Consider the following 144,179-nt stretch of genomic DNA (forward strand, 5'->3'; position numbering starts at 1 on the left):
GAAGAATAAAATATCTTAATTAAAAAATAGAAAAAATAATATCATGAATTTTAAAAAATAAAAACACGAAAATTATATTTTTGCGTCATAAAAATGAAACAAAATACTACTTTTTAAAACGTGCTGATTTTGTAACGTGTAACACGGCTTTGATTAATTGATTCCCATCACAATAATAAAAATTTAAATATTAACCATCATATGATTTAATGAATGTAATTAATAATGATGGAAATCAATTACGTACTTTTCCAATCAAGTATTGATGACGCCTAAAAGTTACCAACATATAAAATCTTGTCTTATAAGTTATAATCAAATTATTTTGATTAAAATCATTTAATTTTCGTTAAATAAATTATTTAAATCATTATAAGTTGAAAATAATAACTAATAATTTATATAATAATTATTTTATGCTTAATATATCCTAAATTTGTATAAATTATACGTTTAAATAATATATTAGTTGAATTTTTTTAATAATTACAACACTTACGTAAAACATAATCAATGATTTAAATAATGATTTATCGGCAGCTCTTCCATTTGTTTTAATAATATAAAAATTCAATAAAATTTTATTTTTAAAACCTGCTTAATTTACAACGTGTAACACGGCTTTGATTTCCATCACAATAATATAAACTTAAATTTTAAAATACTCATCATATGCTTTAATGAATGTAATTAATTGTGATGGAAATAAATTATGTATAATTCCAATAACTATTGATGGCGGCTAAAATTAGTAACATACTAAATTTTGTCTTATAGTTAAATTATTTTGATTATCATCATGGAATTTCTGTTAAATAAATTATTTAAATGACTAATAGTTAAAAATAAGAACTAATATTTTATATAATAATTATTTTATGTTTCAATATATTATAAATTTGTATAAATTATACGTTAAAATAATATTTTTGTTTAAAATTATTTTAATAATTATTAGTTGAAAACAATACATTTTCTTTACCTAATCAATATATACCAAAGTCTAATTAAATTCTTTGAATTTGTTATGTTGATTGAAAATAAAGATAAAGATAAAATGTAAATGCAGCTTTTTTTGTGTTTTTAGTATTATTTTTAATATATTAAAAAATTTACTTTGACAATCATTAAAAAAATCATATTAAGCATTTCACATAATTAAACTTTGTCCCACTAGTAAATTAGTATAAATGCATTTGTTGGCAGACAAATTGCCTTAATTGCTTCACATTAAGTTTATGTTTTTTAGCTGGCTATAATAAATTTTAAAATTCAAATTTTGAATAATTCTGAACAATTAATTAGGGCAAAATTTACACTCATTAATTGTTGTAATTAATATTATAGAACCAATTTTTAGTTTAGGAAGCATTAAATTGTAATTAATATTATTGGCATGTGTATTTCCTTTGAACCGTCAAAACTTTTGATTCAATGCAATGTGAAATCAACCAAAACAATTATTTATAAATTTTATATTATTTTATTTAATTAGATTAGATGCTCGAATAACGAACTTTTTCTTTGACTAAATAATTATTTTTGTTAGTAAATGTATAAAGTGTTAATAAATATTAATTAATATTATACTTATTATTATATTTATTTTAACTTATGATTCTTTACTTATTTTATAAATATTTATTATAATATTATGCTGACCAGAATTAAAAAATAAATAAATTATATTTTGAATAAATAATTATTTTTGTTTTTAAATATGCAGAACGTTAATAAATTTATTTTTGTATTTAAATTTATTGTTTCACAACTAAATTGAAAATTTTCTTTTTATTTTCAATTTTTTTTATCATAATTATAAATCACAAATTTTAAAATATATATGTGAAATACAGATTTTTTTTTTTATGATAAACATATGGATGAATATTTTATTTTTGAGAAAGAATTCTCATATGACTGATTAACAAAATAATTTCTACTTAGAAGCATGATCTTTAAAATAAAAAACATATTATTTTACTGCTTATTTAAATATTTGATGTAAAATATAATATTAATATAAATTTTATGTAAAAATAATTTAAATTTAAATTTATTATATTTGGATAATTTTATATATTATCCTTTAAAATATAATATATAAATTTAAATTCTATTTTAACAGAGTATGTATTTTTATATAAGTTTTATTTTTAATTTGAGATTTAACTGTTAAAATAAAATCTGAGACATAATATATCACCAATTTAATATAATAAATAAAATAAGCAGATGGATTTTGTAATTAAATCAAAATAATACTGCCTAGTAACTTTACTTAATCCATAATTAGTGTTTGTGAACGAAATTTGCAACCAGCAAGTAACTAGCAGGTTCGTTGAGATTAGAACACAACACACACTCTCTCTCTCTCTAGCTCTCTTTCTCTCTCTAGAATCACGATCATGAAGTACTGCAACAACAACACCACAAATTTCTGCGCCGCATTGCTTTTTGTTCTCATACTCCATTAGCGTCGCTGTCGCTGTCTCAATTCCGCTTCGCTTTCCCTCTTCTTCTTCCACTCTTTCCAACCGACACAAAAATGGAAGCGGTGGCCGCCGCTTTTCTCTTCGCCGCCGTGGTTCTGTCGGCGGTTGTCGGGTCTCCGGTGACCCTGACGCTGGAAAGAGCGTTCCCTTCGAATGATGGGGTGGAATTGAGTGAGCTCAGAGCGAGGGACAGCCTCAGACATCGTAGAATGTTGCAGTCTACGAACTACGTCGTAGATTTCCCTGTCAAAGGCACCTTCGATCCCTCACAAGTCGGGTAATTCTATCAACCCCTTTTTTAAATTTTGCTTTTTTGGGCTCAATTTCTCTCGTGTGTGTCACCAAATTTATTATTTTCGTCATGTGTGGCTCTTAATTCTGAGCTTCTTTTTTAATGTTTTTAATATAAAATTTGAATGGTAGAAGAATCTATGCTTTTTGAATTTCTCTCCTTTCCAATTCCAATCCTTGTTGTTTTGCTTAATGTTTTTTGCTCTCAATTCAATGTTTTATTATTCGGGAAAAAATTATATATTAAAATTTGTGAATTTTTCCACAGGCTTTACTATACAAAGGTGAAATTGGGTACTCCACCAAGGGAATTGTATGTGCAGATTGACACTGGCAGTGATGTTCTCTGGGTTAGTTGTGGGTCCTGCAACGGTTGTCCTCAGACAAGTGGGCTCCAAGTAAATTTAATTTCCCTGTTCCTTATTTATTAGTTAGTTATAGTTAATTCAGTACTCTGTTGTATGACAATATGATCAATGTACTTTTGGGATTTGCGAATACTAATTGAGTATCATCATTGTTGGATTTGGTTGCAGATTCAGCTCAATTACTTTGACCCTGGGAGTTCGTCAACATCTTCATTGATCTCTTGTTTGGACCGAAGGTGCAGGAGTGGAGTACAGACCTCGGATGCAAGCTGTTCCGGTCGGAACAACCAGTGCACTTACACATTTCAGTATGGAGATGGTAGTGGGACATCAGGCTATTATGTCTCAGACTTGATGCATTTTGCTAGTATTTTTGAGGGAACCTTGACAACAAATTCTTCAGCATCTGTAGTTTTTGGGTGAGCTATCATGAGTTAGAAATAACCGACCTCGTCAAGTAGGATAAGGCTTTTGTTGTTGTTGTATTGTGAGTCTGAAATGGTTCAAAATAGCATTCCCATGTATATGTTAGTTTAAAATTGGAAAGCATTGCCTTATAATTTTGTGCTGTGGAACAGTTGTAGCATCCTGCAGACTGGGGACTTAACAAAGTCTGAGAGAGCAGTTGATGGGATATTTGGATTTGGACAACAAGGCATGTCTGTCATTTCGCAACTCTCGTCGCAAGGAATAGCACCAAGAGTGTTCTCCCATTGCCTGAAAGGAGATAATAGTGGTGGTGGTGTATTGGTTCTTGGTGAAATTGTGGAGCCAAACATAGTTTATAGTCCACTTGTTCCATCACAGTATGTTCATTTGTTAGAGTATATGCTACGTTTCAATTTCTTTATATCAATTATTTATTTGTGGTTTTGTTGTGTGCTATATACATGCTGTTTCCTCGGCTGAAATCTTTGGTAAATGTAGTGCTGCTTAATGGAGTTCTGTTGATATTTATCCTTTAGATTATCTCTTTGACATGAAGATCAAAATTTTTGGTCAAGTGTTGAGTTCTGTTGATCTTTTGTATGAGATGGAAAAAGCATGTTGATAAGTTGATGGTGCTTCTTTTCTTAGTTCCTGGGAACCTAATAAGACAAATAAATAAAATCAATTTATAATATCTAGCACACCGGTTAGGAATATGATTGTGAAACTGTTCACCTGAAGATTATATGGGACTTTGATGGTTTTGTCACTGTACCAATTAACATCTATAGAACTATGGGATGAATGCAGTAGTGTTTTCAATATTTGCAATGTACTTGGGTGCCTGCTCTTGGAAAGGTGCCTTGTGTAAGGTCAAAGCATTTTCAATATCTGCAATGTACTTTTTGTTTAAGCTTTTGATACTCTTAAATTGATTTCTATTTGTATAAAGTGTGATTTTTACCTCAAGTCAGCAAAACTTAGTTTATTGATCTTAACCTTCCTTCCACTGCTTAATAGGTGTCCTTTGGTACATGTAGTGCTTTTATTTTTTTCACTAGGAATTTATAGATAAATTCAGGCACAAATTTGGATTTTAGAACTCTATCATGGTTACTGATTTTTATTTTTACCAAAAATTTGCATTCATTATTGCTTACTTACATATTATATAGAAGTTGAATAAGAATTTTAAAGTCCAAATATATTACTAAACATATTTGTATTGGGAATGGCTTTGGAAGAATATTCTTTGTGAAAAATTGTTAGACTAATTGCTTCCTTGGGAAATATTTCAGGCCTCATTACAATTTAAATCTGCAGAGCATCTCTGTTAATGGCCAAATTGTGCGGATTGCCCCTTCAGTTTTTGCTACATCAAACAACAGAGGTACCATTGTTGATTCCGGAACAACTTTGGCATACCTTGCCGAAGAGGCTTACAATCCTTTTGTCATTGCGGTGAGTTCTGTTAGGTAATTTCTTTTCATCTAATTGATCAATAATAGATAATGCTTTGATTCTTAATGTGTGATTAGCAATAGTGATCTTATTTTCCTTTTTAGGAAATTTATCAATAATTAACAGCAAAATTATTGTTGATGCAGATTGCAGCTGTTATTCCACAATCTGTACGCAGTGTTCTTTCCAGGGGAAATCAGTGTTACTTAATAACCACCTCCAGGTTAAGCTTAACTGTTCATACATATTTTGTTGATTTCTGACATTCTTCTATTCATGTTTGGATTCTAAAAATAGAAGATTTTGACACTCTTTATCTATCTCTTTCTGGCTATTCTGTTTTTAGCAATGTTGACATTTTTCCGCAAGTAAGTCTGAACTTCGCTGGTGGTGCATCTCTGGTTTTACGACCACAGGATTACCTTATGCAGCAGAATTTTATCGTAAGTATTCAAGCTTTAGTTTCCTTTTATTCATTTTTCAAAGGATTAATGTCTGGATTACATGATCTGCGAATATATCGATAGATTTAGATATCTAATAATTTGTTGTGGTATTGCAAAATTATCCTGCAGTAGCAATTGCTGTAAAAGTTCCTTTTGTAGTTGTTATAATTTTAAAATTTTATCATTTTCAATGCCTTTCCTTCTCCCTTACATCTCTTCTAATTCTCATTTTTAAAAATGAGCTTTTATCATTGGGAAAGTTTAGCACACATCTCAAAGCAACTCCGGTTATCTATTCTGAACATTTTTGGCTGCTGCATCGACTAAATATCTGCCTTTATTTTTTCTATGCATCTTACTATTACACATTCTCTAATTTGTCTATTTTGCATGTTATCTCACTCGTACAAGGACATTAACCTGTGTGTTGCAGGGTGAGGGGTCAGTGTGGTGTATTGGCTTTCAGAAAATTTCGGGTCAAAGTATAACTATTCTAGGAGGTATGATGCTAGTTTGAAAACTTTAGTCCTATATCCATGCTATTTTATGGTGATATATCATAAGGATACATAAAAATAAGTTTTTCATGTGTTGAAGTTCAAATAACAATTGTTGGATCTTAAAGCTTATATTTAGAAAGAAAATCCTTATGTTGATTAATTTTTTATATATGCCAACAAATAGTATAGAATCAAATAGTAATCCTTACATTCTTGCTGCTGTTGGGGCTTAAACACTAGAACTAATAACTGCATGTTCTTAATCTTCCAGAATATCAATTATAAAAAATATTGTTCTTGTCTGTAAATTATTGTTATCAGATAACTATCATGTTATGTTTTTCTTCAAGATTATGATACTGACAACATTGCACTCTTTTGCTGCAGACCTCGTATTAAAAGACAAAATTTTTGTCTATGATCTTGCTGGTCAACGCATTGGATGGGCTAACTATGATTGTAAGTTTCACCTACACTACACTGAAGACACATAGCGAACAGCATGTGTAAATCACGATTTCTTTTACTTATGAAGAGTCTTTTTTGCATAACCGTTCCAAGATAAGACTACTAAAGCTCAAGCTTTAGTCTCACCACCAAAAAATTATTTGTTATTAGTTTTTATAAAGCTACATATATTAGCAATAAGGTCTGACATATAGCTCTCTAATTTGAAGTAAAAAAATATCACTCGATTTGTTTTAGGTCTTACTCACCATTGGACCAGCGCTGCTTCTTTAGGGTTGTGTTGCATTGTATGTGTTTTAGGCTACAACATATTCTAATATGTTTTTTTTTTCAATTTAAATCCATTAATATAGGTTCATTGCCGGTTAATGTATCTGCATCAGCTGGTAGGGGCAGAAGTGAGTTTGTGGACGCAGGAGAGCTGAGTGGCAGCTCTTCTTTACGTGATGGGCCTCACATGTTGATAAAGACACTCTTCCTTGCTCTCTTCATGCACATAACACTAATTTTGTAGCATGCAGAATTGGAACTGATATTCTTTTTTTGCCATGTATATTCTCTTGCTGCTCTATATTTGTGGCAATCGTCAAGACCACACGTTACTACTTGGATATTGCCGCTTGTGTTTTCTTTCTACACAATAGGGTTGTCTATTTTAGCTTCATGTGCTTATGTAATGTAAGTCACTTTTTTTTTGTCAGACATGTCTGTCAGGGATTTTGTATTCTTGTAACATTGTAAATTAACTTGATTATTGATTGAAATTTGAAAGGAAGATACAAGTTATACCTCATTTTTAGAGTTTTGAAATTATCACACTTGTCTGAAATGAAGTATATTTGTACTTATTTACACATTTATTACTTTATCATCTTTCAATCTTCCTTAATTGGGAACCAAATAGTAAATAATAGTATTTCAAAAATATGCATTGACATTAAAAACTGAAACGTCTACAATGACATCATACTTGTGTACAACTTTTTCAAGGAAAAAAAAAGCACTGAAACGTCTACAATGACATCATTTCCAGGTCATGTTTAAATCAAAAATCTAATTAATAAAACGAAATGTCAACAAGACCAATTCTTGGTCAAACCGGTTGTTGGTTCGAGTTGAGTTTTAAAACGCTGGTTTAAATTAAACTTTTGAATCACATGTTACTTTTTGTTTGGTTCGGATGAATTCTCTTCTAAAATTCAAATCAAACTGCACGGCAAACCAAATCATCAGTCACCTTTACTGCCACATTGTTGTCTATGTACTAACTACTAAGTAAAAACTCAAGATCGATGGTAAGGCCACATAGTCATACCTTCAATATGAAGGTCTTTTTTCCAAGGTTGATTCTCCATATCATCTACCCTTGCCCTTACAAAGTTAGTTTTAAGATTAATTTTGGATTATCGATCATTTTTTTATAGGCAAAATTTAACTTTGTTGATAATTCCAACTTGCATAAAATATGCATGAGCCGAAAGATTGGAAAGAAGCTTAGAAAATATCAAGCTATTTATACAACCCCACCCCTTTCCCACTATCAAATTATCTCTCTTCGTGAAGTTTATTTTATTAGTCTTTTTTTGTAGCTTTAATGGTAGACTTTAGAAGTAGTGATAGAATAGAACTTGTTGCCTAACACTCATCATATGAAGAAAACACAGACCTCATTTTATTATTTCGTTATTGTAGCGTCCTAGTTTCCTCATTTTATTTTTTACATGCAACTTAGATCCCATATGATGAAGAAAATGAAGATTAGAGAGACAGAAAAGTGATAGTAATAGTCGTTAGCATCAGTAGAAATCCGACCAAAATTAACCAAATAATTTTTGGAACTGCAGGTTTCACGACAATCTTTTTAATCCAATGGAACTGATGCTAACTTAAAAAAAGAAAAGAAAAATTAAGAAATGTGGGTGTTATTTTCTAGTATTTTTTGAAGCCTCTTTTAATATTCATTCTAATTTTTATTTTCTAGTTTACAAAACTTCAAGAAGTGAAAAATTATAATTTATGTAGAACAAATCACAGACGAGGATATAAATTAAAATAGTTGGCTCTTTGTCTTGTTACTCTGTTATGCAATGTAAATTTACGTGAAACAATTGAAATATGCCACCAATTATCAATTACCACAGCCGTTAATAACAGCCATAGATTTTAAAAAGAATAAAAAATTGGTAATACGAATGGCTTCACAAGTCACAACATAAAACTCACTTCTCAATTTGTTTGGTGAAACAAAGCCAATATTTACATTTTTACACTGAACACATTAGAATGTTCACAACAGGATATTTGGTACCAGCCACCACCAAAGAAAACACAACAAACTATAAGCAAAGAAGCTGTTAAGTAACATTCCTCAATTTATGCGCTATAACTATGAAATTTATGCGTGTCAAAGGGTGTCAAAGCAGAATAACTATGAAACTTATGCTCTATTTGTCTTGCAATTTCACCATGATACCATTGCCAATTTAGATAACCAACAAAGTTGGTAGAATGACAAAATAGGCTTGCTCAGTTCATTTTGACCCGCAAAAATTGGGATGGGACGGACTAGCTTGCTTTGGCTTGATGAGTTGAACATTCTGATCCACCCGGTCAAGAAGTGAACTGACGAGCTAGTTCATCTTTAAAAAAAAAAAAAAAAAAAAGGACACATGTACATGTGAAGTTTTCAGTGTGAAGAATCAAGTTTGGTTCTCCTCTTTGCAAAAAGAAAAAAAGACAACATGAAATATACTAATAATCTTTAATAATAATTCTACCAAATAATCAAATTATAACACAAGTGTACCAATTAAATAGCCAAATGACGATCATAACAAAAGTACAAATCAATATCATCTTCTATTTAAAGAAGATTAAATGTAGTCTTAAAAGTTGAACGCGTTTGCATTTTTGTCACCTTGTCCTTCATCGTCTACATCATATATTATTTTTTTATTAGAACTACAACTTTAAAGTTCATTTTATAATTATAACATAACTAATAATTACTATTTAAATAAATTAATATAACAAGCTGACGGAACATTGCCTTTCCTACAAGTTGACCATAATTTCCTATTGCTCAACTTTTCTACCCACAACGCTCTGTTTACCGCTTATTCCTTACAATTCTTCGCTAAAATGTTGTTTAAGTTGTAAACTATCTGAAACTTCAAATGCATGATTATAGTAAAGATTAAATTCCCATCCGTCATCCAGCCTGCAAAAAATTGCAACTCTAATGATACTAGGAACGACGCCAAGATATTTGGACCGAAAAGCTAACTGAACTTTGTATATAACTGAACTTTGCATGTAGCAGCAACTAAAATTAAGAAAAAGATAGCAAAATGTTTATAAAAAACTATAAAGCCCAAAAACAAACTTAATCTCATATCAATACCCCCACCACCCCAATCTTCACAAAAAGCATCTCATAAAAGCAAACCCATCTTCACAAAAGCATACCACAGCCTTCAACAGAAGAACATCACATCTTTCACATTTTCCTTAACCGAAGGCAATTTAACCTCAAAGTTAGCAGTCCGGCCTCCACTTGCAGAACCAGAATCTGATGTTTCACCTTCCATGTAATAGCGAGCCCTGAAGGCAGCCAAATGTGCATAATATGCAGGCGGAACTGCAAAAATAGAATAAACTCCGAATGAAATTATGATAATATGTGCACGATCATATATGGAATAGAAAAAAATTTGAGTGTGAAACCTATTGAGACTGATCGAGTACACCTTGCATACCTGAAAATAAAATACTTATTTTTTAGATTGATAATAGTAGTAGAGAAATAATAATGGCAATTAGTGATAATAATAGCAAAAAACAGCAGTGCAGAAGGAGAATTACGTATAAGTCAAGTTATTTGTAAGCATTTGCAACTCGTCAGCAGTGAAGTTATTTTCATCGAACAGCACATGATAATGTGTTGGTCGACTAGTTCCCTGCAAAAACATAAATAGCAGAATCAAAATAGAGAACCTGTCAAATGCCTTAGGAAGAATAAAATAGCATACTAAAGTTGATCCATCTTAGAGTACTGTATTACTTGTATTCCAGCATGACTGTTGAGGTAAAAATCAAACTCCCGAGGGTGGCATATTTGAGTGTCCACGACAGTCCCTTTAACAATAAAGTACACAAAATTAATAATTTTAGATGGGGTGGGGGGCATGTGAAATGCAATACAGCCAAATACAAGAGAGATACAAAACCTGGCAATATATTTCCACTTTTATCTGTCTGATCACGACTTCCGTGTTCTGCAGGAAATAACCTTGTGTGGTGTCTTTTCTGGACCACCACAAAAGTAACACGGGGCATATAGTCTTCTTGTAGTGAGGCACAAGCCTAAAACAAGAAATATCAAAGCAATATTCATGAACATGGAAAATAAATAAATCCTGAACAAGAAGAGCAGTAAGGCAGTTCTTCATACGCGTCGTATTGCATCCATCTCGTACAGCAAAACCTGGCTGAATTGGCCCTCACTTACTCCATCTCTGTTGAGCAATTGAAAAATAAATTTTAAATTAAAATGTAAAATAAAAAGAACAATTCAGTTAAAACCAAATCCAACCTGTAGAATATAATCCTCTCTGGCTTAGTCTTAGTTGATAAACGGAAAGCACGAAGTAATTCCCTGAAAAAACAGAGGCAAGAAAAGCAATTGGATGATTTCTTCACGGTGAGTCTGAGCAGAAATACCACATCAATCCCGTGTCCCCAGTACCTGATAATTCCCGAATGTGTCTTTCCCCTCACAGGATCTTCATGTGTATTATAAAGATCTTGGATGATTTCTTCACGGTGAGTTTGAGCAGAAACAACTCCTCTGTACTTTGTTACATAAGGCCAATCCATTGATGCAACTACCTATACCAACATTCAACAATTAAACAAATTAAAAATGGTACCCAATCAAAAAAACTGCAAATAGTGCTGAAAAGGGAAATTACTGCAGCAATAGAAGGACTATAATCTTCCCCTGGCTGTGGATGTGTTACATCTGCACCCAAGATTATTGTTGGTAAGTCAGACACGTGAGGAATTCTTCTAGTAAATGCATCATTCAATACTGTGTTACTGCCACCAACCTATATAAACAATGACAGGTTTAATATTTAAAAGAAAACAAAAAAAAATTACCAAAACAAAGTTATTTATTGGATAACTTCAACCTTCACATTTATCTTGAGGGCCACATTTTCAAGATATTGTGGCTTCATCTGGTAAACATGCCTCGGAAGACAACACTGAGATACTATCCCTAACTCAGTTTCACAAATACGCTTTATTTTCCCTGCCAAAACGAGAGATTTAACATGATAAAATCAAATTAGGGTGTTCAGTTTGAATATAGAAGGCACTAACCATAGGATCCCTTCAAATCAGGCAAAATTATGATCAATAATTCGAGTCTTCCTTCGTTTGCTAGTTTTGCAATAGCCTGCTTATGCACATTCCCAAGAGCACTCTCTACTTGACTACTATGAACAGATGTTATGGGCAGCAAAGGATCCAAGTTAAAACGCTGGCATAAAATCCAAACAAAAAAGAAAATTATCAATAATGTAACCATAAAATAACACACTAACAAATGGCTCATACTAACAGCTTACCATGCCCTTGTTATTACACATTTTGGCCAACTCTTGACAAAATGAAGCTGCCAAACCTCGGTTTGTTTTTCCAGAAAAGTTGAGGCAAGTCCAATGCTGCACAGCGCCACCATTAACCATTTTCTACAAAATATAACAAGGGACTAAATCTTTGTTCTGCTGCAAACAAATAATTAATTATATAATAGAACTAAGTGGCCTACAATACTCTAATTAAAAATTAATTTAATTCTAATAATTCACTGTTTTTACTACATTATAGTACACCACCCATATCTATCATATATATGACAGGTCCATTCACCTGAACATTGACAATACAAATGATAAAATAACTTAACATAAATTTTAAGATTGAACATGAATGTCACATAAAAATCATTATTAGATTACTTAGCAACATAATAAGAACACACAAGTACCACATTTTCTAAGATAAATAATACTCTTCAATAGACTTGGTCATTCAAAGAGGCCACTGCAGTATTTTTAAAACGTTTGTATTAGTTTATTTAAAAACAAAAAAATGCATTCAAAGATTCACCTTATCAATCATATTCCATTGACCTGTTCTGGGTTGAACACATGATTCTCTACCTGTGCCATGATATTTTAGCTGCAGTAACAAAAGACATTTAGATATTATAAATAAAAATTGTCAAATTATTTCAAGCATAATAATATGTATACCATTGGGGGAGGCAAAACCCGAGCATCAAGCAATGCTGGTTCCTCCTTCACTTGAATTCCAAAGTGACACACAAATTTGTCTGTGCTGAAATTACTTTGCTTCACAACCTGTCAAATGGCAAAATGTTGGTCATGAGACAAATACATAACATACATTAGTACATTAATACTTTACGAAGGTACCTGTTTGATAGAGTTTTCTCTATCATGAGGACGCTGACAAGTTGCCCTTAAAAGATTAGTTACTTGCTCCTCATTCAATCTCTTTGTATATCTCTGTCCAGCAACAATTTGACAAAGCTGCAATAAAAAATAAAAATAAATAATCATATTCAAGTCTAAACAAAAACAACTAGTTGCTGTTTACAATTATTATAAATATAAAAAGATAAAGTGGAATAGAGACAAACCTCAACAGGCAAAAAAATTGGTTTACTGTCACTGCCAGCTTGAAGAGCAGGAAGATGTGTATGCTTCAACACAATATTGTATTTCTCATGAAAATATTGAACAACTGAGCTTTTTGTTCTTTTGTCATCAAGAGTAAACCTAAAAGATACCAAAGAACAAAATCCAATAGTTAGATTAATCAAATTATGATCCTGAGCATTTTACATGCAATCAAGTCAAGTATAACAACAGAAAAGAATTTTTAAATTTATTAATTCAAGAAACGAACCAAACAAAACTAATGTGCAAAAGCCTTTTTGCCATTTAAAAAAGAATTAATTTATGATAAAGGAAAGAAGGGAAACAATAGCATAACTTGCTCACATTAACTCTCTGAGTGGTTCTTTTGTGACTCCAGTGATCTTGTAACGTCTAAGATTCTTTCCGTGATTAACTTCTACCTTGATTCCTCTCAATGCTCTCTTAAGCTGCAAATTAGAAAGCAAAAAAGAAAGACATGATGATTCCCATTAATGGTTGCATACAGTTTCTGAATGGCAATAGAGAAAAAATTATAATGAAAACCTTTACAAAAGGATAAACCAGATAATCTACAGTACATAGATTGTTCATTTTCTTATACAACCCCCTTGTTCATTTTCACGGAACTCATTAGCAGGCATGCATAAGCAAAAGGTAGCCCAATACAAATACCTTGATTCGATCCTGATCAGGCAGAGGCTTGGAAGGATTGAGCCTAAAATGGATTTGAATGAAATCAATCACAGGAATAGCTTCATAAAACGCCCTTGCTGACACATCTGCAACACAAGTATGATTCAGTGGACAAAGACAGCATTATTCAAAGCACTCAAAGAAGTATTAACAATTAAACATATATAAACAGAAATCAAAATATATTTAGAGAAGTAAAAAAGCCAACCAATATTTAGAGACAGGCCCATCTGAGTTGGACGAAGGCTCTGGTAATAGCCCCTCCAATACTCCGTTCCGCTACCAAGCGTTCCAGGTTTCCCCAAAAAAGGCGAGAAAAACGATCTTCCCACCACATCGAACCTACATTTGACAACAGCAACAACAAAAGTCAGTAAAACACCGAAAACCACAAATCAAATCAGAATCGAACGAACCAAACAACGACCACGCATGAATAAAAAAAAAAGAAGCATAAACCCAACCTTTCAGATGGAGTAGCACGCAGAACAACATCAAGAGCCTGAATAGTTTCATAAGGACAATCCAACTGACGACGCCTGAGAAACTGCCCGAGATGGTGAAGGTCAGTCCTGGAAGCAAACCTGATGGTGACCCTAAACTCGCGTTCACGTTTTTTTCTAATTCCAAGAGAAACAAATAACCAGCAATCAATCAAATATTATTATTACCACTAATAATAGCTAACGACAAGAAAAACATAAACATTAATGACAGGTTTTAAAAAATAAAACACCTAGCAGGCGCGGAAGAAGACGAGCCTGGTTCATCTTCATCCTTCAGCACGATCACAAAATCCTTCGATTCGAAGGGCAAGGGTCCGGCGGTGAAAAGACTCTTTCGCCCATCGTAGGCCGGTATGCGATTTCCAAGAAACTTTTCACGGTGCGCTTGAACAAGCAGAGTCATAACATCTCTGCAAACCTTCTTCGAATTAATCTCCGGATTGATAGAGACCTGATCATACAATAAACTCTTTCAGAAACATTATCTCAGTGTTTCTTCTCAATCGCACCGGTAAAAAAGTCAAAACAAACAATACTACACTAACATTCAAACCAGAAAATCAAAGTCAAAATAAAATGATGAGATCGTTAGAATGAAATGCATGAGTTCGGTGGTTGAGATTACGAACGTCATAATGAAATAGATCTTGTTCAGCGACTTTGACTTGGAAATGATTCGCTCGAACTTTGATTTTCTTCCCTACAAGACCGAACCCTGGCCGTTCACTGAACCTCACCGCCTTCGTCGACGAAGGCGCCGACGGTTGCAATGTAAGTTGCTTTTCGACAGCGGAAGTGAGAGATTCTGCCGCCGGAGACGGAGACGCGGCACGAACAGGTGCGGCGCCGGAAGGAACGCCGATGGTGGAAGCCGGAGGAGGAGCGGATGGTGCATTCACCGGAGAAGGAGCGGGAACTGAGGAGAATTCTCCGCGGCCACGGCCGCGTCCTCTTCCGGCGGGAGAAGGCGCCGCAGACGGTGGTGCTGGATGGCGTGAATCTGGTTGTTGTTTAGAGCCACCGCGACGAGACATTTTAGAGTAAGAAAGAGGATTTGAGAGAAAGAATATTTGTTTGTTTGACTAGGAGGGAAGGAAGTGTGGTATGCGTGAGTGGGGAGAGAGTAGTGACCTTATAAGTAGGAAAACTGTTACCAATGTAACTTGCAATGAAAGGAGAAAAAGAAGACCAACAGCCAATGTAACTTGCAATGAAAGGAGAAAAAGAAGACCAACAGGTAAATGAATTTTAAAAGTTGTCCTTTTTTTTTCTTTTTTGTATTTTTTTATTTGCAATTAGTAGTTTTCAAATAAGTGGTGATTACTGATTATCCTGCACTCCATCTTGAGTAGTGTGGTGAAAATAGAAGGAATATATGATAAGATAATAATAAAATAATAGTAATATGATAAAATAAAAAAAATTATTGAATGATTATAATTATAATTATTCAAAATGGTAGTAATATTTATGTATATGCTGTATTTTGATAAAAGTGTATGGAAATAAATTATCTTTTCAAAAAAAAAGAAATAAAAGATAAAAAATTACTTGTAAAATTAAAAATTTAGAATTTTTTTCTTCTAACTACTAGTATTTTGTTTTTATCCTATATAAACACATGAGTAATAAATAAAGTAGTCTTTCAGAATGTTAGAAAGAAAACGAATTTATTGACGGTAATGAAAATAACAAGTAATTGCTGGGCATTTAATGTGATAAATAAAAAAATGATTTTTTTTTAATTATGAGTTTTGTAAATCTATTACCATTAATGATTATAAATATTCTAAAATATTAAATGTGCTAAATAATAATAATATTAATACTCTTTCCTTATTATTTAGTATAAAAATAATTAAAAATATACTAATTATCTTTGAAAATATGGAACATTATACATAAAAAGATTAACTTTGATGATGATTGTTTTTAAAAATTAATATTATTTAAAATTAATTTAATTAGTGATTGTTGTAAAAAAAAATTACTCCAAAATTACTAATGTATTTAGATTCCTTAATTATAAAGTAATTTTTGAATAAAAAATCTCTCTCCAAAATTAGCACACTAAAAATATAGGTATAATATTGGATAGGTTGAAATTACTAAAAAAATACTAGTAAAATGTTATGAATATGGGGTTAGCTATAAATGTACCTTTCAGAAATAAATTATTACTGGAAGAAAATTTATACAATTTTGGAATTCCAATGATTAACATTAACTATTTAATTAATGAAAATTTAAATAAGGTGTGTTTCTCTATTTAAGAGTAGTAGTATAAAATTTGGTTATTGCTACTTATGCCTTAAAATTAGCATTACATTTAATAATTGGCGAACATTTTATTTTGCTAGAAGATGAAGTGGAACCAACAGTAAAAAAAAAAAAAAAGCCAAACTAGTATTAAGACACTCAAGAATCAATGTAATCATGGATGGATCTATATTGTCATCAATTGTTTCACTAAGTAAATCTTTTTACTTAAATATACTAAATAATTAGTGTTTTGCTCCATAGAAAAATAAATGTTACTTCACAAAATAAATTTTTGTATAAAAAGAATATAAAAAATTATAAAAGATAAAATAAAATAAATTAATCCTATTTTTATCCAATTTATTCTTTTAAATTTATAAAAACTTAAATATTTTGTTTTTTAACATGAAATTGTATATTTTATAAAAGCTAATACTATTTTTCACCTGGGACTATTTTTTTGTCTTCACTAAAAAATCTTTGGGATCCATCATTGAATGTGATGCACTTGATTTTAATTTACTAGTGTAACAACTTGTAATTTGCACATGTTTCTTTATCTATGCATGTGTGCATCAGTGTGCATATATTTGTAAGTATATTTCATAAGTATTTATCAAACAAGTTTGAAACAAAAAAAAAAATTAACAGCAAATAATTTTGACAGTCTGGGAAACTGAAATGGAAAAATAAACTTTAAAAAATAATGCAAAAAAAAATACAATGAAATAAAGGAAGAAAAGTAAAAGTTAGACTGTCGAAGAAGGAGGAAAGGAATAAAACATATGAAAAGATGAATAAAAAATCTATTTGAAAATTTAAATAGAAATAAAATTCAATTCAAATAATTAATAAATAATCAAATTGAAAAGATGGATGATCTTAATTATATATAATTATTTTGAAATAATTATAATTAAATATTTAATTGTTGGGTTACTTGACTAATAACATGAAAATTCTGTAATATTACTCAGTTTTTATTAATTAATTATAATATGTTCTTCAGATAAACAGTTTTTCATATTAATAAGCATATTCAAAATTTTTTATCAGAAAAATAATTATTAAAAATTTATATATGATAATATATTTAAATTTTTCTGATTGTAAATTTAATATTAAAATTATTATCTAAAAAATATACTATTTTTTATTTTTAAATGTTTTATAATAAATTAAATTTATGAACATATTTTTAAATATAGTCTAAATCATAAAAAATATAAAATATAAGAAAATATAATTATAAAAGATCTTCGGTGTCTAATTTAAATATTCACACCACTTAATTGAATTATTCTTTCAATGACCAATATTTTAATATTTAAATTCAATTTGTAACCGAATCAAATTAATATAAACCACCAAGATGATGGTATGTGTCATTTCAACTTAAAAAGATGATCTGGTTTTGATATGTATCATCCAAACTTATTTTTTATTCTCAAATTTAATATTATAGATTTAAAATTTTATTTATAACATTAAGTAACTAAACATGGCATATGACTGAAATTAGTCACACATATTGAGAAAGATTGCCTTAATTTATTTTAATCACAAAATGAACAGAATTTAGGAGCAATAATAACTTAGTTAGTTTTAATATCATTTTAACTAAAATTAAAATTTTAACAACTCATACAATAAAAATTAATATTGAAGATTGACACTGAGTACCAAAGTGAATAATTACTTTTACTAATTAGAAATAATATTTAAAACATTTATTAAAAATAATATTTAAAACATTTTTTAACTTTTTGAGTAAAAATAGTCATTGATTGCTATAATCTTTTATGTTGTGTTTAACGACTAATTATATAAAAAAATATTTTATAAATATCACAAAAAAGTTGTTTTTATAAAAACAAAATAATCTAAATATGTAATTAATCGATAGCTAATTAAAAACGTGTATGAAAGAATTATATTACAGTAATATATGCAAAAAGCCCACATCAATAGCAAAATAATAAAAGTCTTTTTCAACTATTTCAGTCACAATGTTAATATATTTCAATTAAATTGTTAAAGAATAACACTCTTGGTATTTATGATGTTATATAAAAAAATTATTTTTGTGATATTTTTACCTTGTAAATTACCACTGAAAATATATTTTACTTTATAAAACAAACACAAACATGATGAATTTTCAATATAATATAATTATTTCTTACAATGTCATTGACACTTTATTTGGCTGTGAGAAAGGGAACAGTGCAAGTGAAAGGGGATACTGTAATTGAAAAAAGAAAAAAAAAATAAAGTAAAAATTAAAGGTTGTTTAATTGAAGTGAAATAAAATAGAAAAATAAGTGAAAATAAATTTGACAAGGTTTGATTTGAAAGAAAATAAATAAAAAGAAACCTAATTATTAATGAAAATTCATTTTACCATTGAATTGAATATAAACATGGTTTTTTTTTGGGGGAGGGGTGTTAAATTACATACCACCATTTATAGCCATATAGCCGATTATGGGTAGGCTATAATCAATTATATGGCCTCACATGGACGTAACCTCACCTCACCTCACCTCACCGTAGGTTTTGCACGTCTAGTAAGAGAAATATTCAGTTTGTTTTGATAAAGTGTGAGTGTATTCTTCATTTATACTCTTTTTTTTTTATATTAAAGAAAGGCTTTCGGCCTATGTAATTTCTATGTGGGAAAACATTCCCAACAAGATCAACTAACAATAAAGTAGTATATCCAAAGACGTGGAGTGATCCATAACGCTAAAGACTTTGCCGCATTATTAGCTTTCATATAGGTGTGAGATGTGTGGACTTGTCAAGCCTTCAACACCCAAATTAAAGCTTAATATGGTTAATCAATGTTAAGTAGTGATGATTGTAAAGTGAAGCTTCATTGATGAGTTAAGTTTGATAGTAAGTGTAATACTCAAAATTCGAATTCATTTTTCCCGTGCTAACTCTAATGTTGTTATATGACCCCCATAATTCCACCACGAGGACAATGCAGGTTCACAAGTTCCTGTAAAACCCAACAATCCAAACTCCCCGTTCATTCCTTAAAACCCCATCACATGCTACAAATATTCATCCAAGCAATAGAATATCAATGTAAGGTATTATGCATATGTGGCATATATAGAAGATGGTTTACTTTGCTGAATATCACGGACCATTATCTAGGTATGCGTAACAACAACTTGGGGTGGAAACATGATATGAACACTTTGATGTTTCCTTTATTACAAAGATTCCAAACAATGACATTGAAAGTAATGTGCCAATGTTTATCAGTTAATTAAGTAGTTGTGTTCCTTCGGATCAGGATTAGACATCAAACAGTTAACCAAACTAAAAATTAAAGAAAGAATCACAAAAACAAAATCCCAACACCTGATGCCAAATCTATTTAGCATAGGGGCAATCCATTAACAAATTTGGGTTAATTTATTATTGTTCTTTGGCGGCACTTGCTACAAGAATTATCCTCCGTAATCCCACACAAGAATTTAGAGAATACGAGATTAAGGATTTTTCAATGTTTGCCATCAGAGTGTAGCTTGACAAATCCATCAAAAAATTGGATTAAACGAGGTTGACATTCTTTAATATGCACAATTTAGTCTTTTCAATATTATCTCCCTCTCATGAAGCAACACAAAAAAAATATAATTTTACTAATTTTACTATACCAAAATGGTGTTTAGAAAAAAATATTTTGTATGAAATAAAATGAAATAAAAAAATCTTTAAAACTTACACCTGCATTTTACAAAACGTATGCATTGTATACTGAATTTTAGAAATATAAAACTATTTTCAAAAGATAAAGTGTTATTATTAAAAAAACAACGGCTTAATAGATATAACTTATGGTAAATAGAATTTTTATAACAATGCATGTAAAGTTTACCTATAATAAAAATTAAGACTTTCTATACATGAACATTTATTAAAATGTTCAATAAATATTTATAATACACTAGTTTAAATAATTTTAACTAAAATACTTTTTGTATAATATATGTATTTTTAAAATTATTATATATGAATTTTTTTAACTTGCATAGTAATTGCAAGAAAATTATAGGACTAACATTATTTTTATTTACCAGTTGATAATATTAAATTTTAGCATTCAAAGATACATAAAAATTACTATAATTTTTTCAAAGTTGTAATGAAACGTATGTAAATGAAGAAAAAAAAACAATAGTATTGCTACAATAATGGATAATTTTTTAAGGAAAAAAGAAATAGAAAGGAGAAATTTTGATTTGCTCACATGCTGGTGTTGCTGAATAACCGGGGAGGGAAATGGAAGCGTCCTTGAGAAGTTACATGGTCACCCGCGTTTCGCCATCACAACGCGAGTAACATCCAAATTCCAAGGAAGGCGCGTGAAGAAAAAAAACATTAATTTTGGAATAACCACCAGTCATTCACGGTGCGTAGGCGGCGTTGCAGAACTCCCACTTTTCGTTCATTGTGACATCATACATGTCATCTCTTTTTAAGATAATTTTATCATCATATTAGTATTTATTAAATTTATCAATTTATACTTTTATAATTTATTTATTTTTTATCTGTCTTCTTTCTCTTCAAATTCACCTAAAATAAACTGAATCGTCGGTTATAGTTATATTTTTAAAAAATATCATTTTTTTCCAATGAAAAAAACATCATCCGGTTTTGGTATATTCTTCGTTCCGTACTGTTCCAACTTTTTCAATAGGAAAGCCTCTTACCTTTTTTCTCTGTATATCTGACGTGTTTGAATGAAAGAAGAAAAAGATAGAGGAAAAAAATGAATAAAATATTTACACTTTATTAAAATAAAAAAATAAGAACAATTTTTTTTCTTCTGTTGTTCAATTCAAATTTCAAAGCCTCTAAACCAAATACTAGTGATGAATTTTGGTAGAGGAAAAATAGAAAAAGAAAGGAGAAGTAATTTTTAAATTTATTTATTTTATTTTAATTTAAATATTTTTTCTCTTTCATTAATTATTTTATCTTTTCTCCAGGCAAACAACCCTTAGGAGAAGTGTACTATACTACACTACTACTATTTCAATCCAAATAGAGTTATTATGCTTTACAGCGTTTTAAATGATTATTATATGAAATATTATTATGCTTTAACAAGTGTCATGAGAACTTTAATATTAGAATATTGAGTGGTTATATAAAATTTGTCATTCCAGGGTTGAATTTAGACTTTAAGATAAGAATAAAAATATTGTATTCGTAAAAGTGGCACGCAAATTTGTCAGTTATTATGTTACGCGTCCGTACAGTCGTATCCTTGCCAGGTAAGTTATGGTTGGTCTCTGGAAACTTCTGAGAGAGGGACCAGAAACTTGTACCAACCCACTTGGAAGGTGACCAGAAACTTGTACCAACCCACTTGGAAGGTGACCAGAAACTAGTGTGAAAGTGTGAACGATGCTGACTCTATTTCATCATCAAGTTTCCTTTCTCCTTTTTTCTTTTTTCAATCCTCTCTTGGAAACTTGGAATAGTTATTAATTCATACTTTTACTTTCTCGTCTTTATAAGATTTAATTATTTTAATTTATTATTTTTTTTAAAAATAATTAATTTAATCGTTAGTAATAAATTTGTATATATTTTAAATTGTTATTGTCATTAATTTTTTCTTTCAATTTTTTGTCAATATATATATATATATATTTCTTTTAATGAAAAATATTTATAGTATAAAAATAATGAATGTAAAAAATATTATAAATTAAATTTTATAGAAAAGAATAAATATTATTTCTAACTTAGATCTTAGAGAGGAACAAAGGACCGTTTCTATACCTTAAAAATTAAAATAGAGTAGTTTTTTTTACAATAAAATAGAGTAGATTGAGAAAGGAAAAACAACGAAATAAATGATAAAGGATGTGTTAGGAAAATAAAAATTACTTTATAAAACATTTTACTGGAATTAAAAACTATAGCGATTCAAGGATTTTTATATTTTCCTGCTCGTTTGTTGCATTCCACTTCAATTTCCTTATTTTCTCATGTGTGATATACTTATTTTTTTGAGATATTAATTAAAAAATGTTAATATATGTTTATTATAATTTTTAACTCACTCTTTTTTTTATAAATTTATTATTTTTCTATATATATATATATATATATATATATATATATATATATATATATATATATATATATATATATATATATATATATATATAACTTTGGTGGGTTTGCTTATTGGTTTTATCACCATTCTAATTTGTTTCTTATAATCAGACTTTACAGTTTACACATACCGCAAAAAGTAAACAAAAATATAAATAATCAAATTCATCTTTATGATGTGATAATAAATTAATTTTTTAAAATATAAAAAATATAAATTTGATTTTTGAATGTATAACAAATTAGTTATATAGTTAAATTTGTGAAATCATTTTATTATTAAGTTATAATGTTTAACGAACAATAAGTTATATTTTTTAGAATTAATTTGACTTATAAAATTTAAGAATTAATTTGTTATTAGAATCTTGGCATGACTAATTTGTTATACTTTTATATATTTAGAAATTAAATTAATTTTTTTTATTTTTTAAAAACTAATTTATTAACCCATGATACTTTTTATAATGAATTTAACTATTTATCTAAAAAATATCTTTGATATATTTATTTTGTATTGTCCTTTTAGTTTTCCTTTTTATATAAATTACACATATCTTTTGCTAAATTTAAATCAAATAAGAATATCATTTAAATTTAATATGATTACATATTTAAGATTTGATGGCCGAGTAACTAAAACAAGTTGTGTCAATTGATATGAGAAGTTATTTGCTATATACATATTTTTTTATTATATTTTTTTATATCGGGATGACCTATATACTATAATACATTGTTTGGTGTATTTTAGGTCCTTAAGGTTACTAATTTAATTCCCGCATGGGCATTATGAAATATGTAATGCCATGTTGCTTTTCGTTGCACACATGGCAGGCTTGACAGCAGGGAGAATGAAACCTTTGAGGGTAAAATGGAGAAGAAAATGGAACAGTTCAAGAGTAAAATAGAGAAGGAAATGTGTACATTAAAAAGGAGGATATTATTAATAGGTCACGTGTGAACGACATGAGAAAAAGATAGGTTTGATGAGGAATAACAATTTAAGGTTAAGAAAAGAAAACTGTTTCTTGGGCACCTTTGAGTTATTTATAATTTGAGAAAGAAAAAAAAGTAATTAATTTAATTGATGATATAAATAAAAAGAAAGAATAATTATTAATTGAGTTTTTGAAATTTTTAATTGTCAAAATGTAATAACTCGAAAAGAAAATGTGTAAAATATTATTGATGCATGATATTATAATTTTTAATTTTACGTTATTAAGGTTTTTTCTGTTTTGCTGTTCGTTTGTTGCACTTCACTTCCCATTCCCTTATTTTCCCCTCTATGATATACTTATTTTTGAAGATACTAATTAAAATTAAAAAATTGAAAACATTTTATTAGTATATGTTATCATAATTTTTAATTAACTTTCAATGTTGTTTTTAATAAATTTATTCATTTCTTTCATTACATAATGCTTTAAACATGAATCCAACTCAAGAAAAAATGTTGGGAGTTGCTAGGTGCACCCAACAATTATGTGAATGGGCAAAATTATCCTTGTTTAAAAAATGTGAATACCTTCATACGGAAGAAGTTCTTCCGTTGTTGTTATTTTTAACTGCGGAAGAATCTTTTTCCGTGCGATTTCACTGAAGAAGTTCTTCCGCAGGAAGCCACGGAAGAATGTTTTTTCACAGTTGGAAATAACAACAGCGAAATAACTTTCTTCCGTGGATTCCTGCGGAAGAACTTCTCCCGCAAGATCGCACGGAAGAAAGTTCTTCCGCTGTTGTTATTTTCAACTATGGAAGAACCTTCTTCCGTGAGTTAATTTGTTTTTTTGGTTTTTAAATTTTTGGATTATTTTGTATTTGTCTATGTTATTTTGTATTTTATATTTTACTATTACAAAATTTAATGCATATTTAATTCAGGTTATTATTACAAAATAAAAAATATTTATTTAATATATATTAAATTTTGTAATAGTAAAAAATTTGTGATAGTAAATATTTTTATTTTTAAAAAAATATACGGATTAAATGATTCGTATGATTTATATCAAAATTAATTATCACAAAATTTATTATTTAAATTTACATGCACATTAAATATGCATTAGAAATTGTAGTGATATAGTAACATTATTTATTTTATAACCTAATTGACTCATTATCCCAGTTGATTAGAGCGTTGTGCTAATAACCTATATATTATTTAATCTGTATATTTTTTAAAAATAAAAAATATTTACTATCACAATTTTTTTTACTATTACAAAATTTAATATATATTAAATAAATATTTTTTATTTTGTAATAATAACCCGAATTAAATATGCACTAAATTTTGTAATAGTAACCCGAATTAAATAAAAAATATTTAATGCATTAATTTGGATTATTATTATAAAAATATTTAATGCATTAAATTTTGTAATAGTAACCAAGATTAAATAAAAATATTTAATCCGTATATTTTTTTAAAAATAAAAAATTTTTACTATCACAAATTTTTTTACTATTACAAAATTTAATATATATTAAATAAAAAAATTTATTTTGTAATAATAACCCAAATTAAATATGCATTAAATTTTGTAATAGTAAAATACAAAATACAAAATACAAAATAACATAGGCAAATACAAAATAATCCAAAAATTTAAAAACAAAAAAAATAAATTAACTCATGGAAGAAGGTTCTTCCGCAGAAATATTAAGGGGTATTTTGGGAATTGTAAAAAATTGTTGGGTGCATCAGCAATCTTGTTGGGTGCCCCTAGCAATTCCCAAAAACGTTAAGTCTAAGGCATACGAGGCCCACATGCAAGAAGTGGGCCTTATATGATATGAACTTTACACGTGGATCAAGAATATCACTGGATAAATGCTTGGGTGTTGTTAGGTGCACCAACATTATTGCTTGTGCATCCAACAATTTATTCTAATTCCATAAATGCCCCTGTACCTTCTTCATTTTAATGTTGTTGTTTAAGCTTTTTTTCATTTATGGTTCGCTTTGTTGTTTGCTTTCTCCTTTTGGTGTTGGTTTTTCATTGTTGAGAGAGGTGTCGCTTCGGTGGAGGTGAAAGTGTTACGGGTCGGTGGTGATTGTTACGATGGTTGGTTCGTCGTTAGAGGTACACCAAGTACGCGTTGTTGTTGGGTGAGTGAGTTGATCTGTATGTGCAATTTCAACATACGGATCAAGTTGATCCGTATAAACCATACAGATCAAGCTGATCCGTAAGGTTTATACGAATCAACTTGATTCATATGTTGAAATTACACATATGTATGAACTTGATTCGTATAAATCATACGGATCAAGTTGATGTGTATGGTTTATACGAATCAAGTTGATCCGTATGGTTTGCAAATTTTGAATTTTGTAAAAATAATTTACAGTTTAATTTTTTAAAATTATTAATATGTTTGTTTGTAAATTTGTAAAAAGAAATTATTTTTTATATGTGCATTTGAAATAATTCGTATGTAGATTGATATAGGGTTTTTGGTTTTTAATATATATGATTATGAATTCTAGTGTTTATAAAATGGTATGCAGTAAAAGACTATGTAAAGTTGTGTATGATATTATATGTATAGTGCGATTAGGTGTTGTATGTTTGTCATGTGGAAATTTTTAATTTGTTGTTAAGATGGACGAAGATCAATGGATATATGACAGTATAATGTCTGAAAAAATTGGTATGGATGATGAAAATGAACAAGAATGTGGTGTGAATGAACAACATGTTGATTGTTCGAATGCGTTCAATACTTCTCAGGTAATAATCTTCATTATTGTTATTAAATTGATAAAATGAATGTCCCTTTGAAGACTAAAATTGTTTGGGTTGCGTTGTAGGTGTTTGCTACCCGAGATGATATTTTGCAGTGGGCTCGATCAGTTGCTCATGAAAACGGATTTGTGGAGGTGATTATGAGGTATGACACAAACACTGGTATTAAGGAAGGACTTCATTTGTGTTAATTGGTTATGAAAGGAGTGATTAGTATAGGTCTAGGAAGAAAAATTTTGTTAGAAGAGATACTGGGAGTAGGAAATGTGAGTGTCCCTTCAAGCTTCGTGGGAAACCAGTGGTTGGATGACAAGGTTGGATAGTGAAGTTAATGCATGAGAGTCATAATCATGAATTGACGAAGTCATTAGTTGAATATCCATACGCTGAGCGATTGACTAAGGATGAAAATACAATTATTGTTGATATGGAAAAGTCAATGGTCAGACCAAGAAACATTATGCTAATATTGAAGGAGCACAATGTCAATAGTTGTACAACAATCAGACAAATATACAATGCAAAAGTGCAAACCAAGAAACATTCATTGTGCATGTGAGCTATCTAACAATGTTCTTGGTAGCATCCCACTAGATTCAATCCATATGTTTTGGAGGAGACTATGTTTTTCAAACCAAGGGTTATTTGAGCCCTAAGTGACCATAAAGGAAGAGATGAAAACCATATCTAAGCGATTTGAGGAACTTGATGTTTGTGGTAAAGTAACTCTAAAGAGAACTTCGGGAAATTACATACCCTGATCAAAACTGTATGTGTCCTCCTCCAGAAAAGGTCAACACTAAAGGTGCACAGAAGAAATCGATGAACATAAACCAAAGATCAACAAAGCATGATCCGTCTTACTGGAAGTATGTTGATGCTTTACATTCTGTGCAAAATAGTAATTAAAACATAAAATTCATAAATAAAATAACAACTACATAATTAAATTATATATGACTATTTTTCATTGAAATAAAATAACACCATTTATAACTATTTCATAACAGCATATATGACTACATAATTAAAACACAAAATTCATAAATAAAATAACAACTACATAATTAAATTATATATGACTATTTTTCATTGAAATAAAATAACACCATTTATAACTATTTCATAACAGCATATATGACTACATAATTAAAACACAAAATTCATAAATAAAATAACAACTACATAATTAAATTATATATGACTATTTTTCATTGAAATAAAATAACATCATTTAAAACTATTTCATAACACCATATATGACTACATAATTAAAACACAAAATTCATAAATAAAATAACAACTACATAATTAAATAATATATGACTATTTTCATTGAAATAAAATAAACATAAACAACTACAAAATTCATATATTTACTATTGAAATTTAAAACTATTTTATAACACCATGCAATCATACATATTATTTTTTAAAACACAAACAATACCTATTTTTAAAACAAAACTAACAAATAAAATACCTATTTAAAAACATTTTTCAAAACATAAATACCTATTTTTTATTCTTTATTTTAATTAAAAAGACTCATACGGATCAAGTTGATCCGTATAACTCATACGGATCAAGTTGATCCGTATGAGTAATGCAGATCTTATTACTAACACAGATCATCTTGATCCGTACGACAACACAAAACCAGAAACGAAAAGGCAACCATTAACGGGGAGAAGAAGCTTACCTCGACGGTGGAACAACCCGTTAAATGTAGGTCCTCAATGTCGACAACCAACGGAGGAGAAGAAGCTCGGACTTCTAACGAAGAAGAAGCTCCAACGGCAGAGGGAAGAAGGGAGAAGGAGATGCTCATACGGAACGCGTGAATAGGGTTGATGGGTGCACAACTTTTAAATCTATAAGGACATTTTCGCCCATTCATGTTAAATGTTGGGTGCACCTAACATTACCCTAAATGCTTGTGAGCAAAATGCCAATTTTCTTTTTTATCTACAAATGCTAAACTTTGTATTGAATTGATATTCCATTATATTTATTTTTTGCCATGCAAGCCCCCCCCCCCCCCCCCTCCTAATGGGTTAATTGGCTTTATGCTTGTTTGGATTTCATATACATTTTGTCTTTTTTTTATTACTTTTAAAAAATGAAAGTACAATTATTTATGTATTACTTTCTAATTAAAATTAGAATTTCATTTTGCTAATCAACCCTAATATTTAATGCTGATTTTTATTGTCCATGTTCTCAAAATGAATTTTCAATTTTAATTAAAATATAATTCCAAAACTACTTAAGGAATTGTACTTAAATTTTCTTTTAAAATAATTGTATAATAAGTTTTGTAAGAATAAATATTTGGTTTAATTATATTTTTAGTTCTTAAAAATAATTTAGACCCTGTGGGAGTAACACTTTGTTAATAAGAATTTTATTGACATTTGGTTCTGGTTGTTTTGTATTTTGATAGAATTATTTTAAGAAAAATAAAAAACATGCTTTGATGAATAATTTATCAAAAAAATAATATTAATTTGATTGAATGTGGAAATTCAATTTGTCACAAGAAAGACACATAATTCAACTAGAATGAGTGAATGATTTAACTTCCCCAACATTTAATTAAAAATTAGGAGAATCAAGTGAGGTGATTTCATCACAAAGGAGATGATGCATTAATGTGTGGAGCGAAGAAGAGTCGATTAAATATAATAAAATATTTTAATTAAACTTTTGAAAAATGTACAATTTTAGAGTTCAATTTTTTACACAAGGTTAATATCAAATTTGTGTGTAAAACTTTCTTCAATCAATAATAACTACAAACTATGAGTGAGATTAGCTTATAATTCAATGAATTTGAAAACATCCGTATTCTCTAATCTAATCAGGACAAAAAAATATCAAATTCATTCAGCAATTTAGTATTTACAATCAATAACAAAATTCGTTTTCATCAAATTCTATGATATAAAATTTACTAACAATATTTTAATGCTTCGTAAGTAGAAGAGTATAGAGTTAAGTAGAAATGTAGCATGTTTTCATTTGTCATACAATATAATGATGATTGTGAACTATCTGAAACTTGTTGTGATGCATCCTTATATTAAGTAGAGGGGTTCTCAGGAATCATGACGGATCATCGTTCATGGCTGAGGTGTGGTATGTGGGGTGTTGTTGTCAGTGGCTAATGGTGGAGCAAATGTAATTCTCCAGGCCTACAGCTGTAAGGTGTTCACCTCAAAATTAATGCTTGTTCATTCTACGTCCCATCCTCTTGCCAAAGTTGTGGAGCGAGTGCAGCAAGGATCAACTGCACTGCAGCAACTGTGTGGCAGACATTATATATTGGCGAACTCAACTACCTGAAATTTTGATGTACTTGTTAAGAGTTCTACAACGGGTTATTAACGAACATGATAAATGCTTATATAACTAGATAAACTACCTTATTATTTCAGATGACTGTACTGCACTTTAACAGTACTTTTTCAGCTTTTCTATTTGCCACCTTAAAGAATTTTAATTAACATGATTGTCAGGTTATTTTTATGCTGAAAACAAGATTTTATCTCTTTTAACAAAATCTTCTTCTTGTGAAAATGGAAGTCTGCCCTCTCAACTATTTCTTTAGCATTCTCCACCCTCGATTCTCACAATTTTTCTTATATTTCTTTTTAAGTTTTTAAATTAAAAATATATATAACAAATGACATGATTTAATTAAAAAAAGGTACGTACTACAAGAGAAATGAAAAATTATCACTCAACCTCGTTTTTTCATCATTTATCATAAAGCCAAAGGAACCTGGCATTTCAAGTAGAAGGGGTAAGGCTGGATTACTCGATTTTAATGAGAATATACCGCAAGCCATCAAGACAACTAAAAAAAATAGGGGCGCATGATTATATTGATAAAAAAAAATGACAACAAAAGAAACCACACATGCTCGTTGTGCATGGAACTATGAACTAAAACATTAACCATGCAAACACAAACTGTGGACACATACAAAAACACACTCAACTAGCAGCAGTAGTACACAATATACAACGCATACGAGGACCACCCGATTTGGCTTCTTCATCGTCATCACTAGCATCGTCGTCATAACCATTGTAATCATCATACGTTTCTGCCTCTAGGGTCGTGGCTTGGACCTCTTTCTTGTTACTACTAGTGTAAGATGAATCCATGAGACAAGTTGTGTGATAACCATGACAGCAAAAGAAAACAATGACCGAGACAGTCTGTATAGAAAACGGATCAAAACATATACAACATCTTCCACCTCCCCTAGTCTTTGACTTCACCTCCACAGTTCTCAGACTTGGAGATTTGTCAAATACCTGAGAAGCACGAGTATCACTCATTTTAACCCGCGGCTCATCTTCTTCATTACCTAAAGAAATTCCATGCCTTGCCTCTTTGTAATACTTAATTAAAAGATTGACACAGTCCGCCTATTTCAATGACAGCAAGTCAGTGGGATATTTCGCTGTACCAAATTAATGAGATTTAAGAATTTGCCCTCCTAAGGAAGCGCCAGAGGGAAGGGAAAAGAGAAAAACACCTTAAGGATATCATTGCACCCATTTCTGAGTGATGTTTCAGTCCTGTAGTCAGTGATAATCTTAACCAGCCGATCCCGGAGTCTGTAGAAAAGCAGAGAAAAACACCTTAAGAATAATGCTTACTGAATATATCTCTGGAACTTGAGGCCAGCCCAAATACTAAAAAAAAATCAAATACAATCTATGATTTGATAACATAAATCACATTTATTACTTACCGAGGTATTTCCAACCCATTAGGAACCTTATTTACAATATAAAGGGGATCAAGATTTCCAACTGTGTGCTCCAATAATATGCCCACCTGTTAATTACAATAATCAAGTTAAAAACAGCTTGAGAAAGAGCAGGTATGCAACATAATAGAATACCGGGCCAGTTATTTCTCTCTTCTTTTTTCAGTTTCTAGAACAAAGTTGTAAAAATTAGATCAATAAAAATAAATTTTAGAGTAGAAGGTTTACAACTTTTGAATGAAAATAAACAAAAATAAGTCCAGAATTTGTTTTCTCGCATTAGATTATCTTTTTTATTCTAAAACTATATAAAGTATTAATGACAAAAGGAGCTAATCTTCACAGGGTTAATGAGTAATAACTAATCCTACACATCATATATGTGCAGTAAAGCATTTTATTCTAACACATTGATTTCACATCATCCGTCAAAAAAATTTAGTTATCATGATTATACCATTTCAGGTTTGTGAAGGCATTGCTTGATTAATTCTTCCCAAAGTTCATCATCATGCTGCATGGTGACAAACTCTACGGCCTGCAAAAAACTATGACCACTTCAAACTTAAAATCACCAGAGTTCTGATTCACAAGTTAGATGTTTGTTGAAACCAAAAACCAATTCAACTGAAAAAAATAATGTACCTCCTCTATATCCCCCAATTTGTTAATAATAACAGCTAGGGCTTGTTTCGAGTTTCCCATCCTTCCTAGGATGAAGACTTGCTCCCTCAATAGGTCTCTTTTAATGCAAATTTCGTAAGCCTGAAAAACAACTTTGAGGATTTGATTCACAGGCATGTTGTGCATATAACTGTCAAAGTTTGTCATTGATTCATCACCTTCTCAAGGGTGTAGTGTTGACTGCTACGGAGAAAAGGTAGCAGCATCTTAGGATCATAGTCTGCATAGAGTTCTACCTAAGCACATTAGACCAAAAACAAATTATATTAAGTGCCAGAAAAAAATCATTTAATCTCATTTATAAGCCATTCTTATTCATGTTTAGCAGCAGAGGACAGATATCATGGCAACCAGGAAAAAACATGGGAGAAGAGTAGAGTAGTCAAGACTCAGCAATCAGCATTAATATGCTATTAGCATTAAAAGACTGAAATGCTGCAGCCGGAATACCAGAAAGAAATGCATAACAAAAGTAGGGCAAATGGGTCATTGCCTTAGACTATTTAAAGAAGATTGAAAGCACATATTTGCAATTGAAATAATAGCTAACAATTACAAATTAGTAAACCTAGATTGAAACAGAATACACCACAATTACCTAAAGATTCTAGTTCCAGGGTACACACTCTTTGTGGCACAACAATTAGAGATGCTGATTCTGTTCAAATATATACTTTCTTATGTAAAGAAGATGGGACAGTTCCATGTTAGAGCAGTAAAACAATGTGTCCTTCAAAGCTAAAAACCCAAATCTAAGGATTCAACCACACATGACCATCAAGGCGAGAGAAAATCTACTACGTCTATGATTGCATGTGAATAAATGTATAGGTACTGGATTTCTGGTAGATCAGAGTCTTAGTTATGAAATTTCAGTAAGGCTTTTCAATGTCTATCAAAATTTGTCTTGATAAAAAAATTCTTGTTTTAACACTTGACATGATAATAAACATATAAAACCATTCACATGTTTTTCACCTAATAGTTTAACAACAACAACTAAAGTCTTTTTCCACTAAGTGAATTGGTTACATGGATCAAACACCTATGTGCTTTATGATAAACCTAGCATTAACACAATCATATTGTCTCTATCCGAGTCATACAGATTTGTCAAAATTTTGTGTTGGTTGTCAATTACATAACACAAACCTATTCTTTTTTATTTGGGCTTGGGACCAGTTATGTAATAATTTTGATCAGGCACGCCATAGGGAAAATTCTCCTAATATTATAATGTTAAATTTCAATTGACACAACCTAGTGCACAAGGCTCCACCAACTAGGGTCCGGTGGAGTCTTATGCCTGCAAGCAGAGAGACCGCGTTCAAGATTTGAAAACATGATCTCAAATCATATGACCACAAACTTACCGTTTCACCAAAGCTCACCCTCAAGGCCTCAACATAAAAAATCTCCAAATAATTTAATAAAATGTTAAACTTCGGAACAAAAAGTATTCCTTTCTTGTCAGCCCAAAGGGCCCTAGAATGAGGGGATGTTAGTGTGTTACAGATATAATACTATTCTTGTGTATTCACTTAATAACCTTCAGAGAATTATCTATTGAGAAGACAGTAGACAAACTTTGGAACAAATACACATTTAAAATGAGTGATGTATTAACATTTGTCTCATCCAACCTGAAATATAAAGTGCCAAATGAAGCTTATATAATTTATAAAATTTGTCGATGTAGGATGAGGTCACAGAGAAAAACAAAGGCTTTTATTCAAAATATTTCAAAGTGCAAGGCTGCAGAGTAATGTGCACATGATTAAACATCTAGGTATTTAGCTAAGCATTGGATCTTACATTTCCTTGTAAATTGTTTCATGTAGCTTTTTTGTCTTAGACCATAATCAATTAGACCAGAGTAGTCACTTAATGAGGTTTGTTACTTTAATTTTTAAAAGAAAAACAGTCACAGTAATGGCTCTGAGTATCTCAAAATGGCACACACATGGCTTTCATCAATTGTAAATACAGATTTACACCTTAGATTCCAAAGAGAAGGAAGCTTGTAAAGGTTAAATGAAAGAAATAAAACCTACCTGCATATCATGGAAGTCTTTCCCAGCATGAGGATTTACTTCAAATAATGAGTGGAGATATAAATGTAAAAAATATCTACAATCACTCTTATCATCCGCATTTAGAAGTTGCTTCACAACTTCAGGTGGACTTATTAAGTCCCTATTCTGGATTAACAAAGGAACTGCACGCTTGCAGTCTAGCCTCATTAGTTGGACAACCTGAACAGGCAGAGATTAAACAATTAAGAGTCCAACGATATCATATATAAAAAAATGAAAACAGGTACAAACAGAATTGAGCTCATATACTACTTCGAAAAGAAAATCCAACAACTTTTCTCCTCTATAAACAAGTCAGAGAAAGTTCAAATCTTAATCAACCAATTCTGCAAATCTGATATGGTACTTTGTTGATTCATCCATCTTGTATGCATTATCAAGGAGATATCAGATATGGCAAACACGGACAACCAGATGAATTTCCACATCATGTAACACTGCAGAGCTATATAAAAAACACACAATTCCAAGATTAATTTAACTCCTACAAAGTATAATTATACCTTTCCACGAATTGCATCGTGTAGGTTATGTTTATCAATAAAATCAAATACTTCTGGCTTCATAAGCTGAAAATTTAAAAAAAAAAAGGGGGAAAGTGAATTAGCAGTTAAAACAAATAGACAATAGATTCTAGTATACAGCATGTGTACGACATTTAATTGATGTTGTTGCAGCCTGAATTTGAGAAAAATTTCTTCGAACACTTACATCAGCATACAACAAGAAGGCTTTCTCATATTGCTCATCGATTACATACAACTCTGCTAATGCCTAGCACAGAATAAGAACACGTTAATGTAAAGAAATGGTTAAAAGATTCAAAATGCAAGTATAATTAATCAGACTAACCTCCTTAAGTGATTCAGTCATGGATGAAGTATTTAGCTGAGGTTCAATGGCTGAAATTACAGGTAATGCAGAATAAATTACAGATGGCCAGGATTTTACAGTGGACAAGAGATCCTTATGAAAAGAAGGATTTGTAGCCAATGCAACGAGAGCAACCTGTAGAACCAAAAGCAGCATAAAATATTTTTTATCCCAAGTCAGTTCATTACAGATACTAAGCAAACACATTAATTGTGACAGAGAACACTTTGTTTTAGCTAACCTCGTAAGCAGTATCACGTAGTCTGGGGTTTTCAGTAGGCATGTAAGGAACTAAAACAGGGAGTTGACGAAGATGTGCAAAGTGGAAAACCCATCTGTTGAAAGCAGTCCATTGAACACCCAATTACAAATCAGAACTCTATAACAGACTAATAAATAATGGCATGCCGTACCTCTCCCATGCTGAAGCTGATCCTCGAAGCAACTTGGGACACAAAGATGCTGCTTCACTGTATTTTCTTTCCACAATCAGATGATCAAGGTACCTAGATCCCACCTGCAAAGATAGTGGGAAAAATGAAAAACTTCTCATTACTCAAATGGACAAATTAACCTAGAAGGAAACAAAGCATATATATACACACAAAATACATCTTATACAGAGTAATTTTTTGTATAAAAAAATAATTAATATTAATGAGAAGAAAAGTACGATAAGGGAGACTGGAAGTGGTTAAGGTATCCTAGAGAGTCAAGACTTGCAAATAACTAAACCAAAACAAACCTAATAAGTAAGTACCAATTGCAATTCACTATATAGGAAACTACTATAAGTTTCATTTCATTTTTCTTTGAGCTTTTCATCTTTAGCGTCTATATACAGTCTTATTGATAGCAAAATAAATGACAACAAATTAAAAGATTTCTTGAGAAACAAAATGGTTGAGGAGCTTTCACATACATACAATCAACATAAGCATGTGCCTCCATGTGCATACATGCATAACCTCATTCCAATTATGTGCTACACAAGAACCCTTTATTCTGTAATTTTACACATCTAATTCCGATAAGCATAAAATCATTAGAAATTAGATTGAATTAGGATAAACTTAAATACCTCATCAAGTAGTTCACTCCGTCCCTGACCAGATTCAACCACAGCCAAAGCTTTTTCATGCCACCCATGCTGAAGAAGCCATGAAATATGATCTTCAGTATCCCTGATTATTAAAAACATCAATTTTTCTACATTATCTAATTTAATTTTTTCAAATCTGTAGAAAAACTTAGAACATAAACATGTCATTTTAAATGTATCAAAAAATTTCAGCAAAGTTTGAGTAAGCAATTTAAGCTAAAGAACAGACTCCATTTTTTATTTATTTAAATGATATAGTTCCTTGTGACCACAACAGCATGCATCAAAGGGGAAATTAGGGGGAGGGGAAGTTAGATTTCCAATAAAAAATTGTAGAAGGATGAAAGATCTCACACATAGATATGAGCATAGTGCATTTTTTGCAGGCACTACGAGACATCAATATATTTCTTTTTAGTAACGATACCATCTTTTAATGCATAAAAGGAAACATCACACGTTAAATATTCGTTAAAAACATGTTTTATCAACAACCCCTCAATACTTTAAGGGCCACAAATCATACATTAATGCATCCAAAAAATTAGACCAGTACAATAGATAAAGAAATTGAAATCAACCTTGGTTTGGCAATAACTACATCCTTCAGAGATACAATATAGTAAAGTGGTTCATCACCTGCAGCCCACTGACCCCCAGCATAACTGCTACCTACATTTGAATGAAAACAATATTACGCAGGACCATTCCATACATGAAAAATATACGTCAAGAAATAATATATTACTAAGGTGTATATTAGGAAGGAGCTCAGAGGATCAAGGTCTCTCACAGAGGAAATGGTTGATTTAAAAGATTCAGGAGACATAATCAAGGGAAATTAAGATCCCAAGGAGGGAATGGTAAATGTAATGGATTTCCATTGAGGCAATCAAGGGGAATTCAGGAGGGGGGGGGGGGGAATGATCTGTATGGGTATAAAAAGAAACGAGATGAGACAATGGAGGGGTGAGGAAAAAAGTGAAGAATGGGAGAGAGTGCAGAATCTCTTAAATACCATGTGTCACCTATTTTCTGTTTCAATCCTTTGTCTCCTACTGTAAATCTAAATCCCCACCATGCAGGTATTTATATCACACTGATCAAATACAGCATATTCAACATAGCCAAATATGCTTCAAAACAGCATAAACAACACAAACCAAATGTTAACCTGAGAAGGGAGCATGAGCAAGAGAATAGTCCTTTGCCCTGTAATGCTCGAACCCATGTACTGGCAGAGCATCTGTAGAAAGCTCATCATTATTCCATGTTACTATTCTTACTTCTGGTCTCTGTGCATTGCCCTGTTCAAGATTATTTTACTCACATTCAGAACAAAGTCAAATTTCTGAATTTTACGAGGACTAAATAAGTACAACCTCACCTCTCTTTCCCTTTATAATACACAAGATACATTTTAATTTTGTCAAATACAATATAAATTTCATTGGTTCCATACTTAAATTTTTTTGCTGCCATATCTAAATACAATTGACATTATGCAGCTAAAGACTACTAGAGTTAATTATTCTCTAGACTCCCAATAAGGAATAGTACCCTCAAAAAAATCACAATGGTATATAACCTAAATAAGACATAAAGATCATGCTTGGTATAGCATTTTTCAGGGAAATAATATTTTTCTTTTCTTCCTTTTTCCAAAAGCTCTCTCCGGGAGCTGGTAAAAAAATGATTGTTTCTCCAAAATAAATTGAACTAAACCAAACATGCAATAAATAATGTGCATGCGACATGCATGTGAGTAATATATATGAAAATGTCTAATTTGAGGGAAGTAGCATAATACTAATATGGTACTGATGCTTATATAACATTGTGAAGCATCTAAATTATAATTGAAATGATCTAATTCATTGTTTGATCCTTCACAAAAATGCAATACTCCCTTTGGTGTTTTATATAAGAAACGAATAACTAATTCATCAAGACCAATAAAAGTAGGTAAGTTAATTTATTTTAATTAATAATATCATAAATTTAAATTTTATTCCAAAATACCCATAGAATTAAATGATTTAAATAGTGGTCTTATTTAATGGCATTACACATATCAAGGGATAATTTTTCCACAAATCAGTGTTGCTTATATTGTTAATAGTCCAATAAATGCATCCACTTATAAGGAGAATGAGAGGGCATCTCATTAATAGATTTTATAATAAATCAAGGGTATAAAAAAGAATTAACAATTAATACACTTGAAAGCAGGTCCATGTTTGTTATAATTAAGACCAAAAGAATTGACTCATTTGTTTCTTATATAAAGGACCGAAGCGAGCAATAAATAAATAAAATTTCCAACATGTCTAAGTATTATGGACCAGGAACTCAAGAAGTGACTACTTCATTTAAGATGCTTGGAGGAATTTCCTTTTACTTAAAGTAAAAGACAGAAGAGTGAACCAAGAAAACAAGTTGTAGCATATAAAGGAAGGGGGGAGAGGGGGGAATTTACACTATTATTGGAGGTCAGCATGAAAAATTAAAGAATTTCATTTCATCATATGCAAGGAATATAAATACCTGCCGTGAAGGAGCAGTGCTACTAAAATCCTTATCTCCATCTTCTTCTCCAGGAATATATGCTAGAACAACCAAAGCATCACCAAAGGGAGCAAGTCCTGAGATGAAATAGCTGGTTTGAAAAGATGCCACGATATCCACCTGGGTCATACCAGACAAAGGAACTTGCCTGAATGACCCATTGGCTGCTTTTTGGTGATTTGTCCTAATTGAAGCAATTTTGACAGATGTTCCCCAGCCAATAACCAAGAGGGTGTCATCCTACAAGTGATGGAAGGAGATTAAGCTCCACAGTTTAATCAAGAGATATACAACAATAAATGAAATAATGCTCTTGCCACTGTTCAAATTCTAAAGCTATAGAACAAGCCTTCAATTATAGCAGTGGTCACTGCATGATGGAATGGCATAAGTCATCAGCATGCCTGCATTGATATTTGACTAACCTGCCAAACCAGGTGAGGAAGCAAAAGCTCAGGGCGTGGGCTCCCTCGTGGTTTTTCAATAAATGTAATACGCTGGTCATTGGCAGTATCATAAACCTTCACTCCTGCATCATTAGCCCAAGCAACAAGACTTGCTCTCCATTTCACAGCATGTATTGAACCTTCACCAGAGTGCAAAACCTTTTGGGGAGGGTGGGGAGGGTAGGGCGGGGTAATTTTATCGTTAACAAACAAAAGGTACTGTTGAGAAAATATGTGCTAAGTAATAAAACATTCTTACAAACCTGATCTCGGTAGCCCAACCATTTCTTTGAATTTAAATATAAATGACCAGCCAAACCACCACCAGCAAATCTCCTAGACATTTTCCTTGCATAATCTGGATCCAACGCCACTGCCTTCATCGGCCGATGGTACTCAAACTTCAATTTCTCATCAGTGAAAAGGCTGTTTATAACAACTGATCCATCATCGGAACAACTTCCAATATATTCACCTTCTGTGTCAAAGCTAAGGTCATTGACAACAGAAGCATGTGCAGAGAATTCCTTAACCTATAACACGGTAACTCAATTAGAAACTGACTCCTAAAAACAACACAAGCACACAAGCAATTGACCATCACACAACAGCAGCTACACAAAAAATTTCAAAGCAGTTTCAACATAAACCAAATACATCCATAACCCCTAGCATACATATTTGAAGAGAGTTTCAATGAACGGTCATGAATTATTTCGCTCCGCAAAATTGATCTAGCCAGCTCCAATTTGAGTAATAACAGTTCAAATTCACAGAAATTGTCAGATTCTAAATAACACAACTGCAGCTACGTGAAATATCAAAGAGCAGTGTCGACATAAACCAAATTATATCCATAACACCTAGCATATATTTGAAGAGAATATCAACCAAAATAAGTTCTCAATCACCCGGATTATTAAGTTCCGTAAATTTGATCTAACCAGCTCCAATTAGAGTAATAACAGCTCAAATTTAATCCCTACCATACATTTGAAGAGAATATCTACAAAAACAAGTTCTCAATCACACGGATTATTAAGTTCTGTAAATTCAGGGGGAAAAAAAGTTCTGTAAATTTATTGAAAAAATTGATCTAACCAGCTCCAATTAGATTAATAACAGTTCAAATTCACAGAAATTACGAGATTCTAAATCACACGACAGCAGCTACACGGAATCTCAAAGCTCAGTGTCAACACAAACCAAATGATATCCACAATCCCTAGCATACATTTGAAGAGAAAATCAACGAACACAAGTTCTCAATCACACGAATCATTCCGTTCCATAAATTCAATCTAGCCAGCTCCAATTCGAGTAACAACAGCTCAAATTCACAATAATCGCGACGAATTACGCCGAATTACGCAACAAACAGATGGCAGACGTAGACTGACCTGATTCCCGAGAAAATCGAGGATGTGAACGGTGCCGCCGTGAGTGCCGAGAGCGATCATCCGCTCCGCGACGGCGATGCACGACGCGGCGTCACTCGCAAGCAGCGAAGGGATGCTTCCTCCCATTCTCTGGTACTTGAGCCTCGGTTCCTCTTCATCTTCTTCATCTTCAACTTCTTCTTCGTCGTCTTCTTCTTCTTCTTCGTCTTCCTCTTCTCTCTCATCGTCTCCTTCGACGCCGTTCTCTGGCGGAAACGGTGCCATTCTGATGGTTATCGCGTGATGCCTCGTCGCGAGGAGAATGCAAAAGTGAGAAATGAGAAATTAGATCTGTTTGGTTGCTCTGAGAATGAAAATCTTTTTTTTTCAATTATTATTATTTTTAATTTTTTTTTCCTTTCTTTGCTTCTCATCTCCTTTTAAAAAATGAAATTTCGCGTTACAAATTTTCTGAAGAAAGAGGAAATGTTCAAACGGTCCCTCGATAAAGTAAAATAATGGGGTAGACGACAAAAACAGCGAGGTGTTATGTGCTGATTCAGTTAAGAGTGAGTGTGGCTGCACTTGAATCCTCTGCAGCCATTTTTTCCTCCAGCCATCAAGCTGCAACTTCACAGCCCTTGATTAATCATTACTCAGAAATCCAACGCTCATGATTTCTGATGCAGAGTGAACCCGTATTTGCGAACGGCAACTAATGGAGGAAATCCAATAATGATTTTAAGCTCCATGGTTTATTGCCGGTATGTTGCTAGGTGCACTTAGGGTCATTACTTATGCACTAAGCAATTTTAAGTAAAGTAATAAAAATGTCTATTACTTAAATTTTAAAAATCCTTCCTCCTTTCTTGTGTTTATATGACGTTACATCTCTACGCTTCTTTTTTTTCCTTTGTTCTGTGTTTTCTATCACGCTGTCGTCATCATCGGCTTTCATTGTCACCGTTGAGGTCATCTCACCATTATCGTGTTGTTCCCACCGATGAGGTTAGCATTTGATGTTATCATTATTTTATAGACTATATTTAAAATTCGTATAACACATACAGATTGAGTGAGTTATACAAATTAATCAATCTGTATAACTCATCTAATCCGTATGAATTATACGGATTGATCAATCTGTATAACTCATACAGATTATCAATCCGTATGTTTTTTTATTTAATTATAAATATATTAATTTGATTTTTGTATTTAAATAGTTATTGACTTTTTATTTAATTATAAATATGTTATTTTGATTTTTGTTTTTGAATAGTTAATGTTTTATTTTTTTAATTATAAATATATTAATTTGATATTTGTTTTTAAATAGTTAATGTTTTTTTATTTTTTAATTATAAATATATTAATTTGATTTTTGTTTTTAAATAGTTAATGTTTTTCTAATTATAAATATATTAATTTGATTTTTGTTTTTAAATAGTTAATGTTACTTTTAATTATAAATATATTATTTTGATTTTTATTTTTAAATAGTTAATGTTTTTTTCTTTATAAATATATTCTTTGATTTTTGTTTTAAAATATTTTTTAATTCTAAATATATTAATTTTATTTTTATTTTTAAATAGTTATTTTTTTAATTATAAATATATTATTTTGATTTTTTTTAAATAGTTATTGCTTTTTTAACTATAAATATATTATTTTTGAATTTTTTTTAATAGTTATTTTTTTAATTATAAATATACTATTTTGAGTTTTGTTTTAAATAGTTATTGTTTTTTATTTTTAATTATAAATATATTATTTCGAATTTTGTTTTTAAATAGTTATTGTTTTTTTAATTAAAAATATATTATTTTTTTAATATTTATTTTTTAAAATTATAAATATATATTTCTTATATATTAGTTTTTTTGTAAGAAAAAATAGGAAGGAGACATATTTTTTGTTATTTTATTTAATTAATTAATTATAGTCTTTTTAAGTTGCTTTTTAATAAAGAAGTTATTTTGATTAATAAAAGTAATTAAAATATATTTTAAAAATATATATAATTTTTTTATTTATTAATTTTTAAATAGTAATTGATTGAAGTATTGTTTGAATTTTGACATAAATTGTTATGATTGTTTAAATGTGTAGATTATGGTTAGAACCAAAGGTTTGGGTCGGATTTTAGACCAAGTTATAGGAAGAGCCCTATGGAGAGAAGTAAATTGTGATTTAGATGAAGCTTTTGGGCAGTGAAGGTCCACAACATTTGCACGTAAGCAACGAGAAGTTATCTCTATTGCTGAGGATGTTCAGCACGTGGATCACACAGCTAACGAGGTCCAAGAACAACCTAAAGAAGTAGTTGTTGATGATGAAGTTGCTGATGTTGAGGGTTTTCCAGGCGGGTTGCACGACACATCAGTTCTGACTGGTATTAGAAATGATTGACGAAATTGTTTCTGACAAGAATATCCAAATACCAAATCTGACCTCTATATAACCTCTGCAGAGTAAAAAAAGTAATTGGAAAAAAAAAGTCTCTTCTTCTTCTGTAAAGAATTCTTCCAATAATTTTTATGACCCAAATCTTTTCAAAATAGTGCACACCGTACTTTTGTGCTTGCGAGTCAAAGTTTTTATACAAGAAAGTCAAACTATGTTGATCATGTTGTAGACACCATTTGGAATCGAGAGGTATTTATATTTTTAAATAAATTATATTTTAATAAGCATTTGTTATTATTGTTAAAATGATTTAATTTTTTTTAAGAACGTCCTGAATTGAAGTTATCATCCCATGGAAGGAATGTTCAGAAATTCGGCAAGCCTGTTATAGAGATTGAAGGCTTAGTTGCTACCACAAGATTAAGTCCTCTGATTGCATGTTCCTTGGGTACTAGTGATCAGGGACTTATATCGACTTTTGTAGAGAAGTGGCATAAGGAAACTTGCAGTTTCCATTTTCTTGTAGGAGAGGTGACTATTACCCTTGATGATGTGGCATTTTTACTTCATCTGCCCATCATAGGCGCCTTCCATAACTTCAAGGCTCTTCATATTGACGAAGCGATGTTGCTGTTAGTCGAATTACTTGAGGTGAGTGCAGATGAAGTAAGAGCTGAGATAGTACAATGTCATGGAGAATATGTTCGACTATCATGGCTATGAGACATTTACCATATCAAATGTGATGCCGCACATTGGACTGTAGCAACTCGAGCTTATCTATTGCATTTGGTAGGTTGCACTCTTTTTGCTAACAAGAGTGCAACACACGTGTATGTGGTGTTCTTGGACGTCTTCTGAGACCTTGCCCATAATGGAAGCTACGCATGGGGAGTTGCCGCCCTAGTCCATATGTAAAAAAAAATTGAATGATGCATCTAAGAGCAGCACTAGACAACTTGCAAGATATATCACGCTATTACAAGTAATTATAATTGAATTTATTTTTTTTATTTTTGATCTTTGATGTTGACTATTGTGCTGATTTTATTTTTTTTTTGTTTTCAAAACATGTATAGTGTTGGATTTATGAGCATTTTTCTTTTGTTGCTAAGGCTATTGCTGCTGAAGATTATCATGAGAGGAAACCATGTGCCTACCACTGGAAGTCTGGGAAGGCATTACCAGTGTCGACGTATCGGAAGCGTCTAGATAGAGTGACGTTTGATGGTGTTTGTTGGATGCCTTACGGTGACCTTCGTGTAGTTAGAGACTTCGAGTTGATTTCTTTATTTTCCAGACATATCTGATGGGGCCCAGTTATTGTCATACATCGACCAGAGAGGGTTGTGCGGCAGTTTGGGTATGTTCAGACCATTCCTTTACACTCTCCAACATCAAGATTATGCTTAGAAGATATTGACGACAGATATATTCATTTTTCTGAGTACCATGCACTGGTGGGTCAGATTTGTGTTGTGCCTAAACAATGTGTAACAGACTACATAGACTAATTCTACATGATTTTTCGTCCCTTCATGAGACCGGCACAACCCGAGGATCTAGCTAGACATCCACCTGTCATGCACGATGACACATATGTTGAATCAGATATTCCTTAGTACCCGGTGGCAACAACAGCTATGGAGGAAGCACCTGTAGATGCACCTTCTCATGTAGAGCAGCCTCGACATGCAGTGGTAACATATATATTCAACTTACTCTGATATTCATTTTATTTGAACATGCAATGTGTATAACCCTTTTCCATTGTTGTCAATTTCATAGGATGCCTGCAAGCAATAGCTAAAAGGTTGGTACGATTGTTGAACCTGAGGATAGTGACAGAAGGTACAAAAGCATACAATGTGATGGAAGACTGCCTAAGGATTGCCAAAGGTGTCACTGCAGAATGCAATGTATATGTACGGTCACAACGAAGACAGCGTATAGAAGACACATGAAGACATTTGAAATTTTTTAGGAAATGTTTAAACAATGCTTATCATTTTATTTTATTTGACAAATTTTATTTGAGATCTTTTTTATATTAGTATCAAACCCGTATATCATAGGTCATGAATTAAACCATAAACCCTATATTAGACACGTAACAAAAAAACCTAAGTTTTGAATTAACACTAAACCTTAACTTATGACATAACACTAAACCCTAGGTAGTAAAACCCCTCATTTGTGATGCACCACTCAACCCTAATTGGTGGCATACCACTAAACCCCCATTTTCAAGTAACACTTAACCCTAATAACAGGCGTAAGACTAAACCCTAGGTATTATAGTAACCCTAAACCGTTTGAAAGTAAAGTATAATAGATAATTATATGAATTTCCAATGAAATAGTTGTATATTATTGTTGTACATGACAATTACATAAGTAACTAAATCTTCACTCTTCACTTAAATCAACATAGTATGTTTTCAACATCAACAAATTTTCATACTGTTGCATTCTACTAATATATGGTGTTGGTCACTACTTTGCCTGAGGATGACAATGTCTAGACCATAACAAAGCTAAAGGCGGTAAGGGACAACGGTCTCTTAGAAATACCTGTTACATATGCACAAACAATTTTAAATTATTATAACACAATTTATTTCATAAATTAAAAAACAGGATTATGATGCATTTACCTGAACAAAAAAATTGTCATACACATAATCGATACATATTGCGCGATGCACAGAACAATCTGTTGGTGGTTGATTTCTAAGAGAGAAAAATGACATGCTTTGTTGGAGAGACAGAGAAACAAGGATGACATTATACCTTGATGAAATGAAATATTTCATGTCGGTTATATTCATCTACTTATCCATGGTAACCTACATATTACAGTTATAATTACATTTATTTAAACCAAGTTTTAACTAAAAATGTAACAGAAATTACATACCATGGTAATCCATCAACAAGTAGGAACCACTTTAATTTCTCAAATATGTCTATGCCACCAAGCAGGTTGATATACTCATCAAATCATTTGGCAAGTTCTTTAAGAAAATGGTTGCACACCAAAGACCATGAATCTTCACCCATACCTAATAAGGCAGTAATTGCATAATATCCACAGTTACCGTCAGCTTTGACATCAACAATGTTTTCAATGTAATCATGAATGCAAAGATGAAATTGATCTAACTTCGGCATAGTTTTTCTTGGAATTCCTTGGTCAGATGATGATGCACTACGTTTATCTGAAGAATTACTATTTTGCACAAAATGTAAAACATCAACATACTTCCAGTAAGACAGATCACGCTTTGTTGATCTTTAATGTTTGGTCATTGGTTTCTTCAGAGCACTTTTGATGTTGACCTTTTCTGGAGGAGGACACATAGAGTTTAGATTAGGGTATGCAATTTCCCGAAGTTTACTCTTTAAAGTAACTTTGCCACAAACATCAAGTTATTGAAACGACTTGAATATGGTTTCCATCTCTTCTGTTATGCTAACTTCGGGCTCAGATAACCTTTGGTCTGAAAAACTTAGCCTCTGTCAAAACATATGGATTACACCTAAAGGTATGCTACCGACAACATATCTAGCTAGTTTGCATGCACAAGGAAGACCATGAGTAGTTCTCATTACACAACCACAATGAGAACTGTCAATACCGGCATAACTCACACGCTCATACTTAGCAGCAATTTGGTTTAAAGCATACCTCGATACTATGTCAAGTAGTTTATTTGTATAAGGTAACGTTAAAAACATGTCCAACCATATGTGTACTTGTCTCAAAAAATGCCTTAATTTTAGTGTGTTGCAACGTGATCGTATTGTTTATGGCTTCCCAAACACTACATAGGTCTCCAAGGCTATTTTGTAGTAGTCTTTTTAAAGCCCAATGAGCATATTCAACCTTGCATATAAAATACACAAAAAAACAATAAACAAATACAAGTATTTTTATCCATTAAGTCCTAAATCCTACTAAAAAAATGACAATTTTCATACCTGCTTGTTGTTGCGTTTCCTAAGTGCATCACCTTATTCGTACAAGCTTTAACAAATTTTTCTTTGTGGGAAATTATCCATGTTTGGTTGACATAGTCAATAAACATTAGCCATGGTAAACAAACAATTTCAAACTTCTTAAGGCAATCATCGAATTGATCCTCAAAAGGACAATCAACCAAACTCCCTTAGGCATCCATTACATAATCCCATGCATTTTTTTTACCAACCAGGAATTTACACTTTGTCTTGACATTCTTGTCAATGTGAAACCTACACAATAAGTTGGTACACTTAGGGAATACAGTTTTCACTGGATTCATCAATGCTATATCTATGTCTACAACAATAATTCTAGGAAAGACATCACGTTTGAGAAAAATACCTCAAAACCATTCTAGAGCCCAGACCACGTTATTTAGATGTTCTTCCTCCAAATAAGCAAAATCAACAGAGAATGTCATCCTTGTTGGTGTCACACCAACAAAGTCAAGTAATGAGAGCTTGTACCTGATTGTTTTGTAGGTACTATCTATCAAAAATATCAAATTATAGGCATTGCATAACTTCACTGCATCAGAATGACACCAGAAGATATCATGTACAATATATTCATCCTTTAATCCATGCCAATGAATATATTGATCCTGTTCAAGAAGCTTCATTAGTTGTTGCATTTCAGTATCACTGTCTCTTATGGAAGAACGGTATGCACTTCTTGCATTGTATATTTGTTTAATTGTTGTATAACTATTGATATTGTGCTTCTTCAACGTTAGCATAATATTTCTTAGTTTCACCATTGACTTTGTCATATCACCAATAATTATCTTTTCATCCTTACTCAATCAATCAGTGCATGAATGTCCAACTAATGTCTTTGTCATTTCATGATTGTGACTTTGACACATTAACTTCACCATCCATCCTTGGTCTCCAACCACTGGTTTTTCACGCAGCTTAAAGGGATACCCACGTTTCCTACTGCCAGTATTTCTTCTTATAAAATCTTTCTTCTTGGACCTATATTGACCACTCATTTCACAACCAATTAAGATAAATGAAGTCATTCCTCTCATACTTGTGTTTGTGCCTGACCTCATAATGACTGCCACAAAATCAATTTCATAAGCAACAACTCGAGCCTAATTCAAAACATCACCATAAATAGAAAACACCTACAATGCAATCCAAACATCTTTACTCTTCAACAAACATTCAATAACTTACTTTAACAACAAAAAATCATATTAATACCTGAAAAGTATTAAACGCATCAGAACAATCAACATGTTTTGATTTTATAGCAGCTTCATCTTCATTTTGTTCATTCATATCAACTTCTTTAGACATTATACTGTTATAGATCCACTGATCTTCGTCCATCTTAACAACACATTCAAAAATTTCAATCACAAACAAACGATCCCTAATCACACCATACACATATTATCACACAAAACCCTAGGTATTTTTCTACTGCATTTAATAATATAAAACATTAAAATTGATAACCCTATATATTAAAAACCAATAACATCAACTTTTTCTACTTAAAATTCATAACCATATAATACATAAAAAATTATAACCTAACCATAGGTACTAAAATAAATTGTATTATTCAACTTAATTCAAACCCATCAAATTATCAGCACAAAAAACAATCAATTTTAGACCACAACAAATCAAATAAATTAATAGCGTAAATTATTTTACAATTAATACCATTTTGAAAATAGAAAAACAAATACTTATAAATTAATTATCAAACTACACTTATTTTAAAAAAATAATACTAATTACATTTCAAATAAACAAATAAACAAATATTTTTTTTAAAAATTATTTTTTATAACAATCATATCAATATATTTATTATTTTAAAAAATAAAAAACAATAAATATTTCTTTTAATTTTAAATTAAAAAAATTATAAATCCATATAACTTATACAGGTTGGCCAATCTGTATGCATTATAGTGATTGGTTAATCCTTATAACACATACATATTGACAATCCATAAGTTATATAATACTTACTGTAACACCCTACAATATTACTAATTATAAATCGATGTTTAATTGTATTTATCATGTTATTTGACTATATGGTTGACTTGAATGAGTTGAGGTATGACTTGAATTAGTCATGTGTGAATTTCTTGATGTGGATGTTGAGTTATGTGGAGTTTTGTTGAACTAAGTTGAAATTATGAGATTTCAAATTTTATGTGAACCTATTTCAGTAAAATCGCGATCACAGATTTGTTAACCGTTGAATCGTCTTCAAATTTTGATTGGAGGTTCCTAAGACATTTATCCACATTCTAACCATTGGGATTTTGAATATAACAAATTTTGATGTCTCACTAAGCGCGAGGGCGCGCTAAGCGCAATTCCAACCCGAGAGGGAATTACGCTTAGCGAGACTTAGTGTAGAGGGAGTTGCGCTAAGCTCGAATTGTCACGCTAAGTGCGAAAAATAGACTCCTGCTTAGCAAGATGTGCTCGCTAAGCGAGATCAGCAGATTATAAATACGTTCTTTAGCGTGAAAAACACGATTTTCACTCTCTCCTCCTCTCCAAATGCCACCCAAACCCTAAGACCTCCTTCTCCACCACCCACGACCACCGGTGGCTATCATGAGCCGCCGTTGCTTGCTGCTGAACCCGCACACCAAGAGGAACATTTTAATCGGAGCGGAATCTTTAGAATTCTCCTCAAGGATTCGGTGGAGAAAATTCCCCCAATCCTCCATTTCTTAGTTTCTCTGAGGTAAACTTGACTTCTAAGCCTTTCTCTTAATTAGTTTGAGTTTCTCTTAGTGTCTCTTGTGTTTTGGATACTGTAATAGGGTGTTTTTACACTCTCTTTGAAAAACCCTTAAGAATGAGATATTGTAAAAGTTATCTTTTTATAACATTGATGTTATTTTCGTGACCTTCATTGAACCTTGATCACATTGGCGTGGTCGGAATTTTAAAATGATGTCTCCTTTTAGTAGAATCTGAAACACCCCTCAGCCCTTTATGTTTTGACAAGGGTATTTGACTTTGAATATGGTTATTAACCCTTTTTTTGAAACCTATACTAAATTTCCTTCGATTTGATATATAGAACCTTGCGTTTGGACTGACGAGCGTGAACGAGAGAGACCTTTGAGTGATGCAAAGAGGAACTGAAGGAGAGCTCACGATAGGTGAAGGGAGTTTATTATCATTTACAATTTTTAATACCATAGTTGGGGGTCAGGGAACCTAACTATGGGGATGTATGCATGTCCCTGTTGCATGTTGGTCTTCAAGAAAACAATGTTTTTGACTAATGGGATTCGATATATCTATTATTGATTAATAAAATTATTGTTTCTATTAGACTTGTGTTGTTTGAAGACCTGTGGAGTGTGAATCTTAGGCATGAACTATATATGTATATGCGGAGTGTGACAAACTGATGATATTTCTATTGATGACATTAATTGATATGAGGTGACGTTGATGTTTATGATAATATTGATATGAATTGATGTTGTTATTGATTATTATGTTAATATGAGATGATGTTGTTGTTGTTGTTGATAATGTCATTGAGATGAGATGATGTTGATGTTGAGAATGTTATTGAGATAAAATGTTGATGATGTTGAAAATGCACTGTGATGATGTTATGTTGTGTATGTACATGGGGGGTGCAGTGACCTTGTTGGATATCCCTGGTGGGGGAAATAGAATGGTTAAAGAGTTTTAAGCATCTCTCGAAGGGGATGACTTGAAATCTTTAATTATCCATGGTCAGTGCATTGATGGTGCTCATGTTTCATACGTTGTATGTTGTGTATGTCCATGGGAGGTGCAGTGACCTTGTTGGATATCCCTAGTGGGGGAAATAAAGTGGTTAAAGAGTTTTAAGCATCTCTAGAGGGGGATGACTTAGAATCTTTAATTATCCACGGTCAATGCATTGATGGTGCCCATGTTTTATACTTCATATGACATGGAAATAGTATAAATTTTGTCAGTAAGTACTTGTAGTTTCTCATGAGGAGGAATACTTGTACTTGGAGGCATGTCACTCGGTTTGGAACTCCCTTGAGACTCAGGCTGATCACCATGGGGGGGAGTTGTCTGTGCACGACAGGGTGACCTCGACACTTACTGCCTAATTTTCCTATGTGAGAGTGTCGTGTGGACATGCTTAGGCTATTTCCTTGGGGATAATATCACATTGCATTTGAGAGTTGAGGTCAGGTGCATGCATCATACTGAGCATGATTGATTGGAACTATGGATGGATGATAACTATTTGTTGAGTGTATGTTGGACTAATGAATGTTTGCGTAAACTTATGATATTTGTTAGTGTTTTCTTACTAATTGTGGTTATTTGATTTTTGTATTAATTTCTTTTATAATAATCTCACCCCTCACAATTTTTGTACCATGTGGTTGGTTCCTGTGATGATCACGAACCTTTGTTCGTCGGAGCAGAATGATAGCAGTAGAGTATTTTGGGAGCCGACGTGACGACGTTGAGATTATTTTGGGAGAGAGTTGTGTTTTGTTAATAAACTCCTTTGTAGTTGGTTCCATAATTCTTTTTATTGAATTGAGGATGTAAATCACAAAATTAATTATATGTATGAACAAATTTACTTTCCATTATGTGAATGATGTATACTGAGTTACTATACCTATATATATATATATATATATATATATATATATATATATATATATGTATGTATGTATGTATGTATTCACTTAAGTAATGGTGTGTTGCTTGGTGGATGTATATCGAGAAAAAATTACTTTCATTTTTCATAAGCAAATTAACAAAGTTTTCATTTAAAAATTGAAATTCTCACAGTTTAGAGTGGTTATATCATAGCGACGAGGCGGATTGTTACACTTACAGATTGATCAATCCGTAAGTATTATATAACCACACCAACCACTGTCACAACCATCACATATAGATGTACCTTCGTAACACTTTGACTTTGATCGAAGCGGCCCCAATGCACCTCTCCTCTCATGAAAATGAAAAAACACAATGAAACCAAGAGAATGAAAGAATGAATGAGTTAACAATGTCAAAGAAAAAAATGAAATGAAGAAGAAAGCAGCCAAGGATATTTCAGAATACCCATTTATTATTGGGTGTACAAACAATATGATTGGTACACAAAACAACAATCGTTATCGTCATATGGACTAAGGCCTTAGTTTGTCAATTATCACTAACACAAAATCAATAAATTTGGATTAAGATTTTAGTTATTAAAATATCACATTTTTTTATTTCTTATAAAAAATATATTTTTTAAATTCATTCATTTAATAAGATTAAAAATATCATTTTATTTATGTAAAGATTAAAAATTAATAAAAATTATAAGAATTAAAATGAAAAATTGGGATATTTTCAAAAACTAAAAACATGTTTAAAGAGAGGAAATTTATATACTATGTTGTGTATTCGTGCATCCCACGAGTATTTTTTTAATATTAAGGTTAAATATGATTTTATTTATGAGTTTTATTCGAAATTTACTTTTAGTTATTATCAAACAAAAAATTGATCAAGGTGTTTATATTTGTCCTTCATTAATATTTTTTGTCTTTGTCATGAGGTATTATCATTGAGTGATTCTAACGATTCTAATATGCTAAAAAAAATTGACGAGGAGACTAAAAAATATGAAAATTAGTTGCGAAACTTGGATTGGTCAAAAAATGATGGAAAGGAAGATGAGACTTAAACTTTATTTATATATGATTTTTTTTATCATTTAGGGGTAAAAAAATTCAAAATTATCAAAAGGATTTTTTTGAATTAATTTTCATTTAAAATAATTACGAATTTGTAATTAGAAGTCGCAAATTTTTATAAAGATTTTTTATGAGTTTTTTTTTTGCCATCAAATTTTTTATAAAGGCTCAATCTTGTCATACTACTTTTATTATATAAGTGTTGGATTAATTTTTGAATACGACAGAAGCTACTGCGAAAGAGATTATATAATGTCTCCTACCATAGCAAATTGTTTGTGTAACTAAGTTTTATTAGTTTTTTTTGTAGGAAAAAAATATTCATATATATTAACTAGGCAAAGGGTATAAGATGGTACATTACAGTGAGTATTGACCCAACAGAAATGGTTATACCCAAAGCAACCTCCTCCTACAACGGTTACAAACTATGTTTGTAAAGGGGTACCAAAATAAAAAATAACTACCCAAGTGCAGAGGCAAAGCCCGAACAAATAAGGAAAACAAGGAACAAAACTCCCCTCTATTGCATATACAAATGTTTACCCCACCATGATGAATTTTGCAAAACAATTAACATAGTTATGAAACAACTAAAGAATACCCCAATCTACCCCACGATGATTGCCAATATGAGACCACTCCCGCAGTTGTGCATCAGCCTTCATAATTGCCAAACAACTTTAAGGCACAAAGCTGGTTGTGATAACCATTCATAGTAGGAAGACCGAAAGGTTCCCATTTGATTAGAATACCACAACCATGATTTGAACTTAATTACGCCTATCACTGAGTCCATATCAATATTACCTTGCCTAAAGAGCACATTGTTCCTATGAGTCCATATGGACCATGAAATAGCGCACCATACAGCCCACCATGCAACAACATTTGTAACCCTCATCCACACACATTTATGTTGAAGGAAATGTTGGATAGGTTCTCCAAGTGTTGGGCTAAAATTTGATTTCCCACCCCAAGATGATTCCAAAAGGATATATATGTCTTTCCCATTTTGCACCCTCCATCCGACACTATTGTCAAATCAACCATTCCCCAAGCCAGTTCCACATACTCTCATAAGGTCCCCTCACCAAATTGAGTCATAACTCTCATACCCTTCTTAAAGTTGAGACGATTCTATCGTACGAAGGTAAAAAACTTTTATATAGTACGAAAGTGAACATTTATCATTCGATTCTTTTTTATTTTCATTAGATGGCTCAACTTTTTTTACATTTTTGTTTTTGTTTTTTCTCTTTTTATGCTTATCTTTTCATAATTGCTCTGTTTCTTCTACTTTCCTCTTCTTTGTTCTTGGCCTTGAGGTCAGCAGCCTCCGCCATGGCTCCCGAGCCTCCGCATCAAGGGCCAACCGCTCTGCTTCAAATGCCGTCACATCGAAGGCCTTGTTGTTGTTCTTCTGACTGCCAGAGGCGACTTCCACCTTGGACCAACTGTTGTGGGGATTCGCGGAGAGAGAACAAAGGGTGCAAAGAGAGGAGGGATTGAGAAAGTTGGTGCTGAGCATAAATGGATGTAATAAAAGAAATGCATCCATTTTATCAGAAAGAACTTGAGTTTGGTCTCAAAATATTTGATTTTTAATTACATGGTTGTACTTGTTTGGAGAGAGGAGAAGAAGAAAAGGGAAAGAGAGAAAGAGAGAAGAAAAGGGTAAAATTGGAAAAAATAACATAAAAATATAAAAAAAGAAAGACAAAAAACCAAAAAATGATAACCATTAATTTTAAAATAAGTTGATTTAACTGTTTAAATGTTCACTTTTGTACCGTATGAAAAATTTTCACTTTCATATCCATCTAAAGTTGATATCCCCATACTTAGTCTAACACATTTCTCGCACAACCTACTTAGATCATGTGCTAACTTTCACTTCCATTTACTAAGTAATGCGATATTAAAGTCACCAATGTTTTTTACGCTAAGACCGCCCATCCCGTTTGGGCTACATACATCATCCCACTATGTTTTATTGATTATGTAAAGTTAAAAATCTTTAAAACTTTGCTTATGGCTTATTCTTATTAAAATGAGCATGTATCTATTATCTACCGGTTTGTTTAAAGTTATCAACAATAATAAATTTATAGATTCAAAAACAGAGTCCACAAAACAAGGTTGTTTCCCAAGATTCGAAATACATATGTGATCATTTAGTGTTTTGTAATTATTTGATTCGATTACAAACTACATTTTTAATTACTATAAATATTAAGTTCTTAATGAATATTAAATAAAAAATTTGATTTTTGAATTTAATTTTCAATTTAATGATTCTTTCTTTAATTAAACCGTTAAACAAGATTGAATTTACATCTCAATTTAGTATATAAATATATGCTGAATAATATATTTTAATAACATAGGCTGAAAAATATATTTATTCACGTTAAAATTTTCTATGATATATGCTGAATAATTTATTTATTCACGGAAGTTTTAAAAAGTAGGTGAAATAATATTAGATATATTTGACCTATCTTTAATATATGTATGCACATGTTTTTTTTTATATGCAAATGATAATTTATTAGGATAAAAAATAGATAACTAAATATTAGATTAAGAAATACCATGACTCATCAAATTAGTCTCTTATTACCCGCAATTCTGATTACTTTATTTTTTCTCTTTAAATCCTGTCATTATTGATTTTATACTTTCTGAATGATAAAAATAACTATCGATTTTATACCGTTTCCTCCAAAATTTACAAATTTTCAAAAATGATAATTGGTTGTGCATTAGTCTCCGTTTCTTTAATTGGTCCATCCCCCACATAATTGTAATTTGCCTGAATATCAAAATTCTGAAGTTTCTTTCACTTATTATTATAATAAAATACAAACATTTTTTTTAAGGAAAAAAGTACAAACATTACCAAACGGAATAATTATAAAAATTATAAGCAAAATAACCAATTCATCCTTAATTTATGATCATTTAATTAATATTAATTAATTTTTAATAATAAGTCTGAAAATTTCTACAAATCCTTTAAGGAGATGTATTATATTAGGATAATATATTAGGATTTCAAAAGAATTTTAAAAGACTTTTTAGATAAAAAATGGTATTCAATCAAGATTTTTTTAAATAGTGTAAATAAATATTGTGTCATTCAATTAAGGTTTTTAAGATTTTGTAAGGAAGACAATAAAATTCGATGATATTCAATTAACATTTTTTATAACTTATAAAAAGTCTTTGATATTAAAAAAAATATAAATTTCAATAAATTATTTTTTAAGAAGAATTTCAATAGATTTCATTATATTTCTTAGTATAAAAATCTATCAAACAATCTCACCTGCTAGACTTTCTTCTTTTTTCTTTTGTTATCAAACTTTATTTTTTCTCATCATACATAGTCTCTTTTTTCTTTAATGTTCTTCAAGATATGTGTTCATATATATTTTTTCTCTTTTTTTTTGAACAAAAATGTCAAATATCTTGTACTTTTTCTTTTGTTTTCCAAATTAAATTAATATTTATCTTATTTGTTAAGACTAACTATATTTTCCTTATGTCTCCCATAATTTCATCATCCACACAACTCAATAATTCCCCTATTAATTTTTTACTCTCATTATTCCCTTCTAATATATACTTATTATTGTAACCCATTTTGTCATTAGATTTATTATTCAAATTAATGTATAATTTTAAATTTATTATTCAAATCCAAAAGTGAAAATGATAATATGTTATTATAAGAAAAGTTAGTATATGAGAATATAAAGTTAGAATCAATATAACTATTAAAAGATTAAAAAAATTATATTAATTTTACTTTTTATTTATTTAAATCTCATCATTTCTTATTATTTTTTTCACTAACTCTTGTAATTTTTGAATGTTTTAAAAATTCAAGGAATTATTTTAAATCTATAAAAAAAATTTAAATCTTTTAAATTTTTATGATATAAATTCATTAAAATTCAAAATATCATAAAAGTCTAGTAAAAAAAACTTATAAACCGTAATCCTTAAAATTCATAAGATATTTTTATTTTAAAATAGTTTTTTAAAATCCTAATCTAATGTACTCCCTAAATTTTGAAAACTATATAATCTTTAATTTTTAATGATACCTATGTTTGTGAAAAAAAAAACCAATTTAAAATATCACTTAATTTTTAAAATCTTACTTAAATTAAACAAAAGAATATACTATATTTAGTATTAAAATATATTAGATTTATTAATTTTTCTGCAAAACTGAAAATTATTTTAAATTAACAAAAAATATACTAAATAAAAAATTTAATTAATTACGTAAGAAAAATAGTCAATCAACATTAACCAAAATTTATTCCATATCAATCAATTATCAATAATTAATTTGACAATTACACAATCACCATTTATGTATTTTGATTTCCATTCATTATTTTGAATTAACCTATATATGTTTAACTTACACATCCAAAATGCATTTTTATTTACTTTAAGCGTACTGTGCATTTGAAACTCCTATGCTCTCAAATCTTCCATGCAAGATTAACAATATTACTTCTCCTGTTTTTCACGATTTTCTTTTTATGTATTTGTTTTTTTGACATTTTTATTTGTCTTTCTATATATCTCGTATTGTCTACTCAACTCTTTTAATTTTGTTTGTTTTATGGGTTTTCTCACTAATTGTTGTTTTAGGCTTTCATGAAACTTTTGTGATTTAAGAATGAACAATATTATCTAATGATCATTCTTTAATTTCTTTTCAAAAAATTCTAATTATCTTTTCTAATTTTGATGTGTGTTATGGGTTTGCACACTGTTTTTTTTTTTTTTATATAGACATCACATTTTCTGGCCCTCACTAGTCATTATTATATTTTTTTTGCACGTGTTTCCTTTGTGCATTTTTTTCTTTATTCTCATTTTAGTGTTTTTAATTTTGTGTGGATAGTACTCTGGATTTGATTAAAAGTATAATATTTTTGTTGTGAGTAAAAAGGAAATTTGATACACAAAATATTGTGAATATTTTTTTTAAAAGAAGAGCCAAGGTTAGAATACAAGTCTTAAATCAGCCTGGGCAAACAATAACTGCATGCTTAAAAAAGGATCAAGACCATCTTATGCAAATTATTACAATATAAATATCTGATTTTGAAATTACTTAAATAATTTTATTTATATATAAGTTAAGTTGTTATAATATAATTTTAGAATAAATATAAAAATTTTAAATTATTTATTTTTTGTATAAATATATGTTTAAAAGTATTTATTTTAGTATAATAATATGTTTGAAATTTATTTTTTATTTTAATTTTGTAACGGATAGCTATGAATATACTTTAAACATACATGTATATATATATATATATATATATATATATATATATATATAATAAAAATACATTACAAATATATTCAAAATTATAATAATATAAAAATTTATGAATTTTAAGCCTAAGACCTATGCAGGACACAAATTATTATAGTTTAGTGAAATAAGCATTTATATTTTATTAAAATAATTAGCTTTTTGTGTTTTTAGTGTGTTTGTCTAAATTGTTTATACTTAAAAAAATAGTTTTTTTTTTTCACTTTAAGAAGCAAATTTTATCTGATTCTTAAAAAAACACTTTATATAAAAAAATACTTTTTTAAAAGTTATTTTTTAAAAAAAATTAAACAAACTCACTCATTATCTAATTAATTGCATCACCAATGCAAACGTGGTTATTTTCATTCCATGTAATGCACAAATAGTAACAAAGAAAATTTTGAACCAAAACAAATAAATGGTCAAAAGAAAATTTCGTGTAACATTTTTTTAATAAAATAATATAGGCATCTGTCATAAAAAAATATTTTTATTAAGAATGATTAAATTCTTATTTTGAGTATTGTAACAAAAAGTTTTTATTATATAAATTATAGTAATTTATGTTCTTTAATCAAGATATTAAAGATTTAAATTCATACTATGTGTATAAAATATTTGTTTTGTGTGCTCTTATGATTTCAAAAAAAATTAATCATTATTTATGGCTTCGTATGAATATTATCATAAAAACATATTAAAGAATAATTGTATATTAAGTGTTAACATTATTCTAAAAAAAAGAATCCACATTTAAAACTACTAACTATCAGTTAATTTATTCAGTTATAAGTAAGTATCCTTTATACAGTATTAATTATCTTACATTATGTATTGTTTAAATCACCCCGTTAATTTATAGATAAAATCCTTAATTTGATTCTCTTAAATTTTATACGTGATCGTAATTAAATTATTCTAATATTCTTTAAATTCCTTTGTCATTTAAACCTTTTAGTCATCAAATTAATAATTAATTTTTTATCATTATATTAATTATTTATAAAGATAAATTTCAAAATTAATTTAATAATAAAATTTTGAGGCATAATTTTAATACTAAAACTTTTTTAAAGACAATAATATTTTTTTGACAGATTTAAATTTGAAAGACAATATTTGAAGGAAAAAAAGTAGAAAGTTTTCTCTTATTTCATACTACTTCTTCCATTCTTATATAAGACTTAAATGTTTAATCAATCAAAACTAACAAAAATAATTGATAACAAAAAATTTATAATTTTTAAAAAATTATTATTGTTATTAATATTTTCCTTTCTTTTAATTTGTTTGTTAATATATATATATATATTTCTTTTAATTATGAGTATTTTAATTAAAAATAATTAATAGAAAATATTATAAATTGAATTTTGTAAAAAAATAAACATAATTGCAAATTTGGAAGTTATAAATAAGAATTGACTCTTTTAATCAGGAATATTTATTATGTGCATTTAACTGTTTAATTACTTAATCACTCGCAGGCTTAGACAAGTAGGTTCGATGGAAATTAGTTGATTAGATTGGCGTAAATTTAAGAAGTCGTCCTTTCCAAGTTTTTGATCCTAAATCCCATCCCATACGTAAATTTTTTTGGTAAAACAGCAAATAAAGTAGATGCGTGCAAAGTCCAGTCATCCCAAATTTCTAATCCGCTTTTCGTCAACACAAGGATCGCCTTCATGCCCAGTGCTGTGTGTGTGGCCACTGAAGTAAAAGTAAACCCCGAAAGTCTCCAACGCAATTAAATCACCATTCACTCGCTCGTAAGATCTCGGCGAGAGCGCAAAACGCAGTCGTTTCACTATGAAACGCGAGTGCCACCGCTCGATCTCGGGGTCTTAAGTTTGCGATGCAGCCGAATTTGTTTCCCTTTGGAAGCGTGCTGGGGAATCCTTTCATTTTCAATGGCGACGGCGATTTGAGCGAGGGAGGAGGAGGGATCGAGAGCTCTAGGGTTTTCTTCTTGCTCCCGTTCTTCTTGCTCTCCCAGGGAGGAGCAATGGATTTGTCCAAGGTCGGCGAAAAAATCTTGAGTTCCGTTAGGTCCGCCAGATCTCTTGGATTGCTCCCTCCCGTTTCTGATCGCCCCGAGGTAAACGCGATTTTCACGCACAATTGCCTCGCTCGCCATTTGATTGTGTGCTTTTGGAATTTTAGATGTGTGGTTTTAGTTTTTACATAAAGATAATGCCGTGCGATTGGATTGTTGCAATGCGTTGTATGTTTGTAGTTAAGCTAGGGTGAAGCGTTAACTGTGCTGCTTTTAATGCGTTTGATGCGAGTTTTGGATTTGATGATGTATTTGTACCGTTTCTGTGCGCCTACCACCTGATTGCGAGTTAACACTGAGCTAGACTTTTTGATAATAGAATTGGCGGCGGCAAGCTTGATTTGGAAAAATAATTAAATCATGAGATGGATTTCGTCGAGAATATTGGCTGTGTAAGAGGACTTGCTAAAAGCCGTAGATGTTGAGATGTTTTTGGCGGTAGGGAATACCATGGTTTTAAATTAATCCCGGTTGCAGTTTTGTCACGATCCTTGATATTGGGGGAAATTGCAGTTGATGTGGCCGCAACTGCGGTCGCGGTGAGTAAAAGACCTTGACGTTGCAGCTGCAATTGCGGTTGCAGACCATTTTTTAAAACCATGGGGAGTACTGAATAATTTGTTTTTAAGTTGCTTATTATATAGGATTTCTCGAGTGGAAACTCGTGAGTTTTGTTTACGGGAATTATTACAAGTGAAGATAGAGTTATATTTGCTATTCTGGAATAGATTTATAGGTTAAATGTGAAAGTGATTTGCTAAAGGAATTAGATTGGGTGACTGAAAGAATGGGCTCTCATTAGAATTGCAAATATTAGTTGCTATGAGAAACTGCAGTCATAAGGATGTGGTTTTACATATATTATATATTGTTTTCGAGTTTGAATAGCATCTTGAGTATGGCTTATTTTCATGTGGTTCATCTTTAAGCTCAGTAGCTATAATAATCTTAGTGGGCAACAAATTACAATCATAATTATGAACTGACATTTGTGTCCTAGCTTTTCTATTGGATGACTATATCTCTCTTCGCAATCAAAGCATAATCCTCTCTTACACTGCCAATCAACTCTTGTGAGGATTCTTTTTCTCCTAATAACGCAGTAGTCTTAAATAGCGGGGATGAGGAATTTGTTAACCTAGATGGTTGCTATTATTCACAAAGTTGATCATCCAGCATTCTTGATAACGTAGTGGTCTACAAGCCTTTTGAATATATCTTGTAATTTCATGCTTAAGTCCACCAGCCAACCTAACAATGAATGTTCCCTGTGGTTGTCCTGCTGTTCATGTTCATACACATGTTAGTATTCGTGTAGTGACTCCTTATTTGTTTGAGTTAGAGTCATATTATCATGTTTTACAAATGTTGTTGAACAGGTTCCAGCTCGAGCTGCTGCTGCAGCTGCTGTAGCTCGTGCTCTTGCAGGGTTACCTCCTCATCAGAGATACAGTCTTTCATCAAGTTCAGAAGAACTAAGTTCAATATATGGAAGCAGACCTCAAGGCCAAGTAGTGGAGGAGCTGGAGGATGAATTCTATGAAGAGGTGCTATTTGCTGTATCACTCCAGTTTCAATTTCATACTGATTTTTCTTGGAACCTCCTTTGTGTTGAATGACAGAAACTATTTTCATATGGAGGTTCTGTTGCTCAATTTGGAGAGACACTTTTCTGTTTGTTTATGTTTATTGAGAGATGGCTGAAAATTTTATCTTTTGGAAGTTTCCAAATATGTCCTTGTACCAGGAGACCTTGAGATGGTTGCTAACAGTTGAGAGCATAGAACTTCTCAGTAAGAATTAGTTTTGTATCCTTAGATAGATCATTGATATAACACTTCATATTAGGAAGTTTTATATATTCGAATTTCTTCCTCGATTTTTTTAATTAATATTTGAAAATTTGAATATACCTTTATTTAGAACTTGAACTTGGGTAATGGGAATCCATATCCATTAGTAATCACAACTTCTGTTTGGGTATTTTTTTTTAATTGTTTTTTTCCTTTGGCTCATTTTCAGAAGTGACACAATTTATCCACTCTTTTCTCCTCTTGCCAAGTTTTGCTTATAACAGCTTCTTCTTATTAGTATACTACTATTTAACAAGTTTTATATTTTTAAAGTCTTCATGTTTCTACTGATTATAGGAAAACAAAAAGGAAAAACTATTTTTTTGGTTCCCTCTTATGAACTCAAGGCTTGAAAGAATGGAACTGTGAAAATCTGTAATTATTGATATCAATGTATACATGTTTCTGAGCTTAACTAGCTAACTCTAGCCGTTACTAACTTACTAACTCCCTCTCAGCCTCATAGTCTCGTACACATGTAATACACGTAATATTCCCCATGCTAACATCGTGAAAATTTCCTGTCACGTTTGCATTTCAATGAAATTTTATTCATATTTGATTGCCTTGAATTATGAGGTGAATGGATTCTTTTGAATGCCTTTATGCAGGACTTTGATCCAATTAGGCATGTTTTAGAGCACGTTCCAGTTGAAGAGAACGAGCTAACATATTTTGAAAAACAGGTGTGGTTCATGTTTCTCAATCTTGCTCAGTTGAAAATATTTTAACTTTTTGTTATCTTTAAAGGTAAAATTTTCTTTAGGTTCTCAGCTGAGTCATTCTTCTATGTAACAAAAAATATTTGTATCCAACTATCCATTGTATTACTTACTAGCTTAGAAGAAAGTAGAAACTGATTAATTTTTACACTTGTAACTGATGACATATATATCTTCATGATTCCTCTTTATTTATTAAAAGCAAAATATTATTAGCTTTGATGCTCATCTCTTGCATTCATTGCTAATTGTCATCTCTTGCACTTAAGAGCAACTCCAATGCTTTTGCTTTAAGTTACTTATCAATTGAGCAATGGTTCCAAAACAATATTCCTCCGTTGGAGTGGTGTGATTTGGCAGCCAGCTGTAGGAACTGCTAATTTAAGCAATGGTTGCAAACCATTAAATGAGCTCATGTCAGCTTGAAATCTTAACGTAATGATAAGTCGTTACAAATCTTATTATAATCTCAACAGTTTGAACTTGTTAATTGATTGAGTTAGGTTGTATTATCCTGCTACATGTTATTAATACTCTTATTTAAGATGTTTGGTCTTGGATTTTGTCATGTAGGCTGCCCTTAGATTGGCACAACTGGATAGAGTAGCCGAGCGTTTATCTCGCCATGTTATGGAGCATCATGAAGTGATGGGTAAGTTGAAGAGGTGAACTAAGAGAATCGACTATACCTACTCTGTGCATTAGTACATGAGTTCATGCATGTTGGATATTTTTTTTTTTGCTGTGCACAGTTTTTTACTTGCTTATATCAAGGTTGTCAATTTTTAATTGCGTGAGCAACATTTTATTAGGCTTAGATATGAATTTAGTCCTGGTAAGTAGGGGTGTTCGCGGGATTTTAGCTAAATTCAGGACTTAACCCAATCAAATTTGATCGGTTTGGTTCGGTTCGTTTCACAATTTGTTTTTGAAACTCAACCCAACTCAATCCATTCATGAACGGTTTGGTTTGGTTCGAGTCAACGGGTTATCCATTTAAATTTGATCTTTTTTTTAGAACTACTATTTTATATCATGATTCATCCAAATATCAAATACAATTAACATAGTATTATCAAATGTCTGAAAGTAGTAAAATTGATTAATTTAATACCATCAACATAATATTCTAAAATAGATTAATACAAATAATATTTTTTTTAACGAGATTTACTATAATAGTCTGAATCAATACTATTTCCTACAAACTAATTTCTTGCAATAAGCTTTGCTACAATCAAATTTGTTGCAACCAAATTTGTTGAAACAAATAAACAAAATATGATCAATTAATATTATAAACATGGCAGAAAAAAATAAATATAAAAAAATGGGAAACGAATAACAATGTACCTAAAAGTAATACCTTAAAAGTTCCAACACTAGTAGTCCCAATATTAGCAGGATTTAAGGACAAACCAAACAACTCTAAAACTTTTGATCGGTTCAGTTCGATTTTGATCGGATCTATAAATCTAAACCCGTGGCCCAACCCGTACATGAATGCTTTTGATTGATTCGGTTTTGACCCAAATACATAAATGACCCAACCCAAACTGTTCGGATCGGTTTGGGTCAATTCGGGTTCACGGATGACCTATAACCACGAACACACCTACCGGTAAGTTTGAGCTTTTTCAATTTTGGTCCTTGTTCGTTTTTTTTTTTGTGCATTTATAATCTCTGAAAGTTTGTGCTTCTTTAGTTTTGGTCCCTGTAAGTTTTCTTTGTTCACTTTTAGTCCTTGTAAGTTTATGTTTTTCTAATTTTGGTCCCTAAAAGCGGGAACTTATAGTTAAATAGATTAAAAATTGAAAAATTAGAATCTTAAAGAGACTAAAATTGAAAAAGCGCAAACTTACAAGGACTAAAATGAACAAAAAAAACTTATGGACCAAAATTGAAAAAGCCCAAACTTACATGGACTAAAATGAAAAAAAGAACCAAAATTGGAAAAACACAAACTTACAAGGACTAAATTCATATTTAAGCCTTATTTTATGAGCAAATTACACTGATACCCCTTGTGGTTTCTTCAAAATTTACATTATACGCCGCCTTTTCCCCCTTCCAGTAACCCCCTAAATTGTTTGAAATATATGACATTGACGCTCTCAATACCCAAGAAATACATTACACTATGTAACCATGTAAGGGGGGTTTATTGTAAAGGTAAAAAAGGGGGTGGATTTTGAAGAAACCACAAAGGTGTCAGTGTAATTTGCTTTATAATTATTAATTTCTCAATAAAAATTAAAAAAAATTAAGCTTTTGTTGACTTATAAATCATGTTAAGATCCTAATTCTAGTATCCTTATCAGTAAATGTATCTGGAAGAAAGCAGTGCCATTCTAATTTAAATTTAAATAATAAACAATTTTGGTCTAAATTCATTGAGATATTGAGAAATTGGGTTCATGCAACTCTACTGCAGTTGCCAACTTCCCTTTTTTTTAAGCTTTAGAATAAGTAGCTGATACTTACTTTTGCCCAGTGAAGGGGATGAATTTGGTCAGAGAATTGGAAAAAGACTTAAGAATTGCAAATGTCATCTGTATGGTAAGCATCATAACTAATAAGGAGCTGATACTTACTATTTTGTCTATCTTGCTCTTACTGCATTCTTTTTTATGCTTTGCAGAATGGAAGAAGACACTTGACATCATCTATGAATGAGGTTTCAAGAGATCTGATTGTGAATTCTTATTCTAAAAAGAAACAAGCTCTTCTGGTAATTCTGTCTCTTTTTGTACAAACTAGCCTTATGTTTTTGTTTTTTGTATGCCTGTCTATGCTGTTTCCCATTTTCTCATGATCTTATTTTATTTCATTGTGTATTTTAGAAATTGATTTCTTCTTATTCATAAGTTGTTATCGGGTATATAAAGTAGTTTAGTTTAGGATACATAATAGCATGTGGTGGTAATTTCGTGAATTCATCTATTTCCATTCATAGGACATGCTTCCAACCTTGACTGAACTTCGACGTGCATTGGACATGCCATCAACACTTGAATCCCTTGTAGAAGAAGGGAATTACTGGAAGGTGAGCTTCTATATATTAAAATGCAGATTGTGGTCAATTACTCACAACTTAATCAAGTTTCTAATTTTTGTTTTTTCTGTTTTTTGGATCTTAGGCATCTTCTAAGATGTTCATTTTTCGTGTTGATCATTATGCAGGCATTTCAAGTCCTATCTGAGTATTTGCAAATCTTAGATAGTTTGTCAGAGCTTTCAGCAATACAAGAAATGAGTCGTGGTGTGGAGGTGAATTTTGAATAACTATTAGGAAGGATTAAGATGATTTATTCTTAAGATTTTCCTTGCATGTTAGGAGTAATTAGATCTGTTCTTATGTTCCTGAACATATTCCTGAACACATAAGTTTTCTTCATTGTATTATTAATGCAGGTTTGGCTGGGAAGAACTTTACAGAAGCTGGATGCTCTTTTATTGGGAGTATGCCAAGAATTCAAGGAAGATGGCTATATAACAGTGAGTGTCTATGTTCTTAGTTTTTTTATTTGGTTAGTTTTTCCCCCATTCTTTCTTGGATTTGTTTGTGTATTTCTTATTCTCTTCCATTTGTATATCTCCTTTATTAATACATTTTTTCTTTATAACCCCCCCCCCACCCCCCCCCCCCCAAAAAAAAAAAAAACCAATATTTGATATGATATGTTGTCCTCACTGTAGTGTGCACGCGGAGATATTTGGTATTGTATTATTGGAAATATATTCTAAATGATGTTAACGTAAAGAGGTGGTGCAGGTAATTGATGCATATGCATTAATAGGGGATACTGCCGGTCTTGCTGAAAAGATACAGAGTTTCTTCATGCAAGAAGTTATATCAGAAACACACTCTGTATTAAAGGCTATTGTGCATGAGGTATGTAATACATTTTCTTGCCTAACTCATGTTTAGTACTATCTCAATTCTGAACTTATTTAGGAGGCGGGAGAGTTAATAGCATATTTTCCCCAATTGAGTGTGGAGTCTGTTCAATATTCCATGTAATTTTCATCTGTAATTATGGTGACATTGTATTAAATTAGGATTGACAGCACTTAATTCCTTGCAATGGGTAGTAGGACAATTGCCCATAATTATTGATATTGGATGCCCCAAAACAATATTACTGATTGTAGCAATGGATTCACATTAAATATTAGTTCAGTTGATTTAAAGGACTATAATTTCTCTCTGCCAACCCAAATAAAAGGACTCAATTAATTAGTATGTTGTTGACTTTTTTTTTGTAGGATGAGGAGGGACTTTCGCAAAATAGTAGGTACTTTTTCTTCCGCAAGCATATTTATCATCCTTTAATGTTTAGTATGAGTATTTTTATGTTAGATTGGCTTCATAGTTGTCATTTCAATTCCAGGCTTACTTACAGCGACTTATGCCTTCGAATACCTGATTCAAAGTTCAGGCAATGCTTATTACGAACATTGGCTGTTTTGTTTGACCTTATGTGTTCATACCATGAAATTATGGAATTCCAGCTAGAAAGAAAGGTAAACTTCCGGTTCCTCTTAAATATATTCTTTCCATTCATTATGCCTTTCCTCCCTTCTGCTTTGTGCATTCAAATCATGTGGACTTGTACACCCCAAACATAGTCACATGGACTACTATTGGGTCAATCTTGGCTTTTAATTTTTAATTATTTGTTTTTGCAATGGTTAGAGAAGTCATTTGTAGTTTTCCACCCAATTGCTTAGTCCCTAATTTTAAACCTCTTAAGATCCTGAAAAGATCTCACTTCTCACTCAACAAGTTAACTTGTAAGTTGGATAAATCCTTGAATTGGTTTTGATGGGTTGAGTAAATCACCAGTTCGTGATAGGGTACACTTCTCACAATCGTCTAGTATTTCAATATGTATCCAATCTAGAGACTGGGAAGTGGGAAGAAAGCTACATTCATGATTACAGTGTCTATAGTTGTTTCATATTTGTTTTTCAGGCTCATACATATGGTTGATTTTAATCACAGGACTCAGCAGCACAAACTTCAAATAAGTGCAATGAAGAGATTTCCTGTAGTCCAGGTGAGACTCAGGAAGTTGATTCAGATGTAAGAGCCTGCAATAATTCTATGTCCAGTTCCAGAGATGTAATACATGGCTCATCTTCTAGGGAGGAATCTGCAACAAAGAGCTCACTGACTGAAACCAGTGGTTCACCATATAGTGATTTTCATGATACAATTAAGGAGGCTGGAAAGGAGGACAGTGCAACATCAAGCATTGAGTCCCCTTGGTACCATCTTCGCAAAGAAGCTACAACATTTGTTTCACAGACCCTTCAAAGAGGACGCAGGAATCTGTGGCATCTCACTGCAAGTCGTGTGTCAGTATTGCTTTCTTCTGCTGCAGTCTGTACTGCTAGCATTCATCAATTCTTGAAAAATTATGAAGACCTCGGTGTCTTTATTTTGACTGGGGAAGCCTTTTGTGGAATTGAAGCAGTTGAATTTAGGCAGAAGTTAAAGGTTCTTTGTGAAAACTATTTCATAGCTTTTCATCGACAAAATGTGCATGTAAGTGACCTTAAGGCTTCTCATTCTTCATGGTTGTTAGAGTCATATAATGTTGATCGTGATTTCTTATGTAGTTCCTTTGAGTCTGGTACATGTAAAATGCAATGTGATTTCTTGCCTCCTATGTCTGCACGGTGTCTCTAAGATGGTGATGGTGTTCTGGTTATCAATAAGATTTTAATGTAATAATTTTGTTCCATAAATTTTAAACTTGTTTACTTCTGTTGTTCTTTCTAGGTGTTTGTTGGGATGTCTAACATGTTCTTATTTGTAGATCTGTTAATTGGGTGCTTGTCTAATTAATTTTACTAGTAGCAGAAGATAATCCAAATTACATTTTTTTTAATGTTTAGATCCAGAAACATCCACAATATTATTTTGTTTCACGATTTAACATGTTGGCTATGCCATTTGTGATTCTGTTGATTTTCTGTTGTCTACTGGAAAATGGAAATTGCTCTGTTATAATTGTGTGGAAAATTAAGAATGCTTTAATTTGCTGAAACTATTGCAAATGCAAAAACTAAATAATTCATGACTGGGAATAAATTAATCAATTAACTGCATTTTTTTCTCGGCTTTCAAAATTTGTGATGCAGAATAATTAGCTATGTAATCACTAAGTTGGTGTTTGGGCTTGTTGATATGCCAAGCTATGCATCTGACAATGTCTTGGATAAATGATTAAATTAGATTTGTTGTTTTTTCTTTTTAGGCACTAAAAATGGTTTTGGAGAAAGAGACTTGGCTAAAATTACCCCCAGAAACAGTACATATGATCAGTTTTGCAGGACTTATTGGTGATGGAGCACCGTTGATTTCTTTATCCAGTGGTAAATCAACTAATGTCAGTGCAGTCCATTCCATTAAATCGGTGAATATGGTTCACACTGGTGCAAGGAAGAATGGGTTTTCTCACTGGATTAAAAGTGGAAACCCTTTCCAGCAAAAATTACCAACCTCCAATGAAGGTCGTGGTTACTCGCAACCTAATGGATCAGTTTGTGGTGAATTTGACGGAAGTTCAACCAATAATTTTCATGACGATAAAACACCCAGAAAGAATGATATCAATCAAATGAATGGTGCCAATTCTGTTTCAGAAGATGAAAATGAGGATCTTCTTGCTGACTTTATTGATGAAGATAGTCAACTACCAAGTCGAAGTTCTAAACCCCATCATTCAAGAGCTCTCTCTTCACATGTTAATGACGAAGAGAATACAACACAAACTGGATCTTCTCTCTGTCTATTAAAGTGAGTTGCTTTACATTTTGTATTAGAAGAACCGATTACCTTCCACCATATAGTTTTATTATTATTATTATTATTACTGGATTTAATGAGATATTGCATGTCTTAAAATGTAAGGTCTATGGATAAATATGCAAGGCTTATGCAGAAATTGGAAGTGGTAAATGTTGAGTTCTTCAAGGTAGGCATTTCTTCCTTTAAATGACTTGCTGTACATTACCCACCCTCCCGCCTTTTCTTTACAGGTTACACATACAAGCATGGTGGTGCTTTTTTTTCCTCTCTAAATTCCTTTTTCCTGATTCAGTATATTGATGCAGGGAGTATGCCAATTGTTTGGATTTTTTTTCTATTTTATATATGAAACATTTGGTCAGCAAAACGCTAGTTCAACTGGAAAAGGCACTTCTAGCTCTCTTAACTGTAAGTGACATAACGTATTAGATTCTCAAATGTTGGTTGCAAAATCCAATTTTGAGTTGATTAATCATTAGTGATTGAGTCCAATTATGACATGCAGATCGCCTGAGAACAGCTTTATCCAGAGTAAACCAAGATTGTGAAGAGTGGATTAAGTCTCAATCGTCGTCACCAACATCTTTGAGTTCACCATTTGTACATGCTGAGTTGACACCTACACACCCTCCCAATACAAATTATGGTCACTCCTCAGGGACTTCTTTGGGTCTGAAGGTATTTGTGTGAAGTTCATTTTGGGAAAAAACAGTTCTCACATGCTTTGTAATTTTTTTCTTCCAAATGACTAGAATTATGATGCCATATGCTATAATTTTCTTTCACTGTTTATCAGCTGCTTGACATTGTTGATTATTTTTTAGAAAATTCCTTAAGGATATGAAGTGGGAGTTATTGTTTTCTGTAATTTGGCCCAGAAATAACACTATACTTTGGTTGAGCAGATATTTGGATTTGGCTTCTCTAAACTGAGGGAAGACTTGAAAGATAATAATCTGAATATTATTGTAATTCTATCTTTTAAAGAGTGAATACAAGACTTATTTATAAGCTGCCAGTGACCTAATTAAGGAAAGAAATAAAATGGAACAAAATCTGTACAAATAAAAAAAAATCAAATCTATACTAATTACAGAATAAAATCTGTGCTAATTATGGAATGTATCACAACACTCCCTCTCAAGCTAGTGAATGTATATCTATCATTCCCAGCTGGCAAGTAAGGTCTTGAAGCTGCTCCGTGGGAAGTCCCTTGGTGAACATATTTGTCAGCTGAAGCTTTGAAGGGATGTATTCGGTGGCTATATGACCACTGTCTAATTTCTCCTTAATGAAATGTTGATCGATCTCTATGTGCTTTGTTCAATCATGTTGAATTGGATTGTGTTCAATGCTGATGGGGGACTTATTATCACAAACTAGTCCCATAGTAGCTTCATATTTTATTTTGAGGTCATCAAGTATGATCTTCATCCATAACAACTCACAAACACCTTGAGCCATAGCTCTAAATTCTGCTTCTGCCCTTGATCTTGCAACCACATTTTGCTTCTTACTCCTCCACGTTACTAAATTTCCACCCAAGAACATACAATATCTTGTGGTAAATCTCTTATCAACAATTGATCCTGTATAGTCAACATCAGTATATACTTTCATGGATAAATTTTTCTCCTTTTTAAACAACAACCCCTTTCCTGGAGAAGACTTCAAGTATTGAATGATCCTATTTACTGCCTGCACATATCTCTCTCTTGGGTCATGCAAGAATTGACTAACCACACCAACTGCATAGGCTATATTAGGCCTGGTGTGGGATAAGTAGATAAGTTTTCCTACAAGTCTCTGGTATTGTAAACAGACGGATAAAATGTGGTCATGAGTTGAGTAGGACTAACACCATTTAAAACATGAGAAGGTAACCTATTTATCAAGTAAGTAGCGGTTAGAACAGTTTCCCCCCAGTAAGACTTAGTAATAGACATTTGGAAGAGTAAAGCTCTAGCAACCTCAAGGAGATGTCAAATTTTCCTTTCTGCAACCCCATTTTGTTGAGGGGTGTCCACACAAGTTAACTCATGAACAACACCATTATCTTTGAGGAAATTGGAAAGGTTTTGATTCACATACTCTCTCCCATTATCAGAACACAATCTTTTAATCAGGCTCCCAAATTGTGTTTGAATTATATGGTAAAAGTTTACAAACAATTGGAAAACTTCAGATTTGTCTTTCATGAGAAATGTCCAGGTAACTCGAGTGCAGTCATCAATAAAAGAAACAAACCACTTTGCACTAGAAATATTACTAATGGGTGCACGTCCCCACACATCCGAATGAACAAGATCAAAAGGTTTAGAACTTTTATTGGTACTGGGAAGAAAAGTTGTTCGATGGTGTTTAGCAAACTACAAACATCACAATGAAAAGACTCGACTGACCTTTTTGTAAACAAAAAAGGAAATAAAGACTTAAGGACACTAAACGGAGGATGACCCAGACGCCTGTGCTGAAGCCATAGTGGGGAGGATGACCAAGGTTCTGAACTTGTTTGATGATTGGAAGTGAGAGCCTTCTGTCTGGTACACTCTTTATTGTCCTCATGCTGTAAGTAGTATAACCCGCCCTGCTTTTTAGCAATTCCAATCGTCCTCCCCGTGGCAATATCCTGGAAAACACAATGGGAGTGGAAAAATGTCACATAACAGTTTAAGTCCAGGGTGATTTTATGAATAGACAAGAGGTTATTAGATAGTTTGGGAACATGGAGCACATTGTTCAAATGAAGGGAAGATTGAAGTTGAATGTTACCACAACTAGTAATGGGGGTATGAGAACCATTAGCAACAGTGATGTGTTGGTTACCAGTTAAAAAAGTGTAGGATGAAAAATAAGAAGAGTGAGGTGTCATATGATCAGTAGCACTAGAGTCTATAATCTAGATATTTTCAGTAGAAGCATTAAAGGATAGGAAGCTAGAACTCTTACCAGCCATGGTTAGGGAACAAGAGCTAGATGTCTTACTGAAAGGGTTCATAAAGGCTCATAGACGTTCCAATGACGACGGCAGAAGATGGCTGATGGCGGAGGACGGCGTCGAACGGTGACCAGTGGTATACGCATTGACTGAGCACTGAGCAGTATCAATTGTAGCAATGAAGGCTGCCTAGAAGAATGCAGAAGCAGAGCCCCTTGGATCGGAGGCTCTGATACCAACTTGAAAGATAATAATCTGAATATTATTGTAATTCTATCTTTCAAAGAGTGAATACAAGACTTATTTATAAGCTGCCAGCGACCTAATTAAGGAAAGGAATAAAATGGAACAAAATTTGTACAAATAAAAAAAAATCAAATCTGTGCTAATTATGAAATGTATCACAACAGGAAGTTTAGAGGATAAAATGCAACCTTTACACAAAAAACTCAATTTCTGCATATTTCTTGTCCTACTCCTAATTGCTGTGCCTAAGCCATAATCTATTCTTTTTGGGTTCGGGTTCCTCCTCTCTTCCTCGGTGCCCAACCCTTTTCTAACCTTTGCTGTCCTTCTCTTTCCTAACTGACAACACAATCTTTCCTCTCTGCTCAATATTGTTGCTTCACTCTCTTCCCTTTTGCTTCTTTGTTGCTGTTTGCCTGCATCTCGTTTCTTCTCTGGTTGTGGTTTTGCTGCATGTTGTGTTGTTAGGTTGCTGTATTGTTAGGTTTCTTATCTCTTATTTTTTGTGCATATATCATATATGTGTGTGTTTGTTTAAATATAATTTTGCATTTTAGTTGAAACTTATGATTCGTGTTACGATCCTACACTCCTCGTCCAAACTCAATTTTGACAACATATTAGAAAAGAGATGTTGCAATTTGCGTTGAATGTTAGGATCCGATTGGAAGGTATGGGACTTGTGTCTCACATTGGAAGGATGTGATTTTAGTGTGGGTATACAAGGTCCAAGCTCTCCAACTAGAATGAATAGCTTGTGGTGTGGTTCTCCTAATGTTCTTATCAATTGGTATAAGAGCTTTCTACCATGTCTCTCAGCTGCAAATGAGGGACATTGGTGGTGACATTGGCCTTGCAGTGTTCACTCGGGACTAGTCTTAGGAGTTAGGACTACTGCACAGCCAGTCCATGTGTGTGCTGGGGCTGCGGATGAGCGTGGTGGGATGTTATTGATAGTTTCACATTGGAAGTATGGGAATCTAGTGTGGGGTTTGAGGCTGTGGGCTCTCCAACTACATCGGTTAGCTTATCAATGACTTTTTTTTATGAAGGAATCTTTTCCCCCCTTTCTTATATTAATTTATGTTGTTGTACTCCGTGGTGGTTTTTAATCGTGCCAAATGATGTTTGTGATCCATGTAGCTGACCTCACCTAGTGGAATAAGACTTTGTTGTTGTTGTACTCCGTGGTGGCTTGTAAAGATATTTTCTTCATTTATGTCTCATTAAAAAGATTTTGAATCAAGGAGGAAGCTGTGAAAGATATGTTTATGTCTCTATAAAATCTTTTTAATGTTTCAGGAAAGATGTGTGGCTGTTGACACTATATCTCTTGTTGCTCGAATACTGAATAGATCTAGAGCTCATCTCCAATCAATGCTCTTGCAAAGTAATTCAACTATACTTGAGGATTTCTATGTTCATCTGGTATGTGGAATCTTAATATTTAATGTACAGTGGGTTAACCTATTGTGGAAAACTGGAAATAGATGTTGACAGATCTTTCAAGGCTTCTTTGTTGACATTATGGAATTTGACATTGATGAAGATTTGAAATGTTATGGATTAGATAAAGTTGAAATCCTGCCTTCTAATGTTAATATTTACTGTGCTTCATGTCTGAACTTTGTTTGGTAGTGAGGAATGGGAAGGAAGGTAATGGAAATGGACCAATGCTATGTAGCTAAACTGGGGGCTAGTCTGCTACCTTTCTCCTCTTTTCAATGCTCTCTTTACCTAACACGATACTAGAATAGAATTTCATTGTAAAAAATTACATTTTTGGAGGGCCTTATTATGCTCATAGGAGTAACAATGCATACATCTGAGAGTGCATGCAATGTTGGCTTAGGAGGAGTGAGAAAGCAGCGCTCATTAAACTCACCCCTCCCCTTCTCCTTTTTTGTTTTGTTTTGTTTTATGAGGTTTTCTCTTATCCTTTGGAAATGAGACCAATCCTCACTAAGGGTATTGAGGTTGCCCCTCTAAGCACTTTCCTGCAGTTCTGGCCCCGTGACATTGTAGAGAACCCCCTTTTATTAAAGTCTTCTTATTGGATGCTTATGTTTGCTTGCTAAAACATTTATTGTGTAAGCAAGTGAAATTTCTTTTGTTCAAGGGTAGGGTACCCCTTGTACCCAACCCAATGCAATAAAATTGTTTTTTCGCAGATAAAAAAAATGTTTGGGTTGGATTTTTAGGATATATATTTTTATTTATAGTTTATTTCTACTTGATTCAATTGTTTTTACATTTTTTTTATGTGAAAAAGTAAGTATGGATAACAACAATCTTTAATACGTAAGGATTCCTTTAGGTGGATGCTGTACCAGATCTTACAGAACATGTTCATCGGACTACAGTGAGACTACTGTTGCACATTAATGGGTAAGACAAAGTGTATACCTAGCTAGAAGTCTACAAGGTTGCTTTGGAAGTGTTGCTAATATATATGACTTCTGTACTATCAAATTTACATCCACGATCTGGGTCCTTTTCTTTTGATCAAACCATTTGAGAAGGGAAACTATATTATACCAAAATGAGTTTAATTTATAAATATTTTTCTATTGCATGGTTTGAACTACAAATTTTTGGTGCCGAAAATAAAAAAAAGAGCCAAATATATTTAGTGATAATCTATTTTTATTATGTGAGATATATCAATAATTCAACTTCATATTTAGGATTCCTTCAATTTTAAGGGATATTTTTTAAAAAATGTTTTGAAGTAAAAAATATTTTGTAATATAGTTTAAAGATCTCAAAACTGTGTTGCCAAGTACAATGAAAGGATTGTATCTGGTGACAGGTGTGCTTTGAAATTATCACAAAATTATGTTATTTTTTATGCTTGTGTTTATTTGTAAGCCTGGGTCTTATTTTGGGTCTCTTAACCAGCACAATCTGTTTGAGTTGTAGAAACAAAATTTCAACCTAATTTTGAATGTTTACATATTGGAAGGTCGTTGTAACTAGTTTAAATTTAATTGTTCTTTTAATTTTTATTCATTCTTTTGCAGATATGTTGAACGTGTTGCCAATTGTAAATGGGAAGTAAAAGAGCTTGGCATGGAGCATAATGGGTTTGTATTTTTGGATCGTCTTTATATTTGAATTCTAAGTCTTTTTTTTTTTCCTTTGTATTGCTTGTAGTTGGTTACATTAAGTATAGGTAGTTGCTAGGTAAACAACTTATAGCACACATTACATGTACTTGTAAAAATTATCTGCACTATTAGGATATTGTTTTAACGATGTTCTTGAGTATGAACACTCGCTTTTTTGTGTATGTGAATGAATTTTGCAAACTACCTTTCTAAAAACTTATGTTAGGTGAAAACAGAAAAGGTTTTATATCTAACACATCCCATCATGTAAGATCCCTTTCGGTGAATGCACAAGCCACCTACCTTGTGCCATAATTTTAACTTTTTGTTAGATAATGAGGGCAACAAGGATCAAACTTTAGTTAACTTTGTCCTAGAGGCTTTGATACCATGTCATGAACCGGTCATCCCAAAAACTTAAGTTGTCGAGTGAAAGCACATGGTTTTATTCCTGATGAGGACATACAATTATGAATACTAGTGAATGATTTTAATGACACCAAATGTTCTTTTATCTCATAAAAGACTTTGATATCCGAGTCCTTGGGCCAAATAGTATAATGCTTGGTTGTTGTTGTAAGTGTTATTGAACTGCAACCATAATTATAGACAGGGAGTTAAATGTTTCTTTTTTGTCAGAATTTTTATCTTGGAAATAAGCTGCATTCTTTCCGCACTTCTGACTTGTGTAGATTGTATTGATAGATATGTTGATTTGATGCTGGGGGAGTTTAAGCACTATAAAACACGACTTGCTCATGGAGGAATTCGTAAAGAGGTATTGTTGTTACTCATTATCTTGAGACACACTTGTCAAGCACATGCAAATCAACTTATTCCATGAATATATATTTGAAATGTTGACTTTTTATATTGTTGAAAAGGATATAAATTCTTAATGTTTAAACATGACTTTTGTTTTGCTATTTCTGCTTCTGTATGTGTAGGTTCAAGACCTATTATTGGATTATGGGCTTGAAATTGTGGCGGAAACTCTTGTTGAAGGACTTTCACGGGTGAAGAGATGTAGTGATGAAGGACGGGCCCTTATGTCATTAGATCTGCAGGTTATTTCTGAAGCCATGATCAATTTTTAGTGCTTTCAATAGTTTGGATTTGAAGTTCATATGGTAGATTAATATATTAATAGTTATGGCAAACCTGGTTTAATCGTAATCAACTATTAAATTATGTAATAACAAATTTTACCATTGTTTAAATTACTTGTCAACATTCTGCTTTCAAATGAATTTTAATTTCAGACCTTAATAGCAATCATATCTTAAAAGTGTCGAATATGTTATGGGATAAATATGAATTCTTATGTAACACAGTTGCAGACAATGATCAATAAACTGATCAACATTCTTGCCCCTTCAGTTATTCTCTTTTAGTTTTTATATGCTGAGGTTGGATTTGTGTCTTTCCACATTCCAGGTTTTGATCAATGGGTTACACCATTTTGTGTCGCTGAATGTGAAGCCCAAGCTACAAATGGTTGAGACTTTCATCAAGGTAAATTGTTTGCAAATACAGATGAATTTTGTCACAGGGCAGAATTAGTTGGGTCTGCCCAACCTGTTGTATAAATTGGGATCTCTCATGTTTGAAACTTCCATTGTATGCAATACATTTACATTTTATTACTAAAATACACATCTTGGACTTTTAAACCAGGCTTACTACCTTCCCGAGACAGAATATGTGCACTGGGCACGAGCACACCCGGTAAGAATATCCCCCTACCACTGTATCGTCACACATCTGATTGCACAGAGGTCTTAACCAAGCATCCTAACTCTTGCAGGAATACAGTAAAAGCCAGGTTGTTGGACTGGTCAACCTTGTTGCCACTATGAAAGGTTGGAAGAGGAAAACCAGGTTGGACATACTAGAAAAGATTGAATGAGCATGTCTTTTGTTGTGTATCAAGTCAGGCAAATAGAATCTTCTGCTCTTTTTCCCCTTTGTCTTTCTTTTTTGGCAGAGCTTCGTGTAAAGGTAGTGTATATTGCTTGGCATTTGATCCCCTATTAATTATGGAGTATTTTCCAAATCTGTGCGTTGGTGTCTTGTAGATAGTCCTTCGAAAATAAGCTGTAATTGTACTATAATTTTACCTTATAATTTTTTTTTATCATGTTATTCAGGTAACTGATCGGTTATTCCCTCTCCTTGATTAACATAACTCGTGAGGGAATGAATTATCATATCAAAATTTTGTATTTATCTTTTAATTTCTAAATATTCAAAAATTTTAAGAGTCCTACTTATTTAATGTCTATAAAGATTGAAGAGAGATATATTGAAGTAGAAACACAACATGAGAGAATCCATTGTGGTAATTTTAATTAGGAATGCTTGACGCTCTTTCCAATATTTTCTTTGATTGGCTGAAATTGGTTGAAAATCATTAATTTTGGTGGATCTCATATTTAAATTAGGAAATAGAATCATTAATGGTAAGTGTAATCCAACAAAATTGATGGTTTTTAACAAACTTCAACTTGAACTTGAAGAGTGGCGCTAACATTTTTCAATTTTAACATTGGATATCATGATATTTTTCTAGGTCAGTAGAATAAACCCAATGGTTGCTGGGATATGGTGGTGTTAGTTAATAAAGTTAATAGTTAAGATACTTAACAATTAACAACAAGAACTGAAATGAAATTAAAACCGCAAATATGGAGACCGAAACGTCTAGTTTTTAGATATAAGGACCAAAACTAAAAAAAAAGAAGATATAAAGATTAAATAAATAATTAAACCTAGAAGCTTGAATACTTATACCAGTTGATAGGATATCTTTCAAGAACATGATACTCAGATCAACAATCGAAACTTAAAATCAATATTTTTAGTTTACAAATCAACTTTTTGCATTGGATATATGTTTATTCCAGCATATTTAAAACCATATTTTTAAAATCTCAAAAGTGTTTTTTTCTTCTTCTAAAATATCATTTTTTGGTGAAATAAAATGTCAATTTAAATATATGCTAAATTATAAAACAAGGAAAATCAATAACGATAAAGTCTTTATTCATTTGGTTGGATGTACTAGTAAATTTAGTATCATATTCCATTGCAACTCATGTTTGTGAACAAATTGATTTCTAATTTTTTTTATAATAATTTGCTATCATTTTTGACAATTATTGTATTAATATTAATTTCATATTATCACAAGAATATTTTTTTTTGACGTGATCATAAGAGTATTTTTTTTTAAAGAAGAGTATTATTAAATTGGGCTTTGCGTAAAACACCATTTTCCACCTTTCCATCATAGAGAATATATGTTTGTGCAAGAGACATTAGCGTTATGTTTTGAAAGAGCATACTATATATTCCAAGACAAATCCGATCACAAGAAATTTTGTGTTTCTTATTTAGAAAGGAAACCGAAACAGAAATATGATTGTGCCATTTAAAAGAATGACACTGCATAATCAACAGCAAATAAAGGAGGAAAGTTAACAAAAACACCATTCTAAACACATTTTTGTTATTGATTTATTTTCTAAAACGTTGATACTCTCTTTAAACCGCAACATCATTTATGAATTTATCAGATTGGTTTTTCAAAAAATAAATTAATACACATGGAGTTATTGTTGTTCTCTGCTTCATTGTGTTATAGGTTGCTTGTTGACTCCAGTTTCTACGCCAAGTGAGTGACAGTGTGATTACGCCCACTCATGTTGTTAATGCGAAACGGTCTCTAATTCCATAAAAAATAAATAATGTAAATATAAACACACCCAACGCACTCCGACACTCTGAGTAGACACTCTCTAATTGATCTTGTCATTTTCACAATAGATGGGTTTGGGTGTTCTATCCTTCTTCAAGAAATTTTGCCACTTACCACTGAAAAGGAACAAAAGATAATAAGCAGATGAATTTGTGGCCCATAGGCCATAGAGTGAAAGTGACAGAAGAAAAGCTACGTGAGGAGCTTTCTTATGCTAACTTCAACTTCCTTGGTTCCGCAAAGGACATAAACTTACACAATAATACTGTTCTGAAAGGGTATTATCAACCAGTTAATAGATAAAGACCAGTAATATATAAAGGCAAAAGAAGATGCACAATAGCCTAAAATCGATTTAAGAGCAACCCCATTCGCCAAATTCATCTTGTCATTTTCCTCCGTTTTAACATTACTTGCAATTCAGACATTATTGGGGTATTGCACGACTTCCAATTTTTACACTCAGATTGTTTATATCTTCTTCACACACAGTTGAGTGACAAATGAACAGTTTCCATTGCATATTTAAATAAAGTATCTCTTGCCATCGGTTCTAATAAAACATGATAGGAGGAGGCTCCTCTATGATGCACACTCCCTATTCAATTAGAAAAATTATAAAAGTCTTGGATATCCCTAAAAAAATCTATAACTCTTTATTATCATGAATTAATATACAACCTACTAGTTTAAAACAAATACGTTGAATCCATTAATAGCACACTCTCTAACACATATTGGTTACAATTTATTAAAAACTATGAAAACATTATATAAAATGAGGGAATCAATTTTCAACCAACAAGAAAGTATATATTCAAAGAGTGTGTGGGAGATTATATTATTAGCATTTCTCTAATTTATAATGCCACATGATTGGTGGTATAACTACTACTCATGGACTCGAGATGACTCAGTACATAATGCATTTAAACCGCCTTCAGTATAGGTTTTTTGTTCAAATGGTGTAACCATCATTCTATCAACATGTTCACGTACAAGAACATGGAGCAGTACTCCAACTATTAGCATGCTTGAGGTGAGAGATGAACCAAAATCAATTATGAAATTATGGATGAATGTGAAATAATATATAGTTGTTTTGGAAAAATCACCGTGACATTGTGATTTTGAGGTAGCCACCGTACTTAATGGCTAATTGGCTACAGAACAAAACTTGCTAGAGAGTAAATCGTGAGATACTTCTTATGCTCATTATTACGTGGGGCAGTGATTATATCCACCGTCAACTATCCTTGCTCTGCGTACCAAGCACTTGTAACAGAATTCAGATATTTTCCAATGTTATTAGGATATTATCAATTCTGCTATTGTTTTGTCTTTTGAGGCCATTAGTGTCAATCCTTATCCAATGTAGTTGCGAATATAAATACCATGAAATATGAAATAACAGCAAGGAAAATTATCAGCACAAACCTATAGTTTCAATTTAGCAATTGGTTATTTCAAGTCCTAACAAAGAAAAACTCTGAAAAACAAAAGGGACCAAATCTTAGATAGGTTCTTAATTAGAGGACAAAATGCAAAATTTATTTGATTCTTATAATTAAAGCAGCCAATAATTGATATATCATGTATGTTTATAGCAATCCTCTATCATCTCAAAACTCCTTAATTTTACAGAAATTATTGCATGGTCTAAAATCACCACATATGATCTCAATCCATTTTTATATTGTTTTTTCTATTTATGAGAAAGAGATAATAATACCAAGTTATGAGAAAATTGGCTGCAAGCATAGTAGTGGTCCCAACTATATCCCTTAATAGAAAACTTGCTCTTAGCTTTTGGGATTCGTGAAATGTTAAATAGGAAAAGCTCTGTCTTGTTCCTTTCAGGTTTTGATCAATGTGAAGCCCAAGCTTTAAATGGTTGAAACCTTCATTAAGTATTTGCAATTGGTAAGTGGTAACACATTTGTCAGAGACCCCTCTCCCGACAATACGGTTTGTCTTCTAAGATCCTATTCAGCAAAGTAGTATATTGATATCTCACATCTTGAAAGTTCAATTTTAATGCAAACAAAGAACTTTATTACTTAAACAAACAAAAAACATTTCAAGGTTATTGCCTTCCACTTATATATTCAACGACCAAAAATATAGTATCTTTTATTTTTCATAAAGAATTCTAACTTTTTCACGTCTATTTTTTTATACCTTCTTTATACCGAATAAAAATCCTCTCCATTTTTTTTTATTTTTAAGCTTTTGAAAAAATAAATATCACTCTCTATAAAATGCATATTATCTCCACATTTATTTTTTTAATTCCTCATCATATTTCTTTATATTTACAGTCAGATTGTTTATTACATGTATAACTTTGTTTTACCTATTTTAATATCTCTTTCTTCTCAGGAGTATATATAATTGAGTGAGAATTATTTATTTTCCATTTAAAAATCAGAACAGTAAAGGGGGACTGACTTTCTGGAATAAAAAAAAGCATATAATTAATTATGACATTCGGAAAAGAATGAGACGGTAAAGCAAACAATCAATAGCATCACTGTAATATTGAGTCTTTTATTATTGCTGTTCACTGCTTGATGATGCTGTTCTATTTTGTTTGTCGACTCTTTTCTTGTATGTTGCTTCACCTTCCAAATAGTAACATTATTTCCTTTTCTATGCAAATGTCAAGTAGCTGGTGACTGTGTAATTGCACCCAACATGTCTAGTGCCACGCAGGGTTGATCAGTGGGTACCTGCAGCAATAAGCATACAAATTAAAATTGAGCCTTAATTGTAAAAATTGTTTTTGTTAACCGTTAGGTTTGAACATTGACGATTACATGTTCGATGTAATTAATCATTTAAGAGATATTTATGTGTTTAGAAAAATATTATTATTTATAATTAAAATGATTAATTATTTACGTTATTTCTAATTTACTATCATTGATAATTAGGTAACTAACAATTATTTTCAGAAATAATTACCCCAACCCCACCCAATATGTAAATTTCATCCACCCAAAATTTCTATCCTTCACATTACCAAAAATCTCTGATTCCCAAAATCAGCAACACGAACCCAAATTAAGCAACGAGTACGTGAGAGGCATAAAATAAGTTAACGGTCAATGTTTAATTTTTGGAAAAATTACAAATTTGGTTTCCCTATTTGTCTCATAATTCGATTTTTGATCCCCTATAATTTAATCCTTTAGTTTTTTGCAATTCCAAAATTAGCAATCAACATTCAATTTTGGAGTAGGAGGACTAAAAATCAAATTCTAAGACAAATAGTGGGACCAAATTTATAATTTTGTCTTAATTTTTTTTCTAAGGACTCATAATAAATTTTAAAAAATAAGCAGACTTAGTAAATTAAAAAATAAGAAAATTGGTTTAGAGTGTGTTTGGACGAGGGAATTTAAAATTATGAGAAATTTTAAATTCTAAGAATTTCAAATACTTAATTGAAATTCTTTTATTTTCAAAATTTTGTGTTTAGATAAAAAAAATTAAAATTATGATGGTGAAAGAAAATGAATGCAAAGAGAAGAAAATGTACGATTGATGTGCTTCCATAGAGAAGAATATTGAAGGGGCATGGAGAGTCGCACGGAAATCAAGACACGACGTACACCACCACACCCGACCACAACATTTAGTCAATGACGTAAGGCATGGCCCAACACCTCCGCCATGTGGTGGGTAGCGATGGCTGCTCCCTTGACCGGCGGGTGCAAATCTACTTGTCCCCTTATGTCCACACTCGATCGACACTCCACGAGCTTAAGAAGTGCTTCTTGAAGAAGAGGATCATTGACGTGAGAGAAGAGTCGCAAGTTTAATAACGAGATTTTAGAAACTTTTATGTAAAAGAGAGGATGATTGGATGAAGGTGATAAAGGAAATACATGAACATTTTCAAAGATTCTTCTATTAAGAAGAGAATTTTAATTTCTCACATTTTATAAGAAAATTAAAATTCTATATTTTTAATTATTTAAAATTTTGTTTTAAAATTTTAAAAATTTAAATTCTTCATAGAAAAATATCCAAACAATAAATTTTATTTAAAAAAATTAAATTCTCTATTCAAATACACTCGTGAGGAAATAGAAAAAATAGGATTTTTTTTTTTTTTTTCATTTAAACCTGAAACTTACTGTTATTTCAAGAGACAAAAGAACTGAAACATAGACACATCTGATTTTTTCTGCAAGAGACAGTATCATTGGATCTTATAACTTGGTCTAGAACTCTGACACTAATGTTTCCCACAAAAGTAATAACGTAGTCACCATCCCACTTAATCTGATATTGTGGTACTGGTACACTCTCATCATCATAAATGCCTCTCCATCAATTGTATCTTTATCATTTCTTGTGTTGTTTTCACTTTTCAGTACCTTACTCTCCCCACCCCCAAGATTTTAACGGATATTTTTCTTTCCCCACCTCAAAAAAAAAAAAAATGATTTCCAATTTATAGATTTGGTTTAGATAATTTTTTTGGGATTTTTTATCATTTGAGTATTTTTTTTTCAAAATTATCAAATGTGATCCCTTTTGAATTAATTTTTATTTAAAGAAATCGTAAAAATAGTTACAATTTTATAAAAAGAAGTCATAAATCTTTATATCATACCATTTCAGTTTTAAAAGATGTGGTCTTATAGCTAGAAGTCGTATAATGATTATGATCTCTGTTTACAAAATTATAATTATTTTTATGACTTATTTTTAAATAGAAATTAATTAAAAAATATCCCATTTGATAATTTTGATTTTTTTTATACCCAAAATGATAAAAAAAAAAGCCATTTTTATGTACAATCATGGTAACAAAGTTTGAATCTAGATTCTAATATAAATTACATTATTAAAATTCTTTTCTAGGTCGATTCTAATGACTAATATTTATTATTTAGGTACTTTAAAAGCACACGTTAAAATATGGAAGTAAAATTTATGATAATTTTATATTTTAAAAATTTAAAAAGTTTTAATGATTTTTAATAATTAACAAGGATTTTGTATTTCTAAAAAAGGTAAAGCAAAAATAAGGAGCATAATACTTCAATTTGCTGACACGAAACACGTGAAAACTCGTTGAATTTTTTTGCTAAAAGATAAAGAAAGAAGAATGATGGAATCTGTGAAAGCAAATTTATTCTTTGACAGCTACAGATGAATGGATTCATGTGATCCTAAGATGATACTCATTGAGCGCAAAGGAAGCTACTTTTTTTCATCCCTTCAAGTAAATTAGAGCTCTTTCACATTTCCAACTTTACGTACAAAAAACATGACATTGACTAGCATGGTTTACTCATTTTTCTATGATTAAAATAAATAATTAATCCCAGTATAATCCACTTTGTTTCTCTTAAAAAAAATACCCTATTACTTTTTTATAAAAAAAATTACAAAAGTAATAAAAGGTATGGCAAATTATAAAAATTTATAACTTTTATTAAGCAATATATAACTTTATTACTCAGTACATAATCTTAATATAAGGTCTGTTATTTAAAAAAAAATGCTATGATAATTTTTTTTAGTGAATTGATATTACTAGAATTGGATTCTAGTCTTTTATATCTTTATGAGTCTAAGTAGTAATTGCTTAATTATCTTATATCTTTATGTAGAAGATGAGGATGAGCATACGACAACTCGACAAGTAACTTTGTTTCATGCTAGTAACATTTTTGCATTAAAAACTTTGTTTCATAGCTGTAGAGAAGATGATTGATGTGTACTTACAAAATGGCCAGCTTTGAGGATCCAATAGAAGTATAGGTTTTTATAGGACTTAGCAAAGCCTTTTGTTGTAGATTTGTCACTTCCGCAGTAGAGTGGTGTTCTATCTTTCGCCAAGAAATTTTTAAGCCCTTCCCACCTATAGAATAATATAATAAAAATTACGAACAACACATTAAAAAAGTTTGAAGTTTGCTTTCAATTTCAACATTGTTGAAGGATAAATAATTAGGAGATAAAGAGATGCATACTTTAGTTTATGAACCCAAGCTTCAGCCCCCTTGGTTGAACAAATCAGATCAACCTGTAATAATCAGACAGAATGTGATGTTACCTATATTTTCTTTTGACAGTATGATGTTACCTATATCAAAACATAAAAAAATAAGAAAATCATTTGATTAAACTTGAAGGATAAAACAAGACAGACACATCGATCAAATCAAATAATCAGATTAATTCGGGAACAGGTCCACTTGTTAAATAAAATAATTGTGGCACCTATATTAAATTTATCCAATCATGAATATCATCAATTCTTATTATTATATAAACCAAGAATGAAAGTGTTGTGGAAAGGAACCTTACTTGTCCATTGTATACAGTCACATTGACCCCTTTTGTCAGCAGTTCATCAACCTGGAGATTTTAAATAAAAGAACATTTCAAAAAAAGAAAGGAAAATTTTGCCCACTTGAAGAAAACCAGAGAGAAAAGAAAGCACATATGGACTATTTATAATTAGGATATGATTGTGAACCTGATATTTACAAATATATATATATATATATATATATATATATATATATATATATATTTAAAGAGTCAAACTCTTGTAACAAAAAATTTATAACAACTTATGCTCTATGTCTATATAATCAAATTGATTTAGATGCTCGGTTTATTTACATTTACATTGAGGCTTAAAACCATAGTTCTGAGATTGTTTAACACTTATATTCTTCTTACCTCATTAATTCTTGGTCTCATAAAATCACCTGCAAGATAGTCGAAAACATCACCTGACTGCCCTCCCCATCTGTCATTACAGTAGTTAAAGTTAAGTGAACATTTGATTGGTTAGCATTGAAATTGAGAGTACTTTTTTCTTGTCAAAGAATTAAAGACTTACGTGACATTCTCAGGGATGATCTTCAATTTTTTCTTTATGACACCGTTTAATAACTTGTCAAGATCATCATCACCACCAGGAGATGACCTTGACCTCATGGAAGAAAGATATCTAGAATACCTCTTCATTGATAATTTTTCGTATAACCCTAACTCCATTGCTGCTATGTTATCACCTCCCGCATCCTCCAATAAGTTGTAGAAGTCCTGAAGTCAACAAAAAAAAAGTGTAGGACTTCTTAGGAGTTGTTTTTTATCCACAAATGGTAATTGTTAGTTTTTGTTAGCTGGAGAATTCGAATCCACAACTTCTTAGGAGTTGTAGTAGTACACAGTAATTAAAGCATAATGTAGGTTAAAAAGAGAATTCATTCAGGGATAAAAAAATGTTGAATGAAGATCATAGTACCACATTGTTGCTGCTGGAGGAAATCACATCCTCAAGTTTACTCCATGATTCGGTGGCTTCAACAAATTTACCATCCTCAATTTGCTGCTTGATCCTCTCAGCTATACTGATCTCTAAAATGGGTTTGTTAGATAACACAAAAAAAAAAGGCCATTTCTATGGAATGTTAACCTTTTGTTTTGCATTTTTATTTCTACTTGAGAAGATGGAAATTATGCAGATTTTACCTGTTTGATCTTTGCAGTCCATTATCGTCAAGTCGTGAGAGGTCTTTAAGGAGAGGACCCCATGAGAACTGCAATATTGAATTGAATATTGAAAAAATGTGAAAGTTCAACAAAAATAGGTGGACAGAACTATTCAATTTATTACGTACCACAAAATCTTCTGGGGAGATCCAACTGTCTCCTAATGCCACACCTACACAAGGGGAAAAAAAAAGTTACCCCAACTCATGCATTTGTTGAACTTCTTCTGCTCCAAAAATATTTTATATAAAGGATTCACCATTTGATTCATTTCCTAACTAACAAAAAAGAAATTAACCACTTAACCCCATTCACAAGTCAAAATTGTTTTCAATCATCATAAATTGAAAAAGACCAATCTACCAACACGGTATGACATGGTTGGCAGATAAACTTACTCCTTAAGCATGGGTTCAATTTCCAGATTTTTGTGTGTGAAAAACATATATCGAGAAACATCAACTTCTTAAATAGATTTCAGTAGCTCAAAAATTAGTCCTTAACCCTTTAGTTCACACACGCAAAAAAAAAATCTAGAATTTGACAGATTCATATAATTCAAGAGAGGATTACCTCCAAGTCTAAGCTTCAATTTCCCATCTCCTATAGCTTTCAGAGCAGATAACCCAACAGTGACAGCAAATTTACCACCATATGACTCTGCCACGATGAACAGAGGACTCTTTTGCAGCTTCTCATCCCTATTGAATAACTCAATCAACAACGTAGTCAAGTCGGTGGCTGCTTCATCATCTGTTTTGACAAAGAGTTTTTTATCCTCCACAAAACTGTACCCGGTTCCAACTGGATTGTCCTACATCGTTCACAACATTAAAAAGCATTGAATGATCATAATTGAGATCCACAAAGTAAAAACAAAGCTTAAACGAACTCTTTTTTTTATGATGATTATTATTATTACCACAAACAAGAGATCAGCTTTTTTCAACCATGTGGAGTTCCTTGGCTTCAAGCTTGTGTCTAAAGGCCCAACCTCCTCAAAATTTCCAATCCCAACTCCTGAAGCACCCTGCACAATGTTTTAAAATCTCAGATCTTAGGTTGTTTGCTCATGTTTTTGTTCATACAGAAAACCAATTCAACAACACTTACAGGTCCTCCTTGCAACCATAGAACAATTGGCCACGGCTTAGAAGGATCTTCCACTCTATATGGACTTTTATAATGCCACCAAAACATGTGCGCTTCTGTGATGATAATAAACAACACAACAAAGCAAAAAAAGAAAAAAGGATTGCAACTATTAGTTGAATTCCACTCTAGATTCCTTTTTTCCCACACTCAAAACAACAACAAAGTGGTATTCCATTACATGAAGTCCACTACATGAATCACACATATCATAATACCACTAAAGTTAAATTACAAAAAACATGATTAAAAAAAATTTTAGTATATTATGAGTTGGTTTGTCCCAATGAAAATTACGAAATTGTGAAGCAATGGCTTACTGGGTCTGACTTGAACGTATCCCCATTCCTCTGATCCGTCTTGGCTCTTGAAAGCTAAAACCTTTCCTCCATGAAATAGCAGAGCAATGAATAAGAGAATGGAGACAAAAAAAAGGACCTTTTTTTCCATTTGAAGAAAAGAAAGGAAGGAAGCAATGTGAGAAGAGAAAGAGTGAAATGAAGCAATGGATACGGCAATTTATAATTGATATTTATATTGGTGAGTCAAAGTAGCAAAGAGGATTGATTAGGAAGAAGCGTGTTTTGTCATGTCAGCGTCTGCAACAACAGAACCAGAAAATGAGAAAAACTGAAGAAGGGTAAGAGTCCTACGTATGCAGGCCGATTAAGAGTGGGTCAAATGCTATAACATGACGCTGGTCTCTTCACTCTTTTCCAGAAAGGAAAAAAAAATATATCCTATCCTTAAAAGCAAGGTTACTCTGTTCTTTCTGAAACAAGATCGTGAGAGTGTAACTGCAAGTCATTGTGGGGCCATTATGAGGATATTTTGAGAGATTCGATTGGAGAAAACAAATCAACATAGAACTCATTTCGAGGTTTATCAAGTTTATGAGAGGAAGGAAAAAAAGATAATGAAAGAAAATAAAAAAAAGAGAGAAAATAATAAATATGGTGAAAATTGAATAGAGAAATAAGAAGTTTATTTATGTTTGATTTTACATTTGTAAAATTGATTTTAGATAGTTTTTTTTATATATTTGATTTCATGTTGAAAAAAAATTTAAAATTTGTTAAGAATTATAAATATTTAATGCATAGATTTATTAGGATATGAATTATAAGAAGCATATATGATTTAGACAAAATTCAATATTCTCTTATTATTAGTGTTTATTGTAATAACAACTATATAATAGAGAATATGATGTGTACTTTGACACACAACTTTAGTTTATTATTCATTTATGTTTTCTATTTTACGTGATATCTAGAGTTAAGTTTTAGTTTATTATTCATTTACGTTTTTTCATTTTACATGGCATCTAGAGTTAGGTTGAGGAAATAAGAAAAAATCGTTTCTTACGGGAGATTATTGTTCCTCATGAGCCTTTTTGCTCATTACCTTTCTTCTATCATTTTTTTTTCCAATTTCCTATGGATCTTTATACTTGTCACACCATTTTGGTGATTCTTCTTTCATTTTTTTTTTTGCATTATAGTGGACCTCTATACTTGTTGCCCTTCTTTCCACATCCCGATGGACCTTTTTGCTTGTCACCTGTCTTTTGACAACCCTCCTCTTCTTTTCTGATGACTTTTCTAGTGACCCACTGTCCCCGGTGAGGCCTCTTGCCTTTATACTCTCTGCACCTTTTATAGTAATATTTTTAGCTTTTTTGGCACATTTTTTGGTGACCTTTTTGGATGGTGAATACACCATCGGACTCGTTGGTGGTCGGAGCGTCACCAAAACGACGAGCCACACTCCCGCATGTGCCATGTTTCTCTGCGCCAAACAAGTTTTGCACCCACATTTATGCGAGTGCATGATGTATGGCCATTGTGTTTAGACAATGACTTCACTAGCTTGTTCGCCCCTTCATTGCGCCCTTACCCTTGAGGTTAGGGACCATTCCATGTTGGTTTGACATTGCGCCCTTTGTGACCCTGTTTTTTGATGACATTGAGTTTCTGTTTCCTGCGCTTGATGACATGTTGGAGTTTTGTTTCAACGACGCTTACTGCAACAAGGTCAACCACCTTGGACGACCCTAATCCTATAGTTTTGCCTTCATTCAAGTTTTTTTGCATGCTTGCCTCTATATAGCCTAGGTTTTGCGTACGTGTTTCTTTTGCAGTTGTTGTTTGCTCACTATGTTTTCTTTCCCTTGATGGCTTCAAAGCCCTGACACCTTTGTTGCAACACATGCTTTGCTTGTCTTGTTTTAGTCCGTTATGACACTCGGGAAAATCTTAGTTATTGATGAAGATTTTTTCTTTTCAAGTTTTAAATGATTTTGGCTATTCACTAATATTTGTTTGAAGCTTCCAAATCTTGGTTTTAAGATTAAAACTTGCTATGAATTTTCTTAGGCTAATGAGTGTTCCAACTTTCTCTTTCAAGCAATATTCTCTAATTTCAACAAGATTCTTGAGTTGTCTTCAAAATATTGGCTTGAAGCTTCCAAATGATGGTATTAAGAAAGTAGAAATTTGTTTTTCTTAGATTTGTGGATATTCCAACTCTCTCTTTCTAACAATATTCTTCAACTTCACTAATATTCATGAGTTGTTATTCAAACTATTGTCCTTTTTAGTGGAACTCAAGTTTTATGTTTCAGTTGAGAATAAATTTTCTTGTAACATGCTAGAGCTTAGTAAACTTAAGCTTGAGGGAGAATGTTGAGAATAAAAAATATTTAATGTATAGATTTATTATAATTCGATTTAGAGGAAAATGAATATCCTTTCATTATCATTGGTATTTATTGTAATGACCTATATAATTAGAATGGTTCTGTTGTGTACTTTTACACTAATTTTAGTCTATTATTCCTTTATATTTCTTTTATTTTACAAAATTGATTGAGTCCAGAATTAATTTAGGCTGAAATAATTTTAAGTAGCTTTTGTGTTAAATAAGAAAATTAATATATTTGATATAGCATATGATAAATTTATGATTAGATTATAGTGTAAAAATGTACACAACTGCAAGAATTATTTATTCTTGATATTGTTACAATTTTAAGAAACTCTTGCAATATTTCCTTAAAGAAAAGTCTTGCTATTGTGTTGGTGTAAAAAGTGAGTTATTCCAAACCAAAAGCTGATTAAAACATTGAACTCTTTTAACAAGTCTTGCTATTGTGTCGGTGTAAAAAGTGAGTTATTTCAAACCAAAAGCTGATTAAAACATTGAACTCTTTTAACTGTTGCCAAAAATGTCATAGGGTTCATAAAATAGAAAATGAGTTACTTCATATCAAAATAAGATTAAAAACATTGAACTCTACTAAACGTTTGCTAAAATTGTGACAACATGAACCTGAGAAGGACATCAGATAATCATAATATTCTCTTGCCAGGCGAGTCTTTTACAAAAATATCTTTAATTAAATGTTCTAAATTTATGTGATAGAGAAAAAAAAAACATATCCCGTTAATGTTTGTTAATTTTATTTAAAGGGTAATTTTAGAAGAAAAAAAAATACTAATTAAGGGTAAATTTAATATTCTGAACTAAATTAACCAATTCTTTAATCTTAGTGAAATAGTTAATTGGACTTTATCATAAGAACATGGGGTAGTATCATTTTTTTTATTTCACAATAAATATGTGTGTAAATTGATTAAAGATTAAGTGAAAAGTAAGATTATTATTTACAAATAAGTAATTATTATCTTAAACTTTTGAGAGAGAAACATTTTTTTTTTCAAAAATCCAACAATTGAAAAGGAACATAGGTAATATTTTTTTATAAAAAAAAAAAGAAATACAGACTTTGTATTCAAACAATTATTGTACTTCATTAAATACAAATAATAAAAATTTAAAACAACATTAAATAAATTGTGTTGAAATTGTAAAGAAATGTATCTAATTTGTAATCAAATTCATAATATATTGTTTTTGACTTTTTTCAATAAGAAAATATAGAATTTGTATCCAAATAATTAATGTAGTAAGAATAAATAAATGTAGTTCATTAAATACAAAAAATAAAAAGATTAAAATAATGTGAAATAAAAATTTGTATTTAAATTATTAAAAATGTATGGAATCTGAAATAAAAAAAATTGATGTAATTTCCTACGTATAATCCTCAGTTTATATAGTAATTGTCTTCCAATTAATCCATAACAGATTGAGTTCGATCTCAATAAAAGAACATACAACAAAAAAAAATCCCCCTAAAATGGTCGCACAAAGATTCAAGTTTTGTATTAAAACTAAAAAGTTAGTACCTTTCATTTTAAAGGTTTAATTATAGTTTTTATCAATTTTCTTCAAATTTTCGTGAATTTTATCGACAAAACGTGAAATTTGCAGATTTTTCATCTTCAAGTTTATAAAATTTCGCGCATTTTACCTATATATTATAATTAAGCATTTTTGTTTTGAAAATTGAATGACAAAATGCACGAAAATTTAAAAATAATAATGTTATCTGTGTTTCTAAATGTGGGTGTCTTAAGAAATTATTTATTTTTAATTTTATTGAGATTTAATTTCCAGAAAACTTATATGTGACCTATATAAGTTAGAAGAAAGTTTATATTTAATTTAATTTTTTATTATTTCACTTTCTAGTTATGGCACCCTATGTATAGCACGACTGCACGAGCGTTTGATATTTAATCAAATTACATTTCTCAATTTTTTATTTTTTTGTCATATCTATGTTGTTTTATTATTACGATGCATCGATGGTGGCGGATCCAAGTATAACTGATGGGTGCAGATATATATATATATATATATATATATATATATATATATATATATATATAGTTATTGAACTATAATTGTTATATTTTTGTAATCTTTATTTTTATAATTTGAATTTGTTGTTCCTAATTCTCCAGTTGTTAATATTTGTGGGGATTTGTTGTTCCTTATTTTAGACTTAGTAGTTGGAATGCGTGTTTTTTTATTCTTGAAATCTAAAAATGTTTTTTTATTCTTATTTTCTAAATTTTGACATTATTTTGTTTAGTTTCTTGCATAATAAAATTATATTTTGTGACAGTTTTATCGATCATAAATTATTTTTTATTTTATAGCAGTTAAATTTTACATTTTTAAATATTATATGGAGACATTTAAATATTTAATCATTACCACCAAGGTGGGTGTGGCGAGCCTCGCCTAAGTCAGCATCTTAGTATCCATGATTGACTCCAATAATTTATTTTCCAATCATAACAACCACGAAATTGAAGTTTTAAAAGAAAGACAAAAAGAAATTGGTTGAACGTCACTTTGGTTTGTGCGTCCCTTATTTATTTAGTGCTTTAAAATTTGACTAATACCCTGGAATGGATAACTGGTAATGTGGTCAACAAAAACTATTGACGATAATCACAATGATACATGGGGGAAAAAAATCATTGCCATTTTCAGCTTCCAAATGTAAATACTGATACTTTTGCATGGGCGAATGGGGAAGAGATGGATTTTGATTAAATCTCCTTTTTATTTTATTTTGTGGAAATGTCTAAAATGGATGAGATGAGTTTTGCGGTATAAATTTTTTTAAGTACTCTTTTTGTTCGTACCACGATCAGTCTAACAATAAATAATATTTAAAAGAAATATTTTATTTTAGATGTGATACTGATATAGTAAACCTTTTTTGCCAATATACATAACTAATAGTAAATAATTATTCTTGTTGATAGGCCTAAAGCTTAAGTTTTAGTTGTTTTTTTTCTGATCAATCATAAATCTTATATACAAAACTCAATTAACTAATTTATCAAAATTTTAAAAAATAATTAATTTAATTAATATTAATAAATTTATCTTAGATATATATATATATATTTAAATTATCATTATCATTAATACTTATCTCTTTTTCTAATTATTTATCAATATATTATATCTTTTCTTTTAATTAAGGGTATTCTAATATAAAATTAATTAATGCATGAGACATGATCGATTGAGTCTTATTAAAAATAATAAACGTCATTTTAAATTTAGGTATTATAAATAATAACAGAGTAAATATTTTCTATCAGAAATAATTTCATTTATGATACAAAATATGAATAGAAATGTTAACAATATATTGTTTAACATATTTTTTTAACACATATTTTATTATTATTTAAAATTTATTAAAATTATAAAATTAAGAAAGAGACTCATGACGAGAAGAAGTGAGACTAAAAAAAGAAATATAATTTAAAAAAATATTTCAATTAATAATAAAGAGTATGTGGCTAATATTTCTAAAATATAAATATATCTATGAACAGAAAAAAGTATACCAGGTCTTTTGGGACACAAAAAAGGGAACCTTGCTGGCCAATAAGAGTATCTATAAATTATAAAGTCATCATACAAGCATTAGCATATGTTTGGCATCAATTTGCTGTCTTTGTCCTTTGAGTTGCCTGCCATAATTAAATAACCTTTTTTGCCAAAACTACTTATTTAAGTTGGAATCTTTAGGACCTACTTATATTTGACTAGCCTGCCATAAATAATCTTTTGCTAAACCTCGTGGTCATTCAACTGGGAACCCTCCTAGACCCAATTTCAGCACATTGAGCTTTTGCCATAAATATTCACCAACAATTCAAAGATGCACTCGACTCGGCTTTCCACATTGAGCTTCTGTAATGGGCTTCTTGGACCTTCTCTCCTTGTTGTGAGCAGTATTGGGCCTGTTCCATTTAACCATGTGACCTACTATTGGCCCTATCCTCTTTGCTATTGGCCCCTATAAATCTAAGAAAACATTCCTTTACCTCTCAGTGCAATCCCTTCCCTGTGCCCCCCAACACTCCTTCCCTGCAACCCATCACTACCCCGTCTACCACGGTCCAGCCACCTTTGCAACTCCCTCCGCGTGTCCTCTACGAGTCCCTTGCACATCCACCACACCGGCACACACTTCCACCCACCCACCTCGCCGCATTACACAACCAAGGTGCACACCACTACTGTTGAAATAAAAATGGAAATATGATTCCATTGAAACAATACAACAAAATCGTATTTTCGTTGTTATTTTTTTAACAACAAAATTATGATTTTATTGTATTGTTTCGACGGAGTAGTATTTTCATTTTTTTTTCACCCCTTTAATATAATAGAAATATGACAAATACACAAAAAAATTATTTTTATTATTTATTTTTATTCGCATCCCCATCACATAATGGATCATATTTCCGTGAAAAGGCCATTTAAAAAAAAAAGGTGTTAACCCCTTTGGAGGGGCCGAAAACGATTCCAATTGGGCTAATAGCAACTCCCCCTAACCATTGAGGGATTTCAAAACTCTAAAGAATTTGACATAGTGGACTGAAATAATGAAAAATCAATTCGTATAAGAGGAAGCAACAACAAACGAACTTAAAAAATAGTTTTAATTTATAGAGGGATAGCTTTGGCAATATAATGAAATTTTAACATAGGGATATTTAAAGTTCGAGCAAAATTTTGCCTGTAAATTTAATTTTTTTAAAGAAATATGACTTGAAATACTTTTGCAAATACAATTTGTAAATTTAAGTTTATCCCAAAACTTATGTTTACAAATTTTAATCCAAACACATGCATTATTTGATGGGTTTTGTTTTGATTAGGCTAACCTTGATTTCCTGAAAGTTACTTTTGTTAAATACTACGAATAGAGATTATCTTATATGATACTAATGAACTATTGCCACATAACATAATGACACTAATAGAGTTAGCATTTCGAGAAACTAGAGTTCTTTGATTTATCGGAAAAAATTTAGAGTAAAAATGTACTACCTTTTATGAAGCAATATTTGAAAAAATAATGAGAAATATTATTTAAATATAATTAAAACTAAACTAAAAGTATTTTAAATAATCATTAACATATCTTAATTACCGTAAAAAACATCTCCTATTTTTTTATTTTTTTTTTTAAAAATAAATATTCCGACCGAATATATATGAAATTAAGAAAGTACATCGATATTTAAATAAGAATTGAAATTTAAATATGTATCTCTTTATTATATTTCAAAAAGTTATAAATATGTTCAGATTAATGTATTCCACACTAAAGAAATTTTAGCCAAAATATTCTTTTGAATATTTTTTATTATGAAGTTTTTCTTCAATAGCCATGCAAACTTTCTAGTTTTTTTTTAAAAAATAAAGATACAATTCAATTCCCACGCTAGTACTAAAACGCGATCTAGATAGGTGGCATTTTCAAAGAAAACTTCTGATCTGCCTGTGTATAATTTATTTATAAGTAAAACATTTTCATGATTGAAAATTATAAGACTAATTTAATGAGATGTAAAGATTATTGAAATAAATTTTATTTTTTTAATAACTTTTTTCCATATGCACAGCCAATCAAATTCCTATTAATATGTTTAAGAACTTAAGCTATATGAATCACCTTTGCTAGATTTGTTCGGTAAAAGTATATAAATTAATGCCATAATAAATGAAATTGAAACATTAGGTTATTATTAAATGTAGTGCAGGTAATTATCTATCATTATACAAACAAGGTCCTGAGTGACCACATGGCAAGTTGTCGTTGTTCTAATTTTAGCCTAAAAATGTCACCTCATGCACAGTGCCAACAAAAACAATGCGTTTCTAATGCGTTTTTTTCAATAAATAGGGTCAACAAGCGAAACGGTGCGTTTCGAATTCCGAATAAATAATCAATTAAATGTTTCCCGTATAAAAATGTCATATCGTGCTACAATGCGAAGCCCCCCCCCCCTCCCCCCTTCATTTTCCGCCCAAAGTATTTATTATTTTTATTTTTATTTTTTTATTTTACTCAGTAGCCAACCATGTGACACACATTTTCCTTCTCCCGATGCGCTTGGGTAACCGAAATGCCAAGCATGTATTGTGGCACACGTTTTACCACCATTTTTATTTATTGTTGCACGCCTTTTCCTTCTTTCTTCCTTCACAAATCCCAAGTGCCGTTTTTTTTTTTACCATTTTCACTTTCTCTCATTTCTCTCTCCCCAATTGCTATCTCCTCCTTCTCTGTTCCTTCTTTCCATTTTTTCATTCTCCCCATTTTTTACATCTAAAGCTGTGATTTTTTACACCAAAACTATGATTTTTATCTCAGATTCCATGACAACGATATCGTATTTGCGTTCCTCTCTAGGTTTGCATTTCTATATCGTGTTCTTGGTGGAAGAACATACTAAAGCTGTCATTTTTATCTGAAAACTCTATGAGTGCAAATTCGTTTTCTTTGTGACTTTTGACAATACAAAAGTTTAAATTTTTTTTATTTTGTTTTCTGACTTCTCACAATACTTTCGCTATTGTATGCAGAGAAGGTGAAAGAACACTAAAGCTGCGATTTTTATCTCCAAAAAGCTTCGATTTTTATCTCAAACAGATTTGTTTTCTTTGTTTCTCTGTTTACGTTTTCTTTGTTTCTCACAATACAAAAGCTTACATTTTTTTTAGTCAACCTCTATTGCATGTAGAGAAGGTGGAAGAGCACACTACAACTGCAGTTTTTATCTGAAAACTCAACGAGTACGAGTTCATTTTCTTTGTTTTTTTGGTTTATGGTTAAATTTTTTCATCTTCATCGGTCTTCTCAAACGTGTTCATTCTTATACTCATTTTTTTGGGGTTTTATGATTTTTTGCAAGACAAAAGCTTTAATTTTTTTGGGTGTTCTCCCTTTATTTTGTTTTCTGAGTTCTTGCACTACCAAAAGCTTAAATTTTTTTGGGTGTTCTACCTTTATATTTTTTTCCTTTAATGTTGGCTGAGTTATTTCAATGGGTTATATTTTTATATTTGTTCAATCCCTTTGAGTTAGACACTTCCAGCTTTGATTTTCAAATATATGACATGCTTTATTATCACATATATGTCATCCTTTATTTATATGGTCAGATGATTGAATATAATAGTTTTGGACTTCTTTGTTTATGGTTCTTTTTGGGTTACAGGGATTTCAATTTACATTTTGATGCAGAGGCTCTCAACATTCGCAGCTTGAATTATATTTATTCATTAATATAGATAATTTTTATTTCTCATTGTTAGGTTTTAGTTAATTTAATAATATTTTATTAGTAATATAGATTATTTTAGTTAATTTTTGTTTGCGTTCCATTTTTGCGTTCAGCTGTAGCAATGGCAGGAATTCTTAACAGAAAATTAGCTGACTCCGGTGATAGGGTACCTGATAATTAGGAAGCAACAAAATTGGAGTGATGATGACCCCATTTTATTGATGATGAAATTTTTATGTTACTTTGTTTTAACAGTTTAAAGTTGTAATTTAATAATTATGATTTTCAGACAATGCATTTTATTAATATTGTATTTTATTAATGATAGATGATATGAGTATGTTGAGTGTTTGATCAATTCAATTTCATGTAGTTTTTTTAATGGTTGGATTTCATATATACACAATTTTATTATATATTTCAGAAAGAACAATGTTCACGTTACTTTAGCTGAAACATATATAACAAAAAAAATATTGAATTAATAAATAAATTTTAGAAAAATAAAAAAATGTTAGGATGATGAGTTAACGTTTTAATTTTCATTTTCAATCATAAAAAATAATGATCAATTGGGGAGTTTGGGTGATTAATATTAAACTAATGTTAGTGCAACAACCTCTATTTTTTTTAATAGATTCCTAAGACCATTTACATTACATAATTATTTGTTTATGAGTTACTTGTTATAATTTTGTGGGTCTTATAATTTCATATAAATGTAAACATTTTAAATTAAAATTTACTCCTATGCTAAGATTACTTTATACTTTTGTTTAACATTTCTGTCAATTTTTTTTATTATATTTATATCGTTCTATATATCAATTTGTCATTTTTTTTGTTTTTTCCATTTATTGTTAATGGAAATATGTCTGATTGTTCTATTACGGAGAAAATTAATTAGCTTCATACTTAGGAAATAGTTGCATTTCTATTTCACTCAGCTTTACACTGCGGTGTTGTTTATATCGGGGTCACATAATCTTGAATCAGTCATGGAAATTAATTTATGAATAATAAAATCAATTCGTTTGGTTGAACAATCAATTTAAAATATTCTGTTAGGATATGAAAATCACAATTTCAAATTTTTAACTTCAAATTTCAAATTTAAAATCAATTTGTTTGATTTAACAGTCAATTTAAAATTCGTTTGTGTTTATCTTCACTTCTCTATTTGAAAGTGACCATTTCGTTGACAATTCGTTACATATTTTATTGACGTTTAATTAATAAGCATATTTTATTCAAATTTTTTATTAATTTTCATTTCAAATTAATAGGTACTTAAGAATCAATTTTAAATATTATGTTAGGATATAGAAATAATCATAATTTTCAAATTAATAACCATATATGGAAATAATCATAATTTAGACGATGATTTATTCTTAATTAATAGGTACTTAACAATCAATTTTAATATATTATTAAAACAACTTCAATTTTGTATTTATTTTTGCCGTAATCATTGTCAATTTATTGACGTTTAATTAATAAACATATTTTATTCATATTTTTGTTAATTTTCATTTCAAATTAATAGGTATTTAACAATCAATTTTAAATATTCTGTTAAGATATAGAAATAATCATAATTTTCAAATTAATAAGCATTTCTTTTAGGATATGGAAATGATCATAACTTTGACGATGAGTTATTCCTAATTAGTAGGTACTTAACAATCAATTTTAAATATTACAGTATCAATTTTAACATATTATTAAAACCAGCTTCATTTTTGTATTTTTTTTATCGTAATCATTGTCAATTTATTAACGTTTAATTAATAAGTATATTTTATTCATATTTTTGTTAATTATCATTTCAAATGAATAAGTACTTAACAATCAATTTTAAATATTCTGTTAGGATATGAAAATAATAATAATTTTCAAATGCATGAGTATAGAGATTTAAAAAAAAAAAGATAGTAAAGACAATAGACATGATAAAGTAAGTTATAGTATATAAAAAAAATGACTCACACACTAATACTGTAAAATAATTTATACATTTTGAAATGGTACCAAACATGCTTTAGTTACGTGGTTAACGCATTCTTCCGCCCAAAAATGTCAACATCAATATTGGCTTACGTGGCAGTTTTTTACATTTATACACTTTTTTTTTTAAATTAAAAAACATAATTAATGTGGTACCTTAGTAATTAATGCAGTACCAATTCAGATGCATTTCAGGCTTCTCTATTTCACGCTAACGTGACTCATTTCACCCATTAATTGTGACATCATTATCAATGCACGCGCATTAATTGTAACATCATTATCGATGCACCAAATACGGTACCAATGACGTGACCCATTTCACGCATTAATTGTGACACCATTATCAATGTACATGCATTAATTGTAGCACCATTGTCGATGCACCAAATATGGTACCAATGACGTGACCCATTTCACACATTAATTGTCACACCATTTCCCCAACGTTTGCATTTTCCAAATAAGTTTGTATCTTGAATTTGTTTCTGAACCGAGTGAACTTGAAGGATTTTCGTGATACACTCACATTTGTATCCTCTCCATCTTCCATCTTCGTTCCTCTCCATTCATTATACTGATCAACAATAAATATGGATGACACACGGAAACCGTAAAAGGTTAGCACTTAATATACTAAGTAGATTATTAGAGTATATATATGGATTAATAGACTAAATATTTGCTAAGGTGCAAAAGATTATGATGGAAAATGAAAAAGATTATCATTATATGATCAACAATAAATATGGATGACCCACGGGACAAACATATTACTTTCCATGTTGACGTCATGAGACCTCTCATACGTTTTTTTTTATAATTGTTTATTCGTGAATATATGGAAAATATTATCATTATACTGATAAGCAATAAATATGGTTGAAGAATGGAAACCGTAAAAGGTTAGCACTTAATATACTAAGTAGATTATCAGAGTATATATATGAATTAATAGACTAAATGTTTGCTAAGGTGCAAAAAATTATCATGAGAAGTGAAAAAGATTATCAATATATGATCAACAATAAATATGGACAACCCATGGGACAAATATATTCCTGTCATACATTTTTTTTTATAATTGTTTGTTCATGAATATATGGAAAAGATTATCATTATACATTAGATATCATTTCCAACAAGTCAATATTTAATTTACAAAATTTCAATATATATTACATTTATTTCTTTATGTTGCAGCATCACATAACCAAGGCCACTATTGGATGTTTGTTATTATATCACCTCCACTAAAGTAAATTGATTTAAAATATCTACTTTTCAGGTAGGTGAAAATTATTGTATATAGTACTATCGTCATACTTCTGATTATTAAATGATCAATAATTATATCCAAAAATCTAATGAACTCATTTACCTGTCTTTATTGTGTAGTCTCTCTTTCATTGTTATATCAACACCATCCAACAATTTACAATAACATCAGATTTGTTTGTATTCTTACTTTAGGTTGTTATCTTTTTTCTAAACATAGCTCAATATTATTATCATACAAATAAACATTGTTATTGAACTTTACACATGTATTGATAATATTTAAATAGTCCGGGCGTCGACACGGGTAAAAGACTCGTGTCTACAAAAGTGATGAACTTTTTCACAAAAAGGTAGCTATGAAACCGCCGTCAGATCATATGATTGTGTCGTATACTGCAAGGGCTTTGATGGAGTCCAAATGCGCACAATCTTATGAACACTCTTAAATTATGAACTCTTATTTGTTGCCTCCCCAAACCACACGCAACTTATAATCTCAAGGAAACCGATTATCTACACTGTTTTCTTTTGCTATTTTTGTACTGTATGATGATCATAAACTTATTATATTGAACTGTAGCAAAAAAAAAAGTAAACTTATAATGAACAAACTATCATCATTAATTGTTATTCTATCAAGTTCAATTTCATTTCAAAATTATTATAACCATGTTTTATTTTCTTAAAAAATTAGAAGGACAAATATTTTTTCTTAAACGTCTCAAATATATTATAAATATCACGTTATAAATTATAAAAAAAATTGTGTAAAAGATTTTTAAAAACAAGTTTCATGTGATCGTAGTGCTGTAATTTGGCAATGACCAACAACATTTTTTTTTATAAAAAGAAACCTCCTTTAAAGTGCAAATGATAGTGAATTAAATTTGTAATATATATACCAATAAAATTAGTTCAACAGAAGGGACTATTTTTCACAATGTGATGAATCATTATTTAAATTTTTTCTGAGACATGTCTATATTTACTATCTGTTTGGTTGAACTAAAGCTAAGAGGGATTATTTTGATTGTAAAGAAAACACCATAATTTGAAATCTTTCCTTCATTTGGTAACGCCAAATTACGAAGGGAAAAGAAAAAAAAATTGAGACCCACATAAAAAGTGTTTCTTTTCAAATTGGAAAGAAAAGAGAAGAATGAAAAGTCTTTATCACGTCTCATTTTTTATTTAGGATATTTATATTATTTGACACATTTTTTTCTTTTACCTTTTTTATACAATTAAACAAGAGGAATTTTAGTCACTACATATTTCACAATTATAATATGATAACCCAAGAAAATAAGAGAAGCTTCCTTTCTTTTAATTTTTTTTTCCAATCAAACAACTCAAACAATTATTCTACTTTCTATTCTTTTTACTTTTTTTTCTTTCACTTTCTTTGACCAAACATATTATTAGTGTCTCAATGTGCTTGAATTTTTATTTCATCTAAATTGAATCACATTTATCCTCCACTAAATATAATCTTTTTTGAGACTTGTAAAATTATTATTGTTTATAAACTCTCCCATCAAGTAATTAAGCATTTGTATATTTAAGATTTAAATTCAAAATCAATAGTTAAACTGAAATAATTTTATAGTAGTGTGCCTCAAATAATTCATAAAGTTGTTGTAAATATAACTTATAATATTATTAAAATTTCTACAAAGTATACCCTTATTTTAGAAAAAAGCTAAGATCCAAAAAAAAAAAAAACTGAAACGAGGTAGCTGTAACGTAACCAATCCGTCCAAACAGAACAATGTACCACACTCAGCTAATCCCTTCAAATCCATCGCTCCAAAACCCACTTGACCTACCATCCTTTGATTTGAACCGCGTTGGCACCTTTTATTATACAATACACTTGCTTTGTCCTTTACTTTACTTCATCCATTGTTTTGTTGACAAATCTTATGTTACTCTTTCAACTTCCCCATTTTCCCTTCTCTGTGTTCCTGAATTCTTGCTATTATAATCTCCAACCGTACGTTACTTCTACCTTATAATAATCAACCTCCACGTACAATGCATATATATAAATGTGCATGCCTAGCTTCTTTTGTCCAATGCATTTTACTTTTTGTAGTCTATTATAGTGGTTGTTTGTTTCTCAACACCAGGAATTAATGTTGGTGCCACCACCATGGCTGGAACAACTATTGTCATCGACATTCTTCACCATGCGCGAAAACCACATCAACACACCCAGAAAGGAATGTAACATGTACTGCCTCGATTGCAAAGACCAAGCATTATGTTTTTATTGCAAACAATCTTGGCATAAGGATCATCAAGTGATTCAAGTGGGTACTTTAATTTATTTGATTTCATTTTATTCATTATATATGTGCGAGTATAGTTCATATATCAAATTATACATGCATTTTGAGAGCTACTCACTACGGGAAATAAAACGCAAAGGAAGCTAAAATACTCAAAAGGTTTTCGCTGCTTTATTTCATGCACATATAAGGTTTTACAATAGCTACTATCCATTCTGTTATAACAGAAGGATCATGGTTTGGTGTTTGTCTCCTACACAATGACAATCCTAGGAGAATGGCACTAAGCTGGGTCCCTCCACTTATACGTAATCTTCTAGATACTTAGGCTTAGTGATAACACGTGTGGGTCTGTTGCATGGTGCTTGGCTGATGGGTCTATTGTTGCTATCAATACCCTCCCCCGGAAAACAGACCTTGTCCTCAAGGTCGTAAAGAGCCTTCAACTCGAGCCAGAGTTCCCATGTGGTATCTTTTAGTGGCAAACCGTGCCACTGCACCAAAGCATGTTGGGTAGGAGGGTCAGTAATGTCATCAGTTTTCCAGTCCAGAATGCGAAGAGGGTGAATGATGGGATGATTGTCCGTGCTGAAAGATGGAAGCACTGGTGCCTCTGTCAGAATAGGTCCATGGTGTGATACATGGAAAACATTGTGTATCCTGGAAGCTATTGGCAACTGTAAGCGATATGCCACAACACCTACACGATCCTGGACTTGGAATGGGCCGTAAAACCTCTTGGACATCTTGGAGTAGGTTGGTTGGACGAAGGTTTGACGATAAGGGCGGAGTTTGACGTACACCCAGTCATCGACAACAAAGTTGAGGTCCCGGCGATGAGTATCGGCCATGCATTTCATGAGCGACTGGTACTTCTGTAAGCGACGCTGAAGGGTGGTGTGAATGGCCATCCGGGAGGTTAATAGTGTATCAAATGCCTCCATTGAGGATGCGCCGGTTGAGTACAGTGGGAGTGCTGTAGGTGGCTTGCCGAATGTAACCTCGAACGGTGAAAACCCGGTGCCACTGTGGATGGACGAGGTTGATCATGGACGAAGGAGCACAAATATTGTTCGAAGACCCTGTTAATGGCTTCCGTTTGGCCGTCGGACTGCGGATGATACGCTGTACTAAAGCGTAACTAGGTGCCACTCATACTAAATAGTTTGCGCCAGAAAGCATTGAGGAAGATAGGATCGCGATCCAATACTAAGCTGCATGGGAATCCATGAATTTTGCAGACCATGTCAAAGAACAAAACTGTAACTTTGTGGGTTGTGTAGTGTGTGGGTAAAGGTCCGAGGTGTGTCCCCTTGGAGTACCGATCAACGACTACCATGATAGCGGTGTAGTCGTGAGAAGCTGGGAGACTGGTGATGAAGTCCATGGATAAGTCTTCCTAGAGGGAAGAGGGAATTGGTAAGGGTTGCAGGAGTTCGACGGGTTTATGGGTCTCATACTTAACCTGTTGGCAAGAAATGCACTGAGCAACATATCTTCAAATATCCTCACGCATAAGTGGCCAAAAGAAGTGTTGTTGGATTCAATGGAGTGTTTTAGTAACATCCATATGGCCTCCGAAGGGTGTCTGGTGGAATTCATCCATGAGCACTTTCGAAAGCTCGTGGCCGGAAGGTAACCAAATTTTGTCCTTGAAGAAAAGCAAATTCTGCTTACAGGTGAAGCCTGGGTGATTGTGGGGACAAGTTCGGACTTGGTGAAGGAGTTCTTAGTACGCTTGATCCTGCGTAAGTGTCTTCTTGAGCTAGTCCAAGAAAAGATTATGCGGGATTGATAGGATCAGAAGGGATGGTGGGGTTGCCGAAATTCTGGACAATGCATCCGCTACTACATTAGTTGACCCGGGCTTATATTGGATGGTGTAATCGTACCCAAGGAGTTTGGAGAGGTAAATATGTTGCTCAAGAGTTTGTATGACCTAAGTCATGAGCTCCTTTAAACTCCGGTGGTCTGTCATAATGAAAAAAGGGTGCCCTAAAAGATAATGGTGCCACTTTCGCACGGCCGAGGTGATGGCATGAAGCTCTCAGACGTAGGTAGATGTTTTCTGTAACCATGGGCATAGCTGTTTACTGAAGAAAGCTATGGGGCGTGATTGCTGGAGTAAGACGGCGCCAATGGCTGTGTCGGAGGCGTCAATCTCCAAAGTGAATGGCACTGTAAAGTTCGAAGTAGCTAGGATCGGAGCTTGAGTCATCAGAAATTTCAACTGTTGGAAGGCTACCTATGCCTCAGGACTCCACGAGAACTTGTCCTTACACAAGAGCGCTGTTAATGGCGCGACAGTGGCGGCGCAATTCTTGATGAATTTACAATAAAAGCCGATAAGCCGCAGGAAGCTTCGAAGATCAGAGGTAGAGTTTGGGATGGGCCATCCGGTCATCGCCTGGATCTTCTCTGGGTCAGGCGCCACCCCCTGTGGTGATATGATATGGCCGAGATAGTTTAAACGCTGTTAAGCGATGATTCATTTTGAGCGGCGAAGGAAGAACGAACCACTCAAGAGGGTGGAGAAGACTGCTTCCAAATGTTCCAGGTGAGTAAGAAAGGAAGGGCTGTAGATGAGTATATCGTCGAAGAAAACAACCATAAACTTTCGCAGGAATGGCCGGAGGAGGTCATTCATGGTTTCCTGGAAAGTGGATAGGGCATTGGACAAGCAGAAGGACATTATCGTGAACTCATAATGACCGTGGTGGGTGTGGAATGCTGTTTTTGGGATATCCTCATCGTGCATGCGAATTTGGTGGAACCCTTGCCGGAGGTCCAGCTTGGAGAACCAAGAAGCGTTACTGATCTCGTCCAATAACTCATCGATTGTCGGCATGGGAAAGCGATCTTTAATGGTTACGACATTGAGATCTCAGTAGTCAACACAACAACGCCAGCTATTGTCCTTCTTCTTGACAAGTAGCACCGACGAAGAGAAGCTGTGGTTGTGTCTAATCATGTCGGCATCCAACATCGCAGCCACCTGGTGTTCGAGTTCGTTCTTCTGGGAGTATGGGTAGCGATAAGGCTTAACATTCACCAGGTTTGTGTTTGGCAATAGGTGAATACGATGAGTGATGTTGCGTGGAGGTGGGAGCTAGTGTGGTTCCTAGAAAATGGCTTCATAATGATGAAGAAGATGAGCCAAAGCTGGGTGTGAAAAGGTAGTTGGTGGGGTTGTATCTGGAGGGGAAGAGTGGGTCGGGTTGGGGATATGGGTTAATGGGTATAAAGCAGAGATACCATGGGTTTGGGTGAATCACTTCAGTTGTTGGGCCGAAGCCGGACTCGGGCAAAAAGGAACGTCGACATGCAGGGATATGGACTGGCCCAAATAATTGAAGCGCATTGTCAACGAAGCATAGTCAGTGGTGACTGGTCCAAGTAGCTTCAGCCACTGTACTTCGAGGATGATGTTCGCGCCCCCGATGGGTAACTGGTAGAGGTCAATTGAAAAAGAGTAGCCCTGAATGAGGATGGGAATAGAGGGGCATTTGGTATTGCATTCAATAGTGCCCCCGTTGCCTATCATGACACGCATCGTTGTGGCTGGGACTTGATCTAGATGAAGGAAAGCCGCAAGTCTGGCCTGAATGAAGTTATGAGTGTTGTTGTCGTCAACTAGGATCACGACTTGGTGGCGAGCAATAGTGCCATAGATGCGAAATGTCTCTGGTGTCGGCATTCCCGACCATGCGGTGAGACTGATCTGTGGAACGTTGAGTTGGTCCTGGTGATGGAGAGGGTCACTAACCGCAACTGGTGAGGGTGGTGCAGAAATATCAGAACAATCGGCATCCTCATCCGTGATGAGAAGGTGAAGGCGTGGTCGGCACCGGTGACCGATAACCAACTTTTCATCGCAATGGTAACACAAGCCTTTGTCGCGACGAATGGAGAGTTCCTCCGTGGAGAGGCGTTTAACCAGAGGGCGTGCCGTGGACGGTGGTGATGGTGAAATGGGAGGAGGAGGCATAGAAGGCGAAGCTGGTTGTCGGACATGGCGGCGCCGGTCGTGTAGCTTTTCCTCCTGAAGCTTGGCGAGCACCACAACTTGGACGAGATGAACCCATTACGGGTCATCCATTGGTACCATGATAATGCAGGGTTGTCCATGTAAAACGAAGCCACAGTGATTCGCTCATGATCGGGGAGACCTTGATAATCAAAGAATTGACAGATTTTGAAAATCCAACCGACGGGATCCTGGTCATCAAAGCGAGGTACATCGAGCTTCATATGAGGCTTGGCAGTTTGTGGTATGGGTGTTAAGGTAGGTGAAGGTGGCGGGTGAGGGGATGAAGGGTGGACAGTGAGCACTGCAAGGTGCTCGATCCATTTTGGTGTTCATGGAGGACTGTGACTGAGCAAGGGTGGCGTGGTTTTGGGTGAGGGTGGTTTGGCCTTGGGTCAAGGTGGCTTGGGCTTGGGTTAACCGGGCAACAACTTCCTTGAGACATTTGAGTGTGGTTTGCCTGGTAGTGTGTTCAGGCATGGTGGCTGGTAGGAAAGGGTAGGTCGGACCAATTGATAGTTATTGACTACGGGAAATAAAATGCAAAGGAAGCTAAAGTACTCAAAAGGTTTTCGCTGCTTTATTTCATGCACATAGTATAGTATTTATAAGGTTTTACAATAGCTACTATCCATTCTGTTATAACAGAAGGATCATGGTTTGGTGCTTGTCTCCTACACAGCGACAATCCTAACAGAATGGCACTAAGTTGGGTCCCTCCACTTATACGTAATCTTCTAGATACTTAGGCTTAGTGATAACACGTGCGGGTCTATTGCATGGTGCTGGGCTGATGGGTCTATTGTTGCTATCACATTTTGTTTAATTAGATTATGGAATTAATGGAATTGGGAGGATTGAATCTTTTTATATGTAAGTGTAATGCAGATAAGGAGGTCATCATATCATGATGTTGTGAGGGTAGCAGAGATTCAGTAGGTTTTGGATATCAATAAGGTTCAGACGTATGTGATTAATAGTGCTAGAGTTCTTTTCTTGAACGAGAGGCCTCAAAATCAACCCAAGACCAATATTGTCGTTGTTGGTAGCGGAAAAAACAACTCCATTTGTGTGAAATTTGCATAAGGAATCTCTTGAACCCTTTTCGTTTCTGTTCTTTGAGGTGTAAGGTTCATCTCTCATTAACCTTATTCTCTATTTCATCGACATCTAAAACACTATCTTAATTTTTAGTCCTAAGACATGGAATATCTCTTAATTTATTGGATAAAAATTAATCTTATATGTAGTGTAATTACCTTTGACCCAAGAAAATATTATACACGATACAAATAAAACATAAATTTTCTTGTTAAATACATTGTTCTCATTGATGTAAACATAATAGGGCACCAAATAATCTTTGAGTTACATATATTATCTTAATTTGTTTTCCTTTTCAATTGTTTAATTAACTCTCTTTCATCTAAAAGTGTAGTTTTTTAAAAATATATATAACCATAAATGTCATTGCACTCCATATTAAACGTTTAATTATATCTAGTTGTTCATTTAATTAAAGTCATAAGTCGCATTCATGTATCATTGCTAAGAAGTCAAACCATGTTTGCTTGGCTTTAGTTTCGTTTTTACTTGGTTTGTATACTTCTGTACCCAAAATTAAGAAGAAGAATATATATAAGTTATTTGGTATAACCTAAAAGAATAATAATATGTACACATCAATAAGTGGAAATGCGATATTAAAGATTAGAAATGGTTTTCATACTTTTTTTTAAAAGAAGCTTATCATAACAATGATTTATTTATTGTATGTATATAAATAATAATAGCTTGTAGGAATAAATAAGAACGGGAATGCAAGCTTTATCTTAAGCGCAAAGAAAGACGAAGAAATAGGGAGAATGCATGAAGGAATGTCAAGAAGGTTGCCATCAAAAGAAGAATTGCTTGAAGGAATCCACAAACAAGTAGACCAAAGCACGCCTTCTAATTCACATCTAAGGCCATCTCTAGCCCAAGCTTGTTCAAATTCAAGGAGAAGAAAAGGGGTACCTCATAGGGCACCTTCAGGTCCATAATTAAAGTTAATTAAGAATAATGAGTTTAATTTAATTTTGACATTATGGTTTGATGATTAATTTCAAGCTGGATTTGTGCTCTTTATCCAGCTCATTTACTCACAATCCCCATGTGGGTTTGAGTGTCCTTAAACCAATTTTTTCTTAATAAATGGGGAACATTAATTTATTAAGTACTACTAAAAAGAGATGATAGAACATTGTGTTACTTTTGAAAATAAGCTGGCTTTGGGTGCAATAATGCTTTGCTTTGAATTCAATAAATTAATGTATGGAACTTGCTAGGTGTAAATGTCCCCTGTACACATGAAAGGTTTCATGGAAGGAAACAATTGCTTTGTTTTTTCTTCCCTTAATATCTTGTAATAATTTGTCAGTTAATTAGTACTGTATAAAACATCCAAGAATGTGAAATTTCCCAATTTTGTGGAGTTATTTAGTAATGCATCAAACGTTGAAACCATTTAGGAACCTAAAACGATATACTAGTGTGTTTTTATTTATTTTTCCATTTTTCATCTGTTCTCCGCCAAATTATTGTTTCTCACTTAATACGACTTTGAAATTAATACAACGATAATTATACAATATACTGGAGTACACGCTAAAGATGATCAAAATTAAAATATATTTGAATGAGTCTAATTTTCGGTAAGTGTATTTTTTTTTCATCACTTTTTGTAGAAGCTTTTACATAATATTATATTATTAACTAATTACCAATAATCTTAAATTTGACTTTTAAAATAATAATGATAAAAATCAATAATCTTTACCAAACATGACAATTAATCCATTAATAATATTTTTTTAATAGTATTAATACTTTTTACTTAAAAAAATTCAATATTATATTAGAAATTTAATTTACCGGCCGGTGTCAAGGGAGATCGAATTTTTATAAGTAATATAGTTCGGTGATTAAGTTAGATCGATCCTACTGCCAACTGATCTAACTATTCAGTTATTACAGTTTCCATTATTTTAGTCATTATATATAAATTTGAACAATTTTATGATGAGTTTATCTTTTCTCCTTATATTAAATATGAGGTGAAAGCATATAATTAAAGGGAAAAAATAGATAACTTATCGGAGTATTAAACCTCAATACTACTATCACACTCGAAATTTTTAAAGTTTATATATGTTGATTAAATTTTGTTTTTGGAATTTTACACGACAAAATTATACAAATATGTTCCGCACTAAACTTGAAGTACAGATAATATATATATAATCTTGAACTAAAATCTGATTTAGTCTAAATTGTAAGTGTTCGTAAGAGGCAATGACCACACATAGATTATTAACGGATAATTTTGAACCAAAATCTGATTCAATCTAAATTGTAAGTGTTGAATATTGTATTATTTTTAAAGGTAGGAGTCTCATATTGTCTAGACAAGTTTTGTTTCTCTTTGTTTATATGACAACCTGTGACTAAGACTTTTGAAGTGGCTAGTGAAAGGTGGGAGACTCACGTGCTCAAGTTTGGGTCTTGTGGGCCTAGTTTGTACAATGGACATTGTAAGGGGAAAAATTGATAAATTTGCACCGCAACATACATGCCACGAAGTCCAAACTCATATATGCGAGCCTCTCATATTCTACTAGTCACTTCAAACACATTTTTAATTACCAACATTTTTTTATCATTAAATGTTTTAATAGTAATATGTTCACGACCGACTCTATATTGAGCTCCTTTTTTAGCCCCAATTTAATTACGATGTGTGTGTGACCTTTATACGTGTTAATAATATCAATTCCCCACTAACAACATGTGTTAAAAGCTATCAAAATATGATTCAATATTCACTTCCAGCAATATGGGAGCAACTTTCAATATTATACCATGCATTTCAATTTGTGGCATATTGTTGTATAGTGGTACATCGGTGATAGGTCATTTAGGACAGTGATCATGTACACCTTAAGAAGTGGTTTTGTTCATGCTTTCAACATTGAAGAGAGTCAACAATCAATCGAACATATGATTCTCATAATGTATAAGTTAACATTAGATTATACATATCGACTAAAATAAAGTTATCACGGTTTTACAACAAAACAAAATAATATTATCTTTGGGAGACCTTGAACCTCATGTTAAGAAAATTTGTCCATCTCAAGTTTTTATAAATACAACCCATGTTAACGTCACACTCAACGTTTATTACATACTAATACTCTTGTAAAGTCATTACTAACTTGAGTCTTAAAGTGTTTTTGATAATTAATATATGAACGATTTAAGTAAAATTGAGTTTGATTCTTATAAGGGAAATTTTGAATTTAAATTTATAAAAGAAAAAAATTTAATTAAGAGAAATGATTTAACTAAAAGTAATAAGTCTTATTTACTAATAAAAATAAGTAATCAACAAAACTAACACATACTTCAAACTAATATCATAATAATAATTTAAAAAGAATACTTTTTGTTGGTACTCATCTTTTAATCATGATGTCTCAACCTTACTTGAATATTATACCACCACTGAAAAGATATTAATTTCAAACTACAATTTACATAAATGTTCATCTCAATCAACATCAATCAAAATTCAGTCACAGTGGATAATATCATTTTAAACATATTAAAAGAGATGTATGTAAAGTTGCATGAGATTCAAGTTTATATTTATATAAACAAGTAAATAATAAGTTGGGGTAACACAATTTTAAGTTAATATCAATTATATATAGTAAGCAGTACAATTTATAATTTTTTTTCTGAAACTAAAAGCAATATAATTTTTACAGTTATTTTCTTGTGAGTATTTAAATTAATGTTTTAATGTATTTATATTTTATATAATATTTAAGGTTTTTCTACTAAAATTACTATACAGTATTTTCTTATATTTTCATTTTTAAAAATTTATTTAAACTGAAACTTCATTTATTTTCTTATCAATTTTTTTTTTATTTCACTCCTTTATGTTAACCTTTTCCGACTTTCCATATTTTTCAAACTTTCATTTTTTTTTCCTTTCGCATACATAAATATTGAATAATTCAACTATATGAATCAAATACGCTCACAAGTCCTATATTTTAAATCAGAATACAATTTATAAATGAGTGTTGCATTCTTTTCACTTTTTAGACTTTCTAAATATTTTTCTTTTATTTCTTTTGAATATGTATTTCACACATTATCTTCGCAACTAGCAAAAGAATTTCTTTCAATTATCTCAAATTACTCACCTTTTATATGTATTTGTATATTTTTAAGGAATTCTTTTGGGGAGAAACCCTCTTAATCCGCCACTAATCTTACTACAGAAGCTGATATATATATATATATCAACGGAAATAAACCTAATGCTTAATGTTTTTCTACCCCTTAGTAAATAATTTTTTTTTTAAGTTTAGTTGTTAATATTATTTTTGTTAATATGATGTCTAATTGATAAAAATTAAACACTTACTATCAATATTACTAGTGTATTTGTTAATAGTATGTTGAATTATCCTAACAAACGAATTTGTTGATATAAATAATTAATATATATCATCATTTTATAAAATTTAACTTAAGGTGAGAAATATATTTTAGAGCATAAAGTACAATAATCAACATTAAGTAAAAAAAATAAATATATATATATATATATATATATATATATATATACACTTTATTTTCTAACTAAAGTGCACTTATTCATATTTTAGAGAATTCAAATATCATTCACTTTATAATGCTTTGTATTGTTAACATATATAATTACAATATTTATACTAATAAATAAGTAGACAAAAATTAATTATATCAACAAAACTAATTAAAATGATAAACATTTTTTAGTATTAACCCTACAATATTGACAAGTTTTGTTTAGAGTTTCTATAAAAAAGATTTAATATTTTTATTTCTTTAAAATATAAATTGCTAATATTTATTTGTTATTCCTACTGTCATATATCAGTGTTAACTACTTATGTGTCTAATGAAAGGTAATGTGGTCATCCTAGGTGGCACACAATAACATGTACATGTCTATATGATGTCATGCCATTATGTGACTATGAAAAAAAAAGTTTAAAGTAAATGTTATTTATCTATTATAAAATGAATGCTAAAGATTACAAAACCATAATTTCAAAAGTTGGAGAGATTAATGCCAATTTTTTTTACAATATTCAAAATCAAAATTTGCTCGTTTTTAAGAAAGTAAAAATAATGGTTTCAAATTTTAGATGAATAAAAATGAAGGAAAAATATTTTAAAGATCAAAGTCAAAATCTACTCATTTACAAGAAAAAAAAATTCTTTATTAATACATGACACTTTTTATATTGATATTTTAACAAATCATTAGGATAAAATTAGTTTTTATATATAAAATATAATAACTATATTGAATTAGAATGTTTATAGGAATTATTATTTAATGAAAGTGTTTTAAGAGTCTTTCTTCAACTAAATCAAATCAGTTTTAGGGATTTTTCTGAACTTGCTATTATTTTTTTAATCTATCCTTTTTATATTTATTTTTAAATTGAATTTCAATCTTTTTTTTAGAAATCATCAATATCACAATTAGGGATGGAAATGAGCCGAGCCGCTTGTCAAGAGCCTATGGCTCGGTCTATTTAAGGTTCGGCTCAGCTTGACTTATTTACTATAAAGGTCAAACTCAAACTTTTTAAAAAGTTTTTTTTAGATAAAAAGGCCAAAAGTCAAACTATAAAAAGAGCTTGTTAAGCTTGACAAGCCGGCTTGTTTAAGTAATAATAATAGTAAGAAGAATAATAATAACTATTATCTATACCATTTTTATGACATTATGAATGACAGGATGAAGTGACATAAAGTAGTGCTGAGAGAGTTCACTTGCATGTGAAAAATTTTCAAAAAGAAAAAGACTTAAGTTAAAAAGATAATGCAATCAGATTAATACTTCCAAAGAAAAAAATGTTTTGTAAAGACATTTTCAGACAATTTAAATATTTTTATTTGGCTATATTAGTATAAATCATCTCTAATCCATATATTTTTTTGATATTATGTTCTTTTTTTTCATTTTCTTTTGATATACTTTGTGTTTTAATAACTTGAATTCAATATGATTTTGTTTATCATTATTTTTGGATTTGTACATTACTTATACGAAATTTTATAAGTTTATTTTTTTTGTTAGTATTTTACTAGGTTTTAAAACAATTAATTGGTTAAAGACGTCTTTAAGCAGATTTTTAAATAGGCTCGTAGGCCAAGTCAGACTTTTAGGTAAGCCGAGTCGAGCCTTTAAAAAAAGTCTATGATAGGTAATGAGTCAAGCTTAAGTCTTGCGTATTTAACTCAAGTCGAGTTCAAGCCTAGTAAAGCTTGACTTGACTTGGCTCATTTCCACCTCTAATCACAATGTAAATTATTTGTCATAAATATAAAATATAATTTATATATATATATATATATATATATATATATTATGAAATATAATTGTAATATAATTTATATATTCAAAATAAATGTTAATCGTATAAAATGAACATTTATTTTTATATTATCACGTGGATTTCACACGCTATAGAATACTTATTTTATAAGATTTAAAAATACAAAAGTTTTTTTATAAGATAAAATTTAGGTGAATTAAGTTTTCAGGCTATAATATGTCTTAAAATTCAAAAAACACATACAAAAGTACTTATAGATTGTTTATCAATAAAATATTTACATTCACAACGAGAATCAACCTCATGAGAAATGAGTTTATTTCTTACCAATTTGATCAAACTTTGTTTGCAACCAATACAAAGTTACTATCCAATATGGTCACAGATGAGGCATATAAGGTAAGGCTAGCTAGCTACCCGAATGAGTCCAACACGTACTAACAGAAATAGGATCCGAAGAGTGCCTTTCTTGCCAACTTAGACTTGTTCTCACATGGACTTGTCGTTCGCAACTATAACCGCACGGCAGCACTGACATCCCTGTTTCAAGTTTCAATCTTCAAGCAAAAAGTTCTAAAACAAATCTTTGAACAACCAAAGGGCAAAAGGTACAAAATTCAATAGCCAAAAAGCTTCCAATTTTCCATGTACTCACTCTACTTTTTTCATGAATATCTAACGTATTGCATATTGCTTACACATAAACTCTTTTGCTTGTGTGTGTATTAGTGAAACTCCATGTCTACTACTACTAAAGGGTCAACAACAGAGCAACCAATTCCTCCACAAGTGGAAGAAGAATCAAGTGTTTGTAAACAAGAAGAGGAAGGAGAAGATGCAAAGATAAGGGTGGTTATAGCACAAGAGGGAATTGAAGAGTTTGAAGAGTGCAAAACTCCAACTGGGTCAGGTTACAAGATTCCCATAGTTAAAAAATGCCCACTTGCTCCAAGAAAGAAAAGAATTAAAAGGGCAATGCCACCGTTTTCTTCACGCGTGAAAAGATCATCATCAAGTGGGTTGAGCTATTTACTAAGGCATGAAGAGGTAGAGTCTTTCTTCCAATCCATGTTCGAGCTTACTAGAGTTAACAAGAGATGTAGGAGTGTATGAAAGTTCTTAGTGAATAATTGTGGGTGAATATATCCTCACTTGAATTATAATCATCTCCAACTTTATTGGAGTTTCAGCACTTCTCTCTATGCTTATTTATCTTCACTTTTTTTTATGATAACTTCCATATGGGAAGAACGAAAAAAAAAAATAGATGTCAATAAGTTTGCAATTCAATCGATCACATATATTGTGTTTTTGGCTGTTGCATTCTAAGAATTCTCTATCATCATAATCTAATTTATTATATAAAATTTCATTCTCTTTAGATATCGAATCAACTTAACTCAAACCACATCCATATCCATATCACCTTCTACTCTTCACTGATCTACTGTTTATTCCATGGCCATGGATTGTCTCATGTTCAAATTTCACGTGGCGTACCATATGCAAGTTTTGTTTATATTCGTTTTTTAATAGATAACATAAAAAGCGAGGCTTTAAAAAATTAATGAGAAATATAGATATAGCACTTCTACTTGTACATGACCTATCATGTCAAATAAAAGAATCCTCATCCATGTCCCCATAAACAATATGCTGCGGGGAAGCAGTAAGTGCACCTTTATGATCTGATGCTTTCAGAGTTACTGTAATTCTGCTTCGTACAGATAATATAAGAGACGACCCCACAAATTGTAGAAATTATTATATCATCACAGTGTCAATCAATTTTCACATAACAAATAATTGAGTTTTATTTTTTTTTTCTTGTAAATTAAAAAACCCGATTATATATTATACAAAAATTAATCAGGACAATAAACAATTGTGATTCGAAACTATGTAATAATTTCTACACAAAAGGATACTCAGCTATTCAACAATCCCCGGTTGGATATCATTCAAATACCTCTCAGCTGTTGCTTTGGTTATTAATTAGAGTCACAGTTTATTCAAAATATACATTTTGGATGTTTATGTTTTGTATGTTTTTGCTGAAGTTACTTACAAGAACAAAAGAAAGCTTTACGACTTCACTCGTGAAAAAAAGGTAAAACACTTGCTTGCACCAAGGAAAATAGAAATTAAATAGAAGTTATTGAAGAGTACGAGTGTTTCCCCCCTCTTTTAATCCTGTAATGGAGTGTTTTTTTTAAGCTTAGAAAGAAAATAAAAAAAATGCTAGAATTGCATCGATGTAAAAATAGATAACATAGCTCAGTCCCTATTACTCAGAAGAAAAATTAGGTAGCGTTTAGCATGTGACCTTAAAATGTACCAATTTTTGACGTTGTGTTTCGCTATATTCTATTTTTAAAATATATTGAATATAAAATAGAATGCGTCTATCAAATATTAGTGAAATAATAAGAAATATTCGGTATTTGATTGGGTAGAAAAGCAAAAATAAATGGAAAGGAAAAGGAAGGAAACAAAGCAAGTGAACAACATAGAGAGGGAGACAGAGAAACCTGCTCGACTATTGATTAACTTTATATGCCCAAAAGTCACGGTCAAGATATAATCGCTTTGCTATCCGTGGGGACCAAGACACACCCACGAGAACAAAAACTCTAGTTCATTACTAGGCATAAGCATATACATGCATACATATACATACATGCCCTCATTTTCCGGCTATTATATGATTATGGGCCTTTAGTTTAGAATTCAACACTACCCTTGTGGGCTTCTAAATGACCAGATATATATGGATCAATCATGGGTTTTTCTTTTGTGAAACAGCACAATTGCTGGTACACCCAGCACAACAGCACAATTCCAATTTTGCCCTTCTTTAAAGAAGATATGGATTGACAATTCGTAAGTCTTATATGGATTGGTCAATCTATAATTAATTTAAAATTAATGGCCCATGGTGAAATTGAACTTGTGACTTTCGCGTTATTAGATCATAGGTTTCATACGGATTGGTCAATCCATAATAATGTATTTTTTTACATATATAAATTTTAAATAAAAATCATAGGTTTAATAAAAATTTATATATGTAAAAAAATTAAATATTAGATCAAAATTAATTGTCACAAAATTTATTATTTAAATTTACATGTGCATTAAATATACATTAGAAATTTTAGTGTTATATATAACGATATTAATTATTTTATAACATAATTAACTTATTAGCTCAGTTGGTTAGAGTGTCGTGCTAATAATGTAAAATTCACATGTTTGATTCCTGCATGGGTCATTAATTTTAAATTAATTCGTAAAACATATTTTAGAAAAAAATTAAGAAAAAAATCATTTGGACCAATCCATATGAGGATTACGGATTACCAATCTATATCAGTTTTATGGAAGGACAAAATTGGAATTGCGTATAATTTGTAGGGTGTACCAGCAATTTACTTGGTGCACAAAGTAATGTCCATCACTCATTTTGAACAATGAGAAAAAAAATAAAATTGATGTGTAAATCAGACCCAAAACAGTGGATTAGGCTTGATGTACACAACTACGTTATGAAATGATGAAATCCAATCTGAATAGTTGAATATTGCAATGTTTGTGATGAAAAACAATTTTTATTGAATCTTCTTTAAAAGTTTGTTTGAACATATTTAATGAGATGTCAATCTCAATCACCTTGTTATACAAGTTACAACTAAATAGGATAAAGTAGATATAACTCCCTTCCATCGAAGGCAAATTATAGAAGAATTTCACTTCATTTAAAATAAAATAAAAACTTTAACAATCATTTTTTATAATTGGTTAAATTATTCACTTAGTTTTTATAATTATTTATATTTTAAAATTGATATTCATATCCTCTCTAAAAATTTATTGTATTAATTTTTATATATATATATATATATATGGGAGATTCACTTCCTCTAAATTTAGAGTTATTCTTTATCCTTATTATTCATTTTCTTAAGATTTAATGGTTAAAGTTATTTATTATAATCATTAGATTTTAAGAAAATAAATTATAAAAACGAAGAGTAATTTTAAAAAAATTATTTTTGGAAAAAATGAACTTCATATATATATATATATATATATATATATATATATCATTTAAAAAATCGAATCCTAAACCTGTCAGTGCAGGTTACCAATTTTTTTTTTCTTTCTGCTTCTTGTGGAAGTTGCAAGCTATATTGAACGGTTTGCCAAATTCATCAAGAAGTTCTAGTAGTACAGTATTTTCCTAAATCTACTTGAGAGACTGGAATCAGTCAGGACCATGCTTGTTTATTAATATTTTAACAAAGATAGGAATGTTGCAATTTGCAATCATGCTCGTTCATCTCTTGAAACCCCAAGAATTTTTATATCAATTTTGAAGGATGGTTCTTGAAAAATGACATGGATGTATCGTCTCAAGATCTTTTAAAATAATACATATAAAATATCATTCTTTTGTTGTGCATACTATAAAGAAGTGTCATAGTTTTCTCTTGTAGGTGTCAATACCATAAACACAATGGCACATCCTCTCTCCAGAACTTGCCATTCACTTTTAACCCCACGTATTTACTTGGTTCCTAGGAATTTGACACTTGGTGCCACACGTCAACCTCTAGAATCCCCTGAAGGTTTGGTTTATTCTATTAAACATACTCATCAATTAATTACTCTCTTCATTTTTCTAAAAAAACGCTTGAAGGGTTAAGAGAAAGAATAACAGTGAATGGCTCCAAAACGTGCTGAGAAGTTGGTGGTGAGATCCACCAAGAAAGTTGTGGAATCAATTGTGCAAGTTTCTGTTGTAGGCAAAAGACTAACCCGTTGAAAAAAAGATACTCAAACAACTGAGGAAGAAGAAGTAGGTAGCCAAGAGCATGTGGTGATCATTCCCATTCAAGAAGTGATTCCTCAAGCACAGAAGGTTTCAACTAATTCTGACATCACCACTGAAAACAAAGCTGAGCAAGAGAATAATACTCATCAAGATGGTGGAGTCCAAAATCAAGAGGAAGAGCAAAAGGGAGTAGTGAATGAGGAAGCCAAAGAGGAGAAGAATAAGAGTAAGACCGCAAAAGAGCAAAATGGAAAGGAGAAAAAAAGAGGGAGAAAAAAGAGAAATATTGAAGGGTACCAGAGGTATGTGTATGGGGTGTTGAAGCAAGTGCACCCTGAAATGGGAATTTCTTCCAAGTGCATGACTGCTCTGAACAACTTGATGAATGACATGTTTGAGAGGCTGACTTTTGAGGTTTCTAAGCTGACGGACTACACTGGACACATGACATTGTCTTCAAGGGAGATTCAAGGAGTAGTGAGGCTGGTTCTCCCAGGAGAGCTTGAAAAGCATGCTATTGCTGAAGGGGTCAAAGCTGTTAACAACTACACATCCTATGATGCATGAAGCATACACAAGATTCCTTTGTTTAAAATTTAAATCTATGGTGTTGATATATAAATATGTACTTAGTTATATGGTTAATCGTTAGTTGGTATGTAATGTGTTAACTAGCTAGAGATCGATGTGTTGTTTTTTGGAATGGTTGCCTATTTTGTGTATGGCTGCTTCATAGGGTTAGAATTGTAGATTATTAACTGTTATCCTTGTGACCTTGTCTATGTGTAATGCAAGTAGCTACTTCAATTTTGACTGATTTTATGGGTTGTTCAACAGTAGTTTAGTTCATATTTCACAACATTCTACGCGGTGGAAGGGTATTGCTGTATTTTTAACACTTCAAAATTAATATTTATGAAAGACAACGAAGAATGAGACCGGCAAAGATACTGACATTAAAATAAGTAAAGGACATCTGATTTTGTCCCATGTTGTTACTGAGGAATTGATGAGCATAACAGCAGGGAACGTAATAGGTGTAAGTTAATTATACACGAACCTATTGGTTGCTGAGTCTAATTTAACCTTCGTTTCTTAGTATAGCAACAACTTTTTTTAGAGATATTATATGTCTCTTTTTTTTGTATGTGCGTTTAGTCCGTTTTGTTTCAAAACGGGAAAGGATAAATGTACTGATTGTATATTTATACTATACTCATATTATTATTGTTTCAATTATAAAGTATACATGTAATATTATTGTTTGTATATTTATTGCAAATAAAGATTAGCTCTATTTATAAAATTGAGTCGGCACGATGCTATTTGGTTCATTCCTTGATATATATATATATATATATATATTTATTTATTTTAGTATTCTCTGGCAAGAATAATGTATTATCCTTAATAGCTGAGAAATGATATTTAGAATTCATTCAATATATAACAACAAAAGGAAATGAACTTTCATATCTTAATATTTTTTCTCTTTTTTTTTCAAGTTCGATAAGACATTGTGGAAATTATATTCGTTTGTGTGTAAGATATCGAAATACTATACTAATCCCTATCATCATCTTTACGGGGGAAGGGTGATATTCCCAATTGCGTTACGGATTAGTAGTCTGTAATAGAAGTTTTATTATCTGTTTAATAATACATTGTATTACAATGTGTTTAATTGCTTATGTATTTGGAATGCACTAAACAAAGAGATATGTTAAATAATTATCTTATTTAACTCATTTTTTAGTGAGTTGGGCCAGGATATACATTCCATTAATTTATTTTGACCCTTCTTACTTGGGCTAGCTGAAAAATGAACTTGTAGTGAAGCCAGTTAGTTCATGGCCGGGCGCAAATAGTTTTCTTTTATCTACTTTCTATCTATTCATTTTTTAGGCTGCAGAAAACTCAATTCTATCGTTTTTTGGTTGTCTAACACGTGTTAAATTTTAGGGTTTTTTTTGTCTTTTTAGTTTCTTCTACTCACCCTTCTATTCAATTTAAAATTCAAAATTCTCTACCAACATCACCGCTAACAACCTCCCTTAAAAGCCACCGCACCACTATAACTACCAACTCTCCACCATGACCAACCTCCGACCACCAACAAACAGCATTGTCGCACTACTACCGTCACGCTGCATCATCTCCAACCAAAACCATTTTCCTTCTTCCTCTCTTCGTCGATCTCACTCCGTCGTTGCGCCGCCACCTCCGCTATGGAATTTTTATTTGATATACGTTTCAGATTTTTGCTGGTGTCTTTTAGTCTTACTTTTGCTTACTTTAATTATTGAAATTTGTTTTGCTTATGAGGTGTTTGACAAAATGTTTCTAATAAAATCAAGATCTTTTTTTGGTTTAATTTTTTAGTTTCAGTTTTTGTATATTGTTCTTTTTTTGGTATAAGGCTTGACTAGGTTGCATTTCTATGTTTCGTTTGAACATGATCTTATTAAGCTTGAAGGACTCGAGAAACTTCTTCACAATAGTTTCTTTCAGACTTTATACCAGTTTGTTTCAAACATGGAATATATTTTTACCTAAAATTAGTCTTGCTTTTGCTTATTTTAATTGTTGAAATTTGTTTTGCTTATGAGGTGTTTAACAAAATGTTTCCAATAGAATCAAGGTTTTTTTTTTGTTTAATTTTTTAGTTTCAGTTTTTGTATATTGTTCCCTTTTTTTGTAAAAGGCTTGACTGGGTTGTATTTCTGTGTTTCATTTGAACAAGATCTTATTAAGCTTGAAGGACCCGAGAAGCTTCTTCATAGTAGTTTCTTTAGAACTTCACACCGGTTTGTTTTAAACATGAAATTTATTTTTATCTAAAATTAGTTTTGCTTTTGCTTATTTTAATTGTTGAAATTTGTTTTGCTTATGAGGTGTTTGACAAAATGTTTGAAATAGAATCAAGGTCTTTTTTGGTTTAATTTTTTAGTTCCAATTTTTGTATATTGTTCCTTTTTTGGTATAAGGCTTGACTAGATTGTCTTTTCGAGTTTCATTTGAATAAGATCTTATTAAACTTGAAGGACCCAAGAAGCTTCTTCACAATAATTTCTTTCAGACTTCACACCAGTTTGTTTCAAACATGAAATTTATTTTTACCTAAAAAGGTCATTGGTTCGTATAGATGTTCATTTTCTTTGCTTTCTTATGATTTTGGATGTTTCTACACCGGTTTGGTTATATTTTTTTTTTGTTTAAGAAAAATCATTTTCCTGTAAAAGTTTTTCTTTTCTATGATGAAATGCACTAGCTTGCTGATTTGTTGTGTTTCTTTTTTTATGTCATTTTTTGTTCTTATTTTAGTTGATGTTTCCCGAAACATTTAAATATTTCTTTTTATTTAGGTTTAATAAAATGTCACGTGGTATTATAATGCTTAGTTTAGTGGCATATGATATACTTAATACTAAGTTTTGAGCTTTGTTTCTATTTCATCCTTTCGATTTATATTTTTATTCTTTTTCATTGTTTATAAGACTAGGAACCTGCATTTCAGAATTAAGATTGAACATACATGAAAATAAACTAAACCAAGTGAACTAATATACTTTTATTGTCCAGGATAATGGATAAAGAGAACAATTCCAGGAACAATGATGCAGCTCAAACATGACTGAAAAGGAAGATTATATTACGTGACAAACGTGTTTGTAAACCTTCAACTGGAGAAAAAAGTAAAAAATTATGTGCTAAGACACATTTCAGAAGAAGGACATCACTAGGTGATATAACACCAAACATAATTAGTCAACAATTTAAGATTAATAATCATATTAATCAAGTGTCACTCAACCAAGTCACACTTATAATTATTTTCAAAGTCATCGATGCACAACTGGGATGCTCTTGGCAAGGGTCAATTTAATGTCAAGGTTTGATGCTTCCAATGTGAATAACTCCACTACTGATTACACTGAGAAATCCTGCAATCTGGTGGAAGATTTTTCAAATTTGAACTGTTCAACATCAACACTGCGATCTTCTGAAGGAACAACAAATACCAATTTTTTAGATGAAAACACTGATCTTGATGCAGATAACAATGCAGAATATATCAGATCTTCTCCTCAATTGGAACAGATACAAGGTACAAGAGTAAAAATAATTAAGAGCTTTGGTATGTTTTTTGTCACCTGATTAGTTTATCCATGTTACAAACAATTTTTTTCTTCATAATGCAGACTTAATTTCTGAAAATAATTTTGATTGTGAGGAAGATGACCTATTTACCAATCCCACAACAGTTTTTGTTGATGACCTACTATAAGGTATTGTATATTGTATATTGGTTATCAATTTAATTAGAGTCTTAATATTTAATATCAGTTTTATTCATTGTAGGATATTTTGGTATTGGGGATCCAATAATCCAATGTACACATTGTCAAGCTTATATGTGGTATCAAGAAAGAACATGGAAACACAAACACACTACAATCCCTAAATTTTATCTTTGTTATGGTGATGGCAAAGTTTAACTCCCTCTTTTGAAAGATCCACCTCCTCTGCTTCAACATCTTCTATTTGATAACAATGCTAATGATAGTAGAAATTATCAACAACATATTAGGATCTATAATATGATGTTTGCATTTAAATCACCGGGGGATAAGCTTGATAAATCTATTAACAATGGTGCAGGGCCACTGTTCGTTCACTGAAATACTTAAACTTGTTTCACTGGTCAACGAGGCTAATCGACAAGTGTACCGAGTCGCAGAAGTAATATAAAATGGTAAGAATCGAGTATCAAATCATAGGGAACTTGTTTCATTCAAAGAGCATTCATTCAGTAGGTAAACATTTGTATAAAGTCAGTAAATATAAAAAGAAATTGAGTTTATAGTTCTAATTTAACTACTAAATTAACTATCTAAATGTGAGAGATAAACAGATGATTAAAACGTTGTGTCTTCCTACTGAACCTACTTGGTGTTACTAAGTATTTTTCTCTATTTAAAACTGTTTTAGTGTTCTATTCCGAAAACAACTCTCCTAAACCACGATTCCTCGAGTGAATGGCCTAACTCTATTTAAACTTCGTTCTAGATCCCTCGTTGAACTTAGCATAAACGAGTTGCATTAAGAATACGACATAATATAAACTAAATCCCTGCACTCCATGTCCAGAGATACAGTTCTCTAGCCTGCTATATCCAGTTCTAAAGATTTAAAACACTTTTCAATGTCAAAAATCCTAACTTTACATACAAATGGGTGATCAAGCCACAAGCATGTAAGAATTAAGTGCAGATAGAAGCAATGAACACATAATAACAACTTTAAATAGATAGTAAATGATTTTACATCAAAGTTTAGCAGAAACCCCCAACAAGAGAGTTAGCCTTCCATTGCAAGTTAGCACCTTTCAGTCCAAGAACAGGTTTTGGAAGGATAAGTAAGATTACAAAGTTGTGGGGATGTCTCCTCCACCTCTAGAAACCTAACAATCACTCAAAATCTCTCAAAGGCTAAAGCTTTTTGTCCAAGCTCTTCTCTCTCATTTTGTTTTTTGGCTCTGTTACGTCTCTCCTCTACTAAAACTCTGAGAACTCTCCTTATTTTTTGTCAACTTCAGTCTTTTAAGGGTTTTTTGATCCTGAAAGCTCGCTTAGTGCTATTTTCCCGCTAAGCGCGAGTTAGTGGATTTTTACTTAGCGAGCTGGGTGCGAGAAGAGACAAATGACTCGCATAGCGAGCTGATGGTGCACTGGGCGTGTGCATGAATGGCAAATTCTCTTCCAGATTCTTCCCACTCGCTAAGCGAGCTGAGTGTCTCGCTTAGCAGATGTTACTCGCTAAGCGCATATGCTTCGCTTAGCGAGACACCAGCTGTTTCAACCTTCTTCTTTTTCATCCCTTAGCCTGAAACTGAAGTTGAACCACATTAATTCACAATATTAGGAATATCTGCTGAGTGAAATTAAACTAAACATAAAAATATGTACAAATCTACAAAAAAAGAACCATAAATTGGGGAAAAGATATAAATTTCATGAAACTTTTCAATATAAAAGTTAGTCGTAAATGACAACAAACAACCACCAACCATAAGGATACAAGGTCAATCATGTCACCGAATAGGGAGTTTGTTACCTCTTCCTAGCCATGCGCCTAAGTTTGCACAACAATACATTTATGATACAGAAAATGAGATACATAATCGAATTCAATCAATGGGGTATGTATAAACCTTCTGATAACAGTAATTAAAATTTTAATGTAGTTTATTCTATTATCTTAGTGTCAGATACTATACTAGCAATGCCTTAAAGGTACTTTAATTAATGTAGGAACCAAAAGAACATAGATGCTGAAATTGTGTCTAAGTTATAAGCCATGCTAGATGAATACAATGTACATGCAAAGTCCTTTAGAATGACAAAGGAAAGGCTAAAAATTGAACTTGTTCATGATCTGAAACTGGTGCTAATTTCTAATAGAAATAAGGATGGTTGAATATATAACATACCATCTGTATTTGAAGTTGTTGCCCTAATTGTTAGGGATGTGTATACATGTTCAAAGAGAGATATTATTATGGAGATGCAGAGTGGGAAATTTCAATGAATTGATGAATTGCATACTAGCTATTTAAGTTTTTAATACCTTCTTTTGTTTCTTTATGGTGAAGATGGTTGCCGACACGATGTTCTTCACCGATCAACACATACTTCTCAAAAAAGGATTCGACTTACAATCGAGGAGTAGTTGTGTTTTAGAATCCAAACTCGAGCAAATGAGGCACAAACTTTGCTTCAGTCTAGGAGACTTTTTTAGCAGTTCCTGATAGATGGTTATGCAATACTAGAGGCAGAGAGACTTAATTTCATTAGAAGGAATCAAGCAAAACTAAGAGTTTACAAATATTATAACCTGACTGAATCACATCAAGGTGTCCAAACTGAAGGTTCAAGCAAAGGAAAAAGAGTGATTTTACCTTTATCATTCATAAGAGGTCGACACTACATGGATCAACTTTATTTTGATGGAATGGTTATATGTAGCCATGTTGGATTTCTAGATTTGTTTGTTACTTTTACATGTAATCTCTGCTAGCCAAAAATTGAAATGCTGTTGAAGTCTATGAATTTGAAAGCACCTGACCGGCCAGATATAGTGTCAAGAGTATTCAGAATCAAATTTGAAGAAATTTTGAAAGACTTGACAAAGAAACATATTTTGGGAAAAGTGGTTGCATGTATGTCACATTTTTTTTCAATACAAAATAAAAATTATTCATTGATCTTTTAACAATAGAACTATAAGTTGTATGTTTAATTTTGCTTTGTTTATAGATATGTACACAATTGAATTCCAAAAGCGAGGTTTACCACATGCTCAGTTGCTTATCTTCCTACATCCATAGAGCAAATACCCAACTGCTGAAGATATTAACCGAATCATTTTAGTTGAAATTCCAAGTGAACAAGATGAACCTAAGTTATACAATTTAGTGAAAGCTCACATGATTCATGGTCCCAGTGGTTCATCCAACAAATCATCACCATGCATGAAAGGTGGAAAGTGTTCTAGGTATTATCCTAAGAAGTTCTAAAATTCAACCATTGTTGATCAAGATGCTTATCTAGTCTACAAGCGAAAAGATAATGGTCATACTATTTTGAAAAATGGTGTAATAGTTGGCAATTGTACTGTTGTCCCTTACAATCCTATGTTATTATTAAAGTTCCAAGCATATATTAACATGGAATGGTGTGACCAGAGTACCTCAATTAAATAATTATTCAAGTACATCAACAAGGGTTATGATAGGATTGCAGCAGCCATCATTCCAATTGAGCACCAAGTATCATGTTCTGGTGGGGTAGTTGATGAAATTAAGAAATACTTGGATTGTAGATATATATCACCAGTAGAAGCTTGCTAGAGAATTTTTTTCCAATTCATAATAGGAAACCAACTGTTGAAAGGTTATTCTTTCACCTACCTAGTGAACAAGAAATCTATTTTAAAGATAACGAAGTGATTGATGATGTTCTTTTAAACCCAAGTGTTATCGAATCGATGTTCACCTCTTGGATGGATGCAAATAAAAATATCTGGAGGCAAAGAATCTAACCTATTCTCAGTTTGTGTCCAAGTTTGTCTATGTCAAAACTAGAAGAACTTGGAAACCAACCAAGTGAGGTTATACAATTGGAAGGTTGATGTGAGTTCCTCCAAGCACAGTCGAGTTATATTTTCTTATATTAATGTTAACTGTTGCAAAAGGACCATGTAGTTATGAAGCAATTAAGACTGTGGGAAACATTGAATATCCAACTTTCAAGGAAACATGTTTTGCTATGGGTTTCATTGGAGATGATAAGGAATACATTGAGGCAAATAGAGAAGCTTAGCATTGGGGTTCAGGTTACTTTTTGAGGAAACTGTTCGTGACTATGCTGCTATCAAATAACATTAATAAACCCGAAGATGTTGGGATAAAAGTTTGGCATTGGCTTTCAGATGGGATTTTGTTTCAGCAAAGAAGAATGTCAAATATTCAAGGTAAATACTGAATCAAGTATTGACGAATATGAGTTATATTTTACTATTTGTGTTTGATTACTTATTATAATGTGTTCTATATATAGATTTGCAGTTTACTTATCAAGAGTTACAAAATTTAACTTTGATTGAGATTGAGAAATTATTGAAAGAAAATAGAAAAAGCCTAAAGGACTTTCCATTGATACCTTATCCACAACATTATGCCACAATACATTTGGGAAATAGTCTGATTTATGCAGAGCTAGATTATGATGTTACTGAATTGAAATCTCAATTTGATAATTACTTTAAATCTCTTACAGGTAAAAGAAAACTTTTAAATGTACAAATAAAAGATGTATTGATAAATTTTTCATTTCAAGTATTGTATTTTCTTCTCTAATATGATGTATTTTATTTAACTACTTCTACAAATGAGCAAAGAAATATATTTGACAAAATTATGACAGTTGTGGATAAATAGGAAGGTAGGATTTTTTTTATACAGCTATGGTGGTACAGGAGAAACCTTCATGTGGAAAATATTAACTTTGGCATTAATAAGTCAGGGGCAGATTGTTTTAACAGTGGCGTCAAGTGGAATAGCATCATTGTTGTCACCTCGAGGGCGAACTGCACACTCTAAATTCAAGATTCTTGTTTCTACTTTTGATGACTCAATTTGCAATATTCACCAAGGTAGTGAATTAGCTGAGTTTTGAAAGTGACAAAGTTGATTATATGTGATGAAGAACCTATGGCCCATAAATTTTGCTTTGAAGCACTGGATAAAAGCCTGAGAGACATCATGGGACTTGGTAATGAAATCATCTACAATATTAAGAGGAAAGGTCATTATTTTCTATGGAGATTTTCATCAAATCTTACCAGTCATTCCAAAAGGAAACCGATCTGATATTTTTCATTCAATGATTAATCCATCATATATATGGGACCGTTGTGAGGTGTTAATTTTGACAAGAAATGTGTGTTTGCAGTCTAGTATGGACAACTTATCTTCAAGTGAACTCAACAGCTTTTCCCAATGGATACTTGATATTGGAGATGGAAAAATTTCTGAACCAAATGATGGTAATGCTATAATAGAGATCTCGCAAGAGCTTATCATCTCAGATTTTAATGACCCTATACATGGCATTGTCAGTAGCACCTAGCCAAATCTAACGGAGAGCTATTTTGGCTTCTACAATTGATACTGTTGATGAGATAAATGATTTTCTTCTATCATTAGTGTTAGGCACTAACTTATTTATTATAGTTTATGCATAATTCAATTAGAAATAAGTGCTACAAACATAAAAAAAATTTGCATTTTTCTAATAAATGTTGGAGGTGAAAAAGAATATTTAAGTTTAGATATGGTAGACAAATCAGATGCAGCAAAGAGTTAAGCATGAGAAGCACTTACTCCTGAATTTCTAAACTCTCTTAGGACATCGGGACTTCTTAATGATAAAAATAAACTTAAAGTAGGAAGTTTGATCATGCTTTTAATAAATATTGATCAATCTGAAGGTTTGTGTAATGGCACAAGACTAATTATGACAAGATTAGAAAACCATGTCGTCCAAGCAAAAATCATTGATGGAAACAAAAATGGAAATCTGATATATATTCCTAGAATGTGTTTGTCTCCATCACAATCATCATGGCCTTTTAAACTGATTAGGAGGCAGTTTCCTATCATGCTATCATATGCCATGACAATAAACAAATCTCATGATCAGTCACTGGAATGTGTTGGACTTTACTTGCCTATACCAGTTTTTAGCCATGGTCAACTATATGTGGCAGTCTCAAGAGTTAAGAGTAAACAAGGATTAAAGATCTTGATACATGATAAGAAAGGAAGATTATTGAATACTACAACAAAAGTAGTCTTCAAAGAAGTATTCCATAATCTTTAATTGGTAAAATTATGATTATATCACACATGAAAAGCACTTTATGTTATGACTTCCAACTTTTAGTAGTTCAAACTAATATTGAGGTGTGCATTCTACTTTGACTTAAGTCTTATTTCAATTCTCAAGTTCTACTTTCAGGAATGTGATGGATGATTTTGGAGATGTTTTGTCCAATTCATTAGTTTCACACTCTTCTTGAAATGTAAGTTGTTCTAAACATCTACTGCAACTTCCAGTTCTATTTCATTTAATTTAATTTAATTTTTGTTTTCATCTTGAACTACCACTAAAAGAATTTCTCATAAGATTTTATGAATATGATCAATATAATGATTTACTCAATTAGGTAATTGAATTTGCCGGTTAGGAAATCAAAACACGAGACTACCAATGATTAATTTTTTGGGTTACATTTTCATAATAGAACAATTGTTGAGGTTCAATCTTTTATTTTGTTGTATATCTTTTCACTCATTGTTCCTAATTACTGTTTTAAATAATGAACAACTTCAACCTCAAGAGGGTGGAGAATGTGATCAGTTTCTCAAACCTCAGTTACCTAATGCAACCAACTAAGAAGAGATCTTAATTGAAGCAGTCTTGACCAAGTACAAAGCAATAGGAAGCCAATTCATATGGTTAATTTTTTTTGTCTTTCACTTATTTTATTTTCACTTTTAGTTTGGAATACAATTATTTCAATTCTTTGCATACCCAACAATTTTGGCGATTATTATATTTCATTTTTTCCAGAACTCACCCTTCCATGTTGCGAATTTCTCAAGGCAAGCTAAATTTGATTCAGTCATTCTTGAGTTCTTGGGTGGAGTTATTAATGAATGCAAAGGTCTGATCCATCAACTTCACAAGAACACAATGAAGATTGGAAAAGGTTGGAAGCGTTACTACAAATATAACAAACTACAAAAGGGAGACAAAATTTTCTTTACCTTCGATGTTGCAATAAGAAAGGTGGTTGGAGTCACAAAAGTTAATTAAGAGTTATTGGGTTTGGATTTAATGTTCTGTTTTACAACAATAATTTCACTTATTACAACATTTTGTGTTTATTATCATTGTATCTCTTTCGGTTTGTCATTGCTAAAATGGTTTTTCTAAAATGTCAGCATGTCTAATTTACAATGACATACATATAATGATTATAAGTTATATAGGTTATGGTATAATGTCTTCGATTTGGATCAATTATCAGCAATCCTCTCATTCTTATCTTTTACTACCTTAGCGTATAATGTTTTAGGTTTGGATGAGTTATCGACAATTCTCTTATTCTTATCACAAACTTCCTTAGTATATAATATATTCTTTCCAAATAAAAAATATGATTTCACATCTAACTTAAAAGACAATTGAATTGAGTTAAAGACACTACACATATCATTATCAATTAATTCAATTAAATTCTTAAAAGTAATACACGTATAATAATAGAGAATGTGCACATGTGTAAATATAAAGGTAAAAAAAGTAAAGAAAAATTAATATAGCATTTTGAATTTCTGTTTAATTTTGATATGGAAGTAATGTGTTTGGGATAAAATATTTTTAGTTAAGAAGTAATCAATGAAAGTAAATGTGTTTCTTAGCCAATTTTTGTTGTTAGTAATAGTATTATAGACAAAGCAATTAGATAAAATAATGTAGTTAAAAGTTAGAATTATTCAGTAAACAAGTTAAAGAGATATACAGTACGTAGCTAGTAAGAGCTTTAAACTATTTTTAATATTTTTAGTTTATGATTGATATGCAAGAAAGAGTTAGTGAGAAAACTAATATTGCAAAAAAAATGTTATAGATAAATACAGTATGGATAGTATTATAACGAATCCCTTTTCTTAAAACAACTACTGGACGGACCACAACAAGACATCATACTTGACACTAAATTAGTTAAGTGAAAAACAAAAAAATGTGTAGATGTCTGTGTCAACAGCTGTACTTTAACTTCTCTTAAAGTTATCTAATATTAAATGACAAAACTTTTCAATTAACTTTTGTTGTAAAATGAATATTTAAATTATAAAATAAAATTTTCAGTAATATTTTGCGGCTTGTCTATGGTAACTATTCTTATTCCTAAATCCTTTCCTACTTGTATCCGTCTCTAATGTTTTAAAACTCGTTACATGGTGGAAAATGTCAAACGTACACTTCATTTTAAAGGTATACCAGTGAAAAGAAAGAAAAAATGATAAATGTAACGAATGCTATCATGAAAAACCAAAAAGAGAAATAAGAAGAAAAATGGAATTAAAATGAAATAGAAGAGAAAATATGTTTATAAATAATCAAATACAATAACCCTGACATGTTTTTATACATGCATACATCTCAGTAGAAACAGAGGAATACCTCCATCAATGCACTCCAACACGTTTAAGTAGGAAAGCAGATTTTGCTTGCTGGGCAGTACTTCTTATACATAGTACATATTTTTTACAGCTATGGCTAAAATTTGAATGGAGTAAAAACATCTGGGGTGGAACAAAAACAAAAGAATATTTGCATCACAGTGGTGACATTGTTAACTTATTCTACAAGTTATTCTTACTCATAACACTTCTTTAATCCTTTTTATAAAAAATAAGTTGTAATATATTTTACGGAAAAACTTATTTCTTATAAAAATGACGGGATGCAATATTATTTATATATGTCCAAATATAAAAGAAACCGTAAGAGTATCTCCAAAAAAATTGTACAAGAAAGTTGCAACTCATTTTTCCAATACCAAATTTATCAACAACCCATTTCAGCAATTTGGCAACATTAGAAAATGACTCATATGAAAGATGATAAGTATTCAATTTCAGAAGGTGCAAGTGCAACATTCCCGTAAACTCCAGAGTCACGGATTAAATGCGGTGGCTCCCATGCTCAGTCCCTGTCACCCTACCGTAACTATCCAGTATCCACACTCTACTCAAAAAAATCAAATGCATTATTATTACTTCTCTATGATATTGTAAAACATAAAACCTCCTACACTGCACCTTTATGATTCTCTTAGTTTTTTTCTCACAAACACATTAGAGTATAAGACAGTGTTTGGTTGCGGAGAAAATAAAAAACATGGAATTCTGGAACCGCAGATTGCTACTACAGAACGAGGACGTTCCACTCTCCATGCCACCTCTCTCTCACACTCACACCAAACATGCCACAAATGCATCATCATCATCCTCGCCGCCACAATCTTCATCATTCCAATTCCAAAGCCCTCTGCAAGTGTCGATTCGTCCCGTTTTTTCTTCGAGCGTGGCCTACGTCTTCCTCATCCTCTTCACCACCTTCTTCTTCATCGGCTTCGTCTTCCTCTACTTCCGCCAGTTCGCCTCCGACGCGGCCACTTTCCGCCGCCGTCATCCGCCACGCCGGGAGGAGGAGGAGGACGCCGCGGCGGCGGCGTCAGCGAAGAAGTGTCTGCCGGTGGTGGGGCACCGCGGGGGGTGCGCAGAGTGCGCGATATGTCTTGAGGAGCTGCGAGAGGGGGACGCGGTGAAGGTGATTCCGTACTGCAAGCACGTGTTCCACCCGCACTGCATTGACACGTGGCTCGATAAGCAAGTCACGTGCCCCGTGTGCCGGTGCAGTGAGCTTTGTGGAGCGGCGCAACAGAGTGGAGAAGAGGTGGGGTCGGTGTCAGCGACAAGACAACAAGTAGAACAAGAAGAACAAGAAGTGGTTCCAATTCCAAATTTGGATTAGAAGAAGAAGATGACACTGTAGCGTTGCGTGTTTCATTGGACATTGGTTATCCATATTTACTAGGTTTCAACCACTTAACAAACGAACGTGTACATATTAGAACTTTCTTTTCTACTTTTGTTCATTGGCATTATTGCCACTTGCCATTGTCATTATTTAGGAGTACTTAATAAGTCAATAACATTCTCTTTCAATTTTTTAAAATATTTTTGTATTTTCTTCAACTTTTTTTTTATCACCAAAATCCTTGAAATTTATATTGAAGTGAAAATTATTGTTATCATGGATAATGGGACTTGATTAGTCTGAATGGATAATGGGACTTGATTAGTCTGAAATTTTTTCTAAATGAAGTTGTTAAAAAATATATTAAAAAAAATCTTTATCAATGGGTCTCAAGAAAATTATATAAGTAAATTTGAGATTATTTTAATCTTTATTTATATATATTATTTAATTTTTCTATTTTTAATTCTTGTGAGACTTCATATTCATGATTTTATTCTATTAGAAATAAAAGCAAGATATGGGAATTTAATGATAAAACGTTGTAAGAGAATTTTTTCGTAAAAAAAATAAAGAGATGATTAATTAAGAACAAATAGAATTTGAGGTGTGTAGAAATCAAGCCAAACCTCTACGTAAAAGAAAACAAAATGAACAAAATGGGGGATTTGACCAAGAGCCATTTGAAAAGCTACAAAAAAAATATCTATAATTAGGAAGAGCATTTATATTGCGAAAGAACACATCCTTAACAAAAGAGAGGGACCTATACCCACCAAGTGAAACTAGCTTAGGAATAGGTATCATGGTTGGCTAGATCATTTGCACATACAATTAAATAATATGCTACCTCTATTTAAAACATGATTCTTACTAATTAATGTTTTAAAAAATTGATCATTATTTTTCAATAAAAAAATGTGTTAAATATGTATTATAACTAATTATAGAAGTGAATAAATGATATTTTAACAAAAAAAAATATTATTATTTCTTAATTAGTTTTTTAAGAACATTTGAAAAACTAATAGTAGTGTTTGGTAAATAATTATTTTTAGTAGGTTGTAGTATTTTATGAGACACTACTTTGAGTAATATTTTTTTAAATATTAGTTTCTCCCTTCTAATATTTTATCCCTCTTTTGTCTTTATAATTTTTATTAAATTTAATTTCTACCCTTTCTTTATACAAGGTAGAATTTTATTATATTTTTTCCGTCTTATTCCACTTACAAGTTACAAAGTTACAAGGTAAGTTTTGTTATTTCTACCGTTGTTTGCATAAAGGTTTTCTTATCTTTACCATTTTATTACAAAAGATGTGATAATGATATGTAATTAGTTTATTTTTTTTATTATTTATATATTCATATATTACACTCTTTATTTTAACCATCATATTTATATTATTTATCTTATTATCTCAATTATACTTCAAGGTATTAGTATTCACATTGATAGATAGATCATAGATTTGTTTTTTTCTTTCTATTTTTAAATATTTTTTATATTTCACTATTTATTTTAACTATTACGCTATATATTCTATTGTTTTTAACGTTATATTTTAACATATTTTAACCATTATATTATTAACATAACGAAAGTATGTTGTCTGTTTAAGTGTATGTTATTTTTACTTTATTTTTAAATTTGATTGAAAATATTTTAAGATATAATATAAGATTGGTAGTAGAATACACAATGTGAAAAAAATTGAAACTAAAAAATATAATTAAAATAATTAATCTATAAATTAATAATTACAAGAGTTCATAATTAATTAATTTTTTTAATAAAATAATTTATATAAAGTATCATATAAACATGTTCAATTTTCATTTTACATTTATCGGTTACTTTAATGAATAATTTTATAAAATATTATAATTCAATAAGTTAGTTTAATAAATTTTAACTACGAATTAGTTATAGTAAAAAATTTAACAATTAATTTTTTAGCTTTCAACTAGCTTGTTTGTTATTTTTACTAAACATAATCATAAAGAGTTGATAGATAATATTAGTTTTTAAAATATAATTATATTTTCTAACAATTAACATATCTAATAAATGAAATTCTTAATAATATATTCCATTCAAATTTAAAAAAAAATGTTAAGAGATAAATATAAAATGAAAAAAATCTTCATAACTTAATATTTTTATCATCTCTTTACAATAAAGCTATTGAGTATATGTTTAGAAAATTTATTTTATAATATGCACATTATAATGCATAACATATTTTGGAATTTTTTAGAAATGAGGGTGCATTGAAAGTTTGATAAGCCAGTAATCGGTGTGGGCCCTGTGTCGGAGAATAAGATGATCGTCTATGTTACCAGAAGAATCCGCGATACATACAGAGCTTCATGAAGGGCTAATAATGTTCTCAAGCTCCTCCACCTCATTCAATAATCAATACTTGGCCCTTTCATTTGGTACGTGTTTTTCTAGCTCACCACCAACTCTCACCTCTCTTTTATTACTCCCCATAACACTTTTTTATTTATTTTATTTCATCAAATTGATGGCAGGTTCTACTTGCAAATAAACTTTTTGCAAGAAAAAAATGAAATGCCGCATTCTGTTATTTGCAAAATTTTCAATTTACAATTCTTGCCTTGAGGTTGATTCAGTATGGTCCAAGTGGTGTTTATGGTCCAACGGCTCCATCACTTCAGTCAATTCTTGAAAACATTGAATTCGTTGTCTTGATTCAATTTTTGTTTAACTCCAATCAAGGAGGTGATTCTTGCATAATGACTTTTGCTTGAAAGGGTTAAACTTTCCTTTAATATATTATAGCTTCTGATTGCGTGATCAAGTCTTGCATAATTTGCTTCAACTTGGGTTGGTAAACGATTTGCGTGTCAAATAATCAAATATTTATTTTTACTTTTAAATGGTGTTTTTTTTCGTACTGGTTTGAGTTTATTGTCTCATCCCTGTACCCGTGGGTATCCCCGATCTCGTCCCATACACCATTCAAACTAGAAAAATATTTTTTTTAAAAAAAATATTAAAAATTTGATTTTAAAAAAAAGTAAATTGATTGTTAAACATTTATTTTTAACTACTTATATATCAATAAATTTATTATAACGCGTGTGTCTACAAAAATAGTTAAAAAAATAATATTAAATTATATAAAAATTCTAAAATAAAATTAATTAATAATAAAAATTCTATGCCTTTTGATTAAATTATGCAAAAAAATTTAAAGATTTTAAGTGATAGGATGGGTCTAATAATCTCGTACCCGTACCCGTACCCGATTTTTAGTTATCGAGATTTGGCATAATACGGTGCATTGCGTTCTTCTAATGCATCCTGACTTAACACAATTAACAAAGTTATTAATCAAATGCAAAATTATGAGAAAAAAAAAACTCACAAATTTTCCTGTTTGGAAATTAATTTGATTATATTTTAAGCAACTATTATATTTTATAATCACACTGCCAAACAATAACCTTAATTTTAAAAAATAAAATAAATTTTCTATTAAAACATTCAAGCGTCTTTGTATATTTCTTTTAATTAATTGGGGCAATAAAAAATTAGTAAATAAAATAAAAAGAACGATCTTAAAACGCCATTCGTTAAGTTCTCCCATTTATTTATAATTTTGATGGCAATTATATGATTGATTCATTTTCTCTGTTTTTATCTTTATCCAAAAGTCAAATATTGGATGTTACTGGGTCTTTTTCCCAAACCTGCTAAAGAAAAGTAACTACGCAATTAGTTACGTGGATTAAAAAAGGTGATAACATTGCGTAAAAAGGGATGTCAATATCATTGTCTTACCAAACCGCCAATCAAGCAAAAGATAAAAAATCAAAAAGAACAAAAAGAACATTTCGAAATGGAATTTGATCCAACGAAACCTTTCTAGTTGTGATATGCTGTCATTTGTCAAAAAACTTGTACCAATCATCAGACCACACTTCAACAAACAAACCTGCATTACCTAGAAAGAGAATCTGCAGGTTTAATCTGATGACCAATGCTGTGACCCACTTCAGAGCAAAACCAATCTGATTTTGATATATGTAGTGTACAACCCAAACAGAGTTTTAACATTTCAGAGCAACATTATAAACACAAAAATAATGCAGAGACAGGTTTGATCTATAAGAGTTCTATAACCACCATGGCTCCATCCAGCTACCTAGAATTAAAATGACGAAAATCTCTATCCCGAAAACTATAAAGTGCGAAACTGAGACTTCAAAAACGACGTACAATTTTTATTCATATGAGAATCATGGCCGCAAAAAAATGCCATCATGTGTTCCATTGGTGCACTCGACATAAATACAGTAATCACAGTAAGAAAATTATAAAAAAAAAAAACGAAAAAGTGTACCTGGAAACGTCCAGGAAATAAACCTTGTTAGAATCCTGTATTTTGTTAAAAGTGTGACCTTTATATTAATGTCAAATTATTGTATAGAATAAGCACGTATCACCTCCACCACAGGAGCTTGACACATTGGGCACTTCCTTCTGCTTTGAAGCAACTCATTCGCACATTTTGAACATGTACACAAATGACCACATCTGCAACAGAAGCACAAGGATACTCTTAGTGATTACAATCAGGTTGAGATAAAAACTGGCTACAAATCTATCCTACTGGTTATGAATATTACCTGTACAACAAAGAATCGATATTGCTTTCACAGCATATGCAGCAAAGTCCTTTTCTTACACATTCCCATTTAGATTTATCTTCTGGTGACTCGCAATCATGTATTCCTGAAATAAATTTAACTTAGTCTTCCCAGAAAGCTATATGACAAGAGTTATTTTTCTTTAAAAATCACGGCTCAGTTGAATGGGAAAAAGAGCCCTGAAAATGGAATGTGATGTGGTAAGAGAAATAGCAAACCTGATGAACCAGCAGAGCGATTTAGAGCTGCAGAAACTTCTTGCCTTATAGATCGTTGCAACTCAAGCTGCATATCCATACAAGCCTCCAGCATTCTCTGCATGTTATTCATCCTTTGCTGTAATCGAGCCATGTCAATTCTCAAGTCGTTAATAATCTCCAAATCCTGCCAAAAAGACAAATCAGAGAATTATTTAAAGGACAACACATTTATAAAAAAATAGTTATACCCAGTAAATTTAAACTTTTTTGTTCCTATAAATCATTGCATGATAAATCATCAAGCAAAACAAATTTTATAACTTACATTATCTAATAAAATACATTTACAGGACCAATATGCATAAAAATCATTTTCACTTTATTAGAGAGCATATATTGAACATAGCACAACGCAATTTTACGCACAATTACTAGATGCTGATTATTTATGTCATTCTGTGACCAGTTGTCACGATGGTGGTGCTGGTCCCAAATAGGCAGAGGAGGCGGTATAGGTAAAGAGGGCAGGTTAAGTGGACTATTAACAGTACCCTCCTCCTGACCAACAATTTGATCCCTACTCTGCTGCTCAAGGTCCTGCTCTACTGAGGCAGAAGAAGGGGTTGTTTCTTGCAACTCCCAGTCAATGTTAGCATGACCTTGCCTTTCAACATATGACTGTATCAACTGATCAAGACTCTCACGGAAACTGCTGCCAAGGAGGTTAGAGACACTTCTCCTGCAAGATGAATAGAGACTTATTCTAGATTACAATTTTCATGTTAGAAAGATAACTGCAGAAACTCTTCACTTGTATTTACTTACCTACTAAGAAGTTCTCTGAGTTCAACACTGTACACATTGTCATCTTCAGGAAAATAAAATCCACGAATTCTACCAACTGGAGCACTTTCATGATCAGAAGTTCCTCCCAACCAATTTTCCACAGCCCCTTGGAAGCCACCATCTTCTTGCCACACTTCATGGGATTCTTGCAGACGAGAATTTTCTCCATCTTCGTTTCCCAAACTGTTTTCAGGCCACTCATTTGGTGTATTACTGAGATGATTATCATCAACATTTTCCTCAGTGCTATTTCTCCATTCGGTATTATTCTGATACCACTCACTTCCTTCATTTTCAGAAACTTCTTCTGGCTGCTCTCCTTCTAGAGCACCAGATTCATTCCAATTTACACCATTAACAACATTATCCTCCATATGAATATTGTAATTTGAAGAATAGTTTTCACTATTATTTATATCACCTAACTCAGATTGCTCATTATGCACCTCACTGAATTCTTCATTATTACAATGCTCTGAATCTTCAATTCGCAAGCTTTGTTGGGTAATTTCATTAGCATTATCTTCAGTTGGCATCACATCAAGATTTTGCTCAGTGTTGTCCCCTCTCTCAACATCAGCACTTAATGACGATTGACAATCTAGTGATTCAATTGGCAAATGCTGCAACTCATCTACTTGAGCAGTAGATTCTTGCCAATGTAAATTCTCACATGTGGTACCTCGTACCCAGTTCTGGCTGCCTGATACCCCAAGTCCATTGCTTCCTCTGTCATTAGGGTCAGACTCTTCAGAATGTACACTTGGGACTATATGTGAACTGCTTGATCCCATTTGTTCATTCGTATTAAAATCAATTTCAACATTAGATGACGTATCAGATGCATTGCTGGTTGCTTGACTGCAACCACTATTCTCCCTTCTAGCGAAAAATCCCTCCCTGTTCAGAAGAAAAGTTAATGTCATCGGCATATAACAAAAATCTAAAATAATTAAAATGAAGATGAGGATAAAATAATTAACACAACCTCCAATCAGATTAAGGATTAGCAGCTTTAAGTGCTGTAGTAACAAAAAAAAACATGAATCAATGGGCTTAAGAGAAAATAGAGAAAATATTTACTTTTACCCATCTTTAGCCAGATGAAAGCAGGGAGGGAAATTTTTAAAATGTTAAACCCCATAAAACAGTTGTATTCAATTGTAAGAAATCTTTTTCTTTGTTTTTCAACTAAAACGAATTATTATTTGACATTTGTTTTTATAAAAAGGAAAAAAATGAGCATTTTAATCCAAAATATACAAAATTAGTAATTTAAATGCTATAAATATTAGTTGAACATTCAAAAGATGGATATAGCAAATTTTCAATACAAGCCATCATACATAGTGAAGTAATCAAACCCTGGATATAGATCAACGCAAGAATGCCAGTGCACAAGATGTCATACATTTTTTCTGGTAAAAACTTGCATATAGATTAAAAAAAAAAAGGCAAGAAAAAATGTACTTGAAATCATCAACTTAATGCCTTAAAGAAATTCATACCTTAGACCTGATACAGTTTGTCTTCGCCTCAAGAAGCCCAATTCACTTTCTGCAACAGAAAGGGGCCTGTTATTATCAACAGGTCTATCATTTCTCAAGAATCTGCCTCTAAGCAATGCCTGTAAACATTTTAAAAACACATTCATCAAATAGAGGACAAAGCTCAGGATTTAAATCACGTCCTAAATTTTAAAATATGCTTGATGGGATAAAAATTAACAGTATTTGGTATCACCTTTCTTAGGTTCTCTAAATTATTGTATTTCAGATTATTTCTGCATTAAGAATGTTTTATAGTTGCCTCACATTAGTACTTAGGATTTTAAACATAAGTTTACTACCCCTACAACAAAATTATATTACTTAAATTTTGCCTTGAAATTCAGTGTATAACCAAACTAGTGTGAATCTCTTACACAGTTCACAGTAACAAAGCTGAAAGCTCCGAACCCAAACTTAACAGCTAATAACCACATGATACAGGAAAAGGGGATAATAGTACAAAAAGAAAGTATTAATCATTTATTAGACAAACCTGAATGCGATTTCGATAGGGGAATTGCGACACTGCCCGATGGTCCAATAACTCATGAATTTCTCTTTGCCTTTCCCTCTCAGCCTTCTTAAGCATATCAAGCATAGCTTGTCGGCCACATAATTTACGTATTCCCCTCCGTGTATGCTCAGTTTGGCCCCCAATCTGGTTAACAATGAGTCCATCACGCACACGTTCAATTTGTGTGTCAATTTCAGCAGATGGTTCTTCCCTGTTTTCCCCAGACGAAACACTTCTCTGCTGGCTACTCATTTGTACCCACTCCCTAATAACTCTCACCCTTTCCTGCTCGGTTTCCCCAAGCCATTCTCCCCTTGAACCGTTATTTCTTTCAGAAATGTTTGATACATGATCCCTAGCACCACTATTCATCCATTCCCTGAAAATTTGCCTCACTCTTTCCCTTTCAACTTCTCCCAAGTCAGAAGAGTTCTCACAGCTGGAATTGTTTAAGTCCTCGTTACCATCATGGGATTCATTCTGACTTTGCGACTGTGACCATGTTTCAGATTCATTCTCACCCAAAACGGTATCTTCTATAACATGTCGCTGCCCTCTTTCTTGGATATCCAGTCTATCTTCTCGTGAAAGGTCCGCAACCAACCCATCCCTCCTTTGTTCAAGAGGTACTTCACCAGATCTTCCTTGAACTTGATTCACCACATGTTCATCTTCAATCTCTCGCCACATTTGCAAGAGCGAAGATGACCGGGTGCTTCCCCGTCTTCCATCTCCCCCTCTCCCAGACGACTGGGAATGGGAGTCCCTCAAGAAAGAAGAGTCGAGCACAGACACACTGTGTAAACCAGCAATAGCCATTCCTAGATTACTTTTACTTTTCTAGCAAGCAAACAGATCTCTTCAACCCATCTCATTCAAACGCACTAAAATTCGCATTGGGTAACATCGAAGGAAAAAACAAATTCATTCAAACACGGATCTTTTTTTATATTTTCATGGATTCACCCATCACATAGGCCAACATCATTACTCTCCTTGCCAATATCATGACCACCGTCATCCCCATCAAGGAAACGGAATCCAAACTTCAGAATTTTCCAATTGAAGGTATCACCGCTACCTACACTTAGTCCTGCACCAAAAAAAAAAAAACGGAAGAAAAACAATAAAAATCAATTTACGTTCCTTTATTCAAAGTCACAATCGAAGTTCGCAACCATAACATCAGAATAAAAAAAACAAAAACATATATTAGGAACATGCCAAATAAATAAATAAAAATTATAAATAGCTACACTAAAAACACCTGAACGGAAAATTTCTCAGATTCCACAATTTCAGCGAACCTCAGCAAAACGCGGCCATTCGGCTCACCGCCCCGGGGTTCGTCATTTCGACTCCGGAAAAGGAAATTCGAAAATTCATTTCTCACCATTTCGCTCAGAAAACACAAACGCGCCACAGAGGAAATAAATTAAAATAATTCCAAACGGAATTCAAATTCGCATTGCTAAATACACAAATATCCGACCAGGAAAGAGAAGCACAAGCAAACAAAATTGAATCCAGAGGATTCAATTCAGCAAAGGAACACAAAAAAACAAAACAGCACGCGTTTTTAAGAGATTGCAATTTAACAGAAACATTGAAGCGTGAAAAGGAACGTACCGGTGAAGCTGAGCTTTTGATTTTGAAGTAAAGGAAAAGAAACCCTAAACGCGAAGAGAAAGAAAGAAAATTCAGAGAGAGAATAATGACAACGAAACTGGAAGCACAGAGATAGAGAGAGAAAGAGAAAAAGAAAGACAGAGCGAGAGAAAGAAAGAGCGGCGATTTAGAATTAATAAATGTTGACACGTTTGCATGGAAACTGCCGTAACGTAAAAATAAATAATTAAATATTTATTTTTAAGCGATTATTATCATTCCGTGACACGTGGCAGTCGCCCCCTCTTCCGGGCAAGTGCGAAATGCTTCCTCTCAATCTTGAATTGAACGTGAAGGTTTTTTTAGCCTGCGGAAGGTCGAACCTATACTACACGGAAATGGAAGTGA

The 144,179-nt window shown here is 31.6% G+C and overlaps 9 protein-coding genes, 1 long non-coding RNA gene and 1 pseudogene across 15 annotated transcripts; 7 read left to right on the top strand and 4 right to left on the bottom strand.

The window, feature by feature from the left end:
• The first annotated feature begins 2,303 nt into the window (after positions 1–2,303).
• LOC114377557 (aspartic proteinase-like protein 2) lies at positions 2,304–7,251 on the top strand. The gene is made up of 10 exons (XM_028336118.1): positions 2,304–2,772; positions 3,055–3,184; positions 3,323–3,573; positions 3,733–3,960; positions 4,882–5,044; positions 5,191–5,267; positions 5,391–5,487; positions 5,924–5,990; positions 6,378–6,449; positions 6,812–7,251. Exons 1-10 carry the CDS (start codon positions 2,549–2,551, stop codon positions 6,970–6,972), a joined length of 1,470 nt encoding a protein of 489 aa, XP_028191919.1. The 5' UTR covers positions 2,304–2,548; the 3' UTR covers positions 6,973–7,251.
• A 2,428-nt stretch (positions 7,252–9,679) lies between these two features.
• LOC114375984 (protein argonaute 5-like) lies at positions 9,680–15,617 on the bottom strand. 2 transcript variants are annotated; one of them, XM_028333873.1, is made up of 22 exons: positions 15,045–15,617; positions 14,646–14,866; positions 14,374–14,529; positions 14,118–14,251; positions 13,889–13,995; positions 13,559–13,662; positions 13,195–13,333; positions 12,968–13,084; positions 12,785–12,892; positions 12,639–12,710; positions 12,095–12,217; positions 11,847–12,006; positions 11,654–11,775; positions 11,432–11,569; positions 11,206–11,348; positions 11,053–11,115; positions 10,912–10,975; positions 10,688–10,823; positions 10,522–10,595; positions 10,323–10,417; positions 10,208–10,216; positions 9,680–10,098 (listed from the first exon to the last, which is right to left on the bottom strand). In XM_028333873.1, exons 1-22 carry the CDS (start codon positions 15,447–15,449, stop codon positions 10,038–10,040), a joined length of 2,751 nt encoding a protein of 916 aa, XP_028189674.1. In that variant the 5' UTR covers positions 15,450–15,617; the 3' UTR covers positions 9,680–10,037. The 2 variants fall into 2 exon arrangements, with proteins under 2 accessions (XP_028189674.1, XP_028189673.1); XM_028333872.1 differs by having other exon boundaries at positions 10,185–10,216; positions 15,045–15,616.
• Positions 15,618–30,455: 14,838 nt separating this feature from the next.
• On the bottom strand, positions 30,456–40,946 carry LOC114375964 (vacuolar protein sorting-associated protein 41 homolog). Its single transcript, XM_028333842.1, has 19 exons — positions 40,554–40,946; positions 39,417–39,686; positions 39,133–39,312; positions 38,687–38,947; positions 37,314–37,446; positions 36,721–36,811; positions 36,119–36,221; positions 35,451–35,554; positions 35,279–35,372; positions 35,017–35,172; positions 34,876–34,938; positions 34,668–34,733; positions 34,123–34,323; positions 32,227–32,304; positions 32,030–32,149; positions 31,842–31,922; positions 31,367–31,452; positions 31,148–31,229; positions 30,456–31,037 (listed from the first exon to the last, which is right to left on the bottom strand). The coding sequence occupies exons 1-19, from the start codon at positions 40,815–40,817 to the stop codon at positions 30,597–30,599; spliced, it is 2,874 nt and encodes a 957-aa protein (XP_028189643.1). The 5' UTR covers positions 40,818–40,946; the 3' UTR covers positions 30,456–30,596.
• LOC114372975 lies at positions 40,836–44,908 on the top strand. Its single transcript, XM_028330538.1, has 6 exons — positions 40,836–40,862; positions 42,648–42,716; positions 42,813–42,930; positions 43,270–43,595; positions 44,060–44,195; positions 44,733–44,908. Exons 1-6 carry the CDS (start codon positions 40,836–40,838, stop codon positions 44,906–44,908), a joined length of 852 nt encoding a protein of 283 aa, XP_028186339.1.
• Positions 44,909–53,742: 8,834 nt separating this feature from the next.
• LOC114374097 lies at positions 53,743–54,313 on the top strand. Its single transcript, XR_003658521.1, has 2 exons — positions 53,743–53,855; positions 54,039–54,313. It is a non-coding gene; the product is annotated as an uncharacterized LOC114374097 (long non-coding RNA).
• Positions 54,314–59,586: 5,273 nt separating this feature from the next.
• On the top strand, positions 59,587–78,083 carry LOC114377403 (syndetin-like). 4 transcript variants are annotated; one of them, XM_028335886.1, is made up of 25 exons: positions 59,591–60,162; positions 61,500–61,667; positions 62,585–62,659; positions 63,269–63,347; positions 65,190–65,254; positions 65,337–65,426; positions 65,652–65,741; positions 65,879–65,965; positions 66,110–66,193; positions 66,471–66,590; positions 66,965–66,993; positions 67,090–67,222; positions 67,704–68,249; positions 68,965–69,506; positions 69,621–69,684; positions 69,824–69,926; positions 70,024–70,196; positions 74,005–74,130; positions 75,020–75,090; positions 75,726–75,788; positions 76,518–76,590; positions 76,760–76,879; positions 77,250–77,327; positions 77,490–77,540; positions 77,620–78,083. In XM_028335886.1, exons 1-25 carry the CDS (start codon positions 59,920–59,922, stop codon positions 77,719–77,721), a joined length of 3,375 nt encoding a protein of 1,124 aa, XP_028191687.1. In that variant the 5' UTR covers positions 59,591–59,919; the 3' UTR covers positions 77,722–78,083. The 4 variants fall into 4 exon arrangements, with proteins under 4 accessions (XP_028191688.1, XP_028191687.1, XP_028191689.1 ...); XM_028335888.1 differs by lacking the exons at positions 59,591–60,162; positions 61,500–61,667 and adding an exon at positions 61,682–61,913; XM_028335889.1 differs by lacking the exons at positions 59,591–60,162; positions 61,500–61,667 and adding an exon at positions 61,682–61,913 and having other exon boundaries at positions 65,195–65,254.
• Positions 78,084–81,966: 3,883 nt separating this feature from the next.
• Positions 81,967–89,012, bottom strand: LOC114377196 (serine carboxypeptidase-like 51). Its single transcript, XM_028335612.1, has 13 exons — positions 88,578–89,012; positions 88,219–88,313; positions 88,028–88,135; positions 87,679–87,919; positions 87,234–87,277; positions 87,085–87,152; positions 86,858–86,963; positions 86,450–86,655; positions 86,287–86,356; positions 85,906–85,956; positions 85,569–85,621; positions 85,321–85,456; positions 81,967–82,304 (listed from the first exon to the last, which is right to left on the bottom strand). Exons 1-13 carry the CDS (start codon positions 88,705–88,707, stop codon positions 82,236–82,238), a joined length of 1,377 nt encoding a protein of 458 aa, XP_028191413.1. The 5' UTR covers positions 88,708–89,012; the 3' UTR covers positions 81,967–82,235.
• A 9,394-nt stretch (positions 89,013–98,406) lies between these two features.
• LOC114372976 lies at positions 98,407–110,263 on the top strand (annotated as a pseudogene).
• Positions 110,264–119,870: 9,607 nt separating this feature from the next.
• LOC114372977 (histone H2B-like) lies at positions 119,871–120,755 on the top strand. The gene is made up of 2 exons (XM_028330539.1): positions 119,871–119,982; positions 120,187–120,755. Exons 1-2 carry the CDS (start codon positions 119,871–119,873, stop codon positions 120,753–120,755), a joined length of 681 nt encoding a protein of 226 aa, XP_028186340.1.
• Positions 120,756–133,726: 12,971 nt separating this feature from the next.
• On the top strand, positions 133,727–134,362 carry LOC114372978 (RING-H2 finger protein ATL57-like). The gene has a single exon (XM_028330540.1). The coding sequence runs from the start codon at positions 133,727–133,729 to the stop codon at positions 134,360–134,362; it is 636 nt and encodes a 211-aa protein (XP_028186341.1).
• A 4,230-nt stretch (positions 134,363–138,592) lies between these two features.
• LOC114375603 lies at positions 138,593–143,945 on the bottom strand. Of its 2 annotated transcripts, none has more exons than XM_028333431.1 (8): positions 143,793–143,945; positions 142,143–143,256; positions 141,608–141,726; positions 140,079–140,999; positions 139,680–139,992; positions 139,272–139,437; positions 139,033–139,138; positions 138,593–138,940 (listed from the first exon to the last, which is right to left on the bottom strand). In XM_028333431.1, the coding sequence occupies exons 2-8, from the start codon at positions 142,980–142,982 to the stop codon at positions 138,823–138,825; spliced, it is 2,583 nt and encodes an 860-aa protein (XP_028189232.1). In that variant the 5' UTR covers positions 142,983–143,256; positions 143,793–143,945; the 3' UTR covers positions 138,593–138,822. The 2 variants fall into 2 exon arrangements, with proteins under 2 accessions (XP_028189232.1, XP_028189233.1); XM_028333432.1 differs by lacking the exon at positions 143,793–143,945 and adding an exon at positions 143,431–143,750.
• Between the last annotated feature and the right edge of the window lie 234 nt (positions 143,946–144,179).

This window comes from Glycine soja, chromosome 11, assembly GCF_004193775.1.
Source record: "Glycine soja cultivar W05 chromosome 11, ASM419377v2, whole genome shotgun sequence".
NCBI lineage: Eukaryota > Viridiplantae > Streptophyta > Magnoliopsida > Fabales > Fabaceae > Glycine > Glycine soja.

What these genes read in the sequence shown, in the direction of transcription:
- LOC114377557 (XM_028336118.1), top strand. Translation starts at nt 2,549, where the DNA reads ATGGAAGCGGTGGCCGCCGCTTTTCTCTTCGCCGCCGTGGTTCTGTCG. An exon ending in ACAATCCTTTTGTCATTGCG is followed by an intron (nt 5,045 to 5,190) that starts GTGAGTTCTGTT and finishes TTGTTGATGCAG; the next exon opens with ATTGCAGCTGTTATTCCACA. An exon ending in TTATGCAGCAGAATTTTATC is followed by an intron (nt 5,488 to 5,923) that starts GTAAGTATTCAA and finishes TGTGTGTTGCAG; the next exon opens with GGTGAGGGGTCAGTGTGGTG.
- LOC114375984 (XM_028333872.1), bottom strand. Translation starts at nt 15,449, where the DNA reads ATGTCTCGTCGCGGTGGCTCTAAACAACAACCAGATTCACGCCATCCA. An exon ending in GGGCCTGTCTCTAAATATTG is followed by an intron (nt 13,996 to 14,117) that starts GTTGGCTTTTTT and finishes CTTGTGTTGCAG; the next exon opens with ATGTGTCAGCAAGGGCGTTT. An exon ending in AAGTGGAAATATATTGCCAG is followed by an intron (nt 10,596 to 10,687) that starts GTTTTGTATCTC and finishes TTATTGTTAAAG; the next exon opens with GGACTGTCGTGGACACTCAA.
- LOC114375964 (XM_028333842.1), bottom strand. Translation starts at nt 40,817, where the DNA reads ATGGCACCGTTTCCGCCAGAGAACGGCGTCGAAGGAGACGATGAGAGA. An exon ending in TCGATTTTCTCGGGAATCAG is followed by an intron (nt 39,687 to 40,553) that starts GTCAGTCTACGT and finishes ACCGTGTTATAG; the next exon opens with GTTAAGGAATTCTCTGCACA. An exon ending in GGTTGGGCTACCGAGATCAG is followed by an intron (nt 39,313 to 39,416) that starts GTTTGTAAGAAT and finishes CCTCCCCAAAAG; the next exon opens with GTTTTGCACTCTGGTGAAGG.
- LOC114372975 (XM_028330538.1), top strand. Translation starts at nt 40,836, where the DNA reads ATGCCTCGTCGCGAGGAGAATGCAAAA. An exon ending in GTCGCGAGGAGAATGCAAAA is followed by an intron (nt 40,863 to 42,647) that starts GTGAGAAATGAG and finishes TTAAATGTGTAG; the next exon opens with ATTATGGTTAGAACCAAAGG. An exon ending in GAAGAGCCCTATGGAGAGAA is followed by an intron (nt 42,717 to 42,812) that starts GTAAATTGTGAT and finishes GAGGATGTTCAG; the next exon opens with CACGTGGATCACACAGCTAA.
- LOC114377403 (XM_028335886.1), top strand. Translation starts at nt 59,920, where the DNA reads ATGCAGCCGAATTTGTTTCCCTTTGGAAGCGTGCTGGGGAATCCTTTC. An exon ending in AAAAGAAACAAGCTCTTCTG is followed by an intron (nt 65,427 to 65,651) that starts GTAATTCTGTCT and finishes TTCCATTCATAG; the next exon opens with GACATGCTTCCAACCTTGAC. An exon ending in CTTGGCATGGAGCATAATGG is followed by an intron (nt 75,789 to 76,517) that starts GTTTGTATTTTT and finishes TTGTATTGATAG; the next exon opens with ATATGTTGATTTGATGCTGG.
- LOC114377196 (XM_028335612.1), bottom strand. Translation starts at nt 88,707, where the DNA reads ATGGAAAAAAAGGTCCTTTTTTTTGTCTCCATTCTCTTATTCATTGCT. An exon ending in CCTCCAGCAGCAACAATGTG is followed by an intron (nt 86,656 to 86,857) that starts GTACTATGATCT and finishes TGTTGACTTCAG; the next exon opens with GACTTCTACAACTTATTGGA. An exon ending in TGACTGTATACAATGGACAA is followed by an intron (nt 85,622 to 85,905) that starts GTAAGGTTCCTT and finishes TGATTATTACAG; the next exon opens with GTTGATCTGATTTGTTCAAC.
- LOC114372977 (XM_028330539.1), top strand. Translation starts at nt 119,871, where the DNA reads ATGGCACATCCTCTCTCCAGAACTTGCCATTCACTTTTAACCCCACGT. An exon ending in ACCTCTAGAATCCCCTGAAG is followed by an intron (nt 119,983 to 120,186) that starts GTTTGGTTTATT and finishes GTTGAAAAAAAG; the next exon opens with ATACTCAAACAACTGAGGAA.
- LOC114372978 (XM_028330540.1), top strand. Translation starts at nt 133,727, where the DNA reads ATGGAATTCTGGAACCGCAGATTGCTACTACAGAACGAGGACGTTCCA.
- LOC114375603 (XM_028333431.1), bottom strand. Translation starts at nt 142,982, where the DNA reads ATGGCTATTGCTGGTTTACACAGTGTGTCTGTGCTCGACTCTTCTTTC. An exon ending in CTCAGAGAACTTCTTAGTAG is followed by an intron (nt 139,993 to 140,078) that starts GTAAGTAAATAC and finishes TTCATCTTGCAG; the next exon opens with GAGAAGTGTCTCTAACCTCC. An exon ending in TCGCTCTGCTGGTTCATCAG is followed by an intron (nt 139,139 to 139,271) that starts GTTTGCTATTTC and finishes AATTTATTTCAG; the next exon opens with GAATACATGATTGCGAGTCA.